This window comes from Lycorma delicatula, chromosome 10, assembly GCF_047948215.1.
Source record: "Lycorma delicatula isolate Av1 chromosome 10, ASM4794821v1, whole genome shotgun sequence".
In the NCBI taxonomy this organism is placed as follows: Eukaryota; Metazoa; Arthropoda; class Insecta; order Hemiptera; family Fulgoridae; genus Lycorma; species Lycorma delicatula.
In genome coordinates this window covers 78564168-78708346 of record NC_134464.1, presented here as the reverse complement: position 1 = coordinate 78708346, position 144179 = coordinate 78564168, and the positions used below count along the sequence as shown (strand labels likewise).

Below are 144179 nucleotides of genomic sequence, written 5' to 3'. Positions count from 1 at the left end.
GCATAAGCTAACTCATATATTCAGTTATTATTTCAGATTTATTCACAACCTTAAATTAAATTGGACCAAACAAATCATTGGTCATTTAACAAGGGAATTAAATCAAACCCTTACCTTTTTCATAGAACAGTCTCAAGATCTACGTTTTAGTGATAAAATATATAAACTTATAAATAAAGTAAAATAATTTCACTTGACCCATTTCTTGTTGACGTAGGAATATTACGAGTGGGAGGTAGATTACAACACTCCTTTTTATATTAAGCTAAACATCCTATTATCCTACTCAGAGGTAAATATAATAAAATTAATTATTATTGCTGAGCATTCACGTCTTTTATATTCTGATATACAATTAACACATCATTCATTATGCCAGAAATACTGGATCTTATTATCAATCATTTTATCATTGTTTTTGCTTTAACACAAAAACTAAAGTGACCACCTGAAGACCCAAAAGATCAGTTACCACCTTTCAGAGTAGTACCTTCCTGTCCATTCTGTCTGTGCAATTGACTATGGAGGACCACTTACAATTTGTCATGGCAGGCAACAGTCCAAAGCCCTAAGTAAATCTTATATAGCACTTTTTATATGCCTCAGTACTAAGGCAATTCATTTAGAATTAGTCTCTGATTTAACTATGCAGTCATTCATAGCAGTATTCATTCAAGAGGTATTCCTACCCTAATGTTTCCCGATGATGGTTCCAATTTCTGTTCTGTCAAGAATATTTTGTATGACCTATTTAAATTCTTAAATTTTGAAAATCTAAATTTAAACATATAAGTCTTTTCATCCAAACAAAACATATCATGGGCATTCTTCCACCTTCTTCACCCTATTTTGGTGGCTTATGGGAGAGCGCAATTAAAAGTATTGTAGGACCAACAATCTTGAACTTTGAAGAATTGTATTCAGTTTTAATACAGGTTGTTAAAATGTCCCATTTTTACTGTTTCTGCAGATCATAGGGACCCAGAACTACTATCGCTGAACATTTTCTTATTTGTTGTCCACTTATGTCTTTACCTGAACCCGATTACAAAGAAATTCAAATTAACCACCTAGGTTGTTGTCATTTACTCCAGAAATTTATCCAATCCATCTGGAAACGATGATCTAGGACTATCTTCATTATCGCCAGCAGAGAAATAAATGGCATTTTCCTTCGTGTAATCTGTCTATTGGAGGGAAATTCAGAATTATCACTAAGGTTTATCCAGGTTCTGACCAATTAGTTTGAGTCGTTGATTTAGACTGCTGATGATCTGAAGACCTCTGCAAAAGTTGTTTGCTGCCAGGGTCTGATAATTATTTATTTAAAATAAAAAAAAATAAATACTTCACATGTTAGAATATTGTTAAAATAATTTTGTTAATATTATACTTTATTGTAATTTATTTATTATATTTTAATGTGCTTTAAATTGTGATTTATATTACGGTCATAAATGTTACTTATTGTTAATGTAATATTCTGTATATTTATATCTTACTTGTATGGTCTTCTAACCCTCTACTCTACAGACTAATTATTATACTACATTTGCATGTACATATATACTACACACAACACAGATATTGTATGTATGTTAGATGCAATAAAATGTGTCACTTAATGTGTAAGTCATTATTTATACTTTCTATCCAATGGCACCATGGTTATTCGGACCATTGCACACATCTTCTCCTGCTTCACAAACAACACATTTAAAGAAATCCTAGTCTCTGTAGATTATAGGTAAATATTAATGTATGTTATTACAAAGTTATTAATATTCTGAGCATTGAGATATTCTTATTGTATTACTATTCTTATACATTCTTATGATCACCACTATTGTATATTATATTGATAAAAAAAAAAGTAACTTACATGTATAAAATTGTATTATAACAATGTACTTGGTTTGTCTTGTATTACTGAATAAAATTAATGATATTTATATTAGTGTAACATTTATGTACCTTATTATATTATGTATCTTATATTGTATTATGTACCTTATTGATATTTATTACTAATTTCATTTCTGTTCTAGCGAGACAGTATTAACATATATTTATTAATTCAATGTAAATTTAAAGGTAAATAAAGGAAGTGTAAGTTAGCCATAGTTTATCTGGCAATTACTTAGTGTATGCTATTACCACAACCAACATATTACACTGCGGCCGGAATGGCTGTACTATATTACATTCTTATATATATATATATATATATGATATACAAAAAATTGGATACCAACAAATGAAATTGACGTATTCAAGCAATTTCAATATTAAATTCCATCCTCAGGAACTCACTGTTAATTGTATGAAAGTTGTGATATTTGCATAATTATATCAAGTTGGTCATCATAAATTTAAAAATTATGTCATCAACATCCTATCAATTTGGTGGTCTCAACTGTGTTATGTTAAAACTGAAGGGGATCAGTTTGGTCAACCTAATCTATAGTTTCTATTTAATACCTGCCTGTATATAAAACGTCATCAAATTTTGTCTGTTCATTAATTGAATGGACACGCTTGGACGCGTCAAGTTCAACTGTTGGTAAGCATTTAAACAGTTAGTACTGATTATTTCTGTTAGTACTTTGTTGATGAGCATATCTTTAGCATCACACCTCTGAGAAGCACATCAGATACATCAATTATACTTCTGTATAATTTAGCAAACTTAAAATAATGAATTTAAGTAAAAATGCATACAGTAAAAAGAAATGATCAAAACTTGACACGTTTTGATGAGAAATTGAGATGTGAAGTGTTCTGTTATACTCATTACAACCATGCATGGGTGTATTTGTTTAACATTTATAAATATGTAATAGATTCCCTGCCCTGACAACATTGAACCATATGTTAATGGTTTAAAATTTAATCGTCTAGACAAGTAACAGTGAAAAATCTTTATCTAACAGAAGGAACTGTCCACTTTCTTACATCACTTGACTGAGGATATCTTTTTAATGTTGCCATATATGTTAAGATTATTAAAAAAATGAGTCAATTAACAAATAGAGAAAGGGTAGAGGCATTTGATTTATTAGTTATTATGTTCCAAAGTCATTTGATAGGTAGTACTCGTATGTGGGCATATCATCCAGCACAATCTCAAAATGTAAGGAAAGTGATTGGGAATTTCTCCTTTTTACTTCCTTGTACAAAGTAAAGGAAGTATTGTAATCATGAAAAATTTCGGTTTTCAGATTTCAACAGAAATAAACATTTTGACTATTCTTGAATCCATTTTGACTAGTTTTGGTATGACGTCTGTACATACATAACTCAAAAATGATTAGCTGTAGAATGTTGAAATTTTTGATGTAGGACTGTTGTAACATGGAGGTGCACTACTGTGCACCTCCCCTTTTGATTGCAATCGACTGAACCAAAAGTAAATAAATCCTCATCGAGAGCTTTATTTTCATTGGTTAATAAAATATTTGGATCTCACAAGGGCAAGGCACATTAGTTTTTATCCAACTTTTAATTTGATTATATTGATTTATTAATTAATCTCAGATTGTAAAAAAATCATTAATAATAAATACTTTAATAATAACAATACAAAAAATATAAGAAAAAAAATTAGTACTTTTACGTACTTTCATTTTAATTCAAAAAATGTTACATAGGTTTTAGTTATTAATCAATCAATATATTTAATTTAAAAAAAGTATATGTATTACGTCAGATTCAAACCGATGTGTCCGTGGTTACGGATCTGACACGTTCTCTATTACACCACGTAACTACTTGAGCGACGTGAAATAGAATTAATATATAAACTTTGATAAAATGTAACTCGCTTTCAAATGAAGTGCAAATTTGTATTATGTAATTTAATAGGCGTACAAGCAAGTCACGTGATGTCCATATCAGAATTTTCTGTACCGGTATTTTAAACAAAAATGGCTGTCAAGTCCTTAGGATACAGTGAAAGATTCTTATGACTTAAATCGGTGATTCTAATCTTGACAATTAACTGATTTATATAATTTGAATCATCTTAATGATTCGTTTCTCCCAACCCTACAAAGAACACCGGTAGCCACTACCTTTAATTCAAATCCGTATAAACGTAAGAGCCTTTACTAGTATTTGAAACTTACAACTCTAGATTTTGAAATCAGCTGATTAGCGATGACAAGCTACTAGTAGACATGTCTTTGTAATAAATATAAATATTTTATAAAATTTTATTGTTTTGCCAAATAAAAACTTTTTCTTATTAAAAAAAATCTATCGTAATAATATCTGATAGGGTTTTTGGGAATAATTTCATTTGTATATTATCTATTATTGATTACATACTGGTAGACGATTGGCAACTTAATGCATACCATATTTGAGTGTAGTTTGAAGTTGTGTGTACAGGTTATGTTTACGTAGTGTTTGTGTATGTTGTTAAAAATTGATTTAATCATATTTTTTTATTACTTTTTATACATTAGGTGTTTAAATTTTAATAAAAATATCCTATTTAATTTGTTAGATGCCATGGATGAAATTGCTGTCTACTGACGTTGAATGTACATCTGCATCATCACAAATTAGTAAAGTGACAATGGTACTCATTCTACTGCCATGTTAGACCAATTATTTTTGCAAAAGCAGAAAATTCAGGAACATTTCAATGTTTCTAGTTCTTGTAAAAATTAACTTAAACTTATTAAACATGTCAAACAACAAATTTGGTAGAAAAGTATTTTTTTTTAATTTTTGACACTGATGTATCAAGCACAGATTTGCCTGGTGAAATAAATTCTTTAAATACACCTTATGAATTTTTTAGTTATTTTTTTGACAATGAAATCATAGAATACAGTTCATTATACAGTACACAAAAAAAGCACCTGAAAAACCAGTCAAAATTACACCCAGTAAAATAAAAAATATGTTAGTTAAAAATATAGTTACAAGTTTGACCTGTATTAAAGGTGTTAGATACTATTGGCATCTATTAATTGGTATACCATTAGTTCAAGAGACAATGACAGTTAATAAATTTTAAACTAGACGTTATATTAATATAAATGATAATAAAAAATTAGGTTGCCTTTGGGGAAAGTGCTTGAACACCTTTTGAAAAAGTTTTCTACAGTCCCAGTAGAAGAATCTTTGTCAACTGATGAACAAATGTGGCTCACTAAAGCAGATCATCATACATACAATATTTACTGAAAAGCTTCACAAATATGGGTACAAGTTATTTGTACTGAGCAGAGTATCTGGTTTCACTTATAATTTTGAAATTTATTCCGGACAAGAAATTGATGTTGATAGACAGAGATGATGAACCAGATATGGGTTCAGTGTTTGATGATTATGTGAGGTCGTCCTATTTCCAGCAAAGAAGAACCACCAAAGAAAAGATTTAAACTTCAACTAATATTCCAGCTGATGTTTGTTTGGATAAATATGAACACTAGCCTGGACATATCAAAAAACAAAAATATATAATTCCAAATTGTAAAGGACAAGAGTCAAATGCATAAAGTGTTTATTTTAAAGTGTCTAGTTTACAGTAACAAAAATAAATTTTTCTGAAAACATAATACTGATGAACATATTTAGACTAGTTATTTGTTAAGATAATGTCAAATGATTACAGAATAATTATTGTTTTTAGGTTTTTTAGAATATTTAACATATTGAACTTAGAATATAGAACTCATTATTGGTTAAAGGATAGTATTTAAAATGTTGAAAAATACCATTGTAAATCATTTAAAAAATTAGTTTAGGCTTGTGGCTTATCAAAAATATATAGTATTAATTTTTAAAAAAGTGTTTTTCTTTTAAAGTCTTTGATTATTCAATGGTTTGATTATAGGCACAGAAAAGTGTTTAAAAAAGTATAATAAAAATAATTTAAGTGATTTATCCATTACAATTATCTAAAAATTTTATTTTTCTCTTTATTTTTTGTTTTCTATTTTTTCAAATTTATCAAAATTGCATATTTTTAATTATATTGTAGAGAATGATAGTGTTTTATATGATTTACCATTAAACAAATAAGTATAATAAAGTAGCTGTTTTTCAGTCGCATAAAAAACATTTCTAAATAATTTGAAAACCTATTTTTAATTTTTAGCTATTTTTCCTATAAATTACACATGTTTTTAGTAGAAAAAAATTATTTTTTTTTAAATTTGAAAATTCATGCATTGTAGGTTTAGTATATATGATCCAAAAAACTTACAATGAAATTGTAAATGGAGAGACACTTACTGTTTACAAATGAAATTATCATTTCTTCTGCCCCAAAAAACAAAAATTTCTGTTATATAAATAAAATTGTTTTTAACAAAATGATACAGATATCAAAAAAGGTAAGACACTACATTTCTATTATCAAAATCTGTTATTAATTTAGAATTTTCTTTAAAAAAAAAATCCATGATAATATATGTAATAGACAATAGATGTACAATTAAAGATAATAAGCAATGTTTAAGCATTCCATATAATAAGCAAAAAATAGAAAAAAATAATGTTACAAAACTCTTACTGGCCTGATTTCATTTATTAAACAATGAATAATCATAAGAATTATATTATTTCAGTAAATGTGATATGAATTCCATGTAGACGAGTTTTGTAACAAATTTTCCTATTTTTTGTTTATTATATGGAACGCTTAACACTGTTTATTATCTATTATTGCCTATTATTTATATTAAACATGTATTTTTTTAAACAAATTTTGATAATAGAAACGTAGTTTCTTAACCTTTTTTGATATCATTGTTAAAGACAGTTTTATTTATATTAGAGATTTCTTTTTTCGAGTGGATGATATCTCTGAGACTTACTGTATGGTTTACAATTTCATTGTAATTTTTTTGAATGTCACTGCATTTTGTTAGATTATTCTTTATTTTTCAAGTATCTTTTTTTAAACGTCTCTTATCCCAAAAAACTTAAAATATTTTCCCTTTAAAATTAAGCAGATCGTTTCTCTCTTTGGTAGATACATTGAAACCCTCCAGGATATGCTGAATCTCTTATATGCAGTAATCTAAAAGACTTGAAATTAACTTGGAACTTTCGATGTTATCCAAATTAATCGCTTCATTACTAATATTATATTGATCTTTAAGATAAATTATTTTTGATATAATGTAATTTAATTACGTTTATAAACTATGATATAGAGCTAAGCCTTTAAATATAATAAAATAAATAAAAATAATCCCAAGTTTTCGTAATCCTTTTAAATGTTTTCTCTGAACTTAAAAAACCTATGGATTTTTTTTTTCTTAGAGCCCTTCTAATCTTTTGTTACAACTGTCTTCCCCTCTCTAACAGCAGCTGGACACTTAAATGTATATTGATGTTACCACTTTTCTACATTATTTTTTTAATGGTTTTTACTTATTGTATTGCCAATTTATATATTATAATAATTAAATTTAAAACTCACCGATTTACAGTTTCCTCTCCAATCTAATTTAATGAAAATGAAGATTCTATTTCTTATTAAATTCTGGGATAAAAGTCCTCCATATCAGTACTCCTTCTGACATTGCTGAAAAAGAAAACTTACCAGTTTAGTTATTATTAAATTATTGCAAATAAATAACAAACAAGTCTACAAGTTGTATTAGTATAATTATTTGTTTAATGATATACAGTACACACATAATTCAAACCACGAATAAATTATAAAATGTATCTTTATGTTATGAAGAAATTCAGTGAATTAAATTATAAGAAATGTAAATTAATTCATCAAGATATCCAAGTCTATTATGTTGTGCTTTTAATATAATAATTTGCCTGGGAAATAAGTTTCATAAGCAGACAAATATCACTCTGTTAAGGGGACATTAAGAAAGTAGCTATTGCCTCAGTCTAAGAGATAAATCCAGAATTTTATCAAAGACAAAGCTCAAAGATGTAATTTATATTCATGAAATCTATTTGAGGAAAAGGGATTCCAATTGACTCAAGAAGTCTACTTCATAAAAATAATAATAATAATAATTAATATTATTTATATGTCTGAAGGTGTCACAACTCAACAGATAATCTGACATGACACATCTACTCCCAAAAAAAACGCTGAGCCAGTCTTAATAAAAACTCAACATCACAATTTGTTTTTCTGATGCCTTTGCCTCAAAATTATTGCATATCAGCATGAAGCTGACTAAACTATAGCTGATATTCAGCTCTGAAATTGGTCCTTTTACTATATTCACATTGAATGGTTGTATCGTGTCATAATAAATGTAAAGAAATGTACTTTATATGGTATCACTTGTATCTTGCATGACTTGTATAACACAGAAGTCACAGATCAGGAATTTATTATGTAATCACTTCATTTATTATGTTCAATCGCTTCTTCATTCTGTTTAGTGCTGGTAAAGGAGCAATTGATGAAAGACATGATGATGTGCTGTTTCCAACTTGTAATTCTGTGTTTTGTAATTCATTTTTATGAGCAAGCATTCAGTGAAACTAAAATCTGTAGATGATAATCTCATGTTTATACTAATATTACGAGCGACATAGTCATGATGCCAGAAAATCAGAGAGAAGTAAGCCATACAGATTCAGATGATATTATTGAACTGAAAAAATGATGTTACAACATTTTGGGAACAAAAGAATCTACTAGCAGAATTGATGGAACTTGGGACTGCAGCCATATCAGATTCTTATTATAAATTGTTAGACAAATCAAACGGTGTAGGCTGCTGTCTATGGCTGTTATTCTTCTGAATGAAAATGCATAACCTTACGCTATAAGCTACTCAAAGGCTTTAGTTGTCTGTTCAAGTTGGAGATTTTTATTGTTACTCCTATTGTTTGGATACTGCTTAAATACCTTCTCTTTATTAAGATAAAGATTTGTCTGTTAATTAGTATAATGAAACTAACAAGGGGCTCAGAAATGGATAGGTGCTGGATTTTTAAAATCATTTCTACAAAAGTTGGTGTTGTGGTGCAACAAGTGCCCGAGAGTGGAAATTGACTAGAGGAAATTCTAATGCAGATATGTTTATAAGGAATAGCGATCCAAATAACAAAATATTTAGACACCGTTTTTTCTTTCTTACCAGAATTCAAGTACATGCCATATTTATCTATACATTGCGGAGAATGGACTTTTCACGATAGCTTTAGATTTTTACTGAAGTAAAACTTGCCAGTTTTTATCCATTTGTTTTAACATTGCATAAGAAGATCTGAACGATTTTTTGTATTTGAGAATTACATTGAAGTTTAGATATTTATTTTAAAACATGATAGAGGCACCACAGCTGTTACACTAATTTTTTTTTTATTTCTCCTTACTTAGGAAGAAGTTGTAGTTTGAAAAAAAATCAATAAAATAATTATAGACATTTATATATAGCATTTGCCGTAAACAAAGTATTGAATATGACAAGATATGAGATACAAGTCCCACAAAACGGCATTGTCATTGTCAAGAAAAAAGCATTTCACGTTGGGCTTAATAAAGAAAGTGAGGGGCTGAAGCAATTACCCACTGTCTTCTACCCAGAGTAGGCCAAGCCCACTAAAACTCAAGAAATCTTTCACCTGTACAAGACTCTGTTCAACATGGGACTGGTCACGTATGTAAATCAATATTCTTAATGAAAGTGTAAGCAATTGTATCTCTTGCATCTGTTGTGCTTTATATGCATCACCGTATTGTGATTGTGATAGATTATGTAACAATTATTTAACAATAAGTTTTCAAATCGAGTGATGAATAAATATTTTTGAGGATAAACTTAGCTAATGTTAATTAGCTGCATGGAAGTTCTTCAAAGACATTGTTGGTGATTTCTTAGGCAACAGAAAACAATATGAAAATATTTTTTTTGTTAATAAGCTGTTAAAAAACTACAAACATATAGCATGTAGGATGTCATAAAAAATTAATTTCCTACACTTCCACTTAGACTTTTATCCTGAAAATTTGGGCTCTTTCACTGATGAGCAGGGAGAGTGTTTCTGTCAGGATATTCTGACCATGAAGCATCAGTACCAAGGAAGATGGGATGCTAGAATGATTGATGACTATTGTTGGTTTTTATTTAGAGAAAGTGATCAAACATCGCACATGTGAAAAAATTTGTCAACATATTTTAAAAATTCAGTTCCAATGATTTAAACGTTTAAAAACTGTATTGAATATTTCAATTCGTCTGTATTTGAATAAACAAATTATAAATGAAAACACATAAATAATAACTTTTTTGAAATATTGTTATCATACTGATTATGCATTTATTGGTAAATGTATCTAAAAATGCAATGTATTACACAAAACTTTATAAGTTTTGAATTCAGCACCCAAAATTTGTTAAAATCATCATGTACAATTCTAGATATACACTTTTTTTATATTTTGCTGCTTTTTAAAAATTCTATTAGACATTTATGGTACTTACTTTTTATTCAATCCAGATTTGAAACTACGGTTGATAGTCACTTTAATTAAAATTTTCCTTATCTTCCATAATCATTCTCCACTTTCAATATTACATTTGAGGATCAGTAACCATTTTTTTGTCATACCTTCCATGAATTTAAAAATATTCCAAGTACACCACCTACAACTCAAAATCACTTGGCAAAAAGGTTAGTAATGTACATAATATGAATTGTTAATTTTTTTTTTTTTTTTTTTGTTTTGCGTAGGAGGAGGAAAAAGCTCTACCAGCCACCGTCTGCGCCCGCAACAGACGGTAGTGTCGGGTTCTCACCGACTAAAAAACCTCCCCCTTTATGACATAGGAACCGGACCAAACCACAAGGCATGAATATGGTTCTCATGCGATACAAAAACATTGAAAAACTCATATCCTATCAATGGGGAAACCCATTGATTCTACAGGTTTTCCATCTATTCCAGGAGCCTTTCTGCCATTCAAATATTTTAATGCTCTCTTAAATTCAGATCTCAGTATTGTTTCTCCTCTTTCATACTCTTCGACTTCCTCTTCTTCCCCTATAACACCATTTTCTAATTCATTTCCTGCGTATAACTCTTCAATATATGCCACCCACCTATCGACTTTGCCTTTCGTATTATATCGGTGTACCATCTTTAACACATTATTACATTTTAATGTACCCTAAAATTTTTCTTTACTTTCCTGTATATTCTGTCTATTTTACCAATGTTCATTTCTCTTTCCACTTCTGAACACTTCTTTAATCCACTCTTCTTTTCCTAGTTTGCACTTCCTTGTTTATAATATTTCTTAATTGTCGATAGTTCTTTTTACTTTCTTCATCACTAGCATTCTTATATTTCCTATGTTCATCCATAAGCTGCAATATATCATCTATATCCATGGTTTTCTACCAGTTCTCTTTGTTCTGCCTAAGTTTGCTTCTGCTGATTTAAGAATTTCCTTTTTAACATTCTCCCATTCTTCTTCTATATTTTCTACCTTATTTTTTTTACTCAGACCTCTTGCGATGTCCTCAAAAATCTTCTTTACCTCCTCTTCCTCAAGCTTCTCTAAATTCCACCGATTCAGCTGACACCTTTTCTTCAGGATTTTAAACCCCAATCTACATTCCATTATCACCAAATTATGGTCGCTATCAATGTCTGCTCCAGGGTAAGTTTTGCAATCAACGAGTTGATTTCTAAATCTTTGCTTAACCATGATATAATCTATCTGATACCATGCAGTATCGTCAGGCTTTTTTCATGTGTATATTCTTCTATTATGATTTTTAAATTGGGTGTTGGCAGTTACTAAATTATACATCATGCAAAACTCTATAAGTCAGTCTTTCATTCCTTTTGCCCAGCCCATATTCACCCACAGTATTTCAATAAATGATACTCAGAAAATTGACAAGATATGTTTAAAATATTTATGTACTGATAACTTTGTTGAAAATATAACTAAGGTTTATGATAAAAGTAAATTTAAACCTGCATACAAAACAAATAATCATATAATAAAACATATAAAAAACAGTAATCATAGCGATTCATATAATTTAAACAATTTGTGTTTTATAAAATTAAAAAAACAAAAATTGCAACTGAAGATGTGAGGTTATGAAAGTGCTATTGTAAAAGTTATGAAAAAATAAGGTGTCATCTTATTTGCCTTTTAATTTCTGTACTTAGGTGGATCAAGTTGGATTATATATACAATATACGAGTATATTAGGACTGACGGATAGAGATCTTGAAAATACTGACTTTAAAACAAAATATTTATTTTAAAGTATAATGTTTTAGCCATGTTGAATAACATTATAATAAATCAGATTTACAATTTATTGATTTATTGAAATGAATTATTACTACAATATATAAAAAGTTTTGAACCCCAAAAACAAAGAAGCTACATGGGACCCACACTCATTATAAAATTTTTTTTAATTTTAATTTTCAACATTGAAAATTTAACTGTATATAGTAATAATATAGAGTAATTGGGAGCTTTTTTCAACAAAAAAATAGGTTCTCATGGGACCCGACTTAAGAATTTTTAAAAACTTAGAATTTTTTCCTTGAAATTTTTTTTTTGAAATTGTACAAAAATCGTTCTTTCAAAAGACCTTTTGTAATTATTTAGCCATCTTCTTCAATTACTTTTGTATCAAAGATAAGAGATAATCGCTTACAGTCATCTACTCTTCTATAATGATAGAGTAATTTGATATTTTATATGATGTACTTTATCTAGAAAAATGTATCCATCGACATTTAACATTTCTTTTATAAAAAAAATAATCATTTTTAAGTGATTATTTAAATACATTTTTGGGTACTGATCTAGTCCAAAGTTTTCAATATTTGGAAAAATTACATCATTAGCGTTTATAGAAAGCAAGTAATTAAAGAAGTGTACAAAGTTAAAAATTAAAGTAACATTAAAACTATTTACAACGATTTCTGTTTCATAGCAACCGTTCAAAAATTATGATTAAAAAATAAACATTCATATTCATTATACAATTTTGAAAGTAGAAGACATGAGGACATAATTTGGAGAAATGCTGAAAATAAACACAGTTAACAATGGATAGAGGTGTATAATTATTTTATATTTTGGATACTGGACGTAAAATAAGGTACATTTGAAAATATAGTTGTCTTTATAAATTTATAAAAAAATGCTATCTTTGACATGATTGTCTTTATATTTTTATTTAAATTTATTAAATATATATTAAAATTCCCTTAATTTTAGTTTTAAAATTTTTTTTAGATATTTTAAGTTGGTTTTTTTCAGATATTTTCATGTTAAATAGACTTTTTATTAATAATTTTATTTATAGTCGCATCAACAATTAGCAGTCAGCAACTTAACAGTGTAACTGGGCCAGTGAATGTCTTGAACAACCTCAGACCGACCATTCCTGAGGTATGTGGTTAATTGAAACCCTACAACCAAAGAATACTGGTATCTGGTGTTAAAATTAAAAATTTTAAATATTATTTATATATTATTATTTTACATATAGATATTCTTTATATAATAAAATGAGTACAAGAGTACTTGAATCCAGCCGACCAAGTTAAAAACTTTAATACAATGATAGATTTTCATTCTAACGAAGTGAGTCCAAGACTAAAAAAAAATACATAAAAAACAAAGGCTTCAACAAAATATTTCTTTGAATAAATGCTATTCCAGGAATACATACCAGTAATAATGCTTACATACACTAATTAATATATTCTAACTCCTCCTTCCCCAAATAAAATTTCCGGGAGCTGCAAATCAGCAGGCTCAGATTGTCTTTGTTTAAATATTTTACAATACATTACATAAACAATAATTACTAAAATGAAACACGATAATAAAATTCATAGAGATACTTGATTGTAACAATCGTTTGTTTTCTGACAGACATTTCAAATTACTTTTATCTAAATCTAATGTTTTTATGTTTACAGAAAATTCTGTGTTGAGCCTCATCAAAATTTAATTCATTATTATCCAAAAATGTTGGATGCCTGCAACTTTCACTTGTACAGGGTTATTTCTATTTATAATTTGGCTATTATTAAGATTAATAAGGTGTATTCCTTGATCGCCGCATTTACTATCTAAACCTATATTTTTTTATTATTCATTGAGTGCATTGATGACAATGGTGGAATCTTCGAACATTTATTGTTAAATAATGCAGTATAAAATACAATGTATATTTTTTTAAAAGAACAGTAGATTAAAAGTATTTTAATTTTTCGAAGATCTAAATGTATTATACAAAAAATGACTGTTAATTTTTAGATTCATTTTTCTGCTAACATTTTTTAAGCGTGTTAAGAATTTGTTAAACATTTGCTAACATTTTTCTACTGTTTTGTTTTTAATAATAAAAGTTGACTTTTTTGTTTTTCACAGGTTTTATTACATCAGTTTTCTCAGAATTGAATTCTCTACCAGTTTTGGTGACAAAATTTACTGACTTATTATTTAATTATTAAACAAAGCTGCATTTAAAAAAGTGTCTTTCGTCATCGAATGCTTGTTTTACGCTGTAGCGTATAGTATTCGTGTGAACCACCAGTATTCGTGTAGTTTTCAATTCGTTTGAAAACTACACGAAGACAGTTCTTTGGTCCTGGTGGTTTATTCGATTTTTTTCAGATAAGAAACATAAAAACTATATCAAGTTTACCCTTATACAACGCCGTAAAATTCATTCAGTTTGACTTCACTGGTCATGTTATATTTGTAAAACCATATTATTTATTATATATTCTTTCTCATTTGTTAATATATATTTTATATATATATATATATATATATATATATATATATATATATATATATATATATATATATAATATTAATAACCTTATCATATAACAATTGGTTGTTAGCATTTGAATTCTTAAAACTTGATATCTCGTGATATATTGAAAAGTTAAATAAACGAATTAATATTATTTACATATTTAATTTTTAAGTGTAATAAATTAATTGATATTCACAATATATTTTTAAAAACATTAATAAATTAAATCAATTTTTAATAATTTACAGGAATATTTATTTTTATTTTATATTATAAATTAATAATTTTCTTAAACCTAATTTTCGTAATTTTTTTTCAAACGATAATTATATACGTATGTGTAATAAAATCTAATTAAGATGCAGTATGAAACTTTAAAATGCCATCGAATCTTTTACATCCTAAAGATAAAATTGAAATAAAATATGATAAAATTTTTGTACCTATGATAACGGAATATTAAACTTTCATGTATTTTTATGGTTTATTTTCAGGGAGTTGTATCAACAGAGAGAAAACGCCGGAGAATTCAGCGAGTTCTATCATCCCAACCCCCGTAGGGGAAGACGCCCACCTTGTAACGATTGCGGTTGCCACCCCCTCCCCGTTCCTAGCCCTGATGGGCTTTAACACAGGAGTCGTCTTACAGACCATCAACTGATTACACCTCGCAGTAATAAGCCAGGCCTCGGTTGGGATGCCACCGATGTAAATGCCTCTGAATACATTTACATCGGTGATTTTTTAACTCGGCTTTTGCCTTCGCTGCAAGCCTCATACGGACATCTTGAATGCCCTACATCGTTGCCCTCTAAACTAGCTAACCGAGTTCGCGGAAACACGAACCCCGCGCCTAGTTCTACATTTTATAAAGCCAATTTGTAAATGTCGCTTAGATCGAGGCAATAGTATTAATAACATACCACCAGCAATGTTGCTCGCAACAACGGAATTTACTCATAGCTTTCTTAGTGAACTCATTTTTAGTTCATACTCCAGACTTAGGAATAGTTGGATTCCGGTCTGGTCTACAAGGGAGAGGTGGACAGACCGCCTACTCCCACTCAGCTCCATCGCAGAGTCCCGTGATATTTACTTCATTTAATACTATCGAGATGTCGCCACATTTACGGCCGCATGTAATCCATGCCCCGATAGCGCAGTCGCCATCCCGCCGACAACCCAACCCCGTAGGGGAAGACACCCGCCTTATGACGCTTCCGGTCTACACAGCCCCCCCCCCGCGTTCTTGGCCTTGATTGGCTTTAACGGGAGCCATCCCGCCGACAGTGGTTTCCTCGTTTAAAATGCCCTCGTCGAAATGACGCTACAGCTTACAATCAGATTTTAACGCGAATTCTATCAGCGGAGATGAAACGCCGCAGAAGGGAGTGGTGATCAGCGGGTTCTGTCAGCGGAGATGCAACGTACACATCCGACGAGTGCCAGAAGGGTAGCTAAGATGGAGATCTTGAGTGGAATATCGGTCGGGCGCGTTAGATGGGGTATCGGTCTGGACGCAGATTGGAGGCGAAACTATCCACTCAAGGTCACTATACTCAGCCTACGAGGATTTCAAATTTCAACGTACGTAACATTTATTTGCAATGTATATGTATATTTGTATTTATATTAGATCTAGACATTCTGATTATCTTTACTATTGATTATATCTTTCAATTTTATCTCCTCAAAAAATATTTCTTTGGTACAACTTAAAAAATCATGCCGATGTCCTAATTATACGTATGTATAACAAAATCTAATTAAGAGACAGTTGAAATTTTAAAATAAAATAGAATCTTTTATATCCTAAACGTAAGATAAAATTGAAATAAAATATATGATAAAATTTTTGTACCTATGATAACGGAATATTAAGCTTTCATGCATTTTTATGGTTTATTTTCAGGAGTTGTGTCATCAGAAAGGAAACGCCGGAGAAAAGAGTTCAGCGAGTTCTATCAGCGAAGATGAGACGCCGCAGAAGGGAGTGGAGATCAGCGTGTTCTGTAAGCAGAGATGAAACTTCGCGGAACGGGGTGGATAGTTGTCGGGATGGAGATACTACTCAAAGTGTGCTAGATGTGCGGTAGGTAGAGGGAAACGCTGCCAAACGGGATAGAGTTTCGTTGGGATGAGGAATGTACACATCCGACGGGCGCCAGGAGGACCGTGGGTGGAAGGGCGTTGGGTGTGGTATTAGTCGGGGCGTGTTAGGTGGGGTATCGGTTGGGACGCGTTGGGTGGGGGAAGCGGCTCATCCAAAGTGTGCTAGATGTGCGGTAGGTAGAGGGAAACGCTGCCGAACGGAATACTTTCGTTGGGATGAGGGATGTACACATCCGACGGGCGCCAGGAGAGCCGCTGGGTGGAAGGGCGTTGGGTGTGGTATTAGTCGGGGCGTGTTAGGTGGGGTATCGGTTGGGACGCGTTGGGTGGGGGAAGCGGCCCATCCAAAGTGTGCTAGATGTGCGGTACATAGAGGGAAACGCTGGCGAATGGGATAGAGTTTCGTTGGGATAAGGGATATACACATCCGACGGGCGCCTGGAGGGCCGCTGGGTGGAAGGGCGTTGGGTGTGGTATTAGTCGGGGCGTGTTAGGTGGGGTATCGGTTGGGACGCGTTGGGTGGGGGAAGCGGCTCATCCAAAGTGTGCTAGATGTGCGGTAGGTAGAGGGAAACGCTGCCGAACGGAATACTTTCGTTGGGATGAGGGATGTACACATCCGACGGGCGCCAGGAGAGCCGCTGGTTGGAAGGGCGTTGGGTGTGGTATTAGTCGGGGCGTGTTAGGTGGGGTATCGGTTGGGACGCGTTGGGTGGGGGAAGCGGCTCATCCAAAGTGTGCTAGATGTGCGGTAGGTAGAGGGAAACGCTGCCGAACGGAATACTTTCGTTGGGATGAGGGATGTACACATCCGACGGGCGCCAGGAGAGCCGCTGGGTGGAAGGGCGTTGGGTGTGGTATTAGTCGGGGCGTGTTAGGTGGGGTATCGGTTGGGACGCGTTGGGTGGGGGAAGCGGCCCATCCAAAGTGTGCTAGATGTGCGGTACATAGAGGGAAACGCTGGCGAATGGGATAGAGTTTCGTTGGGATAAGGGATATACACATCCGACGGGCGCCTGGAGGGCCGCTGGGTGGAAGGGCGTTGGGTGTGGTATTAGTCGGGGCGTGTTAGGTGGGGTATCGGTTGGGACGCGTTGGGTGGGGGAAGCGGCTCATCCAAAGTGTGCTAGATGTGTGGTAGGTAGAGGGAAACGCTGCCAAACGGGATAGAGTTTCGTTGGGATGAGGAATGTACACATCCGACGGGCGCCAGGAGGACCGTGGGTGGAAGGGCGTTGGGTGTGGTATTAGTCGGGGCGTGTTAGGTGGGGTATCGGTTGGGACGCGTTGGGTGGGGGAAGCGGCTCATCCAAAGTGTGCTAGATGTGCGGTAGGTAGAGGGAAACGCTGCCGAACGGAATACTTTCGTTGGGATGAGGGATGTACACATCCGACGGGCGCCAGGAGAGCCGCTGGGTGGAAGGGCGTTGGGTGTGGTATTAGTCGGGGCGTGTTAGGTGGGGTATCGGTTGGGACGCGTTGGGTGGGGGAAGCGGCTCATCCAAAGTGTGCTAGATGTGCGGTAGGTAGAGGGAAACGCTGCCGAACGGAATACTTTCGTTGGGATGAGGGATGTACACATCCGACGGGCGCCAGGAGAGCCGCTGGGTGGAAGGGCGTTGGGTGTGGTATTAGTCGGGGCGTGTTAGGTGGGGTATCGGTTGGGACGCGTTGGGTGGGGGAAGCGGCCCATCCAAAGTGTGCTAGATGTGCGGTACATAGAGGGAAACGCTGGCGAATGGGATAGAGTTTCGTTGGGATAAGGGATATACACATCCGACGGGCGCCTGGAGGGCCGCTGGGTGGAAGGGCGTTGGGTGTGGTATTAGTCGGGGCGTGTTAGGTGGGGTATCGGTTGGGACGCGTTGGGTGGGGGAAGCGGCTCATCCAAAGTGTGCTAGATGTGTGGTAGGTAGAGGGAAACGCTGGCGAACGGGATAGAATTTCGTTGGGATAAAGGATACACATCCGACGGGCGCCAGGAGAGCCGCTGGGTGGAAGGGCGTTGGGTGTGGTGTTAGGTGGGGTATCGGTTGGGACGCGTTGGGTGGGGGAAGCGGCTCATCCAAAGTGTGCTAGATGTGCGGTAGGTAGAGGGAAACGCTGGCGAACGGGATAGAATTTCGTTGGGATAAAGGATACACATCCGACGGGCGCCAGGAGAGCCGCTGGGTGGAAGGGCGTTGGGTGTGGTGTTAGGTGGGGTATCGGTTGGGACGCGTTGGGTGGGGGAAGCGGCTCATCCAAAGTGTGCTAGATGTGCGGTAGGTAGAGGGAAACGCTGGCGAACGGGATAGAATTTCGTTGGGATAAAGGATACACATCCGACGGGCGCCAGGAGAGCCGCTGGGTGGAAGGGCGTTGGGTGTGGTCTTAGTCGGGGCGTGTTAGGTGGGGTATCGGTTGGGACGCGTTGGGTGGGGGAAGCGGCTCATCCAATGTGTGCTAGATGTGCGGTAGGTAGAGGGAAACGAACGCTGCCGAACGGGATAGAGTTTCGTTGGGATAAGGGATATAAACATCCGACGGGGGCCTGGAGGGCCGCTGGGTGGAAGTGCGTTGGGTGTGGTATTAGTCGGGGCGTGTTAGGTGGGGTATCGGTTGGGACTAGTTGGTTGGGGGAAGCGGCTCATCCAAAGTGTTCTAGATGTGCGGTAGGTAGTGGGAAAGGCTGCCGAACGGGATAGTTTCGTTGGGATAAAGGCTATACACATCCGACGGGCGCCAGGAGGGCCACTGGGTGAAAGGGTGTTGGGTGTGGTATTAGTCGGGGCGTGTTAGGTGTGGTATCGGTAGAGTCGCGTTAGGTAGGGGTTATACACATCCGACGGGCGCCAGGTGGGCCGCTGGGTGAAAGGGCGTTGGGTGTGGTATCGGTAGAGTCGCGTTAGGTAGGGTATTGGTCTGAACCAGATTGGAGGCGAAACTGTCCAGTCAAGATCACCATACTCAGCCTACGAGGATCTCAAAATTCAACGTACGTAACACTTATTTGCAATTTGACTTTCTGATTATCTTTAATATTGAATATATTTTTCAATCATCTGTTCAAAAAATATTTTTATCTATTATGTTGGTACAACTTCAAAACCTGGAAACATCATGCTGATTTGTTTTTTAAATATCAACCATTAATTTACGCTTCACACTGAATATCATTAGTGCCTAAAAAACTAAAACAAGTGATTTTGGAAAAATTAATGATACTAATGTACTACGAGTACTTTTCATGGACATGTTACAAAAGGAGAAATTTAAATGAAAAGTTAATTGTTTCCATTTTAGATATCGTTATGTATCCCTATCTACATATGTAAATAATAATTTCACATCGGGTGTGATAAATTACTTTTATATATAGTATTCAGTATCATCATATCTAGTTCATAACTAAAAGAAATATATTTAAGAAAATGATTACTTATATCAAAATAATTTTCTTAGAAGATTCAATAAAAAATGTTATTTAGTTTATTGAACAAACTTAAATAAAAAAGAAACGTTGCAGTTAAGTTTCGATGGTATTTTAACATTATATATATATATATATTCGTTTATTATTTATTTATATATGTGTGAACCCTCGATACATTTAATTAAATAAAACAAAATGTGAACATTAAAAAATATTATTAAGAGTGCAGATAGAAAAATAAGAACCTAATTTAATCAAATCTCTTTCCATTTTAGTTTTGCTGAAAATTTCGTTACGTAAAATATATTTTACACTTATTTTTTAATTATAGCCTGAAAAAAGAAAAATATTGTAAAAAAATTATTAAAATTTGACTCCTCATTATACTTAACGAATCCAATTTTAACATGTAAAAAAATAATTACATTACAATATAATATTTATTGTTATTTAATAACAGTTAAAAAATATTCCTGTTATTAAAAATTGATTTAATTGTAATAGTTTACAATTTTATTTTTTATGAAACTTTGATATCAGGTTTTGAGTATTCAAATGCTAACAAACAATTGTTATATGTCAATAGTGTTTTGCTGTAATATTTTCCCTTCGCAACTTTTATAAATATATCTATATTCATATTTATATTGACATAGATGTAATGCATCCATATCAACCTTTATATATATATATATTTGGTGGGAAGAGGAACGACTTTTGGTCAGGTTATTTTAGAATAATTAACTCAGCGTCAAATAAAGGGCAGGCAGCAGTACGTTTTATAATGAACAAGAAGATAGGTAAGAGAGCAGAGTGTTTCAAAAAGCTTAACAATAGAATCATTGTAAAAGGAATAAAAGAGGGGACCGACTCATTCAGTTTTGCACGAAGTATAATTTACTAGTTGCCAACATCCAGTTTAAAAAACGTAATAGAAGAATAACCACTCTTGGAAAAAGCCAGGCGATACTAAAAGGTATCAGATAGATTATATCATGGTTAAGCAAAAACGTAGAGAAAAACTCGTTGACTACAAAGCATATCCAGGAGCAGACATTGATAGCGACCGTAATTTAGTGATAATGAAATGTAGATTGGGATTTAAAATCCTAACGAAAATGTGTCAGATGAATCGGTGAAATTTAGAGAAGCTTGAGGAAGAGGAGATAAAGAAGACTTTTGAGGAGGACATCACAAGAGGTCTGAGTAAAAAAGATGGGGTAGAAAATATAGAAGAATGGGAGAATGTTAAAAAGGAAATTCTTAAATCAGCAAAAGCGAACCTAGGCGGAACAAAGAGAACTGGTAGAAAATCAGATATCAGAGGATATATTGCAGCTGATGGATGAACGTAGAAAGTATAAGAATGCTAGTGATGATGGAAGGAACTATCGGCAGTTAAGAAATATTATAAATAGGAAGTGCAAATTAGCGAAAGAAAAGTGGAATGAAGAAAAGTGTTGAGATGTGGAAAGAGAAATGATCATTGGTAAAATAGACGACTCAAGGAAAATTAAGGAGAATTTTGTGGTACATAAGTTAAAATCTAATGTGTTAAATAAAGATCATAAACCGATTTATAATACGAAACAAAAGGTTGATATGTGGGTGCAATATAATGAAGAGTTATGCGGAGGAAATGAATTAGAAACTGGTGTTATAGAGCAAGAAGAAGGTGAAGAGGATGAAAAGGGAGTTACAATGTAGGTGAGGAAGCGATAAATATATTATACTCATACAAACTGGTGTGCAATATTTATGAAAAAAATGGAAGTTCCATCAGACTTAAAAAAGAGTGTTATTATCATGATACCAAAGAAAGCAGGAGCAGAAAAATGTAAGAGTACAGAATAATTATCTTAACTACTCATGCATCAAAAATCTAACCAGAATTCTGTAAAGAATTGAGAGGAAAGTGGAAGAACTGTTATCAGAAGACCAATTTGATTTCAGGAAAAGTATAGCGACAAGGAAGCAATTTTACGCTCAGATTAATAGTAGAAGGAAGATTAAAAAAAAACAAACCGACATACATGGCACGTATACAGATAATATAATATATATGTATATATATGTATATGTATATATATGTGTATGTGTATATATATATATATATGTGTATGTGTATGTGTATATGTATATATGTATATATATATATATATATATATATATATATATATATATATATATATATATATATATACATATATTTATTATTCATTGCATTCTTTGTGAATTTTCAAAATTTTCTAAAATAGATTTAACAAATTTTTTCTGAAAAAGTTCGATGTGTCTCTCACAAGCATACTTCTCACAATTTTCGCCATACAAAAAAATCCCCCATTTGGAAATTTTCTTCTGATAAAATCACTCATCTTTCTGCTTAATAAGCGGAACGATAACGTATATTAATAAATTTAAAGATAAACAAGTAACGATATAAAATTATTTTCTATATGATACAACCTATACTAGAGAAATAATATAAGTATTGTTTATGTTATGCACATTGTTTATGCCAGACTGTGATTCAACCAGAACAATCCGAAAGATGAATATTGAACACCCGATGTCGGCCGGGAGAATCTTTTACATTTCCGCATTTAAAAATCGTATTTTAACAACGTACTCGATATTAATTATTCGCCAGATTTTATAGTTACATGATGTATCGACGAAGGGCTGAACTTACTGCTGATACTTACTAACTACTTTCTATTAACGTCATTTTAAGTTTAGAAAATAGCCACGATCTTAATTTTGAAAGAGAATGTTAAGAAACATTTATACAAATCATTCTCATAACACTAAGGAAACTTATTGCACACATTTGAAACCCTATGGGCGTAACTACAACACTAAGAGTACAGATGAAACACCAACATGTTAAGGAGTTTTATTTTTGGTGCATCATAGAGTCGATAAAATAGATAGAAATATATATGTTATATTTTTAATCGAGTAACACTTTTACACTTTCATGTTTTCTGTTGTACACTAAATCTATACTGTTGTTTTAAGTTCTTAATTAAACGATTTACAACAACAAATAAGATTAAACCCGAAGGGGAATTTCTCAATTTATCTATAACTAGAGTAATTCTTTAAACAGACACAATCATTATTTTCTAATTTTAACAAATTTCCTTGTAGGAAAATAATTTGATGTAGAAATGGATGCGCGATATGAGAAATGTATGTTAAAAACACTATTATAAAAATGAAAAAGAATATTCATTAGTAAATTGAATAATAAAAAGGATATATACAATACTTGCAGGGGCACCAACTACCGGGTTTTTTGTTAATGATATTAAAAAATTACATTTACTCCTAATGGTGAAGTATAATGATGTTCCTAGTATAGGTAAAAAAACATGCGGATGAGTTGCTTTTTCCGTGAAAACAACTGCAAAAAATAGAATTTCATTCAAATTTTGATGTTTTGTGCCCGCTCCTTTATAGTGTGAAAATTAACCAAATAAATTAACCTTTTTGATGATTTTTGAGAATTTTAGGCCACAAACATTTTATACACAGGAGGCCATATATATATATATATTTTTTTTTATTGGCAGCCAAGGTGGCAACCTCTGTAAAGTTACTAGTAAACAGATGGTTATATGAACAGCTGATTTATATTAGGTAATATTTTTAATCTATAGTTGCCACGTGAGACGTAAACTTTTCGTGAAACGAGTTTTTGTTGTGTAAAACAAAAATGAGTGATACTAATTATGAGCAACGTTGTGCGATCAAGTTTTGTGTTAAACTCTGTCAGAATGCTACCTTTTCAAAATTGAAAACGACGTATGGAGATGACGCTCTGTTGAACAAAAAAAAATAAAATGGAAGTGTGACGCGCGATCTTCTAAGGCGAATCAAAACCGATCCTGAATTTTCTAAAAATGGTATTGCGGGTAATGAATCTTTTATATTTGAGTACGACCCAGAAACAAAACGCCAGAGCAAGGAGTGGCACAGTTGAAAATCACCACTTCCTAAAAAATAAAAAATGAGCAAATCAGAAATCAAATCACGCTAATTTGTTTCTTCGATAGTAATAGCATTGCCCATAAGGAGTGGCACAGTTGAAAATCACCACTTCCTAAAAAATAAAAAATGAGCAAATCAGAAATCAAATCACGCTAATTTGTTTCTTCGATAGTAATAGCATTGCCCATAAGGAGTTTTTGTGTACAGGACAGACTGTAAATCAATATGTTTACCGAGAAATTCTAAGACTGCGGAAAAGAGTCGCCCGCGTGAGACCAGCCATCAAAGACAACCAGATGCTGCATCATGACAATGCTCCTTATTACATTGCACTCTCAATTATTGAGTTTTTGACAAAGAAAAGCATTCCTGTAGTTCTCAACCATCTTATTCACCCGACTTGAGTCCCTACTGTAACTTTTTCCTGTTCCTGACTTTAAAAAATGCCTCAAAGCACACACCCAAAAAATATTTACAAAAATATATTTACCACTCATTAGTGAATAGCACTAGGAAACAAAATTATGTTTATCAGTGTATTTAATATTATGTATACTCATATTTAAATGATTACTATTTATTCTAATATGATATACACTGATAAACATAATTTTGTTTCCTAACATGCGATACATGATTTTCATCTGTTTTCTGATGCTGAAAACGATTATGAACTCAAGACTTTCTATCACCCAACATTTTTGAAAATTTCATAGATGTGAAACACGTAAAGAGACTTTGCGTGTTAATTTATTTAAAATTAATATTAATTAAAATTTATTATTTCAGATGTCAAAATATTTTATATTTTATACTTTTTAAGAGTAAAAAAGTTAATGTATAATCATGTTTTAGTTAGAATCCCTACAATTCAATTAAAAAATGTTGGGATATTCTGTCCTTGGGCACAGTGCATCGTAACCTGATAACTACCTGCATTCCTCTTTCAGATGAAGAGCTGAAAAAACAGCCAAGGGGAACTATTGTTGAATTTGTTGGTGCGTTGATGGAACTGAAGTCTCCAATTTAGATTGGAGAGATAACAAAGTTTTCTCAATGTTTTAATCAGTTGTTGGAACCCAACCTGTGAAGAATTTTGTGCGTTGTAATAGAAAAACAAAGTCACATTAATACCTATTCATGTGACTTTGTTTTTCTCTGTCCAAACGTGATCGTGACAAACACGTGGGTGAAGAGGACTTAATGAATGGTTTCAAATGGGCGAAGGTGAATTGTGAAGAGAACAAGAAAATGGTACTGTAGTTTGTTCTATCATACAATCGATATAACTGTTGTAAATATTTTGTTATACAGGAGAGTTATAGAAAATAAAGGTACCAGTAGTAAACAAAAAACCCTGTCATCATTTGCTTTCAGACTGGATATAGTTTAATTATTATGTAAAATTTGTATAAATACAACATCGACTAGAGATCATACTAGTTCCAGCAAAGAAAAGATTAAAATCTTCAACTGATACTCCAGCTGATGTTCATTTGGATAAATATGAACACTGCCCTATACGTATAAAAAGTAAAATTCCAAATTGTAAAGAATTTACAAGAGTATTTACTTTATTTGTGTTTCAATAGCAAAAATAATTGTTTTATGAAATGTCGTACTGAAGAATATAATTAGACTGTTTATTTGTGAAGATAATGTGAAGTGATTAGAGAATAATTATTGTCGGCTAAAGGATAGTTATAATGTTAAAAAATGTCAATATAAATCATTTAAAAAAAGTAGCTTGTGGCTTATCAAAAATAGAGTATTAATTTTTAAATGAGTGTTTTTTCTTAGTCTTTGACTATAGGCATCAAAAATCTGTTAAAAACTAAAAAATAATTCAAATAAAAATAATTTGAAATTCATCTTTTGAAAATATCTAACATTTTTATTTGTATATTTATATTTTTATTTTTTATTTTTTCAAATTTATTAAAATTGCATATTTTTAATTACATTGCTGAAAATGATAGTTTTTTATACAATTTAGCATTAGAAAATATTTTTGTAATAAACTTTAACAGTATAAACAACATATAAATAATTTAGAACCTAATATTTGGTTAAAAATGCATAAATTTTAAACTATTAAACAGTTAAATTTTTTAACTATTTTTCCGATTACACATTATTTTTTTTTTAAATTTGAAAATTCATGCACTGTAGGGTTAACATACTATCTAAATCAGTTATTAGCTGTAATAACCATTTTCATAATTTTTGCTGGAGAAGTTATCAAAATAAATAAGTGGGTTGTTAAAAAATTTTTTTCTAGCGATTAAGTATTAATGGTGTGAATATTTTAAAACATAATTTATACAGCATGCTTCTGGTGACATAATCATCTACATTATAAATTCACTTACATTAAATTTACCTTTGTAATATTTTCATTTTAATTAAAATAGCTTACAAACTGAAGATATTTCTTTCATTCAGGTTTGGTTTAAATGCATTTATTAACTGCAATCATTTTTTTAATTTTATGAAATAAAGCACATTTGGGCCTGTAAAGGTTGAACTATAGGAATAGTATATGAACCTGGTTTACTTACTATAAACAGAAATTACTAACAAAAGATTAGAAAATTGATAATTATCGATAACATTTTAAGTAAACAACACAGTCATTGTCTCATGTGGTGCTACTATACTATACATGCAATGGCAACGTTGAACAAAGTTGTTTGGTGTTCTCACAACAGTGAGATGAAAGCTCTGCCCCTCATTTACTTTTAGATGTAATAGGCAATGGAGATAAGTATAATTATTTGCGCTATATTATATTTTGAGTACCTACTCAAATAGAAAAACTGTAAATAAATAAATAAAGGTATACAAGGTGAAGTTGAATAAATAGACTTAATTACCTGCATGGTTTTATAACATGTTCATTATTATTATTAAATATTTTTGAACAAATTTGTGTTATAACAAAACAAATATTGTTTTATTATTCTGATTAAATTATAATATCCACTCACAAAAAAATTTAAGCACAAACTGTGGAAGCAAAATGAATTGTTCTGGCATTCGCCTTACAACCAAGGGAAACCATGGTAAAACCGTGGTCAGAACATCAAAACAAAATTTTAAAACATTCATTGTGCAAAAAAATAAATGTTACAAACAGAAATAATTTGTTCTTCCAATTATATTATGTTCTGAAATAAAATCAATTAAGAAAGAAAAATCTCATATTTTTTGAACATATTCTTGTAAGGAAGGAGCCCTACATTAATGACCATAAAACATTAAGAATTTAAAACATTACAATACATTTCATAATGAAACAAAACATGATTCAAAATCATATATTATTATGTTTTTCATTTTACTTGAAACATTGATTTTCTGTATTCATTTTATAATTATTTACTAATAATTTTATATTTAAATAATTTCCTAATGATTTTCCATACCATTATATTAGTTCATCAGGAATGAAGCTGTATAAAAATTCAAGCAGATAGAAGAGTTAAAATAACAGAAATAGAGATAAGAATTATATATTAATTAGGTATTTACAATATCTAATCACTAAAACTGTTATACATCCTGATGCTCTTGTTTCTTGTACAAAGAACAAGAAACCAGGAGTTTCTTTACTTTTATATAGAAAAAAATACTATTGAAATTCTTGATGGTACTTCACCAGACTCATCTTACACAGCCAACACAGGTCTCATGTCTTTTGCGTACACAACATAGTTACTGTGATTGTACATTTCAGTTCTTGCTCCTTGTTCAAGTCTCATCAAATATTGGTTTTTCAAAATCGGTTCATTTCCTCTACCAGCACTATAACTTTACACTCTCTGTATAGTCATTCGCTATGTTTCTTCCACCCTAAACATTTTGCTATTTCATTTCAGCTTTGTTTTCTCATAAGTTTTCCTTACTTTTGGTTACATTCGTTTCCTTTAATTATTGTCATACAAGAAATCTATCTCAGTATCTTTCAATCGACCTTCCTTAGCCGGTTAAAAAAATTAGTGAATAAAATGAAATAATTTATTATGGCACCTCTAAAATCAGCTGACCCTGGTTTGAAAAATTAAACTAACATGCAAGCATGCATCTTCTTTGAAGCAGATGGCTGAACGCTGATTGGGGAAAGCAAAGGATATTTTTTTATTAAAAAAATTAACTTTCTTGCAAAATTTACCAATTTTTTGTGGTAAATCCTAAGTAGAATGATTATTTGAAAAAAAATCCATCTAGCATAACACATTAATCCAAATTACTTCAAAATTTAATCATTTTTATATGTAATATATTTGCCTTGCATATTAAAAAGGCATGAACTGATTCTGGTTTTTAGTTTAATTATTTTATGTTTTACATATTTTGAAATTTTTGGGGAAATAAGTGATTGGTGTAAATAAAGTGTGAAATTGAAGTGCGATCAAGATCAAAGTGTGAAATTGAAGTGCGATCAAGATCAAAGTGTGAAATTAACATTATCTTCCTCACTACAAAAATTTACAAACTATAAATAAAAATGAGACTTGAAATAATGCAGATTACCAGGTTATATTCAACATCTCAACTTTTCACTTCCTATATCTGCATCCTATATCTTCAGAGTACCAGATCAATCGATTCTTTCAGCTGCTCGATGGATTTGATCCTTGGATTAGCTGTGGTGATGAATGTAAAGCTGTGTAGCCAAATGGTAAAATATTAAGGTACTACTAATTCTTTACTACATCATATATATTTCACAATAATACTAGTATTTATTAAAAGACTCCATTCATTTATGTAATGTTTAGCTTCAGCTAGAGCAACCAAGTAATGGAGCTACTCATTCTGTGGCTTCAACCAGCCACTATCACTTACCTTGTACCAGGGGCTTGTCTAGTGGTTAACTTACCTTGTCTAGTGGTTAACTCATCATTGCAAGTCAAATGATTTCAAAGTCAAGAGTTAATATTCAAATCCTAGTAAAGACTTTTAAATGGATTTGAATACTAGATTGTGGATATCAGTGTTCTTTCATGGTAGGGTTTCAATTAACCACACATTTCAGGAATGGTCAACCTGAGACTGAACAAAACTACACTTAATTTGCTGTCATACATATCATCATCCTCTGAAGTAATACCTTATGGTGGTGCCAGAGGCTAAACAGAAAAAGAGAGGGTCAGGGCAATGTTTTAGACCCCAGTTTACATCATCGATAGGTAACTTTCTCTTTTGATACTGCAATTATTTTTATTTCTAACTTTTTTAATAATTTTATGTAGATCTGGCATTAAATGTCATGCAAAACACAGACATTTTGTGTGGCAAATTACAATATAAATGCAATAAAGAAAACATCAGTATAATAAAAAGAAACTTAGTAGCGTTACATATCAAGAAATGTCAGTATCTGGTCAATGCTTAATTTGTTTCTGATATATACATTTTATTTGAAATATAAACTACAAAAACACACTAATTAGATAAGTTAAACTTGCCATATTAATTTCCACTGACTGTTTTTCACAGTACACCAACTTATTCTTTTTAATGATTTCTCTTTTTTAACATAAGTTATAATATTATCTATTGTGAAATTTTAAATGATATCATGAACATAAATGTAGTTGTGAAAATATTTATAAACAGAAAAAATACAAATCAATTAAAAACAATAAGTTATAAATTTAATACAAACTGAAGCTGCAAGATACTGCACAAACCAGATATTGAAAATAAATATATTTCATATAATGTTAAATTTTATATATATATATATATAAATTTTTATGAATTATGTTAAGTTACTGCAATGAAACTTCATAAGATTATCTTGTACATTTGTTGGCTTATATTTCATGAAGACTATTATTTATATTTTAAACCTTTCTAATAATATTTTATTCTAAAATATTATTAGATTGCTCTGATTATACCAGAGCAATCAAAGCAACTGGAAACCTATATAAAGTTGTAGAAATAATAAGAAAATAAATGATGCAGTTCATTCTATAAAAATATTAAGTATGATTTAAAAAAATAATTATAATAATTAGTAAAAGGATCAGGTGGTGTACCGAACCAACATCCTGTATCGATTTTTGTTACCATTCAACATTATTCTTAGTTGAAAATTTTAGCTAAACCTTAACAGATCTATATCCTGGAGCGATATAGATCTGTTACCATCTATATCAGTGAACCTTAATTCAGAATAATTTTTTTGCTTCTATTCTTGGTAAAAACACTCTGATCTTGTACGAGGAATCCCTGCTGCCTTAAAAGGGGCTTAGAATTTCTTTGAGCGAGTTGTCTTGTTTAGCAATCCTACTGTGGATTACTCCTTTCTAACCTCCACCTTTTTCCTTTATTTTCTTCCACCTTGATCTATTAAAATGGTGTTTTTCAATGATTTCTCACTGGATATCTAACAACGTGGAGGATGTAAAATATTCAGTGTTCTTGGTATCTATCTAGTCTGGAGGAGGGTATAGCTTTTCTTATGTACCTACCTAGCTAGCGATTCTACTTCTGTAAAAAATGTCTATATAAATAGTTCTACCTCATGCCAAATATTTAAGGAGTAAAAATGTACCACCTAATCATTCCTAATAAATATTTTTGTTAGAAAAAGGTCAATGCTATCATAAATGAAGTGAATTTAATAACTAAAATAAAACTAATTTCACAACCGCTAATTGAATTTGTCTTATTTTCTTTTGTTTCAGGTAACTCAACGTTCATTTAATATTCTAAGGGAGAGCTGGCATGTAAGTGGCCCTCCTTACATTGTGGTACTCTCTTTTATTGTAGGATAATTTTCTAAAGGTACTTACTTTTGTTATTATTGTTTAATATTATAAATTTGCATGTTAATAATAAGTTGTGTAGTTTTTAAGTTGATAGTATAATATTCAGATAAAATCGCGGTAGGTCCCAAATCCCAGTAGGGTCCACTGATAAGAACTTTTCTCTAGGGATTTTTTATGTGTACTTTTGTGTATGTTTCTGTTTCAGGTTCAACATGAATTTTACATTAAAATTACTTAGATAAGCATTGTAAATTAAGTTTTATTAAAATAGATTTACATTTTATATATGCTGTGTATGTTATTTCAGGTACAATGTACATATTATTTTATTATTAGTTAGTTAAGTCGCATCCCAATCCCTAATAGGGTCCCAGTAGGTTTCCCCATTGAACAGAGTCTTGTACAGGTGAAAGATTTCTTGAGTTTTAGTGGGCTTGGCCTACTCTGGGTAGAAGACAGTGGGTAATTGCTTCAGCCCCTCACTTTCTTTATTAAGCCCAACGTGAAATGCTTTTTTCTTGACAATGACAATGCCGTTTTGTGGGACTTGTATCTCATATCTTGTCATATTCAATACTTTGTTTACGGCAAATGCTATATATAAATGTCTATAATTATTTTATTGATGTTTTTTTCAAACTACAACTTCTTCCTAAGTAAGGAGAAATAAAAAAAAAAATTAGTGTAACAGCTGTGGTGCCTCTATCATGTTTTAAAATAAATATCTAAACTTCAATGTAATTCTCAAATACAAAAAATCGTTCAGATCTTCTTATGCAATGTTAAGACAAATGGATAAAAACTGGCAAGTTTTACTTCAGTAAAAATCTAAAGCTATCGTGAAAAGTCCATTCTCCGCAATGTATAGATAAATATGGCATGTACTTGAATTCTGGTAAGAAAGAAAAAACGGTGTCTAAATATTTTGTTATTTGGATCGCTATTCCTTATAAACATATCTGCATTAGAATTTCCTCTAGTCAATTTCCACTCTCGGGCACTTGTTGCACCACAACACCAACTTTTGTAGAAATGATTTTAAAAATCCACCACCTATCCATTTCTGAGCCCCTTGTTAGTTTCATTATACTAATTAACAGACAAATCTTTATCTTAATAAAGAGAAGGTATTTAAGCAGTATCCAAACAATAGGAGTAACAATAAAAATCTCCAACTTGAACAGACAACTAAAGCCTTTGAGTAGCTTATAGCGTAAGGTTATGCATTTTCATTCAGAAGAATAACAGCCATAGACAGCAGCCTACACCGTTTGATTTGTCTAACAATTTATAATAAGAATCTGATATGGCTGCAGTCCCAAGTTCCATCAATTCTGCTAGTAGATTCTTTTGTTCCCAAAATGTTGTAACATCATTTTTCAGTTCAATAATATCATCTGAATCTGTATGGCTCACTTCTCTCTGATTTTCTGGCATCATGACTATGTCGCTCATAATATTAGTATAAACATGAGATTATCATCTACAGATTTTAGTTTCACTGTATGCTTGCTCATAAAAATGAATTACAAAACACAGAATTACAAGTTGGAAACAACACATCATCATGTCTTTCATCAATTGCTCCTTTACCAGCACTAAACAGAATGAAGAAGCGATTGAACATAATAAATGAAGTGATTACATAATAAATTCCTGATCTGTGACTTCCGTGTTATACAAGTCATGCAAGATACAAGTGATACCATATAAAGTACATTTCTTTACATTTATTATGACACGATACAACCATTCAATGTGAATATAGTAAAAGGACCAATTTCAGAGCTGAATATCAGCTATAGTTTAGTCAGCTTCATGCTGATATGCAATAATTTTGAGGCAAAGGCATCAGAAAAACAAATTGTGATGTTGAGTTTTTATTAAGACTGGCTCAGAGTTTTTTTTGGAAGTAGATGTGTCATGTTAGATTATCTGTTGAGTTGTGACACCTTCAGACATATAAATAATATTAATTATTATTATTTTTATGAAGTAGACTTCTTGAGTCAATTGGAATCCCTTTTCCTCAAATAGATTTCATGAATATAAATTACATCTTTGAGCTTTGTCTTTGATAAAATTCTGGATTTATCTCTTAGACTGAGGCAATAGCTACTTTCTTAATGTCCCCTTAACAGAGTGATATTTGTCTACTTATGAAACTTATTTCCCAGGCAAATTATTATATTAAAAGCACAACATAATAGACTTGGATATCTTGATGAATTAATTTACATTTCTTATAATTTAATTCACTGAATTTCTTCATAACATAAAGCATAAAGATAAATTTTATAATTTATTCGTGGTTTGAATTATGTGTGTACTGTATATCATTAAATAAATAATTATACTAATACAACTTGTTTGTTATTTATTTGCAATAATTTAATAATAACAAACGGAGGACTGATATGGAGGACTTTTATCCCAGAATTTAATCAGAAATAGAATTTTCATTTTCATTAAATTAGATTGGAGAGGAAACAGTAAATCTGTGAGTTTTTAATTTAATTATTATAATATATAAAATGTGCAACACAATAAGTAAAAACCATTAAAAAATTTAAGTGTCCAGCAGCTGTTAGAGAGGGGAAGACAGTTGTAACAAAAGATTAGAAGGGCTCTAAGAAAAAAAAATTCCATAGGTTTTTTAAGTTCACAGAAAATATTTAAAAGGATTACTAAAACTTGGGATTAACTCATCGCTTCTTGATTCTACAAATTTTTATTTATTTTATTATATTTTAAGGCTTAGTTCTCTATCATAGTTTAATTACATTATATCAAAAATTATTTGTCTTGAAGATCAATACAATATTAGTAATGAAGCGATTCATTTGGATAACATTGAAAGTTCCAAGTCTTTTAGATTATTTCATATAAGAGATGCAGCATATCCTGGTGGATTTCAATGTATGTACCACAGAGAGAGACGATCTACTTAATTTTAAAGGGAAAATCTTTTAAGTTTTTTTGGGAAAGAGTGACATTTACACTTTCACTGTTGGGAAATTTTATTTATAATTACCAATATTCTTTAGCAGAATTTACAAAATCTGTTGGAATATTATAATTTTCAAACTATATAAAAATCACTTTTTTTTAATAAGTGTTAAGAGAATCAAGCTCATCAGATGAAAACACCTTTAAATCATTAATTCATTTTCAGGCATGATTTTTATAACTTACCTGTAAATTATGGTAGTAAATAATTTACTTTTTTATCCACTAAACATTTTTGTGCCTGCATCTGCATGTAGAATCTGATTTAACTTAGTTTAAAATTATATTTTAATAAATGATGTCATTATAAAATTTTTAACAGTTAAACCCAAAAATATAATTTTATAGAACATATGAGATGAAGAGGTAATAATGATTTAAAAATTAACATAATCATCACAGTTTACTTATTAACTAACTAGAAAGAAAAATTCCATTTTAAACCAAACTCAAACCAAACGGGTAATGTTGTTCAGGGCAGGTACAGTGGTGGAAAAATTTCTGTTATCACTCAGTAATTTCTAAAAAAAAAATGAACAAACCTTCCAGTTGCTGTTGATGTAACCTACCATCGAAATAATCAGTCAGTTCCAATCTATTCTCGGCAGTTATATAAAATACACTTTCATGATTTATTACACCTTCAAATCGAACATTTTTCTCTGAGATCGTTTTGTTATTATGTTGCATTACTTTGTTCTTAGCAGTATATTAAATTCTTAATTTTTATAAATATGTTATTTTTAATTTTACCTTCAAATAACTTTTGGGAACAAAAAGAAAACAAAAAGACAAAAAAATGGGTATGTGGTAGTTGTTAACTTTTAAAATATTATTACCATAAATTTATATGTAAATTACGATACAATGCTATTGCAAACAATAATTCCATTTTACAATTTAATTTAATCTTCACTGTAGTTATTCTCTCTTTTAAGAGTTTAATTTATTGTAAAATGAAGCTTTATTTGTCACACAATTACTAGTTAATCAGAAAATGTAATAACTATATAACATATTATCAACATACCTCAAAACTTACTGAGAAATAATTTTTAACAAAAATGGGACTGATAATATAGATACATAGAACTTTTGATGGTAATAAATGAACTTTTATTCTGTTTTTCATATACTGAATCTGATCTTAAAGTATGTTCTGCATTACCTATCCAAATGCTACTTGATCAGAGTAAGATGTGTATAGTACGTACTTAAAAATATCATACTCAAATGCGTGATAACTAAAAGAAAGTGTATACTTATATTGCTATGTTTATTCTTAATAAATATTATTGTGCAGTGTACTGACGGGGACAGCTTAACAGCAAGTCCACCATTATATTTATAAGGTAATCTAATTTTTATATTTCCATTAGCAAACATGTCTTAAAAGAAGTAGCTATTTCCCAGTTGTTGGAAAATATTTTCAATTCTTTAAGACAAAAAAAATTTCATTTTCAATTTTCTGAAATACTGGAAAATATTTATTTATACCAATAAAACAACTTAGTAGCTGTGGTATCAGTATCTGAAAAGAAACTTGCTTTTCAAATCATACCTCACAAATTGTATACAAGTAGTAGAAATTTTATTATTCGCCAAGAATACACATGTAAATTTAGGTCCTTGCTTCAAGATGTAGAGTGTAGAGCGACTCAGGGAAAATCTTTTGCTTTCTTTATTGTTTATTAATGATCTGCCGCAAATTCTTAAGCCATTCATTACAACTCTTTTCACAGATGACACAACTGTATCTATTTCTAAAGATAATTAATAAAAATGGATTGAAACTTTCACAATTGCAGCTTTAAAACTCTTCACTGGATGGATTGTAACAATGTAACTCAAAATGTGGATAAAACTGTCACACAGTGTTTCTTTGTTAAACATAACATTGCAGATTGTGTGGCCAGAATTCCCATTATATTAATAGTAATTTTGTTGCCCATAAAGGATTTTTTATTTGATAAATTCTTGTGGGATGATAAAACTGATTTTGTTTACAAAAGTGGAGTGAACAGTTTTACTCTGAAGCATCTTTATAAAACACTAAGCTTGTAATCATGCTTTCAGATCATTATTGAGGCATACTTTATGAAAAAGAAAACTGTATAATCAGTTGCCCATCAGCTTATTTTACAATTAAAAGATTTAGTTTTACAGAAACAATATCGTAATATTTACAATATTGTTAATATTTTGTAGTAATATTTCATAATTAATTTATTTACCTTAACGTCATTTCATGTGTTTGAATTAATAATTAATATGAACTTTAAACACATCTATTTCGTTTTTCAAATTTTATAATTTCTTCTGATCAGAAAAAAAGCATTTATTTATTAAGTAGAAAGTTAGGTTAAATAATTTGTTATAAAAATCAACCTTACCAACAGTTTATATTATATCCCTAGCGTTTTAGGTCATTTGACCATCATCAGGAGGTAGATTTTTTGTAATTAAAATTAAAAACGTAAACAAAAAAATAATTAATATTATTAACAAAACATGCCGCCATTGTAGTTAAATCAAAACATACAGGTAGCTGCATTATTAGGGATTGGTTTAGTATACCAGCAAACAGCACATAGACACATTGCTGAAGTCTTGTTATCAGAAATAGGTAAGTGTAAGAAATTATTATTATTATTTTTTACTTCTATTTATTATTTCCAACTCACCAAATTTAACAGAAACATGCTTTACTGAGTAGTTATCTGAATTTTTTACTATTTTGTCTGAATTGTTAGTTTATTATAACCTGGATTTTTTTTTATAAGTTTGTACTTACATTGATACTTCAGGGAAAACCCACTGTTCCTTCCATTTTTATCATACCATTGTTCACTTGTATTTATTTATTAAAATGTGTATTTTTTGTATATTTAATTTGAAGGTCATTTGATGATAATGATAATGAATTTATTTTAATTTTACCCTAGCATATATTTTTGTAGTTTAACTGTACTTAGCTTTTACACAGCTGTTATTTTGATTTAGTAAATATTTATTTTGTATAAATTATTAGAATTGGTTTATTTAATGAAAATTTTACCTTTTATATTCATAGTTTTTATATTTTCTTATCACTATAAAACACACATGTATGTATAAAATGCCATATCGGATAACTTAGTATATTAAAATATGTAATGAGTTAAATGTAATTCTAAATCCCATCATATCTCCTATTGTGTATGTAGGATTGTAAACAAAATGTAACTATGAGTGTTCACAAACACAACATGAAAATTATGGACTCAGTTCTAAGTAAACTATATCCAATGACCAGTAAACAATTTTTATTCACTCATTATTCAGCCTGAAAGTTAAAGTATATTTCATTATGTAATTTTCTTTATATAATAATAATTTATAAGGATTCTTTCAAAATTTTTAATAATGAATTTCATTAGCGTACACCCTAAAGAAATATTATTTCCTTGTGTCTTGTAGAACTGCCCGGTTATAATTCTAAAAAAATATTTTTAAGCATTTCTCTATTCTCTAAAATAGTGTAATTATTATCAAAATAAAATTTATGCTATTGGTGTTAAAAGTAAATTTAATATTCATAGTCAAAATTGTAGTTATTTTTAAATATATAGTAATGTCTATCACCAGAAAATGTTTATGAAACTTAATTTTTTGATTTTCAGTATATATATTTTATCAGTAAACTTAATTTTCAGTATATATATATAGGGTTGGGGAAAATTTTTCTTCATATTTTAATGCAAAAGTAAAACAATTATTTTATACCTTAAATGAAAATTCTAAATATGTGCCATATTTAAAGACCAACCTAAACAAACAGTCGTTTGAAATTGCAGTATTAGGACTATATAATAGATGCATCAAAATTTCTTAGCCAAGCTCAATTTTTGACAGTCACCAAAGATGTTTGGGTCTGACTATGTCATAATTGAAGATGACACCTTTCCTATCGATCAATTCTGGTCACTTTATTTATTTGTGGCAGGTCAGATGGACTGAATCATCCAATGGCAGATGCATGCATGGTATTTTTCCTAATTTGAGAAGCATGCTAGTGGATCCCCCAATCAGCATATTTTTCAGTTCTTTCTGGACATGATGCTTTTTGAGATAGGTTGGTCCAGTTTGGTTTGATTAATTTAGGCCTGTGTCCAGAGTGTAGGGCCATTGATGATGTGCGCCATGTCATATGTCTACCCCAGGAACAAAGCTGAGCATACCCAATTAACTAGAGAACTTGGGATGATCAATTCTGGTTTTGATCTGCAAGTTAATTGGAAAGCCGAAAGGGAATGGAATATAGTTGCTGGCTTCTTAAGATTCTTAGCCCTGTGGAGGATGACTGAAGGGTCTGATGCTGTTATAAATGTGTAGATAGAATAGCAACCCAGGTGTCTAGGGTCTCGCTTGGGTGCTTACTTCTCCAAGATAGGCATTTTGACATTGAGCCCAGTTACCTGAGATATTCGCTGTTAGGATGAGATGGCTGTGTGTTGAACTCTGTGGTGGAGTTGTGGTGTGGGAGGGTATATGCATTGACCTTTCTTCTAGAGCAGAGAAAAATAGGGTTCATTAGAGGCTTATTAAATCTGATTTACTTAAATTGATTACTTGATTATTTAATCAAGATTTGATTAAATCTTGATTTTTAAGTAAATCAAGAGGACTTTGAGTAAATTGAATTGTAGAACAAAATTGTTGTTATTGCCATCAACACTTGTTTTGTTGGTATGAAGATAATATTTTTAATGTGTAAAGGCCTGAGATATTCGCTGTTAGGATGAGATGGTTGTGTGGAGAACTCTGTGGTGGAGTTGTGGTGTGGGAGGGTATATGCATTGACCTTTCTCCTAGAGCAGAGAAAAATAGGGTTCATTAGAGGCTTATTAAATCTGATTTACTTAAATTGATTACTTGATTATTTAATCAAGATTTGATTAAATCTTGATTTTTAAGTAAATCAAGAGGATTTTGAGTAAATTGAATTGTAGAACAAAATTGTTGTTATTGCCATCAACACTTGTTTTGTTGGTATGAAGATAATATTTTTAATGTGTAAAGGCTCAATCAATTAATGATCTGAGTACATAGTTTTGAAGTTAAACATAGGAAGAGTTTTTGAGTTAAACCTTCAGTGTTAGAGGAAGGCGTAGGGATCATGCTTCTGCAAATCAGTTAATTTGATAGTTGAGAGTTGTAAGTTATGGTAGGTGATCGTGGTTGGAAGAGGCCAAACGAAGGCAGTAATAGTTTGTGTAAATAAACTGATGGAATATCTGCCAAGGCATTTTCGGCTGGTGGTATCCTAATGGAGGCCAAACTGATGACTGTGTTGAGTTATCAAGTTTAAAGAGTCTTAAAGATGACCTCCAGTAAGGCTTGGAATGGAGGGAGTGGTGTAGAAACCAGGATCATCACAAAGTGAGTATCTTCCCTTACAGAGGTCAGGATGATTACTTTATCTTGATCGCTTTGTGTAATCTTTGCGATTGTTGATAGTAGAGATTAGAATTGATCATTTGATTGGGTAGCAATAGCTGAAAGTGAACAGTTCCTTTCCCATCCCACTATACACTTAGTATCACTTTTATTGATTGTCAATCCTGGCTTTACCACTTTGCAAAACTTCACCTTGCTTTAACAACAATCTTTTCCATACATTATTGTCTCACATGATCCATTTTTCATTGCCTGTAATGAATCATTTAAAAAAATGATTCAATTTCATTCTGTTTTAGCAATGATTCACACATGAAAATTTGCTCCATTAAATTTTTCATTGTTAAATCATATGATACCCAAACATGTAGTTTTTTATATCCAGCCTTCTTTAAATAGTTTAAAACTGTTTTGTGTCGATGTTTATCTTGTTACAGATATCACCACTGCTAATGTGGAGGTCTTGCTAATTTTTTTTTCATGATTTCATCAACTTTTTCAGTCATTGGTGACAAGAGCAAGGTGCATCATTGACATCAAAATTTTCAGATTGAAAGCATTTGACCAACTTTGTGACATTTGCTGATACTGTATCATGTCCATAAATATCGTAAATGTTTTTAGCATCCTGAGTTTCATTCTTCCCTTTTTTTGTAATAAAATTTCAAAATGTATCAATTTCATATTCATTTTTACTCATTTTTCAAGATTCAATTACTTGTAAATAAACAAGCTATTATAATTAAAACTTTTTTTAAAAATACTCTGTGATATGTCATCTTTCAAAAGCAGATTTCAATTGGCAGATTTGATTAATAGTAGAGAGTTGTACAGTCCTAAAATCATTTACCAGAAGAATGGAAAGAAACTTTTTTCCCCAATCTCTGTGTGTATGGTAATGTAACAAGAGATAGAGTTGTTAATAGAATATATAAATAATTCAGCTGCTGTGGGAGGAGGAGCAATCATTATAAAATGAAAGGGATTAAATTCATTATTGTAATTTTTTAGTTACCCTAAAAAGTTTCTTACTTTAAATACATTTGAAGCTAATGTGTAAAAATAATGATTTCTTGGATTATTTAGGAAATTTTCGGATATTAATGTCAGTTACCTAAAGAGATTATTCTGTTTCTCTTATTATTTATTACATTAACGTTTATTAACTAAATGATTTTTTTTTTGTATAAGATAAGCAGTATAAAAATGATAAATTAATCAGTCAGTTTTTGTTTAATTAAAGTAGCTATTTCATTTTTACTGCATTTGAATGAAATATATTTTATATTCCACATTACTTTCCTGGTTAATTTAAAGATACTTGAGTTGATTTACTGGAAAAGGGAGACAAAATCTATCCCCAAACATTGTAAAAAAAATCCTTTTGTGATAAAAATAATTATTCTAATCTCTTTTTAGATTCTGTCTCTATTAATCTCTCAAGAATAGACCACATAACAAATGAAGAGATCTTTAAAGAGTAGGATCATGGAAAGAATTGTTAAAACCTTTATTAATCAACATTAAAAAGGCATAGTTGACTCTTTGACACATGTTATGTAGCAAAGGGTGTAGTATTTGTTATCCCACATAAGTTAGTTTTGCAAGGTCTTCTCAAGAGAGAAGTTGAACTAGTAGAAGATAAGGCCACCCACCGTTAAAAAAAACATATATTCCTGAGTTCAGAAGTTATAAATATTACAGCTCTGGAATTCATGACTTATGGTTATTTTGTCAAATTTTAGGTTTCAGAACATATCTGCCCCATTTCTTAAAGACAGAATGTCTTCTTATCTTTAGTCATCATAATTAACAGCCTTACTACTTTACTTTACTTTTCTACTACTTCTACTTTTTTTCTCTACTTTTCTACTTTACTTTACTTTGAGTTGATTTGTTGGCAGTAATTCATGCCTAACCTCAGATATCTTTAAAAAATGATTTTGTGCTGAAACACTAAATGGACAGACATGAAAAATCTAAAAATGATTTAAATACAGAAAAGAAGATTTACTGTTACTGAAATGGGTTTTCAAATTTTTTTCAATGTCAGTATTTCAATGATATGCTTCTGGACCAGAAAAATAAGGTTCCGATAAATAGTTGGATGCAATAAATAGTTTTTTTGTTAATAGACTATGTTTTTAATGTATTATACAATGTATATTATTTTTAATCTATTATTTTTAATGTATATTACAATGAAGAGAATTACAAAGGGAACAAAATTAGACAACTTATAGGGGTTAATGTAATATGCAGATTTAATATTTGTAGCTTTAAAACTGTATAGGAATTTTTACATCATTTCAGTAGTGCCTGAGATTATTACTCTGTTAAAAAACTTAACTTTTCAGTATAGATTTATTGACAGAAGAATTTCTCATTTACTGCTTAATCAAATAGTCTGTAACAAAAGAAGCCTCATTGTTGTTAAAATATACTTTTTTAAGTTTTCTAATGTTAAACAGAATCACTTAGCTTTTTTCTGTACTTTGAATATATCTAAACAATTTTCATTATGTACAGGCTCACAGAAAGAAAAGTATAAGTCACCTAGTTACCAGATACGTGAAGGTGATCAAGTTAATACTGCTGTTACAGCTCCAGGTGCAACTTTAGCTCTTGGGATGATGTTTTTCAGATCAGGGAATAAGTATGCAGTTTTTATTGACTTATTATTTATTTTTTTTAATATCTTGTTATACTGCCATGTTTGGCTTTTTTCAAATTTCTTAAACAATATGTTTAGTTGATATTATGTATAGATTCTCTCAGAATTATATTCTCTACAAATTGTATTGCAAAATTTTGTTGTTTATTGGCAGTGTATTGAAATTATTGTAAATAATATTGAATTATTGGCAGTGTATTATTATTAAAATTATTAGGGCATAGTTCTAAAACATGTTTTCAGGTCAAAAACTGTATGAAACATCAGATTTGCCCTTTAATTTAAATTTTAAGAATTTCAGTATGGCTTCATTTTTCACTTGGAACAGAAATCAGGGTAAAATTTTTCACAAGGGATAACTAAAAAATGAAGTGTTATTAAAATACCTGTGTAAATTATTGAATGTACACACTAAAATATTGTTTTAAAAATGTTGTATTTCTTTTAAAATCATTTTCATTAATTAGGCATTTTTATTTTTAAAAAGAATATTTGTTTGATATAGAAAGAATAATACGATTTTTCTTCTGTTTTGCTTCAATAAAAAAGTTTTTAACATTTTATTGCCTGTATTTTCATTAATTTTCTCAGAATTAAATTCTCTAAATTTTGTTACTAAATCTTCCGCATTTATTATTTATCTAACAAAGCTGTTGTATTACAAATCTAAAAAAGGTTTTTTTGTACATAAAATTTTGTGTTTTACATCAGATATCTTAGACTAGTGAATTTACAGTTCTAGGACCTGTTTTATCCTATTTCACAGCTCAAATTATAAAAGAAACCACCAACTTTTCTGCTTAATTTGAGTCTCAAAAATTACAGTAGGGCTTATTTTTATTAGAATAGCTGAAATCCAGTGAAATCTTTCCCTAGCTGTAACTCAAAAACAAAGCGTTTCCAGAACCTTTGTTTATATAAACTTTTTTCATTATTTTCAATTTTTTGTTTAAATTCATATTCATCAACATTGATCATGATGCTAATTAAATAATGTGGTGTTGGTGTACTAATGGTATTAGTTTTTTTTAGGTTATCTGTTATTGTGTTTGGTGGTTAAGTTGTTATTATATATATCTATATATAATGTAATATAAACCACTAAAACACAGAAAATAGATAAGTTAAACTTACCACATTAATGCCAAGAATCGATTTTCGCAGGATCCCTAATCTTCACTGGTTATTAAATTCTTTCTGTCTTTCTTTTCTTCTTTTCCCTGTTTAACCTCTGGGAATTACCATAAGTTATTAAATTCTATAATTACATTAAAATATACTTGTTTATAATTTTGTTAATTTGTCGAAATTGATAAGCCACCATATCACTTTCGAAGATGATGATTTAATTAAAAACAAAATATAACTATTATGGATCTGTTTTATCCTATTAATGGTAATAGAACAAAGGAAAATACAACATTTTAGATGTTACATCACTCCAGTACTGGACAGCAGAATTTGTATATTTGTCCATTATAAATTTCAAAATTTTCAAAAAAAAGAATTTCAACAGAATAAAATTATAAATAAATATGTTTTAATGTAATTATAGAATTTAAAAACAACTGAAGATGCAGGATCCTGCTAAAATCGATTCTTGATATTAATGTAGTAAATTTAACTTATCTATTTATTGTGGTTTGATGGTTTATTTTATTTAATATTAAATTGTATTAGCACAGTGGTCAATATGTTAATTAATTATTTTAATCTCAAAAAAAATGTATATGTATATTCCTTTACTGAAATTAATCTTTTTAAAATTGATAATCCTCTGTAATGTTAAATTATATATCTTGAGCACTATAGAAATTCCAAAAATAAACAAGAGATAAATATTAAAATTTAAAAAACACAACTATGAAAAAAACATAGCTCTTTAATATAGGATAATTATTAATACAGGATAATTATACAGCATGCAGATGACAGTCAGTTCAGTCAGTGAGCTATGGAACAAACATATATACATACACAATAAATACTTTTTGGGCAGTTGTGTAAAAACACTAATAAGACAACAATTTCACACGTATGAGATACGAGTTTTCGAATCGTTCAGAATGAAGCCTATTTAATTACATGTAAAGAACTTCCCATCAGTTTATTTAAAATAAAATATTTTCTTTTATAAAGCCCACATCACTATGTTGAAAATCTTTTTATTAAAAAAATAAATGTTTAAAAAAAATACTAATTAAAAAGCTTATTTAAAAATTTGAATTTTCATAATTTTTGTTTAATATGTACAAACTGTAACGAATGTCACCTCCCATTATCCACACTTTTTTTTATAGAGGGAAGGAATACCATTTACACACAATGTGTCGGACTAACTAACAGGTTCTGCAAGATGTTATTGAGTCCGTATGTATGGCTGCAACCTACCAACTAAATCTCCACCTCTGATAGTCTTCCCCTTTCTGGAACTGCTGTGTGGCATTACTTCAGAAAGGGGGAGCTTAACATCAGAGTGAAAAGTTCACTGCATCCAGGTGACCCTCACAGGTTAGGGAGCCTCCTGGACACTCACCCGCAGCCCTGTCCTCCGCACCACAGCTCTCAGGCATCTTGTTTCTTCCACTATCCTAAGCCTCTCCATGACTGCTCTAGAATACCTAACCACAGCAAGCCAGTGCTCATCTTTGGCCATCATGAAATTCATAAGTCCCTCAGGTGGGAAAAAACCGTCGTACCCAGGAGTTCAAGCATTTCGCCTCTCTCTATAGCAAAGCAGGGACACTCAAAGAAAACATGCTATGCCGTTTCTTCCCTTCCACAATCAGGGCAGGTTTCTGCGCAGTCTAGTTCAAAGTGATATAAATACACCCTGAAGCCCCCATGGCCCATCAGCATCTGAGTGAGGTAAAAATCCAATAAGCCTTGGGACCTCTCTTGCCATGTCTTCAATGTGCCCTGCTCAATTGCCATCTTCCTATCCGCAGGAGTCAAACCACCACACTTGCGCATTCTAGCCCATAATGCAACCACAAGATCCATTGGCCAAATACCCATGATGACCTCGAGCACCTCTCTGGATGTAGTTCTATAAGCAGATGCCACCCACAGACAGCTTAGTGACTCAAGTATAACTCTATACTTGTGATATTTTGTAGCAGATGCCCATATTTCCACCTCGTAAAGAACTGCAACCCCAGTCAAGAGTCTTCTCCTCTGCTGCCGGAGCCCCCCACAGTCCGGCAGGATGCTCACAATGAGACACACGACCCTATCTGCCCAACCGCATGCCTCGAAGACATGAATACCGAACCAAAGCTGCGTGTCTACCCATATGCCTAAATACGTAATTGCAGGTTTGGATCACACGCACCTGACCTCCAACTTTACTAAGATCTGCGGTCTCTGTTTAGCGTTAGAGATTGGAAATATTTCTGTTTTCTCCGGGGCCATACTTAATCCTACTTCACTCATCCAGTCAGCCACCACCTGATAAGACTCGTGTATTTTATCCTTGGCTTTCCTACAGATATCAGCCTCCAACAACCAAAGCAAAGTCATCCACATAGCCCACACTCTAAATTTTTATCTTCTAAGTAATGCTTTTCTTTTGTACTGATTTAATTTCTTTATTATCCTTACATCCTGCTAGAAGCAATCCATTGTCAATTAATTTACAGATTATTTAATTTAATTTCTAAGCGTATATTATTTTTATTTATTTTTTATTATTTATTAATTTTATTAGTAAAAGAAAGGGATTGTTAGGTAATATTTAGCAGTAAAAAGAACATGCATACATAATTGAACACTCTGCTTGTCAAAATATCATAAGATTTTTTCTTAAATGTTTATAAACAATAAATAACAGTAATAATAATTATAAAATAAATTAATAAATTTGACTACCATAATTCATTCATTCAGTATCGTAGCAGATATTAAAACACAACTATTCTCTATGCAAACAAATCAATACTGAAAATGCTATCTATTATCCATTTATAATCATATGTATGATTTGTTTATGTCCTTGTTACAATTAAGCATATTTGTACATATACAAATATGTACATATTTGTACAGCCTATGACACTCTCCATAATCTAAGGATTACAATGCAAGGTAATCCTTGACCTATGCATCTAAATCGGCTCGGCTATTGAACTGCTACAGTGGAACATACATACACCCTAAAAACATTACACTCCTTTTTGGGCAGTCATGTAAAAATCAGATTTATCTAATATTTTCAGTTAACCACACATCTCAGGAATGGTCGACCTTAGACTGTAGAAGACTACACTTCATTTACATTCATACATATCATCCTCATTCATGTTCTGAATTAAAATCGTATGGTGGTTCTGGAGGCTAAAGAAAAAAAAAGAAAAGGTTTATCTAATATGGCAGACTATGTAATAAACAATAAACATTCATTCTATTTCCAATATTAATAGAAATTTAGAAATTAATAAAAATGGAAAAACTAAATATATTAGAAAAATATTACTTGTATAAATACAAACAAAATTTCAGTTTGCTAAACCATCAAATACTATTTGAGGAAGATGTACTTACAAAAACTGCAACAGATAGTAGCTCATGTGTAAATTAGTATGAAATTGTCATTATTTTAGTATTTTTATATTTATTATGCAATAATGTAAAATAATTCCATCTGAGGATGCAGGATCCTGCGAAAGTCCTTTCATAAAAAATTAAGGTAGATATTAAGGTCTTATCTCAGTACTCTGTACTAGGTGATTTATTTAACAGAATTTAAATATATTTGTATACTACGTATTGCCAACTACATTCCTTACTGTATGATTGTTTCATAAAATCTGGAATATTTCATATGGTAGTATGCAGGAATGAAAAAGGTTTGAAAGAAGAATAAGTTGCCAACAATAAAGTTAAATTCCCACAATCACTCAAATTTAACAAATATGGTTCTGGTTTTCTAAAGGTATTTTCTTACAAATTATAATGTATACTCTGTGTGCCTTCTAATAAAAATAAATTTGAAATAGCTAACAATTAAAAACCATTTAACAAAAATTTATTTAGAATCTGAACTAGGTACCATTTGATTATTAAACCGTCATCATTAGTAGTTACAAAAAGATGATTAGTAATGGAAAAGGAAAAGTCAACACTAATTAAACAAAAAAAAATTATGAGTAATATGAGTTGGAAGTTTCAGTGCATGAAGTATTTAAGATAAAGTTATACTTAGGAATTTTCTGAAATGATGATATACATTTTGTAACAACTAAAATTACTATTTTTTGTTTGTCTTTCAAGGTGCTGTTTGTGTAATCGTTAAAGAATTGTTTTTATTATTTTTATTTTTCGGTTTCCACTGATGATGATTGTTTAACAATTGAAATAGCCATCCAGTTTTAAATTTATTTCAGTAATCATTTAATTGAACTTTTTTTGTATTTCCAGTATAAAAATAATTTAATTTTTCTAGTTACCAATTTGTATTTTATAAGGCTCAGCTGATAAATTCTGCACACTAGCGTGCTACACAGAGACAAAAGATACTGTCGAGTTGAGAGTGACAGCATATAATAGCCAAAATCCCCCTCTACAAACCTGCAGTAGTGCATTGAAATTTGTTTACCAGTTTTTTTTCAGTAGCAGTTAAAATGGAGTTGAGTACGGCCAATGTCAATATGGTTAAATCAACACACAGTGATAGAATTTTTAATAGCAGAAAATGTGAATCCTACGAATATTTTTTAACATTTACGGTAGTGAAACTGTTGACAAGAGTACTGTGAATAGTTGGGCGTTGAAATTTCGTGAGTGAAGTGACAATTGAGGACGCACCTTACAGTGGACGACCAGTTTCTGTGACGGACGAGAAACATTGAAAGGAAGTGGACAATTTGCTTCAAAGTGACCAGAAAATCACCCAGCAACGCATCATTACTCAATTACGCATGTCTAAAGAACGAGTAGGCCATATTATCAAGCAATTGGGTTACCGTAAAATCTGTGCACGATGAGTACTGTGCAAACACTCTATGCTCTTTGTAAGCTGAAGTTTGAGTCTGTTGTGTACCCACCATACTCGCTGGATTTGGCTCCATGCGACTTCCATTTCTTCCCTCATCTCAAAGGTAATCATTACATCACCGACAATGAGGTGAAGGAAGCTGTGACTACTTGGATCCATGAAAGACCACCAGAATTTTTCAGTCACAGAATACAAAAACTTGTCACATGTTAAGTAAACTGTATCAGTGTAAATGGAGATTATATTGAAAAATAAATACTTCGTTTTGTAGCTAAGGTATTGTATTTTTATTCATTTTTTATTTCATTCCAATATCTGTTTTCATTCCCATGCTATGCATATATGTGCAAAATTTATCAGTTGAGCCTCATAGTTCTATTTAACCTGGATAATTGAAGATTAACTATTATTACATTTTGATGATATAGTCTAGGTGGTATCTGTTTTGGGTTGGATTTTTTCTATATGATTGCTAATTTTTGCTTTAATGCCTCCAGAATATCATCAAAAATGATTATTTCATTATGTGCTAGTTGAAAAAGGGTGCTTAAATTTGTATTAAACAAAATGCAAAAATATCCATTTTTTCTCCTATTTTCTCCAAATTATAGCTGTTCATTTTAGAGAAAAGATCAGAAGAGAAAAAAGTTTTGTTATTAACATTTACACACAATATCATTGGTTGCAAATCGAAAGATACATTATTATTGATGCAAAAATAGCAATAACTGTCAACAAAAAAGAAAAGATTTTTGGAAATATTTTTCAATAGTAATGTATTTTTTGATTTGAAATCTATGATATTGTGTGTAAAATTTAATAAGAACTGTTATCGAGTTAACTCTAAAAATAAAAATAGGGGAAATTTTTTTTAATAAAAATTTAAGCACAGCTTTTTTAACTGGCGCATAATGAAATAATCATTTCTGATGATATTATGGAGGCATTAAATAAAAAATTAGCGATAATATAGAAAAAGTCCAAATATGCCCATTTTATAACAGATGCCGCCTAGACTAATAGTAATTCTTCAGAATAATGGCCGATATTTCCCTTAAGTAATTTTTGTTTTTCTTGATTATTTTTTTTTTTTTAGAACAGTGGCAAATTGGATGAAAGCCCGTGATACACAACATTTACTTGACTTTGTATGTCCAGATTTATTACTTTTAAGAATGATTGCTAGAGGTTTGATACTATGGGATGATATATTACATACTGAAGAATGGGTTCTTGATCATGTCCCAGCTGCCATCAGACCATATTGTCTTGTTAAACCTCATCCTGGAATTCTACCTGATAATATTGATTATGAAACCATGAAATATGTAAAACTATTTGTTTTGTTTTCTTTATCATTTAATTTACAATTTGATTTAATCGTAAATCATAAATCAGTGGAGAAAAGATTTGATTTAAAAACTATTTTATGTGTTATTTTGTTTCTGTTTGATTTTAATTAGAAGTAAATAAATTTATTCTTTGAAGAATTTTTTTTTATGAAACTAAACTCAAAGAGATACAGTTTATGTAATATATTCAGTAACTAACTTTTATTTGTTTATTCAAATTACATTACAAACTTTCTCATTATTACAAACTTTTTCTCTTATTCTGGTACTTCAACCAACTCTCTGAAAAGAAAAAGGTTCATATTCTTACTTTAGATTCTGAATATTGGGATTACTTATTATAAATCTTTGTAGACTCAAGAGAAAGAAACCTAATTGAAATTAGGTTTAGAAATATCAAACCTAATTGGCTTTCCTGTTGAGATAATTCACCAAAGGTATATTTAACTGTATTAAATTCTTCTGATAAAAGTTTATTGTTTTTTTAAAAAAAGATAACTCAAAAATCCTTTACAAAAAATTATAAAATTATTCTTTTTCAATTATTATTTAAATTTTGGCTTTTAGAAGTTGGCAATAATTTAAAAATCTATCAGCAGATTCCTAAACCTCAATTTTTTTATTATTTAAAGTCAGATTATAAAGAAAAACTATTACTCTTAATTTGTTTTAGCTCCTTTTTATTTTATTTTTTAAATACATATTTTTCCCTTAATTAGAATATGAATGGCCTACAAAAACTCTGTCTGTATGTAAAAAGTCATTTGCAAGAACTATAAATGGAAGAAACTTACATTTTGTTAAAAATAAAAAAGTAATGCAAAGAAACAATAAAAAAAAACTATTGCCAAGAGCATGTTAAGACTTCCTGAAATTCAGGACTGTGTATTCTTTTCTCTAAGTTTTTCAATTAATTTTCTTAAGTTTTATTGTGAAAATATTTTCAATATCAGATTAACACCCAAGTTAAATGTTATAACAAAATATACTAAACTATGGAATGACGAGAAAAATGAAAAATATTTTCAGGTCATCCATAAAGACAAATAATTTTTCATTTGTTAAAATCTTAAGTTTTGTTCAAAGGACTTACATCAAACCATCAGAACAGCTTCCTATACAAAATAAAAAATTCAGTCCATTTGGTGAATTGTAAGGCAGGATTGAAGTTGAAAAATAATGATAAATAAGATCATTCTGATTAAATTGAAAACCAAATTTTTTTAAAATCTGTTCAAAATTTTGGGTTAGTGACTCATCAGCAATAAATGGTGATAAACCAATCTTTTAAGGTTGTAAAACTTGGAATTTGATATTTGAGCTCCAATAGTGGTCATTCTGGTAATTAATATATCCTTTATAGAAATATGCCACGTCTGAGTAAAATGTTTTTATCTGTTACTTGAACATTCTCAAAAATTATTGTAACCAATTTCTTTCTGTGGGTTGTTTTTAAAAATAAAATTTGTGCAATTAATTAAATCTGATTTGTTTAATTTTAAGTTAAAATACAAGGTTTTTATTTATTATTATTACAATTATTTTTTCAGCCAGTCATATTGTAATATAATTGCTGGTGCTTGTATGGCAATGGGTCTGCGTTTAGCTGGTTCAGCTAATAATGAAGCATTTATAACTTTATTTAATTTTTGTAAGAAGTTCACATCAATGTCAGGAAAATCAATTGCTGAACTTGCTGGAAAATCTACTATAGAAACTTGCCTTAATGTGATTCTGTTAGCACTTGCAATGGTAATTATAATTCCATTTTGTAAGTTATTTTTATATTTTCCTTATACTATCATTTTTATTTTTTTGTTTTACCAACATTATGTTTTAAGTCAGGACATCATCACCTGAGGAGACAGAGGAATCATTGATTCACCAGCCCTACCCCGTATGAGCTTGGGCTTTTTTTTCGAATCGCTGGCTTCTGATAATGTTGCCAGAATACTCTACAAAATTTAACTAACAAAGACTATGTAAATCTTGCTTCATCTACTACTACAAACATGGGCAAGCCCACAAACGTAACAACTGCCTGCAGCAAGCTACAGACAGCCAGAGGCCTATAAATCCCCCTGTCACTCAGCACCTTTTAGCCGCTTCTAGATCAATCTCGTAAATACATGTTGCTGCATGTAGTCACAAGACCTCGGATTACGGCCTGCACCCAAATAGGCCAAATCCTTGCTTATAACGGATACTAACAACAGCTGTTGCTACACCTTCGCACGTACCCCTCAGAACCAGAACAATTAAGTTTTGGAAGGGCTCTCGATGAGGCCGGTGTGCATCAAATCTAATCTGAGTACCAAACTCTGTGAAGAAAAAAAGACAATGAGTATGTTCTATCATGCTGCAGATGTTGCAACAAAAACTTAAATCGACAAACAATCCAACACTAGTGGTGATACACACTCAAACACTAGCTTAAATTATAGCCAAAGACAAGCTCAATGCAACAATAACTTTGGACACATCAGGAAGATCAAAGTTAAAAAGGACAAAATTGTTCTAACCAGTAACATGAGCTAAAAAACAGGGAAGGATTAAAGTAACCAGGTGGTGAAATGTAATTTTTGCTTAGGAAACATATTTACTGCAGCTGTCTATTAAAGAGGGATTAGTTAGGAAATGTTGAAGAGCCCTGGCTGGAGCCCATCAACCTTCTTGAGGAAGATCTACCAAGAATAGAACTTCTCATAAAATAAAAAGGCCCAAGGGCTATTCTGCACTTTACTCCTGCCTCAGCTACATTTGAGAGGGCTTCTTCAAAAATTTGTAGTTTTGGCATGCTTAAAATACTCTTTCAACATGCTTAGTGAATAGACATCACTATTGGTTCAATATAAGATTAGCAACTGCAATCACCAAATTATAATAGTTGGAACACAATTGTTTGTGATGTCATAGGGCCCTTCTTGACAACAAAGAACGGAAATCACATTTATTATAATCATCACTCTTGAACAGAGTGAGGGCAGCAATATTGATTATAACACTGAATATAAGATCGCTTACCCTGGGGATATTGAGAGGCCATATTGACAGATAATGAATGATCGATTACCTGGCATAATATGTGTCATTGGCGATATACGAGTCATGTTTTTAAAAAAATGTTTGAAATTCCGCCGCTGCAGTTGGCATTCTACACATGCGCACTGTGTACCCGTATCTGTTGGCAAACCACAGACGCCATTACGGAAATATTCGACTGTGTTTACGTTTGTTTAGTGTTTTAAATGCCTCCGCTGATTGAGAATCCTGCCGACTGTGAAATACGTGGTGTGATTCGTTTTCTTAGTGCTTAAAGCGTAAAAGGGACTGAAATTCATCGTCAGATTAGTGAAGTGTATGGAGAAAACATTATGAGCGTTAGAATGGTACGAAAATGGGTTAGAGCTTTTAAAGATGGCTGCAACAATGTTCATGATGAGGAACGGAATGGACGACCTTTTGTTATTACTGAAGATATGGTGCAGAAAGTTAACGAAAAAGTGAGAGAGAACAGACGCTTTACGATTTCTTTGCTATCTGAAGAGTTTCCTCAAGTTTCAAGAAGTGTTGTCTATGAAATTGTGAAAGCTTAAATTATCGACGATGATGGTGTCAGAACGATCGTGTTGCAGTGGTTATCAGTCAAGCGGCAGACTTCTATGACGACGGTGTTCAAAAGCTGGTTGCACGATACAAGTGCCTTAATATTGGTGGCAATTATATAGAAAAGTAGATTAACGTACACACTTTCATGTAAAAATAAAATTGTTAAGAATATTGTACTTGTTTTTTTTTTAAATTTCACAACGGTACTTACTTCAAAAACATGCCTTGTATAAAATTACATTCCATATCAATCTACTAGTCTTGTTCTAACTTCAATGAACAGTAAAATGATGATGAAATCATTCAATTACTCAGAATCCAGCTCCCCAACACAAAGACCTCATTGATTGTAGTCTGTAGCTGAAGAAGCACTCTTCCCCTATAAAACTGATTCAATGTGACTGTAGGGTCTCTTCCCTTATCTTACACCTGATCACGGATTGAAAAGAAAGGGGATTAGTGTTGTCTTGTAATAGAAATCATACCAGTAATTTTAGAGAACATTGTGACGTTATACACTCAGAAGGACTATCTCAAACAGAACACATTCTAGTAATTTAAAACCTTAAAGGATAAGCCGACGATCCTGGTCAGACTCCAGCCGCTGATGATGATGGTCCCAAACAGTTCTCTTCTAAGCTATTTAAAGTTGTAAAACATCCTAGCATGGCCACCCTTACTACTATCAACTCCGGGTACTTATAGAACAAACTGCTATTTTCAGAGCATACCTGGTAAAGTTTATGCCAGCTTGACTCAGTTACCCCAGAAATCGACTTGCTAAACGACATTAATCCCAAACGCTAAATTTTTATGGGCAAAGGGAAAATAAATAATCTCAAAAGCAGTTAAACAAACTTAGAGATTTTAGATAGAAAAAATATTCAAACAATTTTGGAATTAGAAAATTCCAAAATTTTTTTCTGCAGAATATAAATCTGATGAGTAGTTTGCAGTGTATAAGTGCTGCTTAGACGGCTTGATATAGTTTGCTAAGTGACTTCTTTTAGATGTTGGAAAAAAGAGGACTAGGAAAATGCTCAAAAAAGTTTTTTTTTTGTAATTTGTTCATACAAAGGCGCTATCAAATAACATTAAAAGGTAAGTATAACTGTTAACAAGTAAACCAGTGGAAGCCCAGATATGGCATGACGCCAAATAAAGGAGGGACGTTGATTAAATGTTATATAAAGACTAACAGAAATTTAAAAGTACTAGTACAAATAAATTTTGACAGTGCAGTTATTACGAAACGCGTCATCACATAATAAAAAAAAATGATGCTAAGAAAGGTAAACGATACTCAACATAGAAAACGACTATCTGGTTTATATTAGTGTATACTGCTTACTTGTGGACGAAAGATAAAGTAGATAATGTGTGTGATGGTGAGAGAGTGAGAGTGATTGGATTACATAAGTAAAATATTTTAGATGTTGGGTGTATCAATTACGTCGGGATTAAAACGTTACCAAAATTGAATGGAATAAAATACTCATTCGACAGATATAACGTTGAAAAAGGTGTTTTTAACTTTTAACTGATAACAAAAAATATATACCTACAAGAAGAAACATGTTATAAGAAACTAAAATTAGCTTTGAGGGCAGATCTAGTGAACTTTGATGATATAGTACATTTTAAATGTATAGGTTATCAGACAGTAGTATTAGCGAATCCTCTGACCTCCGACAATCAAATTATGAATTTACAGATCTTGCATCATCGAGTATGTTTTGAATACCTCATCTCTTATGGTCTTCTTCAGCTGTTCAAATTATGGCTGCTTTGCGGATGAACGATTCGGCAGTTAGACATTTCAGAAAAATAAATACTACATGTGTGTCAAAGAAATATCCGCATTCTGCTCGTAGTGTATACAGTTTAAATTGCAGTTATGGTGTTATTATGAAAAATGTTAACGTAAATTATAAAAGTATTTGCAATATTGGTCTGAGACATTTTCAAAGGTCAACGTGCTACATAAAGGTATGTTTACTAAATTATTAGTTTTTTGCAAAATGTTGCTTATAACGATTCCCTTATCATTTATTTGACCAATATAGTGGTTTTTTTTATTTATTTTATGCTTGTTTTTTTTTAGAATTGAGGTTATATTATCAGTCCAGTTACATTATCAGACGTGAAATTCATTAACCATTTTTTTCTAACAGGAGTAGTTTGTTCAGTTTTATTGTATATGAAACTTTTGCGTTTATGCTAATTCCTTTATCCATTTATATTTATTTTACAATCGTAAAATAATTTTTTCCATTGCCGTTTTTTATTTTATATTAAGAACATTTGCAGCTCAGTTTTTCTTCTGAAAAATTAGTGCTCAGATTTTTAGATGCGTATCTGGAAAATAAAACAACTGCTGTTTATCATTTTTATAAAAATATTATGTATATTTATTGTATTTCAATATTTCATCCCTTATGGTTACTGTTAATAAATAAGGTTTGGTGGTCGGTGAAATCCTATTTCAGTAATACAGTCATTTAACACTTTTCTGTATAACATAGTTTAAAAAAAAAAATTATTTTTGGGACTTTGTGAAAAAATCAATTTATTATAAATATTGAAAATAAGAAGACTTACATTTATTGGATGTATTTATATTTAAATAAATTCAGAAACAAATAAAAATCTTAATCTGGTAACAAGACATTTAGGAATTATTGGGATGACTACAATGCTAGGGTACTGTAACAGAAATAAGGACACGGACTGCCCAAGTCATTCAATTAAATACAGGGTCCAAAGGTCCTAATAGAACAAAATTAATAAAAAGGGCGTTCTCCTTGTCCCTTCTGTATGAAAGGGAAAGGAGAGAAAGAAATTGCATATATTAACAATGTAATTCTCATAAGAAAATTTCCAAATGACATAAAAAGCATTTTATGCTGAAATTTTATATTTTCTGCTTTAATGAAATTATATATTCAAATATATAATAGCCTGCTGTATGCCAGAAGCTGCTGGTGATGAAACACTCCATATATTACTTTTTTTCATATATTTTGAGAAAGGTTTTCACATTTTTCTTTATTAAACGTGGCTACTTTGTTATGAATTATTCAGTATTAAGAGTACAAAACCTTATATACATTTTGTGTACATTGTTTCTCTCATTTCTTCATCGGGTAACCTAAGCTTCTTAGACCTTTTGGTTGTTAACCTTAATTAATTTTTAAGGTTAACCTTAATTAATTTTTAAGGTTAACAGGTAAGTATTTTAAAATTCAAATACTATCAATTTTCATGATAAATGGATTATTTAATTTTTGAATTACCATTAAAGAAACAATTATCAATTAAAGATTCATTATAAATAATTGTTTAACAACTCATATTATTTTAATACTTTAAATTGATATTTTTTAAAAATATATTTTATCTTCTTTCATTTCTCTAATTGATCTTTGAATAAAATATCATCAGTACTTACGTATTAGTCCGTTGACCAATAAATTGCAAACTTTTGGGTTATTGTTAATTCACCCATTATATTACCATTTTTATAACCATTTATATTTATTTATTTTATAAATATAATTTAACCAAACTTAACCTACACTTGGCTTCACTTGCTAACCATGACTAATTAACACACTAATGTTTAAGTATTTAAATAATAAATTGTTTAAATAATCAAAACATTACTGTTAATTAGTTGAGGTTAGCGAGCAATAGGTTAAGTTTGGTTAATTTATATCTCTATTTATAAACAATAATGATATTTTTAATATGTAAAATATGTTAATTATCGTGTAACTTTCAAGTATTTTAAAATTTGCAGACTCATTATGGTTATGGTCGACAGGCAAATACATAAGTACCAAAATATCTATTTGTATGAATATCTTATTTTCTCATCTTGATGTAGATGTAGTTTTTTTATGAAGATAGAATGAATTGTTTATTTTTACTGTGCTTTTAGTTTTTGTTAAAATAGCTATTATTAAGTACAAAGTTATTATTTAAGATTATTAATCTGATATTGTTTATCTCTTTAAAGTAAATAATTTTCATCATCAACCATTATGGCGAAAAACATACCAGATTATTTATTTATATTTTTAAGAAAAATATAAATAAAAATAAACCACAAAATTTACTTTTCTGTATTTAGTTACATAAACAGTAATAAATTCAACTAAAAAAGAAAATCAACAGTTTTTTAGGGATTTGGAGACAAACTATTTTATGCCCCTTTCTTCTCCAACATCCCTTCATTAAACTTCCATCTATAAGGCCCTCCATTATGTTAATAAGTGAATAAAACTAAAAAATAAATGCCCTTAATTATTTAATAGTTAACACTAATATTTTTTTGTTTTGTTTACTTTTACTGTTTAGAAACAAAAAAAGATAAGTTATTTAAGAACACAGTTTTGTGCTTAATATATTTTTTATTATAATAGTTAACATCTTATAGCTATGAAGAGGTGGGGTTTCTGTTGTTTCTGCCTAATGAAAACTAACTGTTCATTAAAAAAAAAAACTTTGTACAAATTGTTGGGGAGAAAACAGTTAATCTATTAATGTTCATGACTCATTTTTCCATTACATTGCTAAAGTTCTTTTGTATTTAAAAACAACAGTTTCATTTTAATATTTTTCTCAACGCATTGATTGCAGGCTGCAGGATGTTTCGATAGATGCTAGCAAATACAGTGTATCACTTTATCACAAGATTTATAACCCTTTTATTCTACACTTTAATATTATAGTATTTTCATGTATAAGATTTATACAGTTTTTGAAACAATTTGATCTTAGCAGTTATTTTAGTGTGTTTAATATTGATATGCCTGCTATTCCTTATAGCAGGTGGAGAAATCACCTGTTCTCAGCAAACAGCAAATGGCTGCTTATTCACTTCAATTGTTTTTGTTAACTTAATGTTTATTAGAGTGATCTTACAGCTCTGTTTGGTGATTCAACATGTTTAGCTATGCAGTATTACTGTTGGGCAGAAAAAAAATAGTTTGTATCACAGTGAAACAACAATTAATTTTTTTTTTCCTAAGAAATGGCAGTTTAGTAAAACCGTTTGGTATCTCTTAGTATATTAGTAAGTAGATCGCTTAGTTAATCTTTTATCAGCATTTTCCATTGACCATTTCATTCATTTAGTGCAGATAAATACATGGGGATTGTGAATTCAGTGTTAATTTTAAGTTTTACATTTGTTTATTCTTGAATACTTTTTAGACTTTGTTTATATGAATCCTTTAAATAGTTACTTGTCAGAAGAGTTCATATATTAGAAACTTAAAATTCCTTACACTATTACCTTTCTAAGAATCTTTGCTGGGATATTCCATTTTAATTCAACAAATGATCAGTGCATCACTATTTTGGATTTTGATGATATTTGGTATATGATAATTACCCACCTTGTAGTGGCCAAAAAATATTTTTTTATATTTAAAAAAATTTTTTTTCTTGAGTAATAGACTATTTTCTAACTAGTCAACAGTTAAAAACAGCCATTTTCGTCATTATTCCATGAGCTGTAACATTCTTATTTTGCACTGGATAGAGGTCAAAAAGGGTGTTTTGGAAACAGTAAAGATGGAACTTCATGTTAGTGTACTCAAAATTCATTTTGTTACATAACTATATCTTGTAATGTTTTCTGAAGTTACATTTACAAGTTGTTTTTTTAAATTTTGAACCCAAAATAAATAATGAAGGGCTTAGGGTAACAGGCCTGTTTTTTACCTTATAACTCTTAGGTACTAGTAGTACTTATAAAAAAAAAATTGGACTGTTACCGAGTGACCTTCATTAAAAAAAAGCCGCCAAATCGTAATATTTTGAAAATGTCTCATTTTTGGGGCCCAAAAACCATGTGTGGGACAGGTGGCAAAAATCTGAAATTTTTACAGCAGTAAGTATGTTTTATGTACTTTAAAACCATATAAAATGTATTTTGTTACTCAAAGGGGTTGATGAGTAATGAAGCCAACAAAACCACTAAAAACACTGTTTCTTCTAACCGTAAAAAACGTATTAAAAAATACTGATGTTATGTATTTCTTTCAGATTATAAAAATTACAACTAAATTCATTAGAATAAATATATTGTTAATTAATAAACAGTCAGTTACAGAATGATAAACAATTCAACTATATTAACAAGTTGTTCAATTCACTATTACTTAGTTTTACTCCTGCTAATTATAAAAATTACAACTAAATTCATTAGAATAAATATATTGATAATTAATAAACAGTCAGTTACAGAATGATAAACAATTCAACTATATTAACAAGTTGTTCAATTCACTATTACTTAGTTTTACTCCTGCTAATGGAAGTTATCAATCTTGCACTTTTTGATAACAAATTTAACTAACATAACTTAGTGCTTCTGCCATTTTTTTTTATTGAGTAGAACTGATAAGTCCTCATTCATCTTTGGTGTAATGTTATGTCTTCTTCCAGTTGTTGATAGAAAAAGCTCTGTAGGCGTGAGAATCTTTAAAATATTTTCCAGTTGAACTCATGTTTGATTATCCCTCAATGATTTCTTGAATGAAATACCCTGAAAATGAGAAAAGTGTATTTGATATTCCTCTTCATTCTAATGTATTTTGACTTCAGTGACTTCGCCTAACCACCGCTTGCCATCGAATACACGGCAGACATAATTTTTACGTATAAAGCAATCAGAAACACTAATGTCCTTGTGTACCGATACTAAAGTAAATAATTCTGATTCAGAGGTCGCTTGGACTTTCAGAATACATCTCTGACTTGTTGGAACATAACTGTGAAAGGTTCTTGTTTCTGGGACTGTTGTGATTACCTGATTACAAGAACTGAGGTATTTATTCTTCAGTCACTTGAACATCTTTATTCGAGCAGAAAATAAATGTCATATTTTTAATATTGTCTTTGCAATAATTGAATATTTCAGAAGGTGTAACAATTTGATTGTTGACTATCATTTGAAGGCTTGATTTAGTTACAGTCCTTTTTACAGGTCTACCAATACCAACACATGGTCCTTTTCCATGGTATGAGGCAAAAAATGCCATTCACCTGCGATTTCAAAATCATCTTGATGGTAGCACAAATTTATGAATTTTTTTTGTTTTTATATTGAATTGCAATCAGAAAAATTAAAAAATTGTTAACTAGTGGTACCAGTGTTTTTACTTTATTTATAAGTTGCTTTTGGAAGCAGAAGGACGTTGTAGTATTGTGCTATAAGTAATCACTAATCACACAGGAGCTTTGGCTTTGTAATTTTCCTTCTTTTTTAAAATATATGAGAAATGGATGTGCGTGGCATAAGTTATTGACCAATGATATGACGACTTCATCCTGTACCACAAAAGGAAAATTTTAGAGAAATCTCCCATTACAATACATTCACCCTCCAACAAGTTTTCCTTTTTAATGTTGAGGAAATTAGCTTCTTTCTTTACAACAAAATGATACCTTTTTAGAATACTTAAATTTTCAGTAAGTTTATCTAAGTACTCTTGAAATAGAAGAATTTGAATAGTTAGTTCACAATGGTCAACAGAAACCCACTGTTTGAAGGTAATTTCAAAATCAAAATCGTTGCAACTCTTGCAATAATCTGAGCACTTTATTAGTGCCTGGACATTTTCCACACTGTGACAGTATGCATGTTTCATTTTCTGTATCACATACCACGGTTGAAAGTAGATAATAATCAGACACAGAGACAGACAGACAGATACAGACACACAGAGACAGAGCGAGTATCTGATCCACCGGCCAGAACACAAAATTTAGATCTTAAATCAGCAAATTTTGAAAAACCAATTTTTAGATTATGTTTTTCTAAGGCTGTGTATAATTCTTTTAAGTTACATAAGACAAGCTTTTTTGAATATTAATTTTCTTCCCGCCAGCTTGTCTTACAGAGAAACAATCCTTCTTTTCTGATATCATTTGGCTGTGCTCATCATTCTGGTAAAAATCCGAACACATTTTCATCATTTACATGACTGTGTTTCTTTTTGCGGCAAAATTCCACTTGTTTTAACTAATTGTTTGAATTGACAGGCTAAATACTACCACTAAACTCATTTTAATTTTTTTGATTGCACTAGCTGTTTAGTAATAAACTTAAAATATTAATTTTTTCCTGGGTTGATGTAACTGATTTCATTTTATCCTTTATTTTAATAATTAATTCTTCATATTTCATACCTAAATTAGCATAAATTGCTGGTACTAAACTGTTTCTTCTGTGGAAATATTTAAATCAAAGGAATCCTTTATTTTACTGGTAACTGACTGCTATTTTTGTGACTTTATATTTTAAAATTGGTTCTTTTGTGCTGCTCGATAATTTTTTAATCATAACGGGGGAGATGCAAAGTGCTGAACAAGCTTTATTCACTGACTCGACTATAACACATTGAGGCTCAAATACATCGTGACATTCCGGTTCGCTTTTTGTATCATCTTGTAGTTTTTGTATTTTGTTTAAGCATTTTGTAAACAGTGCTCTGCCTGGAATTAATTTTAAATTTGGATTGCTTATTGAAAGTGCCAAAGATATTTCTCAGAGATTTCTTAACCGGTTTGGTGTGACAGCTAAATGACTCAGAGCAACTTTTCCCATTAATATGAAAATATTTATCTAAATATTCGGTTTATGAAAAGTACAGAAATTTATTGTATCAGTACATCCACTTCTTTAAGATATCAATGTTATTTGCTGTTCAGTAAACTCTAAAGTATTGTGTAATGCCTAAGATCTATTGTAAGTCAATTTGTGACATGCTGTTTCAGTGTGAATGCCAATTGAACACACCATAATCCGTTTTTTATAAAATGCAAGGGTTTTTACAATAACAATTCAGTTAGTATAAATTATAAAACTACCAATTGCACCTCACTTTGTCTTATCCCAGTTTCTTTACAGCTAAAATAAAAATTTATATAATTAAAATTAAAAATAAAAGGTATCTCATAAAAGAGAAGTTCACTGCTAATAAAATTACTTTATAAACAATTGTACATTACCTAACCACAGTATTAACACTAGCAACAATACAGCATACCACATTGAAATCAAAACACTAACTGAGCCTTCTGCAATACATTCAGGTTACGCAAACATACATGTTCATGCATGTCTATTCCCTTTCATATTTAAACATGAGTTTGTGTATACGAGTCATACTTTAAGTAGCACACTATCTGGAATATAAGCTATCTCATTATAGACATATCAGAACATTTTGTTTAGTAGGCTTACATTAATATCTGAAAGATACATGCTGTGAATTTTGTGGATACATTGTTCACGGTTAGAAGGAACGGTGTTTTTAGTGGTTTTGATGGCTTCATTACTCGGCAACCCCGTTGAGTAACCTAATAAATTTTAATCTCTTTAAACATCATGAAAAGTACTTACTGCTGTAAAATATTTAGATTTTTACCATCTTTCTTTCTTTTTCTTGTTTAGCCGCCGGCAATTACCTTTCAGATAATACTTCAGAGGATGAATGAGGATGATATGTATAAGTGTAAATGAAGTGTAGTCTTATACCAAATATCATCAAAATCAAAAACAGTGACGCAGTAAAATTTAAAAACATTTGTTTGATTGAAATGGATTACTTCTGTTTCCATTATTTTAATGTTCCAGATTTTCAAAAAGTTATTTTAACTCTTTTTGGTCACTGTGGTTAGTGATGATTATTATTAGTTTGAAGGGATAAACTATATCTGATTAATAAATACAACATTTTTAATGACTTAAAAATATTTTCAGTTCTCTTGTTCTAGTACTGCTGCTATCAGTCTGATGTTACCTGATTTATTGATATTAGTTTTAGTTGGGCAGACATATAGTTAGAATTTTGTAGAAAAAGTATGTTGTATTTGAATTGTGTGTGCTCATTTATTACATTTCATTATGTTACAGTACATAATGATGTAGATTTTTTTTGTGCTTGTATAAAATATCGGTGGTTGGCAGTGTTAGTGGATTTGTTTTATGAAATGCTTAACTTTTTGATCTTCTTTGAAAAATAATACCATCTTTGTTTTGTTTATAGTACGGTTAAAATAAACAAAAGATATTGGTGTAACTATTAAGTATTCAACGGCATTGACCTTTTAGTTTTATTCTCTTATTAACAAAATGAGTGCCTTATAGATTGAAGGGAAGTAAAATTGTTTGTCTGCAAATGCCTAAAGAACCGTTGATGTTCTCTTTTTTAGTTGAATTTGTTATTATGAATGTGACTAAATATTGAAAAGTAAATTTTACCGTCTAATTTTATTTATACTTTTCTTATTGATTTTTTTTTGTGAAAAGAATTTTTTTGGCATTGTGAGGTATAGACATTATAACCTCGCATTTCAGATTATTCCGTTCCATTCGACCGAATGAATTGAAACGCACTTGAAAGTAATGGGAAGGACATATAGGAGAAGACGTCGAAGGAAATTCTCAGTTTGTGATGAAAATCGTGGCTACCGTTTGGGAAAAGGTGACGGTGGATTTTTACCGCTAATACAGTGGATGTCTTGTAATCGTTGGAAACCTACCTGTAATATTGTACCTGCAATATTTCCACATACCGGACGAGGATTAATGGCTAAACAAGATATCGTTTGTGACGATATTATTGTTAAAATACCTGGTGAATTGTTAATTACTGTTGAAACTGTGTCAAATTCGAGTATCGGTTCGATATTTAATTGTCGTGAGAAAACTTTTACTACTCAACAAGTTATTACTGTATTTATAATGTGGCAGAAACATATAGGAACTAAGGCATTTTGGAATAGGTATATAGAATCATTACCGTTGTCGATCGATAGCCCAATATTTTGCCCTTTAGAGCAAGTAAAAATATTTCCTGAATATCTTAGCGAAACTATAATAACATTAAAGAAATCGGTTATTGAACTATATGAAGGTTTCATTAGTATTTTAAACGATACTGATATTTGTTCGCATTGTGGTGATAAATTTTGTGATATATTTCGTTTAGATGATTTTTTATGGGCGTGGTTTATTATAAATTCTCGCGCTGTCTACATGTCTCCAGAACAAAATTCAAACCATAGTATTAATTTATCTGATAAAAATTGTTTAGCCATGGCTCCTTATTTGGATATGTTTAATCATTCGAATATCGCTAAAGTTAAAGCGTACGTCGATTCGAGCGATAACTCGTATCAAATAAAGACTTTAGTACCATTTAATAAAAACGAACAAGTTTTTATTAATTACGGTTCGCATTCTAATTTAAAATTATTTCTCGAATACGGTTTTATTTTACCTTCTAACCATAACGATAGTATTTCGGTAACGTTTGAAAATATTTGTAATGCGGTTTTAAAAACTTATCCCGACTGTAATAATTCGACCGGTAAAAAATATAAATTTTTAAAAAATCATGACTTTTTAAGTAATTTATACTTACACGTCGAAGGACTTTCTTGGAGCGCTAAAGTTGTTATTTTTATTCTTTTGTTACCCGATACAGTTCAACCTAAAACAATACAGCTAAAAGTCTTTTCGAGCGATTTTAATGAAAATGAATTGAATGAAATTTCTAAAGTCGGTATTATTTTAGTTAATAATAAGAAAACCGATTTAAATAATGAAATCGAAAGAATGGAAAACGCTGTTGGAAATGTTGATTCTGATACTTTGTGTAATAGTGTAAAGATTGGAATTGATTTATTTAAAGAATATCAGAATATTTTGATTAGTTGTCATAATTCATTATCAAAATATCTTCTGTAAAAATATTTTTTAATATTTTCTATTTTGATTGTATTCTTATCTTTTATAATAAGATATGAATTATATATTAGTGTATTTTATATAAATAATAAGCTATGCTAGATTGTAAAAAGTAAATGCTCAAGAATCTTTTAAAATAAAATAAATCTAAAACTTCATGTAAAATGATTGTCATAATCATCAGTAGATATACAGATGAAGTAAATGTAAATATGGAAACAAAACTTAAAAAAGTAAATGAATATAAAAGAGAATATTAATAATAAAAATTCAATAATGAACTACGTGAAGAAATTTTTAAAGAAAGTCTTTTATATTGTAGATAGAAATAATTGTATATAAAAGGTTATCTAATGGTTGTTTGTTTGGTCGCATTAAAATTTTATTTTTATTAATGTATTGATTTATGTTTAATATTTTATTAATTCACTATATTTTTATTAAAATACTAGCTGGCCAGGGCTCACTTCGCTTGCCCCTCCTATCTAGCTGCTAGACCCCCACTTCATTCATTATCCTCATGCTTGTGAGATTAATACTATTAAAGCCTGTTGAATTTATAAAACTACCAGTGTTTTGTAATTTCTTTAGAACAGTAAGTTCAGCATAAGACTCGAAACATTGAGTGATCTGAAGTATGCGGGTTTCAGAATAGTCAGTCCCCACCTTAAAAATTGTAGTTACAGCTGGTTACCTGTCCTTCGTACGGTAAAATAAATATTTTGCTTAGTTCTTAATGTTACCCGACAAACACCTTGGTCAGGTGATCATACTTTTTCTCATTTTTTTTTTTTTTTAAATAAATAAAAATCTATTGTTAATTTGCCACCAAAAACAAATCAAACATTTCTTAGATTTCTATCTATGTTTATAGAAGAAAAGATACATAAATACAATATCTTTTATTTTTTTAAATTCCTGTGTGTCTATTGATGATAGTTTGACTGTTGATATCCTAGATTTTTATTTTTTTGTGAGCGATTTTTGAGAAGTTTTTCTTTTTGATTTTAGAAGATATATTAAATTAAATATTTCAGTTAGATATAATACTAATTATATATTACCTACTGAATTCTAAAATGTAACGTAAAATTTAAAGTGTGACTGCAATCATTTTTGTACATTTTGGCGAAAGTTTTCAACTAGCAATAATTGCTTCTCAAATGAACTTCATTGCTTGTGAAATTGCCATTTTATTGTAACGGTGTTTCAAAAAGGACACAACCCCTTTGTTTGACGACGTGAATTTATTACAAAAATATTGTTAATAAAATACTTTATCACAATATTCAAATTACATTTAATATCTTTACAATAGATGATCAAAATTATTTCCGGTGGTCCCGATGCAGGTCGTACACGTTTCATAACATTTACAGCCACTTTTCGTAATGTTTGAAATATTACTTTCAGTGTTAGCCTTCAGTTCGTTAAGCGTATGAGGATTGTTTTTAAAAACTACACTTTATAAATACTCCCAAAGGAAAAAGTCTGCTGGTGTAAGATCTGGGAATTTTGGAGGCCACAACCCTTCTGATATGAAACGATGGCCAAAAAATTCCTGTAACATATCCAGCGTTTAATTAGCAGTATGACACGTTGTGTTATCCTACTGGAACCGACATTCATGTGTAAATCTAACATGACAATGAACTGTTCGATTAAGTAACCACGCCGTCTACAGGTTCTCAAAAAATAAAGGCCCTATTACACGACGCCGAGAGATCTCACACCGAACACCATACGTTGTGCAACGGTCGTTCATGAAACGCCTGAGGATTTTCAACGCTCCATATTCGGCTGTTAATGTAGCCATCCAAGTGAAACCGTGCCTCGTCGTTAAAATAAATCCGATCCAAAATTTCAATACCGTTATCAAGAGAACAAAACCGATGTCAATACTGTAAACGCTTTCCGTGGTTTACTTTAAGTTCTTGAACGACACCGATGCGATAAGCATATGATCTGTAATTTTTTAGTAGCCCTGAAAGCTGTAGATAGTGAAAGCCCAATCTGTGAAGATAACTTTCTGAGCGATTTTCTGGGTGAGCGAGTCAAACGTACGTTCTTTCACATCCTCCAGAACTACTTCTGTTGTTAACAGTGACGATCGACCTGTGGCCTTCCGGTAATGTACACTCCTAGTCTTACAAAATACGCGATATTGTTGAGTTATTAGGAACTGAAGAATTGGGAAATTTTATCAGAAACTCGTCTTTCATTCATTCTTAAGATTTATACGCGTAATAAGTCCATAATAAACACGTTCGTCCTTGGAAAACGACATATTTAACACAGTAGAGACGAATTTATACTGGTACAGCACAAAAGAACGATCTCAACTGTTACAAGCCGCTAATCTTGAGTACAGTTTTGACAACTGACATGTACGGAGAAGTAAAATTGACCTATTCGTGATTTCTACCTTCTTAATCTTAGGGTTGCATCATTTTTGAAACACTCGTTTTATACGCGCGCGCGCGCGTATGTGTTAGATGAGTTGAGCGTATGATTTTTGTTAAAAATAAATTCTTAGTTGAAAATTAACACACCACTGAAATGATTTTTAATAGTTTGAAATCTGCACTTTAATGCAAATGCTGTTATTATTGTAACGTTTTTGAATTTATTCAACATTGACTAAATGAGTTGACGGCAAGGAGGTTATGGTTTTGAATATTACAGTGTATTAAACTGTAAATTATTGTATTTAAAGTGGTGCTTTAACTTTGAGTTTATTTTAAAAACTAATTTCTTAGTTTACTTTCATGTATTTGTATTTCAATAAAAATGTGTAATTTATTACATATATAGTATGTATATATCCAATTATTTCTTCTCTTATGCTGAAAATAGAGATATTTTTATGAGACAATCAGTAATCTCAGTCCCCATTTAAATTAGTTTAATTATTAAATGACAATTGCTTTTATAATTTTTGAATAATTTTAGATTATTAGAGGCAGTTTAAAACAGTTATTCAGAAAGCATTCCAGATTGTTTTTTGTCATAAAAGAAAGTTTATTAAGTCATTCCCAAGTTGATCTTTGAGCCAGTACTAATTTCTTTTTCATTTGTAGGTTTTTGTAGCATATCATCTATTTTTTTGTTGTTATTAAATGTAATGACAATCACCACTATTTTAAAATTAAGACTTGATTTTTTACTTTTATTTATTAAATAATATCCATAATGATATTTAATTAGATTAGTGAACTAATAAGCTCTTAATTAGCATAGTTTGTTGTAAAATAAATCTTTTATGATTGACAATCTTTCTACTATTCATTCCTTTTAAAGTGCCAAAAAAAATTTAATGTTAATGAACATTCTCCCTTTTTCATGATTGTGTGACACACACACAGAGAGAGAGAGAGATAAAAAAAAATACACACACATACATATATATATATATGAAGTGCGACAATAAAGTAATGAGACTGATGTGAAAAAAATGTTGCTTACCGTTTTAGTCATGTTTAGTGTTGTCTCCTTCAAAGTAGTTCCCCTCTGATTGTGCACACTTATTCCAGCGCTTCTGCCATTGATGGTAACATTTCTGGAACTCATCTTCTGTAATATTCTCCAAGACCCTCGTCACAGATTTTTGGACATCTTGTGTTGTGAAAATGGTGTCCCTTGACCGCCATTTTGACTCTTGGAAATAGAAAAAAGTCGCACGGAGCGATATCTGGTGAATAAGGTGGCTGTGGTAGTACTAAAACTTGTTTTGAGGTTAAAAATTGCTGTACTGACAGAGCAGTATGGGATGGCGCATTATAGTGATGCAATTATCAGCAATGTTGGCACGGACACGAAGAACTCGTTTACGAAGTCTTTCTAAAATTTCTTTGTAGAAATATTGGTTAACTGTTTGTCCAGGAGGCACCCACTCTTTATGAACAATTCCCTTGGAATCGAAGAAGCACACAAGCATGCATTTCACTTTTGACTTTGACATGCAATCTTTTTTTGGTCTGGGTAATCCCTTTGAGCACCATTGCGAACTTTGGCGTTTTGTCTCTGGATCGTATTGAAAAAACCAACCTTCATCACCATTGATAACACGGCTCAACAAATCTGGATTGATTTCCGTTTGCTCTAACAGATCGGCTGCCACATTTTTCCGTGTTTCTCGCTGTTGTGTGAGTTTTTCGGGGACCATTTTTGCACAAATCTTTCTCATACCAAGATCTTCAGTTAATATTAGACAAACCGTTTCTCGAATGATGTTGAGTTCTTCTGCAATCATTTTCACGGATAATCTTCGATCAGATTATACGATTTCACGCATCCTGGTCAAGTTGACATCTGTCTGTGAGGTTGATGATCGTCCACTGCGGTCTTCATCTTCAACATTGGTTCTGCCTTCACTAAAAATTTTATGCCACCGAAAAACTTGAGCTCTTGACATAACCTCCTCTCCAAAAGCCTTCTGAAGCTTACCATAAATTGACGTCGCGTTTTCACCCAATTTAACACAAAAAGACATGGCATACCGTTGCGCAAAATTTTGCGGTTTCATTTCTGTGACGAGAGACACAAACACGTGTTCACTTATTACAGCACAACTCACGACTGAGCAGTTGCATCAATGTGCCGCTTGGACTAGAAGTAGCTTATAGACCAAGGTCAAAGATTGTGTGCCTATGCAAGCTGCGGGGTTGCCACATCTTGCAAAGAAAAATCAGTCTCATTTCTTTATTGTCATACCTCGTAAGTATGATATTCTCTAAATCAATTGAAAGGGTAATTTAAAAAGTTAATCACTAGCCAGATTTTATTTTTAAATCTTCAATTCGGCATAAAATAAGACAGTTGATGCAAACCTGAATAATTTAATGTAATAGCTACACCATTTTAAGAAAGTGAGGTAATTATAGTGATGCAAGTTGAGAATTACTCTTAAGGAATAAGTGTTTTTCAAACTAAAAGCTATTTAATAACATAGTGGAGAATACTGCATTAAAGCTCCCAAATATAATACTGTCTCAAGTGAAGGAATGGTAGGAGTGAAAAATGTTTACATTATTTTACTTTCACTTATACTGTAATAGGGTAGAATCAATTTAACATAAAGCATGTGCTATTTCTAAATACTTAATAAGTAAGAATTGATTGTAAGTACAACTCGCAAATTTTTGCTGAAGTAAGATAAAAACCGTGAAATAACTCACCAAATAGTTAACAATTACTTTTCCTTAGCAGAGTAGTACCATCTTTTTTTCTCTCTTGCTTACAAACCCAACATGATCTTCAACAAAATTGTACACCAAAAAAAAACACAGATTTTTCTGCACTTTGTTCACCAGAAGAATATCTAATGGGAGTGACATATATACAGAGACAATATTTAAAGAATAATACAGAAAAAAATAATTATGTTAATATTTATTTTTTTAAGGCTTATTTAAAGATAATAAAGTAAAAAGTAAAGTCATGCTAATAAATAGATAATCACTTAAAATGAAAATAATAAACACACACACACACACGCATATATATATATATATATATATATATATATATATATTTCATGATTTATATATATATATATATAAATCATGAAAACCAAAGGACATAGCCAGTTTAGAGAGAAGTGTGTGTGTGTGTTTGAATTTTATAATTGAATGTGTATTACTTTTAGTTAAGAAAAAATGATGATAAAAGATGTAATCAGTAACAGATTTATTTGATATATGTACATACTGTACTGATATATGTACATACTGTAATCTGGTAAATTTATTTTTAATGTTGTAAAATTAATAATTATTTGATGTGATTAATTGTTATGTAACAAAAAGGAAATTCTCTGTAACAATATATTTTTTAAAAATCCAACCCTATCTATTGTTAATTAACTCTTTTCTGTTTTGGGGAGAATAGTTTATTCCTTCCTGTTTGATGTTCCATGAATTTATATATATATACTAAACTAGTATAGTTTTTTATACTAGCTATTTTTTAAAAAAATCATTTTTTTATTATATATTTAATTACTATCTCTGTTTAAGTTGTGATTACCACAACATCAAAAAAAATCTAAGTAAAATAAGTGTAAAAAAATGGTTTCTGTAAGAAATTTGTTATATTAAAATTATATTAAGTTGTTATTTTATATGACTTTAATGTAATTTTATATTTAATTTTTGAATTTATTTTTATATTTGTTTATTTACAATTTTATTTATCTGTGATTGTTGATTATGAGAACTAATTTCTTGGAAACATTTTAAATTGTGCAGGAAAAAGTCTTACAAATAATTAAAAAAATTGAAGGCGTGCATTCAACTTATTTCTAGTTTATATGTATTTTCATTTAACCACACCAAATCTCTGTTATTGACCATTGACTGTAGATAAATAAGGATTTACTATTATTTTTAATTCTGTATGTCTGCAGAAAGAATAATGTTAATAAAGTTATTTTTACATAATTGTTAGAATTATTAAAATATTTGTGTACTCTGTTTCTTTTGTGTTAAATCCTGTTTGGTGTTAATGAAATTTTTATTTTCTGTTCTAAATATTTTATACATAGTAGTGTAATGGTAGTTTAGATGTAAAATATCTGGAGTTATCCATTGAAAAGTCTATTTTTTTTTTTAGAATTCCTAAATTCTATTATTTTTGCTTATAATGAATGTTATGAATATATATGTAATATAATATATTAATAATAACTCATTAACACATACATATTAAATGTATTTATTATGATGTAATAATAATAATATTATTAATATAATATATTGTTTTGCTTTTAATGTTATGAGAGTATATTTGGTCAATCAGTACCAGACCAAGATGAGATTTTAGAATCGCTACATCAAGTAGTTACCATATTGACATACACAGCATTGACAGTGGTGAATATGTTGGTTTGTTTTAAGTTTGTTGAATTTGTGTAATGGTCCCTAGTTTTCACATGAATGTTTAAGGAGACAAATGTAGCTGAAGTTGAACCTAATGACAATTATGAAAAATGACATGTACAAACATCCCAAATTAGCATTTTCATTTGGACCTTTAGATGTTATATATTTAGTGAATTTTATTTAATTTTTTATTTAATTTTCATGTGACAGTCAAGTTGTTCATTGTTCAAGTTGTACAGTCAAGGACAGTTCATTACTAAAAAAAAATCAAATCATATTTTGTTATTTTGAAATATTTTAAATTTAAGGTTTCTCATTATTAACTATTCATTCTGTCTAAATATATTCTCTTCTGAGATATTAAAATACAAAATAAAAACAAAAAGTTATATTGTTATATTAAATATTATCTCTTTGGGCTCCTTAAAAAAGTAAAAATGAATTATAAAGTTATGTCAGATTGTCATATGGTGACCATCAATGTGAATCATCCTTTCTGTGGTAGAGAGCGAGCAATGATTTTGTATATTAAAGCTGGTTTGTATGTAAGGCTTCATCTAGAAACTTGTATAAAGGGACCGAACAGCTCCCAGGATAAGAAGCTTTGTCCCTTCAAGTGCCTATGACCTTTTCAGAGAGTGGATGCACAGTAGGTGTTTGGGGCATTCTATTACCCCCAGGGGTGAGAAATTGCCCCCAAAGGCAGAAGAAACTTCCTAATAGGAAGTCAATAGCATTAGGATACAAAAGGCAATGAAATACTACTGAATTATTTTTTCCTAGTCAGGTACCATGGTAATATCTTCTTTTTGTTAAATATTCTGGAAGTAAAATGGCTTCCCATTTGGATCTCTGGGGAAGCAGCTGAAGGAGTGTCATAGAAAAGACAAAGTAGTGAGAATAGGTACATGGAGTGTGGGAACATTATTGTCGTCAGGTAAGTAGGAAAACTTGGAGAGGTAAAAATAAATAAAATGGATATAGTAGGGAAAAGTGAGCTTAGATGGGAAGGAAGAGGAGGGTTGAGAAGTGCTGAAGTTACCTTATATTACTCAGGAATTGAAAGAGGAAAAAACAGAGTAGGAATGACTAAAAAAATGTTGTACAAAAAAGACTAAAAAAGAAGAGTACAAAAAGTAATTTATCTCTGGATGGTAGAGTAATGGCCTTAAGGACTGGGAATGCTACAAAAAGATCTATTAATAGTTCAGGTGTACATGCCAATGTCGGAATATAAGGATGAAGATACTGAAAAGATGTAACATGACATTGAGGAGTTATTAGAAAATGAACAGGATTGCTGTAAAGTAATTACAGAAAAATGGATCTTAGTGATGGAAGAAGGCAAAGATGGAAAGACAGTGGGAAAGTTCAGATTGGGAACCCGAAATGAAACAGGAGACATGCTGGTTGAATTTTGCAAAGAGAAGGATTTATTCATTGCGAATATGTTTTTTAAGAATCATAAATAAAGAAGATATACTTGAACAAGATCAACAGATTGATCTCAATTTCAGATAGATCATTCTTTGGTTAAAAAAAAAATATATAGGAATGTTGTAAAAGGCAGATGGGCTTCAGGAGCCGACATAGGAAGTGATCTTATTTTCTTAATTATGGAAATGATTAAAAAGAATTCACACTGTAATGAAGGTGAAGAAATGGAATATAGAGGGGTTAGAGGGTGTAGGGAGAGTAAAAGTGGGTGAAATGCTGACAAAGGCATTTACCATTTATCGATTATCTTGAGTAATTGATAAAAGGGAAAATGAACCAGCAGAGGAAATGTGGTCAAGGATAAAATTATCTATAGGGAAGCTGCAGAGAAATCAGCTTCTATGAAGGCACCTTGGGCAACACAAGAAATGATACAAAAAATAGAAGAAAAAAGAAAATGTAAAAATAAAGAGAGAGAATACAACAGAGCAATCTGTCAAAAGATTGAATAATGAGTTGAGAAGAACACAAAGCTAGGGAAAGGTGACTAAAAGAAGAATGTAAAGACGTAGAAGATTTAGCTGTGAAAATAAATGAAAATCTCACAAATTGGTTGGCATTAGGCTAAGGAGTGAGGCTAGGATGCTGTTAATCACCAACACTGTTTACCTTTTATGTTGAGGAAATGTTGAAAGAAATAATTGGATGGCCAAAAAGGAGCATTCAGAAATGAAAGAAATATAAATTGTGTTAGATTTGCTAACGATCTGCTGATTGTAGCTATTGACACTCGGACATTAAAAGGAATGATAAAAACATTGGAAGTAGGGATGAAGGAATAGTGGATGAAAATAAATGCGAGGAAAATGAAAGTTATGAAGGTGAATGAAAAGGAAGATATGGGTGTTGTAACAGCAGAAGGAAAAATTGAACAAATAAAAAATACAGATGTCTCGGGACAATACTAACTGAAGACTGGAGGAGTAAAGAAGAGATTAAGACGAGAATTGCAATGGCAAAGGAAGCCTTTTTTAGAAAGAAAACATACTCTGCAATAACATGAATCTGAACCTGAGGAAGAAATTTGTAAAATGCTATGTTTGGAGTCTACTTTTGTATGGTAGTGAAACATGGACACTAGGGAAAAAGGCGAGATCAAGGGTTATGAGATCTGGGTCTGGAGGAGGATGTAGAAAAAATGGGTGTACAGAGTAAGTAATGTAGAAGTATTAAGAAGAATAAATGGAAATAGAACAATATTGGTGACTATCAGAAGGAGAAAAGGAAACTAGATTAGGCATATAATTAGGGGAAAAAGAATAATAAATTCTAACAAAGGTTCTTGAAGGCTCCATTGAAGAAGAAAAAAGAAGTGGAAGGAAGAGGCTGTAGTTAATAAATGAGATAAAAGGTAGAGAAGGTTATGATGAGATGAAAAGAAAAAATGGAACAGAAAGAGATGGTCTCCATCTGTTTCTGTTCCATTCTTTCTTTTCTTTGACCAGGGACCTGTCAACAGGCAGAACACCATATGATGATATTGTTCAATTCATTGTAGTTATTTCAGTTAAAAAGTGTTTCAACCTATAAAACATTCTAATGGCTGGGTCAGTTTTTTATTCAGTTGGTTTCAGATTGGACTCACAGCAAGGGGTGAGATTTTATTGCATCATTTCATTTCATTTACTAATTGTTGTAACTTTTAACTGTTTTGTACTTGCTTAATCTATTATCTTTGTTTATTGTGGGAGTGCTGGTGCAATTTAACTCGCACATCTCTTAATCTGTTTATTACTTTAATGCTTTGTAATTTTATCGCAATTATTTTTTAATTCTGTCATAGAAAGTTTTATGAGATAACATTTTCTGGTATGGTCTTAAAACCCAGTGCTACATACTATTTGATGTTTTCAGCTGTGCCGAAAAATTTTAACAGTAACTTTAGTTTTGTAAACAGGAAATTATTGGAGAAAGAAAACTCTGGAGAATAAGGTGGATGATACATGCTTTGTTTTGGTTTAAAAATTATTGGACCCAACTACTTCTTAGCAGCCAGAGCCTCTTGAAGAAGAAACCAACTGCCTGGTATCAAGAATTCAGGCCACAGATAGTGTATCATCTCCACAAACATTTAAGAACACTCAAACAAAGGTTCCAGTGCCTTTTGTTCTCAATTGAATTTAGCAATAATAATTCCTTTACTGTTATTTTAACTACTTGCATGCCTTTATTTTTGATATTTTAAGAAAGAAATTTGATCTTGGTGGCTTCCCTCCAGTAATTGTGATTTTAGAATAATAATAAAAAGTTTCATTCTCTGCCACTGTCAGATTTTAAGAACTTAATATTTTTACAAGCAAAATGAAAGATGTCTCTTATGTTCTGTTCATGGTCATAATTGATTATTTGGTAAAGAATGTGGCACGAACTAAGAAACAACCTTCGTTTTTACTTAAATATTTCACTAAGTTTTGGCGAATTGTAACTTAATGTTAATGCTAAAATGATATGCAGTTATACAATAATCCTAAATTCATTTTCTTATTTTGGCAATCAATTCCTGAACAAAAGTAGCACATCCAGGCTTGTCTTCATTTTAAGACTTTTTAGTTAGAACCTACTTTTTTCAACCTTCCTCTCCAGTACCGGCACTCTCTCACGTCTCGTACCAATTTCTACCTCAAAGACTATGACCCTATGGTCACTTCTTCCTTCATCCTCGACTTTCCAGTAATTGACTACCACTTCAACTTTTGACAGTGTTATGTTGATGTTCATTTCCTTGAAGTATCTTTGCTCGTCGACATTGCAACAATAAGTGGGACTCGCCTTCCTGATTGCACACAACCAACTAGTATTGTGTAATCAGCTCTTCCAATTTCTCCCCTCTTCCTCTGATGTCTCTCTCCAACCTGTATCACAATAGTGACTTCACGTTTACATCTCTCCCAAAGATAACACTCTCAGTCCTTAAGACATTCAGTATATCATCTCATTTGTTGATGTAGCCTCTATCGGTTGCCCATACTGTAAGTACGAAGACACCATCAGTGCGCCCTGCCTTTCTCACAATTGAGAAAACTATGTGGATAGCAACTTACTTATTACACTAGGAAATCTGTCCTTTTCTGACAGATTTCAAATTAGGGACAGCATACAAACTGCACATGTTTGTGAAATGTTATTTATGTCTTCACCTACACAAAATCTGTTTCATAATTTCATTGTACTATACAAACATGTCATATTATTTTTTAACAAAGTGGCAGTATGTTCATGCAATTGAAACTTAAAAAGAGAATGCATTTCAGAGTTATTCTTCCATTTAATAACTGATACACTCTATTATTTTGGATGGAAGATGAAGAAATACATTTTTAAAAGTATTATCAATAAGTCATCCATTCCATTCCGACATAAAAGTATCATTCATTCTGTACAATTCAGCAGTAAAACTTTACTTGGCAAGAAAATAATAGAAACAAAGGATATTTATATATTTATTTAATTTATAATAATTTCAAACAGAAGCTTCCTACCATATAAATAGGGGTTGTATATTTTTTTTAATACATTGTATATTTTTATAAAATTATAATAAGGTAAAAATAATAAGAGGTACAGTTTTATAATAATCCAATCTGTTTCAGGGGGGAGGGGGGATTAATCCACATTTATTTAATAAACTCTACCCAATTGTAATAATTATAGGTATATGAAACTGAAGGAAATGAAAATAACTAAATAAAAATTAAGTAATTTAATATTATAATGTAGAATTAATGCTATTATTTTCTGTAATTAATTTATTTAAGTTAACTTGAAATAAAAATTACTTATTGTTCATTATTCAGCATCAGAGGTAGTATTTATATATAAAAAAAAAAAACATTAAAAATTATTTGGATGCTTATTAATTTATTAAGACTGATAAATGATAAGGTGTAGATAATTTTAGAATCATAATTAGGATTCCAAAATTGTTTACAGCAAGATCTTACATACACTGATATCTTTTGTTTACTAATTGGAATATATATTAAAAAAAAAATTAGTCAGTGAATACTCAAGTCTCAAAACATTGACAAGATAAAAAATTCTGGTACCTAACTTTTTTCGCTGATACCAGAACTGCTGTTCTGCTATTTTGTTCCATAACAATAGGAAAAGTAAAACAAACATCCAACTTTAGACAACTAAGTAGATATAAAATGCAAAATAAAATAAAATGTTTACTGTTTGCTTTTATTAATTGAATATTCCTGTTGGTGGAAGAGAGCTCTACATAAATTTTCTGTTCTTTTTTTAGTTTTCAGTATTTAAGCATTTTTTTATTTTATTGTTTTTATTTATTATTTAAAAAAATAAAAATCAATTTCAGTTATGATAATTGTATCATTCTTTTTAAAGCCTTTTTAGATGATTTCACTTTCAGAGCATCAGTCCATCATGGAGACATCAAGAACAATTCAGTCTAAATGCAACCAAGACTCTAGATTCAAAAAAATTCATTTTATGTGGAAGCTACGCGGGTGTTTTATTGGGTCAAGATCGCGGTTTAAAAACAAAAACGAAGATTACTACATTAGCTGAACAACCTAAACGAAGTTGTTTCCATCCAGGAGTATCTGGATTGGATAGGAATAGTTTAAAGTTAAACGGAAATGGACAAGTTACTGGACAAGATATGATTAAAGCTATGCTTACATACATTTGGCCGCAGGTCGGTAAGCTATTTTTTATTGTTATTATTTTTTTACTTTATTAATATTATCTAAATTTATTTTTAGTATGACCTTTTTCAATAATAAGAAACTAATAAAAATTAAAATTTCAAAAAATTGAGATAATAATTTTTCTTTTCTTAGTTACGAACATAAGATGTTTTAAATAAACTTTAACCTTTTATTTCTGAACAATCTCTTGAGTATATTTGTAAAACTATTTTACCTACTTGTGTTCCTTCAAATGTAATTCAGTGTCTATAGTGAAGTATTATTTATTTTGTCGAAGATTGCATTTTATTTCTGGACTTTAATTTCTTAGTCCCCTCCTATCCTCTACAAAGTACTTTTTACAATGTTTAAAAAACAGTGAAAGAACAAGATCTACTTTTCCCTAATTTGTTTAATGCACCTTGGAGCAGATATTTAATGGGTTGAACTGGTAGTAGTAAACTATAAGTACAAATGGAAGGAAGTTGTCATTTAAGACTTGCTGATGATGTAGCATTACACACTCATTCATCCCAATGATGGAAAAGATGATGCTGGAGGTCAATAGAGAGGTTGAATTGTTTTTTTTAACTAATAGTAGAAATAATAAAAAAGTTAAACTAATAAATAATAATTATTTATATGGAACTAGCTTATAGATTGTCCAAAGCATCCATAAAAAAATCCATTTTGATTAAGGCAAAAATAAGACATTATTGCACAGTATTGAATTCAGAACTACTGTACACAATAACACGCTATTTTCTTAATGGTATTGGATGTATTCAAAAAATTAAGAATGTGAAGAAGAGAATACTAAAAATAATTCTGGGATCCAAATTGAAGAGGGAAATGAAAGTTCAGTTAGATAGTAGAAAAGGCATTGGTTGGATAATGTACTGTAGTGTGCATAAGAGTTTTGTAGTGATCACTTACATGACAGACAATTGTAGCTCTTTGGAATGGCCTATGCAAAACTGCTAAGTAATAGTATCGTTGATTGTACAATCTTGTAGTAAGAATTCATAATGAATGATAGCATTGCAATCGAAAAAAAAACAGTAAGGACAACCTTAATATTTGATTGAACTCTGCTTGATATTTTGTCTTCGTTCTTCAGGAAGCTTGCATTTGGAGTAGAGCTTCGTATCAATATGATAACCTTTGTCTCATCACCTGATATGGTACATTTAAATAATTCTGAGTCACAAGTGATATCATCTAACAAAATTGTCCTGCAGTATTTATACATTGTTGCTTTATGGAAGATTCAATAAACTTTTGGAACATATTTTGATGCTATTCATTTCATACCAAAAATATCAGTCGAAATTGTTTCACATGAGTTATAAGATTCGCCACCTCTTTAGTAACTTCTCTAATAGTGATTTAAAGTTTATTAATCACAATGTTCTTTATTTTGTTGATATTTTCATCAGTTGTTGATATGTTAGAGATCCCAGACATTTTATCATCTTCAATGTCTTCACAGTCTTTTTAAAACTATTTGTACCACTTACATATCTTTGTGTCAACATAACATCTATACCTAAAAGCCTTTTTATCATTTCAATGCACTTTGTTCATTTTTAATGCAAAATTTAATGCAGCTCCTTCGTTTTGGCATTTTCAAACAAAATAAATTGGTCAGATGTAATAAAGTTGTCTTTATTACTGTCTGTCAAATTTGAACTAAATGTTTAATATGGCTAAAAGTATTGATATACGTTACAGACAGTGTTGGTGAAAAAATATTATTTTATACATATATATACATTGTGTGTGTGTGTGTGTGTGTGTGTGTGTGTGTGTGTGTGTGTGTGTGTGTGTGTGTGTGTGTGTGTGTGTGTGTGTGTGTGTGTGTGTGTGTGTGTGTGTGTGTGTGTGTGTGTGTGTGTGTGTGTGTGTGTGTGTGTGTGTGTGTGTGTGTGTGTGTGTGTGTGTGTGTGTGTGTGTGTGTGTGTGTGTGTGTGTGTGTGTGTGTGTGTGTGTGTGTGTGTGTGTGTGTGTGTGTGTGTGTGTGTGTGTGTGTGTGTGTGTGAGTGTGTGTGTGTGTGTGTGTGTGTGTGTGTGTGTGTGTGTGTGTGTGTGTTTAACTTTTAATTTTTTTATGTTGAACTGCAAAAATTATTAAAAATTGTTTTCAGAACTTAAACAATTTTATATGATCAAGGTGAATTTTATTTATTATGGCTTCAAAAGCCAATCAGTCTTTATTTTCTGTTATAATTTTTTTGGAAATTTAAATCTTTTGATATATTATAGTTTTAATAAAATGTAGCAAATATTTATTTGTAAAACATATTAGATCAAATGAAAATTTATTGCTGTTTTTAAATGAAGTATTTTTTCATGTTTAATAAGACAGTAAACTGCATCTATTGACAACCTGGTTATTCCACAACATCTGGAGTATCAGGTAGTAGCATCCTGGAAATTAAAGGTTGAGAGTTAGGAACTATAAACATTCAATAAACTGGTTCTTGTAAACTATGAAGTTAAGAATACTGAATGCAAAAACTGCATGCTATTATTTTATTCAGAAATTACCATAGCAGTAGATGCCAGTTAAAAATTATCTTTATGTATTCTAATGAAGATGACTAATCTTTTTTTGAGCTTAATTATTGGTCTAACATTCATTCCTATACAACAAATATAATTTTGATTTATTAATATTATTGCTTAGTAAATAAAACTATGGAATTAATCTTGGTATAAAGTAAGAAGTTTCGAAATACTTTGTAATATTTGTTTTTGTCTTGTCTGGTAGATAAGGGAAAAATAGAATATACTCAAATTAATCTTGCAAGACTAATTGTAGGTAGTAGATAACTAGGATGACTGAATTTTAAAGTTGAGAATGGTTTGGTTGTGCCCTTTTTATTTATTTTGGTCAGCAGTATCAAAATGAAAATATTTGCTATATAATAAAATAATCTGTAGTCATGTGGAACTCTACAAAGAATTACATCTCCTATCTATTACATAAATGTCTATTGGTTATATATATAAATATATATATATAATCTGTAGTTGACAAAATTTTTTAAAGATTTTGGTACCAGATATTTTTATCAAGAATTTACCAAAAAAATGAAAAAAAAAAAAATAGTTAAAAAGGGAACTATATATTAATTTAAAAATGATTAAAAAAAATCATTAACTTTTGAAGTTATTTTTGTTAGTACTAATGAGATTTTCCAAAAAATCTATTGGATCCTGTTTAATATTGTTTATTTTTTAAAACATGTAACTTCAAATATTACCATTACCCGTTGCTCTGAAAGTGATTTAATACAATATTTTACGTCAAATAAATGTAACTTTATTACACATTATAGTAGCCTCTTGTGTAGGGAGTTAATTATTATTATACTGATAACAAATCGTTGAACTATTATTTTTGTAATAAATTTTGTCTTTTTATTTTAGGATGATCCTTCGATAAGGAATCGAGTCAAAGTTGCTGTTGGCTTATTAGTTGGAGCAAAGCTACTTAATGTCACTGTTCCTTTTCTTTTTAAATTTGCCGTCGATGACCTTAACAGTAAAGTTGGAGTTTCACAAGGAGAACCTTTTCTTTCTATTGCAAGTGCTCCTGATGTTGTAATTAGTTTATCTGTTGCGATGCTTATTGGATGTTAGTATGTGATTTATAGATATTAATAATATTTTGATTGTGTTAAAACATTAGCAACCCAGTCAAACCTTGATTATTTGTGGTAATTGGGGAAGCAAGTTCCTCAAATGCGTAGAAGTTTGGTTTATAGAGATATAAGTTTTTCTTAATGTTAAATAAATAATTTGTTGACAAACATAATACTTCATCATGATGATTGTCTTATCTACTTGCCTTGAGACAGGTCCCACACACCATCTACCTTTATCTTTTCCACTTTTAACCGAACTTTTTGAGTTCCTGATAACAGTTATTTTCTATTAGATGATGTATAATGTATACTCTTTTCAGTGCTTCTTTGCAGCTTCTACTCATCATTTCTATTTTATATATTTTTTTGGACTGTTGACTTTCGCATTCCGTTGTGATTAGGCTTCTGTCAGAATAGTAGAATTAAAATCTAAATCTGAATATCTCCTCATCTGAATTCATTCTCCTCATCTCTTCTTAATTATATGTCATGTCTGGTAACTTAACTTTCTGCATATCCCTTCAGCCTTTGTGTCCTTTTTCCTTAACTTAGAAGTATGTAACATTTTGCTAAATACTTCTTAAAGTCTAACAACACTTTACTGCATAATAACCTATTGTGATTCCTTAACCATTGCCATTCTGGTTGTTTCCTGGTTTTTTGGAATTTCCTTTTAACATGTTTCTTAAATAAAAACAGTAAAATACTTTTTACTGTTTTTAAATACTTTTTTTTTAACTTCTTTCAATTCTTCCATTTTTAGAACTTAGATTTATGTTGGAGTAAAGCCAGTTATTTTTACATGGATTTGAATACTAGATCGTGGATACCGGTGTTCTTTGGTGATTGGGTTTCAATTAACCACACATCTCAGGAATGGTCGAACTGAGAATGTACAAGACTACACTTCATTTACACTCATACATATCATCCTCGTTCATCCTCTGAAGAATTATCTAAACGGTAGTTACTGGAGGCTAAACAGGAAAAGAGAGATTTATGTTGGAGAAATTTAAGTACTTAAATGACCACATACTTACTGTTGTACTATTTATTACTGTAGTAAACTTTCACACTACTTAATAACTTTATTTATTAGGAATCTTAAGGAAAAGATGATAAAGTACATAACGTTTTTTTAGCACACAATAAAATTTATATAATATTTTTATGAATCTTTAAAAATCTGTTATTTGTTTCTGCAAATATATATTTATAACAGGGTCTTGTAGTACGTGGATTACATAAATTTCTTGGCATCAGTAATTTGAGTGTAGAAACTCCATTATGGTGTTCTAATCATTCAAGAGCTTTTCTGTAGTAAAGCACCAACCCAGTGTATATGCACTTCAGGTTGCTCAACGTATCCCATTACCATCCAGTTTAATTTACCAGGTAGTAATGTTAATGGAAACTTCACTTATAGTAACAGTGAGTGATTATGTTGTACATTTATATTTGAGGGAAATGCCAAGATTGTTCATTAAACAGATAATTGTTTACTTATCAATAAATATTTTTAACATGCACGCATTTTATTTTATCTATGTAGGTTGTCATATTATATCTACTAAACTCATTGAATGAGAATGAGAATATATATAAAACTGACACCAACTTACATTAGTCAATTTTATGTGATTTTATTAGTTGGCCACATTGAACTCAAGGCAAATGTAATCTGAAATAACCTTGAAAAATTCTAGTATCATTTTAGCATCTATTTCTTTGTTACATATCAATTATATTTTTTTTTTTTCAAGACTTAATTAGTATATAAATCTTATAGATATGTGAACGAAATGGTTCTGTTGTGATTTCCCAATCAACATTTTCCAATAAGTCAACTGTATTACTTTTAGTCCATCAATTTTATTATACCAGAGATGTAAGTCAAAAAGACCCAGGCCTACTATTTTTGTTAACCAGAAAAGATCTTACAAATGTTTATTATTTAACTGGCTCAGAAATTTATTTAAAATGTTATGTCTATAAATTAGATTATCAACAGCCAGTGCTGTCAAAGCTGAAATAAAATTACTTGCCACATTTCTGTTCATGAATTGAAAGAATTACTTAGTTTAAGATGTTTTCAATATTATATTGGTTTCAATGTTTCTTGGTTGAAAATGGGAATAAGTACTTTAATTTTTGCTTTTAGTAACAACTTAAAATGGGAAAATGGGATTAAGGTGCTTTAATTGCTTTTGGTTTCTCTTGAATGGCTATGTAAATAGTAAAAATAATGAGATATTTAAAAGTAAAGATATATGTAGATATATCTTTACGTATACATTGAATAGTCAAGAATATAAAATAGCCAAATATCGAACAATGGAAACCCTCAGCACATTTTATGAAATAGTCATTATGCATAAAAAGTTAGAATTTTGATAACAATCCACCTTAATGTGGTCTTTTACATTTTTTTATGAAATGTATTCATGCCTAATATATTTAATATGAAACATAAGGAAATATAATGCAATACAAGATTCAACTGTTGTAACTAATTTGGTTTGACTGAATCCAAAACTTCAGCCTATTTCTACAATTTCCCTCATATATGATATGTATTATACCGTGATAAGTATGCTACTAAAAATAAATCCTAAACATTATCTCACTACTGAGTGTTCCTGTTGTCATTTGAATTTTACTTGATTGACATATCTGAGCTTTTTAGCCATTATATTATTAAACATATGTATTCTAATTTCATGCCTAATTATGACAAAATATGAATAGAAAATTAAAAGTCATTTTAAAATTGTCATTGTATTAAGTCATACAATCTTAATATAGTTTATTGTAATGTTAGAAAAAAACAATAAGAATGTTGGTTTCAGCAAGATTGGTACCATTTGCTAATGCTGTTAATGAATCAATAGCCATGTTGCAAGAATATTTTGATTATTGCTTGATCTCAAAACACTTGTGCTCCCAAGATCTTCTGATCTTATACCACAATATATTTTATATTGGGGTTATTAAAGTGTTGTTTTTCAGAAAAATCCTTATATATTGCATGAACTAAAAACTAACTGTAAAAGTTAGATTTCAAGCATTATGAAAAGTATCTGGGTAAGAATCTGCATACATGATAGAGAAAATTACTTTAAACTTGTATTGTTAAATTGTATTGAGACTGTATGACCAGAATACTTTTATAATTTGAGTCATACATTCTGAAAAATTATTTTGTGTATATATATATATATATATATATATAAAATTACAAAATTAGTAAAGTATTCAGTTCACATAGACTTAATTTAACAATAAATGTTGAAAGAATATATATATGTATTTTTTTTTTTTATTTTTATAAAACTTCAAGCATTTGTATTAACCAAATAAAAAGTTATGCTAAAAAAATAATTTTTCTATTTTATGAATTAATTCTTATGTAAGAGTCATATACTGTATTGTTGAGTTTTATCTTTTATTCTAGATGGTATTGCTCGAGCTGGAGCAGCTGGTTTTAATGAATTACGTAATGCCGTCTTTGCTAAAGTAGCTCAACATTCAATACGTAAAATAGCAAGAAATGTTTTCCTTCATTTACACAATTTAGATTTGAGTTTTCATTTATCAAGACAAACTGGAGCTCTATCTAAGGTATAATAAAATAAATCTATAATCATTTTTCAATGCATATTTTGATTATTCTATATTCTTGTCCCAGCATTTTTGTTGAAAAATTTGTTAGTTGAGTTAATCTACCAGTCTTCATATTAAATTCTATACTACTTCCTCATGTAATTTAGAGTATACCACCTATAATTTAAATAGATACAAGACAGAATGGTATAATCATTAGTTTAGGCTATCTTTTTTATTTCACATTATTTTTTTTATACTTCTATGCCTTTATTGTATCAGTTTGCTGTTTTATTAAATAGATATTTACAGTTCTTATTGAAATCTTTCTTGAACCTCACCAAGAGAAAACTCATATAAGTTTAAATTGTGTAAGATGTAGGCTTACTATATTTATTTTTCTAATACATTTTTTCTTTCTTTACACACTGTGAAACTAAGAAATGTTATTGATGCAAACTTCAATTTAATATGGATTAATAATTTTGTTAAGCATGCCTCGTTGATATAAGTATATAATTATAGTTAATATACAAAAAACTGCTTACCAACAATTGAATTCGATGTTTTCAAGCACTGGGCTGGTTGTGAGAATTCTCGTTATTTGTCTCGGTTTGTCAAAAGACTGTTCATGAGAATCACCGGGTTTTATATTGTTTGGCAACTCTCATGCCATCTCTTATATTTTCCGTGAACTTATTAGTTCTAACGGTTCTTAGCGTTGACTGAATATTCTCTGAACATTTACACATGTGTTTTCATTAATGATTGCCCATTCATACTTGACTTTGAGGACATCATCCATATCAGTTAAATAAGAGGGGGTTTACAGCCAGACTAAAAATAGCATCGTGCAAATTGATGTATTTAAATTGTAAACGCGATGAAAAAGATAATGAATTAAGCGAATTACTTTATGATTATCCTAGTGAAGATGATGACGTGGATTCTAGTGATAGTGCAGTTGTTATACAACAGCAGAGTACTTGTAAAAGTCAATTGCAGTTGAGTATTAGTTCAGATTTGGAATTAACCAATTCGACTGATGATTCAAATTCAGGTAACCCATGGACAGTTATAGACAATTTACTGAATTTAGAACCTTTTGAGGGTATTCCAGTTGTTAGGGTTCTACTTACTAATAATGAAAATATAAATGATATTATAGAACTAATTTTTGGGAAAGATCTTTTTGTTATGATGTGTAATGAAACAAACAGGTACCACCAACAAATGATAGGAGTACATAAACAGTAATTTAAAACTCTCAAATGGAAAGTTGTGACTGTATGAAATAAAAACATTCTTGGACCTTCTTTTGCTAATGGGACAAGTACAAAAAGACTGGATTAGAGACTACAGGGCCACTGCTCTTATATTGAAACAAATGTTTTCTAAAATTATGAGCAGAGGTAGATTTGAACAAATTTGGGAGTTTTGGCATTTTAGTGACAATGATCAAGCAGGAAATAACACAGACAGGTTGTACAAAGTTGCACCTCTTATTTCATATCTTCTGGATAAATTAAAAAACTGTTTTTAAACGCAAGAAAAATCTGACTTTAGATAAAGGAATGATTCCCTGGTGGTGTAGGCTGCGGTTTCGAATGTACAATCATACTAAAGTTATAAAATATGGGTTATTAGTCAGAATAGTATGTGAAAGTGACCCAGGTCATGTTTGTAACATGGAACTGTTCACTGGGGAAGGTAAAAGATTGGAAGAAACTATTCTTTCTGTTCTTCATTGTAATCTTGGTTATGGCATCACGTATACCAAGATAAATATTACAGTAGTGTTCAATTGCTGAAAGATCATTAGAAAATAAAACCAGAGTTTGTAGAACAATAAGGGCTAATAAAGGTTTACCATTCACTTTGAAAGCTAAATTGAAAAAAGGAAAATCTACATTTGTCCATAAGGGTGATGTGCTACTTGTTGGGTGGAAAGTTAAAAGGGAGTCAGAATGATTTCAACAATCCATGGTATTCAACAGCAAACAACTGATAAAAGGGACAGAAAAACAGGAGATGAAATATCCAAGACTGTTTGCATTTTGGAATACAAAACCATATGAAAGGTGTAGATTGTGCAGATCAGTACTTGTCATATTACTCAATTATGAGAAAGACAAGAAAATGGTACAAGAAGGTGGCTTTCTTCTTAATAAATTGTGGTCTTTTCAATTTATTCAGAATTTACAATTGTTTGAACCCCCTCAAAAAATTACATATAAGAACTTTCTTTTGGCTGTGGCAAAAAATTGGACACTAAAGCAAAGCTCACAAGATTCTGACTCTAATTCATATGTTGACAATGTTCGTCCAGGCCCTTCCCAACCAACCAAATGTGCCCAATTTAGTGATCCCCCCCCCCCCACATAGACTGAGTGGTGACATGAAGAAACATGCTCTTGATGTTACGGGTTAGTTCTGGAGAGAAAAAAATAACCTACAAGAGCATGTAGAGTGTGTACTGCAAAAAAACTTAGAAACGAAACAAGGTACATGTTTGCACCACTTCATAAAGGAAACTGCTTTCAGAGATACCACACCTTGAATCAATACTAGAATCTCCCTTCATGATTTTCAGCAAGTTTCGTGGAATTTGGACAGTGGTGAGTGAAGATAATTTTTTTTCTAAATGCATGCATAAATTTAAAGGTCCTGGTTTAAAATGCCTGTGAACTAGGGTAAAGGAAGGTCATTTAAACCCGGTCCATATTTTAACTATAATTAATATGGATTACATATAATTCTCATTTAATTTTGTAAATAAAATAAAACAAGTTTATACCTGTATTCAAACAGCCTAAACAATATGCAGAATGTGTGAGAATGTTAAATATTATGAAAAAATACTAACATTTTAGCATGGTAGTAAATATTAAAAATGAAAAGTATTGTACAGATTTTTCTTGATGGTTATCTGGGTTTAGAAATAGTTGTAATATCACCCAGATAATATTCAATGAATGACTATTTTAAGTAAAATAAGCTTAATTTTGATGACTTTCAAAACCTACTGTCACTTTTATCCTTTACTATCATTTAATGAACTTGAAAATACAATAAGTTAGTTATAGTTATAGATTGAAATTGTTAATAAAAATCATTTTGGACATTTTTTGTATTTCTTTTGTTTGTCAAGAACTAAGAATCTTCAACATTAAACAACTTTCAGCATTAAACAACAGTAGGCTCAATCAATTGAGCCTACTGTTCAAAACGGTCTTCTCACAAACAAACATTCCCATATTAATATATAAATTAGTATATTTCTTTTTATTATTTATTAATTGTATCTTTATCATTTTATTTACTTATTTTTCAGACAATTGACAGAGGTAGCAGAGGTATAAATTTTGTTTTATCAGCTATGGTTTTTAATGTTGTACCTACGGTATTTGAATTGGCTTTAGTTAGTACTATACTGGTAAGAACAATATATTTTTTTACAATACATATATATTTACAATATGCATTATATTTACCTGTTTAACCTTTTATTTTTTGTAACAATGTTTCTATTGATCATAAAAATATTAAGACCTATGTATATATATAAAAGGAACATAAGTTCTTGTCTAGCATATAAAACAGTGATCACAAGATATACAAAAAAATTTAGGGTTTCTAAAATTATTTAAGTGGGGCCAACATTGTTGAAAAATTTAATAATATTAATTTTCTGGAATACATATTTGTGGAGAATAAATTAAACCCATCTGTTAGTGTCATTAAATTATTTTTTGTTGTCTAGCTTCAGATCAGTAGGAAACATAAAGCCAAAAACAGTTTTTTTTGCTCTGAAAATAATCAGTAACTCATTAAGTATTCACTAATTAACTATTCAAAAAATAAATACAAACATAATGTAGAGAAAAGTCGTACGGAAATTTATTTTTAGAAAAATTTACTTTTATTAATTTCTGTGATTGATGATTTTAAGAGTAGGAAATAATTTAGTCATTAAATTAAATTATTTGCCCTGAAGCAGGTTCCTTACATCATGTCCACTTTTATTCTTTTCTATCCCCACTTTTGACTTCCCAATACTTCTCATTTCCTTTTAGATCATCTATAATTTATAATTTTTGTGGCCCTTTTTTTGCACTTCCTACTGATCCTTCTAGTTGTTTTAATCAGTCTTTTCCATGATGTGATATATCTATACGATATTACATCATGCTATGATATGAAAAATATATTTATTTTAATTATTAATTTTTAGTTAATTTTTATAAAATTTGATTTTGTTTTTTAGTAGTTATTTTTTTATTTAAGTTAATTACAAAATGTATTTATTTAGCTTGTTTAAATTGCCTAATTATAGTGAAATATAATTGATATGATGAAAAATTAAAAGTTAACAAATAATGAAAATTTCTGTACAGATTTGTTCTTGGAACAGTTATTATTGCCACCAATATTAATTGAAAATTAGTGAAATTGTAATAAAACAAATTTTAGTGTAAATTAGGTAGTAAAAAACTAAGTATCACTATGCTGGAAGTGCCTTTTCATATCATATGTTAAATAAACATATGATTTACATTTTTGCTTCACTATATGTATCAAATGTAAAAATGTTTTTTCTTTAATTATAACGATTTTTATTTACTCTTTCTCAAATATTTTCACATAATTTAATGAAAATAAACTATTATATAGGTTTTTTGTTTCAATTTTTTTTAAATTTATTTTTAAAGTTTAAGGTTTTATTTTTTTTTAGACAGAAATTTTTTATAAATTATACGCGTATGATACCAACAATTTCTAACAGTGTGTGAGATACTTACTTGAAATTGTTTTTAGGGTAATTCAAATCTTAGATTAACATGTTTTTTCTAGGGTTTGAAATGTGGTGGTGAATTTGCAGCATTGGCTCTTACCTGTGTTGGTATATATACTGCTTATACACTAGCTATTACACAGTGGAGAACAAAATTTCGTGTTTATATGAACAGAGCTGAAAATGAAGCTGGAAATAAAGCAATAGATTCTTTAATAAACTACGAAACTGTTAAGGTAAATTCTATAAAATTTATAAAAAAATTAATTTATACATTTTTTTATATGCCAATATTAATGAGTCAGATTCATGGTAAGGTGTTTTCTTTAATATCAAGTCAGCGTTTTCGTTATTTTAGTTATGAATCTCTTGCATTATAAATCTTTCATCTGGTTTATGTGTTAAGTGAGCTGCAGTTCATTTTTTATTTTCAAAAAATGTAACGTATGATGTTAATTATATGTACCTTTTCTTTCTTTTCCCTGTTTAGCCTCCGGTAACTACCATTTAGATAATTCTTCAGAGGATGAATGAGGATGATATGTATGAGTGTAAATGAAGTGTAGTCTTGTACATTCTCAGTTCGACCATTCCTGAGATGTGTGGTTAATTGAAACCCAACCACCAAAGAACACCGGTATCCACGATCTAGTATTCAAATCCGTGTAAAAAAAACTGGCTTTACTAGGATTTGAACGCTATAACTCTCGACTTCCAAATCAGCTGATTTGGGAAGACGCGTTAACCACTAGACCAACCCGATGGGTTTAATTATATGTACCTGGGTGGTGTGTATCCTTCTTCTGAAACATGTTATTTTGTATGAAATAAAATATTTATTTCATTCTAAATATTCTCTATATTTATTTGATTTAATGTAACTACAGAATTTTTCAATACTGTAACAGTTAAATAACTTTTTATTTAATATATGAGAGCTGTTTTTTTTTTCAAAAAAAAATCATGCATGTAACTAAACAAGAGGTAGATGGGAGCCAGGTCTGCATGTTGTGCGATTGCACTGCCCCCCACCCAAACCTCTGCCACCATTGGATCAGTGATTGATACTCCCGCCAAGTGTGAGTTCCAAAGTGTAATACGTTTTCTGCATGCAGAAGGATGTAGCGCTGCTGAAATCCATTGCAGAATGACCTAGCTATGATGAAAACTTTATGAGTTGGTAGTTTACGGGAATGATGTAGGAAATTTAGAGAAGGGCATATGGATGTCCATGGCGAGGGTGGGCAAGAATGCAAGTCTGTTGCGACTGTATGACTGGTTGAGTGCGTAGATGATTTTGTCTGTGACAGACGGAGGTTTACAATAAATTAGCTTTTTGCAGAAATCCCAGAAATGTCAAGGTCTTCTCTGTACACAATTGTGCATCGACTTAGAATACCAGAAATTGTGTGCACGTTGGGTCCCAAAAATGTTGAGTGCCGATCACAAAACACAGCAAATGGCGTCAGCCAGCCTTAATGTTTCTCATGCGTTATGATAATGAGAGGTAAGAGATTTTTAATTTTATCATTACTGGCGATGAGACTTGGATCTGGTATGACAAGTCTAAGCAGTGGATGCACACTTCTCCAAACAAGCCTAAAAAGTTCAAACAGACACTGAGCAACAGGAAAACAATTGCTAGTTTTTTGGGATCGTAAAGGTATCTTGTTGATGGACATTATGGAGCAGCAGAGGACAATAACAAAGGAAGTTTGTGAATCTTTACATCGCCTCCACAGAGCGATCCAGAACAAAAGAGGCATGCTCTCATCTGTTGTGGTTTTGATCCATGACACTGTGCAGCCGCACTGTACACAAGACCTTCTCAAACAATTCAAGTGGGAAGTTTTTGACCATCCAACATATAGTCCAGATCTAGCACCTAGTGATTTTCATCTCTTTTGAGAATTGAAGTCATGGTTAGGTGGACAACACTTCACCACCAACAAAGAACTTCAAAGAGGTTGTCAAGATGTACCTTACTTCACTAAGATGTTTATGGCAAACATCTTTGAAGAGGGCATCTGAAAGCTGGTGTCAATTAGGTAATTATGTAGAAAAGTGTTAGATATTACTCAACTTTTAGTAATAAAATCATTTTCTTATGTCAACGTGTCTTTTTTTACAGTCCATCGGAGGTTGAAAAAAAAAAGCCTTCATATTTAATATATGAAAACATTTTTGGTGTCTATTTTTCTTTTTTGTTGTCTTTTGCTTTACTATTCTAGGTAGAGCTATATTGGTGGGATATATATCTGCATCAGTTAATATAATATGATTGTTCCATAATACTTGAAGGAACAGCATTCTGAAAAATATTAACTGTGGAGTGAAGATAAAATACCAGTACTTGAAGGTTGGTGCACCATATTGGTACCAACCAGGTGATTTCTGTTGTTCATCAAAGTTATACAAAGCTGGGTTTAGTTTTCCGTTGATTGGATAATTGAAATTTCTTGCTTATTAAGCCAATATGACAACAATGATTGTATATTTATAACCATAGCAGTCAGTGTCATTGAAACAAAATAAAAATGTTGCTCAAGAGTAGGGATTAACCATTATACAACATATTATTTGAGTCGCTGAGAAGCTAATGCAGTTAAGCCCAGAAAACAAAAATTGAGAAAATTACTGTTTTTTAATACATTAACTTTTAAAATTTTTGGTTTATTAATTTGATCAGAAAAGTATATAAGTTTTTTTTCTAAGGGTAGGCTCTGCAACAAAACAAGATATGCACAGGATGTGTAAATAAAAACGTAAGTATCTATTGGGACAATGGTAGCATCTTTTCATCCGACAAAATGAAATCTGTAGTCTTTTCTCGGCTATGAAACTTTTCTATTCCGCAAGTTTTTCTGAACAGAGAGCGTATTGCTATTTCTCCTTACGTCAAGTTTCTAGGTTTGCTTTTTGATAGCCGTCTTGACTATCAAACATATAAAGGAATGTTTATATGCAAGGTTGGGTCAAACATATAAAGGAATTAAGGACAAAATGTTCCAAAATTTTAGATATGATGCGGGTCCTTAGTAACACCAGTTGGGAAGCCGAAGCCGATCGGTCATGTACGTTACGTTTTTACTATTTCCTTGTTCGTTCCCGTTAAGATTATGGTTGTGTCACCTACTCTTCAGCTTGTCAAACCGTCCTTCAAATGCTGGATGGTGTACATCATGCTTTTCTTCAGCTTGCCACAGGTGCGTTTAGATCAAGCCCTATCACAAGCTTACTTGTAGACTGTAGCGAGTCTTTGGGATAGGCAAGACCAGCTTTTGTGATCTTATTTTGCCCGTCTCAAAGGACAGCCAAATCACCTGGCTTTTGACCCAGTTCTTAGAAATCCTAATTTAAGAAAGCATGAGGACCGTCCACGCTGTACTGCACCCGTAGGTGTCCGTACCCAACGTCTGCTGCAGCATATAAATGTTGACACTCTGTTGTTCTTTCCATCATGTCCGTGCTCATATCCTCCGTGGCGAATAAACCTTGTAAATTTTACATTTGACCTTACAACATACGATAAACAATCAACACCACCTACTGTTTTCCAGCAAATGTTTCAGTGTATTCTCACCAAGATGAACTCAGACGCAGTGATATACACTGATCGATCGAAACAAGATGATACTGTTGGTTGTGCTTTTGTTGTCAATGAAAGAACTTATATGTTTGGCCTACCCAGTATTACGAGTGTGTTCACCGCTGAACTACTCGCTATAAATAAGGCTCTAATTATCATTAACCCTAAATATAGAAACATTCTTATTTGCAGTGACTCGTGTAGTGCTCTCCAGGCATTACAAAACTTTTATTCCAAACATCCTGTCGTCATTGAAATTTACAATGCTATCGCTGAGTTGAGTAATTGCAACACAGAAGTAAGTTTCTGCTGGATCCCTAGCCACATAAGGATTCCAGGTAATGAACAAGCAGATTATGCTGCCAAAGAAGCGTATATTCAATCTCCTTTCACCACCCGAGTTACTACCTCTGATTTTATTAATCGTCTAAAACAATCATTGAGAGCAAGGTGGCTAAGTGACTGGGCGACTACCGTCGATAATAAACTCCAATGGATTAAAGATTCAGTGTTGCCATGGGACTCCTCTTACAGAAAAACTCGTTGTGAGGAAGTAGTCTTCTGCTAATTACGGATAGGACATAAGAGGATCACACATGAGTACCTAATGTCAGAAGGACACGCACCCCTATGCACACGATGGAACTGCCGCATGACGGTGCACTACATTCTCATAGACTGCATATGTTATACGGTGTTGCATCATAAATTTAATCTACCCAGAAACACCCGCAGTATCTTGTACAATGATAATGAAATTTTGAACCGGATGTTTCTGTTTTTGCGTAGTACTAGATTACTGCAAAAAATGTAATATTATCATTTATATTTTATGCTAGAAGAGTTTTTGATAATTTTTGTCCTTTACTTTCAATTTTGATTTTTTTGGTTCTGTCTTTAATTTTATTATCAGAGTGGGAGCCTTTTGCACTCCTTATTGGAGTTTGTTAAGTTTTGTATAGTTTCCTTTTTCTATTATTTTAGCTTTTATATTTTAAAGACTCCGTCTGCGATATTAGTTTTGAGTTTTATTTCACTTTTTTAACTTTTGTTTTAATAAAGTTTTTATTATATAATTTATGTTAGTTTTAAACCTTATTTAGTTTTATTATTTCAGTGTTATTTTACCTTTTTATTAAGGAAAATTCCAGGCGATTATAACGCACAGGCGTTTTTCGTCCACCCAAAAAAAAAGCATCTTAAAACTTTAGGACTTGTATCTTTTGGCAGCTGAAAAAAAAAGAAATTTATGTAAAAATAATATAATAATAACTTTTGTTGTCATAAGTTTTATGTTTATTCATCTTACTAACATCTTCTTCTGAGTTATCTTAATCTAAATTTTGATCTCCATGTGTTGTTCTTAATGTCCTGTAAAAGTCCTGTTTTATTGGGTGTATGCTTTAATAAATTCATCATGACTCTTTGGTTTCTTTTGAAATTGTTCAACCATTACGATACAATAATGGTTGATTTATATTTTTTAAGATTACTGGCCTATCTATTTTTGTGTTTTTTTTTATGTCAGTTAAATGAAAGGTATCATTCTCATTAAAATTATATTTGAACTTAATGCTGCTAGGGTTTGACCATTCTAGTTTTATCCACCGCATATTAAGCCAGTTGACGACTGTTAGTTCACTTGTTGATTTTTTCTTTTGGTTATAGATCTTCCTATGGTTTTGTGGAAAGGAAATCTTGGTGATTCATTTCGACAACACTGAAAGGGTTTTACTATTTTGAATTATGTGATACCATTCGTTAAGATTATAAATATACTGATTTTTTTTTTGCATGAGCTTCTATAACTGTAAAATCAGCATCATTGGTCAAACAACTGTGCCCACGTAATTAAAATTTAAGCTCTATTGATTCAGCTGTTATGCCTTAACTTTGAATCAATTTCAGTAAACTTAATACAATTTTTATATTTTGATTCTGTCCTTTACATGAATCTAAATACATTATAATTTTTAGAAAATCCTTTGCATATAATTTAATGTGTTTAGTTAAAAAGATGACATTTTTTTGTGAACCCCAAGATCCTTGAGTTACAGGCCATACATACATGTAGCCCTCATTACTCTTTAAATCATGACATACAAGATTATATACATATAAGTTTCTCATGTAATAAGCCACTGATGTAGAGAGTTTTAGAAATGGTAATAAAATGCTGTTTCTAAATCAAAACTAAACACGTACATTATGTCTGAACCTCTCAATTGATCATTAGCCATACTATTACAGGCAATTTCTGCATTTCGCAAGTGTGTTCGTCATGTTCAACTTCAGCTACATGTTTTTCTTCATCTGTTGTAGATGAAGAAATATATATATGGTCAAAAATATATGGTAATCAAACTTTTCATTTACTAGTACAATTTGCTCTCATTACATTGTTCAACAGTGTATACATTTTTGTAATAAAAAGGTCTGAATCCAAGTATCGACTTCTGGGATTATGAGCTCTTGTATAATGACTCGAAATAGCAAGAAATGAACTTATTTGTTTTACTACATGGGAATCATCTATTCTGTTACCTGGAATATGCTGTCTTCGGTGGTCCTTCAGATCTTCCTTTGAATAACAATTATATAGTTGCCCGTTGCGTATTTGATGTGTTTCTTTAAAATATTTTTTGCAGACACCAACATCTTGGCTCTTAAGTCTTAATAAAGTATTTAAAAGACTGAGATCTTGGTCCTTTTGGTGTTATTTCTGGGTCGTTATCTTTTGATAGCACAAACTCTAATCAACCCCCTTAAAAATCTATTTTGCTTATGATTATCATTAAGCTTGTACAAACTTTTCATCGCTTTGTTTCTTTGAGAAAAGGTTATGTTGCGGTTGCAAAGCTGTTGACAATTACAAGGTTTATTATCAATTTTCTTTACAGTTATTATTCACTTATTTCTATTTTGATATTTTTTATCTTGTATCCTTGTAAGTTTTTCAGTATTTTGAGACCATTTACCAGGATTCCTGCTACATTTCCTACCAACTTCTTGGTCATTTGCATTATTTTCTACATTTTTGTTATCTTACAATACCACTGTTTCATTAATCAATACGATTAACTTTCTTTGAATTAGGATAAAATGGCATATCATTTTCACTTTCTATTTCCCTTGTCATTTTTATTTTTTATACCCTTACAATAAATCCATTTTTATTATTTTAAAAAGTCAGAGTTTTTGCAGTTATTAAAGAAAAATTATTAAATGTTTTTGATTACACAGTAATTTTCACAAACACTTCGGTATAACATTTTTATGTTTTAACCAGAGTTTAGATATTTCAAATTAAAAGAAAGCATGTACATAAAACTCACTAAAAATTGGTGTTCTTTTCAAGTCTGTATCTCGAACTATTCTAAATAGCAGAAGTAAAGTTACAGTTATTATGAATTTGTTGTTTTTAGTGTCATCTACAAATACCGAAAGAAGAATAATAATTTAGTTTTTATTTCAAAGTTTATGTAAAAAAATATTGATAAAAACTGGACTTAGAATGGCTTTTGAAATTATTATACAACATATTCAGAAGTTATAAAAAAAAAGGGTTTCTGTCCAGAAAAAAATGTAGCAATGAGTAAATCCATTAATAACTAAGAAGAATATTATTTATTCCATTAAAATTTACAAAAGATATTAGAAAATATCAAAAAATGGACTTAACACATTGGCTTCTGAGTGACTCATATATTATATGACATGTAAATCAGTATTCGACAATATGATAATTTATGAATTCTCATAATTTATATGTTAATCTTATCTTTTTACCTTGATTTGTTTATTACCAAGCATGTAATTTTTTATAATTATTTAAAAAATTATAATATTGACTAGGATGTTTAAATTTTTTTCTTATCTTACTACAGTTAGTTATTTTTAAAAGCATTTCAATTTTACTTGTGCTTGTTGGGTAAGTCATTGATTAATAAAGAAAAATTATCATACTACTTTTATGTATATTATTGTATGTACATCATTTTTAATGTATATTATAGTTGAGTTGTTTTTATTTAATAATTTATGAGCATTTATGAAATAAAATTGTTATCCTGAACAATATCTAATTATATCTATATTAATATAAGTTGGTAGGTTATTTTGTACTTAAGTCTTAATTATTATAATTTTATTTATAATACTTAATTTTCTTCGAATTACTTGTATTGCTTTTTATCTCTTGCCCAGAGAGTAACGCTCAATTAATATTCAGAAAGAAAACCATAAAAGTATCAAAATCAGATATGATCAGTTTGGCTTATATTTATTTAAAGATAAAATAAGGTCAGTTTTTTGTTTTTTGCTTAAAAATAAAAAACAATCTTAAAGCTTCTCTGTTGTATTTTATACAATTTGATGTTAAATATTTGATATAATTATTTTTTATATTATGCAAAAAAATTATTGATTTTGATAATGCTGATTATAATATTCCAGATAAATAGAAAAAAATATTCAGAAATCCCCAGTCCTACTATGTGAGACACCAGACACTTAATTTCATAGTATTAATGTAGATATTGTCTGTTAAAGTAAAGCATATAATTGCAGTGTTATAAAAAATTCAGCTAACGTAATTTGGTTATGCAAATCAGAAATTGTTATGAATTTAGATAATTTTTCTTCATTTTAAATTAAATTAAATCTAATTAAGAATGTTTTTTTTTTTTTTATTGTTACAGCTTACTTTCATAAAATAATTTTCCTTTAAATTTATTTTAATTTTCAGTATTTTAATAATGAATTTTATGAAGCTAAAAGGTATGATGAAGCTCTTAAAAAATATGAAGAAGCATCATTAAAAACAAGTACCAGTTTAGCATTATTAAATTTTGGACAAAATGCAATATTTAGTGGTGCCATTGCACTTGCTATGGTCATGACTGCAAAGGAGATTGCTAAAGGTAAATATGATTTATACATTTAATTCATATGTGCTTGTATTTGATTAATATAATATAATAAATGTTTGTTTTTATCTTTTTCTATTTTATTATTTCAAAAGTTTGACTCACACTTTTTTAATCAGATTTTTTTATTCACACTTTATATGAATTCAGTATGAATGTAATGTCAGTTGTTTTAAATTGCGAAAATTCATCAGCCAGAGCACTAATCGTCAATTGCCGATCACATCGCAGTTTTCGGTTCACTTGTTAATGATTTGTCTGTCTCAATACTGGACCTGCCACTCCACTCTTGTATCGTAATTTTTGTGCGGTTATTTATAAAGTCTCGACACCATTGTTTAGCCTTTCCTTCACTCATTACTGTAGGTCTATACACTAGGCATAATTCCCGATGAATTTCAGCAGCTGAAGTTCCTTTTGCACACAAAAATCGAATCACAGCACGCATTACACAACTGGTGAGAGAAACGATTGTCACAGACATTGCGATCTGCATTCACCAGCAGGCAAAATATAGATCAAAACAGCAACTGCAGTGGCTTCATAAATAGTCGACAGATGGCCCTGCATGCGTGAAACTGTGTTCAGACCTACTAATATTTAAATATAAGCCGACGGCCCTTACTTTATGAATATGCCTCATATATGCAGTAGTTTTTATTTTTACTAATTATCACCTAGAAGAGCATACAACAAATTTTAAATATTATTTATTCCAGTAATTTAAATTAAAACACAAACCCTATTATAAAAAAATTAAATATGCAGTAACTTTGCTGCTTCGAAAAGGGTGGGTAGGTGGGTGGTTGGGTGCATGTGTGCATGCGTGTATGCATGTGCATTTGTGTGTTGGGTCAACCATTCTAGTTTCATTTGTGTTGCCTTGCTGGTATCTAGTAGCTAGTCGGTAGAGGAGTCCTGCTGGAGTTCAGTAGCGTAGCTACCCTATATGGTTGTTCAACTGTTCTTAAGTAAATAAATAGGACCATTTACGGGACCATGGTGGTAATGGATACATTTATAAAGGGATATATCCATGGAAAAGGAATGAAAAATAATGGATGGGTGTTCCATTAACAATTCATAAAAATTGATAAAAAGAGAAGGGGGACTGATCAAAATAGTTCAAGGTAGTATATACCAAGCTGTGAACTACCTCCACTAAACCTCTCTTTACCATCACTCCTACTCACAATATCCTACCCACACATATTTGGTATATAGCAAACTTTGATTTTTTTTGTTTTTGGTGATATCATCGTTAATCAATCCAACTTTTATTTAATTAATATCTTACAGGCCATTTTAATTTGCTCATGAGGGAGTTATAAAATGCCGATTGATTGGAGCTTAGCCAACTGTTATTTAACTATTCTTACAATTAATTTTTTTTAGTTATTAATGTTCAATAACGTTTTCATTAAAATAACAGTATTCACCAAAACTGGTGTGATGAATTCCAGTTGCTTAAGAGGGATAGTAGTGTGGAGAAATCCGTACCAGACCACATAATTAATCTTGAAAAAAGGTTTGTATTTTAACTACTATTTTTAAAGAGTTTTAATTTCAAGTTGTATTATTATTCATATTTTATGCATATATTTTTAAAGACTGTTTTTCTTTCCTTTTAATTATAATTTACAATTACTGAAAAAAAAATTAATTTTGATTAAATATTTTTAATTTTATCCATTTATTATTTTAGGAAATATGACTGTTGGTGATTTAGTAATGGTGAATGGTCTTTTATTTCAATTATCAGTCCCATTAGGATTTTTGGGTTCTGTTTACCGTGAAGTTAGACAAGCTCTCATTGACATGCAAACTATGTTTACACTTATGACTCGTGAACCAAAAGTTAAGGTAAGTCTAATATTTTTTTTTTTAATCTATATAATAATTTATCACTATTTTGTTTTTTAATTAATAATTATATTTATTAAAATAATTTTTTTTTTTTTAGAATGTGAATAATGCCTATGATTTAATAGTTAGACCAGAAGATACAACAATTGAATTTCGTAATGTATGTTTTCAATATATTGAAGGTAAACCTGTATTTAAAAATTTGTCATTTGTAATACCAGCTGGAAAAAATTATGCTATTGTTGGAGGTTCTGGTTCTGGGTAAGTATTTTATTATTTTCCTTTCACATAGCTATAAGGTATGATTGGAAAGTTTTAAAACAGGTGCCACCATTGCGTAATAGGAGAGTAGGTTTGTCTTGCCTGTGAATGTTGAAGGAGATGCTTGTTTTGTCCTTGAAACATCCTGAAAAGATCACCACAATATCTTTGTTCAGTAGAGAGTGGCATCCTAGTAAGTGAAGATATGTTCTTGGTTCTCAGCAGATTATTGATTTTGCAAAATTGATAAAAAAAATGAAACATCAAGAGTTAGTGTCAAATTTTGTTTGAAGACTGGGAAATCAAATTCAGAGACTTATGAAATCTTAAAACAGCATTTGGGGTAAATTTCTAAGCCAGTCAAATGTTTTTTATATGGTCAAGATGATCCTGGTCACTTACTTCCCCTTCAGAAACCAACAAAACATTGTGAAAGTTTCTGATTTAGTGTACTCTGATCATAGACATACAATTAGGGAAGTGGATGATGAACTGAATTTAAGTCTGTATGCAGTTTATTCAATTTTAACTAAAGATTTGAACATTTGTCGAGTGTCTGCAAAATTCATTTTGAAATTGTTGTCAGACCAGCAGGAACAACACCAACTTGAAGTTTCCCGAGTACTGATTCACTGAACTGACCCAGATTTGTTAAATAGGGTATTACTGGTGGCAAATCATGGGTTTACGGGTATGACCCAGAAACAGAGGCACAGACATTGCAGTGGAATGGTCGAAGTTTACCATGATTGAAAAAATGTAACAAAGCAGGTCAAATGTGAAGTCAATGCTGATGATTTTCTTAAATTCTACAGATATTGTTCATCATCAATTTTTTATTTTTAATGTCAGAGGAGGGGAGGTATCTAATAGAAACCATTCTCCCACACAGATGGTTGTTTCAGGCTCTCGCTGACAAAAACCCCTTCCTCCTCCTCTACAACACACAAAGACTGCACCCACCATAAGCACAACAGTCTCTGGTGGAAATTGCTTGATTGCCTGTCAGAAAGGGGGCAAGTCCCGCAGGTATTGACGGAACATGTAAATCTGCGTCCGGGCATAACTCAGCCTGGTCTAACCTAGCCTAATCTGGCCTAATCTAATGCACCGCTTCATCATGCTTTCTTGATCATAAAATTTTTGGCCAAATTCCAAATTCCTGTGCTTTTGCAACCCCCTATTCCCCTGATTTAACCTCTGCCATCTTCTACTTGTTTTTTAAATTGAAATTTTTGCTGAAAGGGAACCAATTTGCCTCGATTAAAGACAACCAGGCAAACACAAAAAGGGTTCTTAATACCTTTAAGAAAGACAATTTCCATGAATGCTTCCAAAAGTAGAAACCCCTCCTTTAGAAGGGGAACACCACTTTTGTTCTTTGAAGGAGATATATCACAGTTGTCTGTAAATACTGCCACTTTCTAATTACAAGCTCAGTTTCAAAACTTTCCAATTACACTAATATTTCCAATCGCTGTAATCTTTTATTACTACTTTTAGTGTGTGTTTCTTTTGTTGTTAAAAAAATAACAATGTATAATTTTTTATGATTGTTAGTTATACTATAATAATTAATGTCTAGAGTTTATTTTGTCTTTGTTTAAAGGTACATTTTATTCAAATATTCTAAAAAAGTGGTTTAAATCAATCGTACTGTCTAGGCAGCACTTGTTAAGCCAAAAATTATGTTCTTTTCTCTCCTACTCTGGAAACATCATTGCTTGATAATGATTTATCAAATTAAAAAGTGATAATTTTAAATGTACTTTCCATCATGTACTAATTAACAATTTTTAGATTATTAGTACGATTATGATTAGATCAGATTAGATTTACTTATTTGTCAGAAGTAAAGAGGGATTTATTATTAATTTTTTAAACTTTTCAAAAATTATATCTACTTGCCTATAATAATATTAAAATAAAACAAATAGAACTATTAATCAGTTTGTTATCTTTATCAGTTTTTGTTAATTAATAAATTTTTATCAATGCACATCATCACACAGATGTTATGAAGGCACACCATCTAAATTTGATATATATATATATATATATATATATATTAAAAGAAACCATCAAGTTTACCCCTTAATATGGGTTCCTAGAATTTCAGTATGATTTTATTTCACTCTGCCCAGGAATCATAGCGAAATCTTTCACTAGCCGTAACTTGCTAACAGAGTGTTTCCGGATCTATGTTTATTATTAACTTTTTTCATTATTTTCACTAGTAGAATGAGCTCAGAAAGCACCAGTATGTGAATCATCGTGTATGTGTTAGTAGTAGTTATTCTCAGTTTTTGTAAAACTTACCACCTAGAAGAACTACACTTGTTGTTTCAAGTTAAAAGTTTATATTGTTCAGAAGTTTATTATAGAGTTAAGTCCAGTATAATTAGGACATTTCTTGTATCAATCAGTGGAATGAATATCCAGAAGAAAATAATTTTTACTTATATCTCAATAGAATTTAAATTTCTACATGCATATAGTCATAAGATGTTTGATATTGTTGGATTGTAATGAGTTTGATAAAAATGTGTAAATTGTTTAATATATTGTAATATGCGTTGTGTTATGTGATTGAAATTATTGTCTCATCTGCCTGGTCCATACTTTTTGATTGTGAAACCATTATGTGATTGCTTCTTAATGACAGTTTATGAAAACTTAATTATTTTTTGTGTAAAGGATACATCATCATCAACATATGATGTTCTGGCTGGCAGCAGGTCCGTTGTGCTACTGTTGTTCCCATACATTTCTTCCCTAAACATTTCCTTCATCCCCTTATAGTTTCCAATCTTCAGCTCGCCTATTAATTTCATTCTTCTCTTTTACTGACCCTCCCAATGCAATTATCAGAATTTCACTTCTTCTAACCGTATATTCTAACGAGTTTCCTTTTCTTTTATGCAATTCTGACATAAATTCTATTTCTTCTTTAATCCTATTCATTGTTTCCTTATTTCTTACTTTTATCAGCACATCTTACTTTCTTCATATACTCATTTCAAAAGCCTCAATCCAGTCTTTCTCCCTCTTTCTCATCAACCACACTTCACTTCCACACAAGAGGCTCCATACATACCGTTTGGCTAACCTCTTTTTAATTCTTAAGTCCAAACTTTTATTACATAGTAATTTCCTCCTCTTTCTGAAGGAACGTTTTACTATTGCCATTCTTCCTTTTATTTCTATTGTGCTTTTCCAGTCTTCTGTCATCATAGTCCCTAAATGATAGTTCGTAATATCATTAATATTATCTGTGTACCAAATATCTGTCATTTTTTATTTTTCTCTTCTTCCTTCACTTGTCCTTATCACTAAATTCTCTTTGTTGTTTACTTCCAGTATTTTAGTTTTTATAAGGGTGTGTATATATATAAATTCATCTTGCCGAAATTAAGAGTGAACTACACTAAATTACTGATTTGGATGTGATTATGTCAGTTGTGCATTCTAGATCTTACTTTAATAACTTTCTTCATAGTAAAAATAAATTTTTCAGTAAAAGATATTTTCCAATATTTTTATTTAATTACAGGAAATCGTCAATGATTCGTTTATTGTACAGATTCTTTGAACCCAATTCTGGTGAGATTTTTATTGGTGGACAAGATATAGCGAAACTTGATTTACAGAGCCTTAGGAGAGCAATTGCTGTTGTACCTCAGGTAAATCATCTCAAGTTATGTATTTTTGAAATATTATTTTTAAAATTCAGATTGTGTAATGATTTTTTTTTTTAATAATAAATAAAATCATTAATGTTTAAATAGGATGATACAATATTTAATGCGTTTCTTCGCTAAACAAAACTGACAAAAATTAATAATAATATTATGTAAAGCATTACTTGATTGATGCAGTATTGCAACTTTCTACTTGGATGATTTTCAGATTGTCAGTTACGCTTACTTTCAGGATATATACAATAAAAATTTAACCCATTTGTTACTGTGTGTTGTCAAATCAGGCTGCTTGTTCCTGGCAGTGATAAAAGGTTTTATAGCAAATCGTAAATTGAATAGTTTTTATTTAATTTTTGAATGCCATACAGATTTTTAGTTAAACTCTGCGTCACATTTAAAAAAAATACATATAAATTTTATAAGTAAAAATATAATTTTATCACTATAATGATTGTGTTACATTATTTTATGTATTTTTTAAAAGTTTTATATTAAAATTTACCCTTCTTCGTCTATAATTTTGAGATATTAATCTTGTTTCAGTGAATATTTTAATTATTGAAGCTATTATGTTTAGTAGCTTCTATTTTATTTTTTCCAGTGATTATGTAAGGTTTCTAAGTAAGATCATTGTTTCTTTTTATTAATAATTTCAGGATACAGTTTTATTTCATGATACATTATTTTACAACTTACATTATGGTGATTTCACTAGAGATGAAAAAGATGTATATATAGCATCCAAAATGGCAGACCTTCATGATACAGTGAGTACGTGGCCTAAAGGTTATAACACACAAGTAAGTTACTTATTTTCCTATTAGAATATTTATTTAAAATATAAAATACTGCTTACTATCACACTGTTTATTGAACCCCTAGTCTTACACAAAATAAATATTTACAGTGATTTCTACTCTTAGATCTTAGATAGGTGGTCTTAGGTAAAAAAAAGGTATAAAAACACAACTCTCCTACATTAAAAATTGGTTGAATCAGAGCATGCAAAAAATAACGAATTCAGTTTTATATTCTATGTCATGCAACCCATATTTAATGCAATGCAATCTATTTATTGATAAAAAATCAGTTCAGTTATATGGTTTAGTAAACTGAACATAAAAATTTCATAAATTATATGTTAATACATCTGTCTTAAGCACTGATGCAAGTGCCAACTCATTACTTCATGTATGATGCAACTTTTTATAAGGTTCTCACTGCTTTTGGAGATGCTTTCTTCAATATTTTGTTTAATAAGTAGTCAGAAAAACGTAGGTTATTCTTAAAATCACTGTCCTGGACTACCTTCAAGATTTGTGAGACTTTTAGGTCTAAAGAATGTAGAAGTCATATCCTGCAAAAAAAAATAAATCATGTTACATCATCAGCATTGTTGCTTATTAGTTGCTAGCATGATGGATAATAATTTTTTTATAATGTTAGCTGTTATGTCTGAAAAATGGATCTAATTACTATTATGCACATTACACTTGGTTTTTAGAGAATAGACATTTTTTTTGGTGAAAAATGTAGGGATTTTAAAAATGCCATATGCAATCTTTCAGTTGTTGATACTTCCAAAAAAACGAAAAAGAAACAATGCAACCATCTGAAAGAATTACCTTATCTTATTTTAAAATGTGAACATAATTTTGACGAAATATCTATACAATCTCCGACATCTGTTAAAGTCAGGATATCTAAGTTCGTGCGTTAGTGGTGTCTGTTATTGATGTAACTTATGTATTTTTTTGTATCCTGTGAACAACAGTAAGATAATCCCCAGTCTGTTAAGTTTCTCGATAGACTTTTTGGTCAATATAGTCACTAATGATTGTTTTTCAATTTAAAATAGTTGAAAACCTTTATATTTCTTTGGTGGTACCCTAAATCATTCTGTCATTCTATAATCAAATCATTGAATAATTTTCCTCTATAGTACTCCTCATACCTTGAACTCTATAATAAATATGTGATAAGGATACTTTTCTTTATCAATTTTGGGTTAGATAATTTTAAAGCTATCAATTTTTGTTTTCTAATTACATGCAGGATACAGTTACTCAAATACTTTTGGAGATAAACATACGATCTGTTCCAAAAATAACTGACCATTTAATTACGCTCCATCAGAGAAATTTAGTGACATTTGGTTTGCAGCATTGAGTTCCACATAACCTCCTCTGTAACCACATGTTCTTGGATTGTTGATATCTTGTTTAGTATTTGTGTTATTGTTATTTGAGTGCAACATGTTTAAGTGTTAATAGCTATTTTAGTAATGTACGATTTTCAGGAGCAGTGATAAAATCACGACAATCCGTCCACACACATAGCTTTGTCAGTTCGTCAGTTTTGTGCCAAAAATCAGATGACTCTCCTCCTTCCGTATTCACCAGACCTGGCTCTTTGTGATTTTTTCATATTTTTGAAATAAAAATCAATGATGAAAGGCTGCCGTTTTGAGACTATTGATGAGTTTAAAGCAAATTCATCCAGGACTGCTTTGTAAAGTGGAAACACTGCGGGGAAAAGTGTGTGAGTAGGGGATGGGAGTACTTTGAAGGGGACAAGGACCAATAATCTGTAAAATTAATAATAAAGATAAAAAAGTAAAGTTCGGTTATTTTCTGATCAGACCTTATAGGATAAAAAATCTAAAATTATTTGCTGTTTATTGTATTTTAACTTAGAAGAAATTGTTGATTATAAACATTTAACTGAGGTAACACCTTGTTTTATTTTTTAACATCAAAAATAAAATATGTTTTTTCAAACTTGAAAATACAAACCATGCCAAATTTTATAATTACATCTTTAATAAATTACTTCAAAACATTTTCATTCAATTGTTTCTTCAATCACTCAGTCTTCAGTTAATAAAGATAGTAACAAATCTTTAGTGGCTTAATATTCAGCCACTGAAGATAGTAAACAAGATTAAATTTAGTTTATCAGAACTAAATTAATTTCCAGTTTTAATTAATTTTTCATTGCTGATAATGAAATCACATCAAATTATATTTCATCATATATATATATATATATATATATTGAAATCATCTTGTACAAAAATTAGATGATTTGTTTATCATGTATGAATAATATTTTCTTAAATTTGCCTGTTTCTGGTTTAAAATCTAACAAAGAATAGTTAAGGTTATACTATCTAGGCATAAAGGGCCTTGCTGCTAACTAATCATCGTTACAGCCTGGTTCTACAATTTTGACAACAGTGAAGTTTGTTATTCACTGGATTTCTGTGGAATATAAATAATTCAGTACAAATTTTAGATTCCAGAAAAAGATTAAAGCAGACATTAGTTTCATGGAATGCCTTAAACGAGTATTACTTTTATGCTACTCGAATATTTTTATTGCAGATTAGCATGTGCTGTTAAAATGGGATGCAATTTTTAAAAATCTTAGTCTTAGATTTTAACAATAGATTATGTTTAATAGTGGATCTAAGACAAGAAATTGATGGTGACGACATGGTTGTTTCTCTACCTACTGCAGTGCTCATAAAACTTTTGTTGTATATTTTAATCAAAATATAAAATATATTTTTTTTTTAGGTTGGTGAAAGGGGATTAAAATTATCTGGTGGTGAAAAGCAGAGAGTTGCTATTGCTAGAGCTATTTTAAAAGATTCTCCAATACTTGTATTTGATGAGGCAACTTCATCTTTGGATTCGATCACTGAACAGGTTATTGTTATTTTTTTTTGTAACTGATGAAATTAATCACCACTATTAGATGGTTGGCAACATTAGAAAAACTCAATTTTTTGTTTATCTAAAATGTTAATATTGAAATCAACAAAAAGAATCATATTATAACATCCGTATATAGAAAACCTACAGCAAGTAAAAACTATTAATAGAAAATCCAATCATTCAGGGTCACACAAAATTAATCAATTATATTTACAGAATGTTAAACAGAGCAATACATTACACAAGAAACAACAGGGAAAAATTAGATGCAGAAATAAATATTATAAAGAGTATTGCAGTCTGATATAAAGCATCATTAATTGATAATACTTATAAAAACATAACATTGAAGCCTATAAATAAAATACATAGCGTTGATAATATCTATATAAAATAATCTTATATTAATAATATTATTGAAAATTTTGTTGTTTGTAATGATGAAAGATATAAACCAGCATAAAAACCCTAAAACCATATAATAAGACATTTAAAACATGAAAACTATAATAATGATTTTTAATAGTTTGTGTGGAATTTATAAAATAAAATGTAATGATTGTGATGAAATTTATATTGGAAAGACTAATAAATCTTTTAAAGTAAGATTTGCAGAACATTTTAGATATTATATAGACAAAAATTGGGTTTTTCTAATGTTGCCAACCATCTAATAATGAATAAACATTACATTACTAACATAGAAAACTAATTTGAAAATAATTGAAGTCACAAAAGAAAATGATAATAAAAAATTGGATAATTTATAAAAATATCATACATATAAATACATACAGAAATTCAACTTAATCAATCTGCAAACAGAATTTGATAGTCATACTCTTATCAAAGCTGCTATATTATAAGTGCTGCTATATACATAGCAGCACTTTTGTTAATATTAAGTAAAGGCTACATCATATTAGTATAGTTCTGTATTTAGTGGCTGACCACCACAAAAATGTAAAAAAAAAAAAATTAGTTTAATGTTTAAAAGTTTTGTGTGTTTATTATCTATTTAACTAAGTTATTCTACATCAAACTTAAAAAACAGGCTTTTTTACTCCAGTTTGTTGGTTTTTCACCCCAGATTTCTCAAAAACTACTTAAGATATGGTTCTGAGACCTATTTTATTTTATTTTTCAAGTCAAATACTACAAGAAATCATTAATTCTGTTACTTAATTAACATCCTAAACATTTTAGTACAATCTCATTTCACCAAGGTAGCTGAAAATTGAGAGAAATCTTTCACCAGCCGTAGTTCATAACCGAAGCATTTTAGGACACATGTTTATATGAATTTTTTCTATTATTTTCAGGAGAATCTTGATACACTCTGTGTATACTTTTATTACTTTCCTGTCTATGTAGCAGCTATAGCTATATAGAAGGGAATATGGTGATCGGTCAAAATTGGGTATATCAGGTTTTCACCATTTCTTGATGAATTGACCTTACCTGTAAGGACCTCAGAAAACTGAAAAATAGCATCAAAACTTTCGCAACAAAATGTGCATACGTTTTGTATGTGAGTATGTTGGCATGTAAGTCACCTTATATCTTCAGAACTACTTGACCAATTTTCACCAAACTTGGTTATAATATTTCTGTAATAGGGGCATTGATGCTATTAAATTTTTAGTTCAAAGTACTCTTTGCGAAAGTACTTTCAAATACCTTCAAGTTCTTCCTGGAAATTACTTTTGCACTAACACAGTGAATTAACTTTATGATACAAAGTTTAAATTATTTGGATATACTTATTGTATTTGTATAATTAATGGTCTAAAAAAATAATTATTACAGGAATTATAGTGTTTCTAATAAATATGATTTGATTTTTTTCAGAATATATTAGGGACATTAAGAAAAGCTACTGATGGCAGAACATCAATTTCAATTGCACATAGATTATCAACTGTAATGGATGCAGATGAAATATTAGTTATTGAAAATGGTTCATTATTAGAACGTGGTAGTCATGCAGAGTTATTGAGTAAACGTAATTCATTATATTCGAGAATGTGGGATATTCAACATTCTACTACTGGTGATTTTTCGGAGGATAATTTAATTAAAGAAAAGAAGACGAAGCAGGCTTAAAGTGTAAGTTGGATCATTATATTATTTTTCTTCTAAAGTTGGAGCAAATTATATTTCATGTTAGAGGCATGGTTCAGAATTATGAATAAGTGTACCTTTATCCAAGTTATCTTGCCAATAATTTGTTAACACACTGGATATTGCTCTTTTTGTAAACCTTGATAGAACTGTGTTCTTCCATACTGAAATTTTTTTATGGTCAAAGTCAGAAAGGAATTATTATCCTAATACACAAAAAGAATGCAATGTTAGTGTTCAACTGAATCAATGATGTAATTTTTTGAAAATGTCAATACAAAATTACACAAAAAATGTTTACAAAATATTTATTTTGAGTTACAGTTATTTTTTGGCTGGTTTCATAGTTTTCTTCATTCCCATTTGGTGTATACCAATCTTTTAATCTGTTTTATGCACACCAGTCTATTTTTCTCTGTGATTTTTACTCACCCTAATTATCAACAGTTCTCTGTAATGCCACATTTTAAAGGTCACTATTTTTTCCTTTCAACTTTCCTGTTCATTTTTGCTACCATAAATTATCACATAAATATTTTACTAATTTATGTTAATTCTTACATCTAAATTTGATATTGGCAGACTTTTTTCTGTATGAAAGTTTTTGCTTGTGCAAGTCAGCTTTTAATTTCTCTCTCTTTCTATTTTCATCCTTTGTAAAATAATTCACTATGTAAATAGATTACCTTCACACCTTGTTTCCTTTGCTTGATTTCCAACTGACATTCTTTCATAGGTACAAGTCCATGCCACCAGAATTTTTTCTAACTCATTTTTGGTTTCTACAGGAAGAACAAAGTCACTGATTAATTTTACATTTTTTTATTTCCTTTCCTCTCGAATAATTATTCAATTTCATTCCCTAGATAATTATTCTACTAGTATTGTCAAATTTTTTACTAATTCAGTATCATCTTGATTCATATTCATTATAATCAGCAATAAAAATTTTTTTTCTCACCCATTTTTATAAATTACCTACAACAATGAAGCAAAAATTTAGAACAATAATGATAAAATAACCTAGAAGAAAATAACATACATTGATCACTTCTAAAAAAAATGCAGAAATATCTGATTAATAGATTTTATTTAATTTTTAGACTGATTTTTTTAAATTTATTTTTAGAACAGAACTTTATATTAATTGTTGAAAGTACTTAACACCTGACTCTAGTCAATATTTCATATTTTAATCTTATTTATGGATATTTTTTGTTACATAGCTCTTAAAACTTTGTTCAATATCACTTTTTATGTTGGTCTTCATTCAGTTCTTCAACTTTAAAAAATAATTATTTAATATTTTTAAATTATAATATTTTTGTAAGATAAGGTGATGTGAGATGATAGTGATGAGGGGGTCATAATCATTTTAGAATTAGACAGTCATCAAAAGGACATGATTTTGATTTTGTAAATATTGTCCATTATCTTGTAGGTAACGTTTCTTATCTTCAGGTTTTCAAAAAGTAATAAACTTATTTTATTATAATATATCTGTAATCTGTGTATTTGCAACATTGTTTAAATAAATTGGCCAAAATTATTTTGCTAAAACATTATACTAGATACTGTATTTTCCATTCTGTAATGGTAATTTTAAAAATGCGTGTAGATTTTCACTGATCCAAATTTGGTTATTCTTTGCATTAATGTAGCTGCTTAGATAACTCATTACTGAAATAACAGTATTTAATATTGTATATATTCATTTAATAAAATATTTAAACTACATATTTAATTAATTTTAATGCAATAATTAATGTGTTTAGATTTTTATCTGCTTCTTTATGTTGCTGAACAATACTGATTTTGTAAGGTTTCGTTTTAATTGAACTTCTGTGAAAAAATATTTTTTTTTAAAAAGAATTTCTCTTAATCAGAGCAGATGACTTTTCCTTTAATTATAATTTAGTTTAAATTTTTAGTCTATAAGGAGGGATACTTAGTGAGTTATCTTTAATATTAAATTTATCTATTATTATTATTATTTGTATATTTCATGTTATGAAACGTATATATTTTCATAAATCTGATTTTTCTGTTTAAGATTGAATTTCAACTGTTTCGTAATGGTTTGTGGGAATATATCAGTATTATGCTGAAATACTTTTTCTTCGTTATTTAGTATAATGAACGTATAAGAGGCATGAAAACCTGAAACTCAGATTCAACATTTTAGTGTAGATTTTCTGATAAATATGATATGAAATGTGCAACGTATTAACTTGTATATTATCTTCTTTTTTTTTTGGTTATAGCTATTGACACTAGGCCCAAACAAATCTTTTCAAATAAAACTTTTAATATTGTATTCATTAAAGTTTATATATATATATATATATATATATATATATATACATATATATATATATTATATTATATTTTACATATAAATGTATATTTTAAATATATTAAAAAGCAAAAGGTCTTTAAAGATGTTTATTTATATCTTATATATTTAATTGATTTATAAAGAATTAAATGTATATAAAAGAATATTGTTTATTTATTATAATTTTTTTTTTATGAATTCAACACTTGAATGTGCCAGGAACACAATTTGCATCACGATATATTTTGTGAAAAACTGCTGCAGATCTGATTTTGTAAGGTTTCATTTTAATTGAACTTCTGTGAAAAAAATATTTTTTTTAAAAAAGAATTTCTCTTAATCAGAGCAGATGACTTTTCCTTTAATTATAATTTAGTTTAAATTTTTAGTCTATAAGGAGGGATACTTAGTGAGTTATCTTTAATATTAAATTTATCTATTATTATTATTATTATTATTTGTATATTTCATGTTATGAAACGTATATATTTTCATAAATCTGATTTTTCTGTTTAAGATTGAATTTCAACTGTTTCGTAATGGTTTGTGGGAATATATCAGTATTATGCTGAAATACTTTTTCTTCGTTATTTAGTATAATGAACGTATAAGAGGCATGAAAACCTGAAACTCAGATTCAACATTTTAGTGTAGATTTTCTGATAAATATGATATGAAATGTGCAACGTATTAACTTGTATATTATCTTCTTTTTTTTTTGGTTATAGCTATTGACACTAGGCCCAAACAAATCTTTTCAAATAAAACTTTTAATATTGTATTCATTAAAGTTATATATATATATTATATTATATTTTACATATAAATGTATATTTTAAATATATTAAAAAGCAAAAGGTCTTTAAAGATGTTAATTTATATCTTATATATTTAATTGATTTATAAAGAATTAAATGTATATAAAAGAATATTGTTTATTTATTATAATTTTTTTTTTTTATGAATTCAACACTTGAATGTGCCAGGAACACAATTTGCATCACGATATATTTTATGAAAAACTGCTGCAGATCAGGTGTTGACTGAAAATAAAATTATTAACTTTTATTCATGAATAAAAAAGTGTGATTATTTCTGGGAACTGTTTTATTAAGAAATGTATATTTACTTAATAAAATGTAGTTATGAAATGTTTTATGTAAAAAACTATTAATATACATTACATTTAATAGTTGATGTCGTATAGAATTTTGAATTTTTTTTGCTTGTAGGTTGTATAATTTTTTTGTAAAATAATAAATTCATGTTATTTCTAAAGCATAATTTGAAATTGAATGTAAATATCTGTCTGAATTGTTCATCTGCCAAATGTTTTAGACTTTACTGTGTATGTGTTCACTTTTTGAAGATATTGTAGTATAAACTTTGTTCAGCTGTTAATTAACGTCTGACTATTAAAGTGATGTAATTTATTGAGATGCTAATTTCATTTGAAAACTACCCCAGTCTATCTTAAAAAAAGAATATACCATGCCCCTTCATGCTCAAACCCTGACTTGGCCTCCATCGGGGTCTCCCCTGGATCATAGGAACAACCCAACTTCTGCTTCTGGATAGCTGAGTGCTCCTCTCCAGGGGAGCTGCCCTTTTCGGCCTAACCTTCTAGGTTCCAGGCGTGCATTTTGCATGCTTATTCCCTCAACACGCCCTCTTATATCATCAGGGTCCTCTGTGCAATCATTGAAAGCACCCCCAACTTCCCCATTCTTACGTGTGCGTGATCCAAGGTGTCCAAGGCAAGGAGGCTGCCTCTCTGGCCCTAGACGTCGCCATGTTTTGTCCTGACTTCCTTTATTTTTTTAAGTCTTTTCCCGTATATAAGCTGCTACCCAAAAGTTTGGGGAATTTTACCATAAAAATAAAATAGCTTACCATAACTTATAACTTCTACTGTCTCCTTCAAAGTAATTCCCTTTGGCATTGATACAGTGATCCCAGTGTTTTTCCCATGATTCCATGCATCCCTGGAAGTCTGCAGGTGTAAGTGTTTGAAGCACATTCTGCGTTTCTTTCTGAATCTCCTCAATTGTGTTAAAACGACGGTCTTTCAATTGAAATTTTATTTTCAGAAACAGAAAGAAGTCGCACGGGGCAAGGTCAGGGAAATAGAGTGGGTGGGGAATCACTACTGTCTTTTTGGAATCCAAGAAATTCCGAATGGCTAGTGATGTGTGTGCGGGCGCGTTGTCATGGTGCAGAACCCAGCTGTTGTTACCCCACAGATCTGAACGTTTGCGCCTATTGCTTTCACGTAACCGCTTCAAAACTTCACCGTAGAACATCCCATTGACAGTTTGACCAAGAGGAACAAATTCCTTATGGATAATGCCTTTGATTTTGAAAAAACAATCATCATGGACTTCACGTTGCTGTGAACTTGGCGTTCTTTTTTTGGCCACAGTGAACTTGGCGACTTCCACTGCGACAACTGCTGCTTAGTTTCAGGGTCATACCCGTACACCCATGTCTCATCACTGGTTATGATGTTAGAGATTAAGTTAGGGTTATCTCTTGCTGAATTTTTCAATTCACTGCAGACAGCTACGCGATTTTGTTTCTGGTCGCTGTTCAACAATCTCTGTATGAATTTTGCAGCAATGTGTCTCATGTTCAAATTGTCCGACAAGATGTGTTGCACAGACCCATATGACATTTGTACGATTGCACAAACATTATGGATTGTTTGTCTACGATCTGTAACAATAGCCCCTACACTTTTGCAATGTTTTCCGGTGTTGCGCTTGTTGATGGTCTTCCTGAACGCTCATCATCGACTGTCATTTGTCCATCTTTCAATCGTTTGTACCACAAAAAAGTTTTACTTTTATTCATAGCATTGTCACCAAATGCTTCCACAAGCATGCGATGGGTTTCTGCACCAGTTTTTTAAGCATGAAGCAAAATTTGATGCAGGTTCTTTGCTCTTCAAAATCTGCCATGTAGAACTTCGCCCAAGCAGTAAAACACAACGTTACACAACCGCACCAAAGTCAACAATGCAGCCTCTCACCATCACAGCTGTTGGAACACTGATTCACAAAGATTACTGTTAGCCACATCTAGCGGCAACAGGTCGTACCAGCAATGTTTTCATATATATATTTTTTTTATTCTAATGTCTCCCGCTTTCCTTGGGTACCTCCTTCCCAGTGCTGTGTTCAGCGCTTGATGATTATTAGCATAGCCCAGAACGGCTATGATCACAAGCTTAGCGCCACAATCACTGGTGCCCATGAGAACAACAAAATTAGCTTATATTATAACAATACACAGGTTATTACAAAATATATTATACAATGAATTTGATACATAAACATATCTCAATTTGGCCTTGACTTCCAGCTTAAATACCCCTTGATTGTCTTTTATCAACCTTCGATTAATCCTTGATCCATTATTCCCTGAATAGAATAATAGAAGTTGAGTTAATTATTCCACTAGCTTTTTACATATGACAAATTTTTTATTAAAATTACAAAATCTTAATACTTGCCTAATATGTTCAATTTTCCTCTTAGTGCTGTTATGTAAGTCAATATGCAATTTAGGAAATTGGTAGACATGTATATTTAATCATGTTGTATATAGGATGAGCAGCTTAAAAATTGGATTGCTACACCACAGATGCAACATGTAACATTTTATGAATGAAATGAAAATTAAATTAAATTCTATATTTACTCTAAAGAAGTTTACATATCTAAGTGAGTGCCTTGCACAGCGATACACTTTGTGCTCAAGTAATCATATTGAATGTAACCTGATACAAAATGTTGTCAGTGCATCAATTTCTTGTTGAATGTTCACCCTTCAGATCATTGATATTGAGAATTTGATTCATTAACTCTACTCTTTAAATAGCTCCAAAAGAAAAAATCACAACTAATCAAATCTAGGAAACATAGATGCTACACCTTCTGCTGATAGTTTATTCTTTTGTAAAAGCAGATAAACAAGTCATAGTGAATTGTTTGTTGTGTAACACATTGCTTTATATAATTTTTATATTACAAAATTTATTCTCCTGTAGCACTACATTTCAAAAGCTTCTAATCTTTTCTTCTCAGGTACTCCGATCGTCCAAGTTTCACTTCCATATAAAGTTACGCCCCAAACATATACCTTGAAAAATCTTTTCCTGACGTTTAAATTAATTTTAGATGTAAACAAATTACATTTCTGACTGAAGGTTCGTTTCGCCTGTGCTATTCGGCATTTTATATCGCTCCTGCTTCGTCCATCTTTAGTAAAATTCTACTTCCCAAATAAACTTCTTCTACCCCCATAATCTTTTATGGGGGTAGAAGTGCCTCTTTTATTAAGGATACCGCGATTTTCAAGAAATGAATTCTTGGAATTATATGATAAACTGCTGCACGTAGACCAACCGGATACCTGTTTCAAGTCTGATTGTTTCACAGTAAGCCTATCGGATAAAATCGGGCGTTCTAATCTCTTCCAATATCCTACCCTACTAAACGGTATATGTACCGCTGTCTGTGTGTGCGTCCCTCTTAGCTTAGCACCGGAATGTACCGATCACTAGCGGAAAATCCTGATTCGTTAGTACATGTCTCGTGGTAGTCAGGTGTATGTTACATTATTATAAATCGATATACATGAGAAATATATATTAATAATAATTTTTTTTTGTTTATGTGATTGTTTTTCTTCATAAAATCGATTATTTATGTTAAGACTCGGTTTCATTTCCTCTTCATTTCATTTCCTTTTTTTATTTGTAAAAATAACAATTTTTCATTGTTTTTCTTACTCTTTATAAATTCCCACTTTTTTTGTTAATTTTTTTAAAATGAATTTGTCTAATGCTGTATTGTTAGTCAGTCTTGTTCCATCCTTTAGAGACTGAACATGTGTTTATCACGAATGTATTATTAATTAATACAATAATGTTATATATATATATATATATATATATATATATGAATTACAAGTTCAAAGATCATAATAGAAATAATTTATACTATAAAAGAAATAAAGACTTTTATTTGTTTGAATCAACCAGCGAATAATAAAATATTTAGAATAATTACATTTAACCGAGGTACTAAACCAAGGCGGCATATTATTCTACATTTTTGGTCATCAGAATCCATTGATATTTTGTCGGAAGGTTAAATTTTGTATTACGATAATTTGTTTCGCAAATTGAATATAATAATATATTATATAATATAATAGATATATATATATATATATATATAATATTATATAATATATTATTTATATTAAGAGTCAGGTATCATTTCCTTCTTTTTTCACTTTTAAATAAACATTTTTTACTTTTTTCTTACTCTTTATAAATTCTCACTTTCTTGTTACTCATATTAGATTAATTTGTATAATATTCTATTTTTAGCACGTCTTGTAATAATTATAAAATAAATTAATAAATTTTACTGCCGTAATTCATTCATTCAATATCGTAGCAGATCTTAAAACACAACTATTTTCGATATAAATAAATCTATACTGAAAAAATATTGATTATTCGTTTAGAATCGTATGTATGAATTTTTTGGGCCTTGTAAGAATTAAATATACATATAAAGCAAAATACGTGGGTCAAATCAAATGGTAAACAAATAAGGTCAAGATTAGAAAAAACAATAATTGTAAAACTTAGAAGAATCTTTAATCCTATATATCTTCCTTAGCGATTTATTGATTTTGAAGCCAACTTCTCTTTTGTTATTATAAATTAATTGATTTAATTTATATTTTAGCTTCCAGTATTCGTATTGAGTGAATTTGCATATGAATATTATGGATCTTGATGAAAATGTTGAGTGTGCAATCTTTAAAAAATGCCTAAAGCGATCTAAATCAAATTTAATTGGGAAGATTTAATGATATTTTTTCGCTTTTTCGTGATTAATTTTCATCATTAAAAAAAAAAAAAAAAACATTTTTACACAAAAGGTTTGGACACCTAATAATAACATTACGAGACACCGCCTTCCAGGGCACCCCCCTACCCTCTTCCAACATGAGAGCCTAGCTATGGAGACACGCGCTGGAGCTAGTATAAATATTAAAAGATATAAAAATTTTTACTCGGATTTCTTGTTGAAGCTTTTGTCATTGTTGTACTATTCTAAATACATTCCGTTGTATTAAGTAAAAGTTGTAATTTTAATACAAGTAAGTGATATATTTTCCTAATAGTTTTATTTTCCCTAATTAATATTACTTTACATTATTATAGGTCAAAAGCTAAATAAAAAGCCTTCAACTAATTAAGGTCTTTCTTACTCAAAAGCGTAATGAATAAAAATTGGTACTTACGTATTAACGCCACCGCAGCTACAGCTTTATTTAAAAACAAAGTAGTCAATCGGTTTTGGGTGAAAAATGAACTCTCTCTTTATTAATTTTAATAAATAGTTATTTATATTTATTTATTTTATAAATATAATTTAACCAAACTTAACTTACGCTCGCTTCGGTCGCTAACCTTGACTAATTAACACCGTAATTTTTTGAGTATTTATTTAATAAATTCAGTAATTATTTATTATTTAAATAATCAAAACACTCCTGTTAATTAGTCAAGGTTAGCCAGCGTAGGTTAAATTTGGTTAAATTATATTTATAAAATATATAAATATAAATAACCATTTATTAAAATTAATAAAGAGACTATTTTGAATCTATGTTAAACTCTATATCGGCCCATTTTCCACCGAAATCCGATTGACTACTTTGTTTTTAAATAAAGTTGTAGCTGCGGTGGCGTTAGAAACGTAAGTACCCAAAAATTTATAAATTAACCAAACAATCCGTTACGGCACGTAAGAAGGCGGGGGTAGATTTCATCGGTGCTAAGTAGGAGATAAAAAATATATCCACCTTAAAGTTAAGAAAAACTTCAAATTTACTCAATACGACAATGGTTGATATGAAATAAAGTTTCACATGTTTAGCATACGACAAGCCTCATCTTCTTACAATTCCAGCAACATTTTGGCCATCCCTTGCCATAAGGGTTGATCATATCAAAAATTGTTTCAAACAAAAGTTTTAGTTAATGTTTAGAGGACTAAGGAACATTTTAAACCGATTCGACAATGTGCCTATTAAGGGAGATATGATTTTTTTTGTCTTCGGAACCCCATTTTTCCCATCCTCTGGGCCAATGGTTGGTGATATCAAAAATCTTTACTTAAATAAGTTTTAGGCCCTTATCCAAAGAATAGTAGGAACTTTAAAATAATTTGATGTTTTAGTTAATAGGAAAGTTAGTGATAGTTTGGTTTTTCTCAAATCTCCATGGTCCATCCCCATGGTCCGATTTTGCCCATTAACGAACACGACTGAGATTTTGGGTCGTTATATTTCATGTTTCAATTTGAAAGTGATTGGCGCAAAATTACGACAGTTATCGTATCCACAAGAAAGGGAAATATAAACATATATATATATATATAAACTTTTGAACTGACGGTGGTTGTGGTGTCCTAGAGATGTGAAACGTGAAATTTTCCGGAAGTCGAATCATGGTACCCCTTATAGTAGGTAACTTTCTTATGAAATCTACCTAAAAAAACCTAGTTTACCGTATAAATTATATTTTTTATTATGATTTTTAGATACTAATTAAATATCTTTAATTAATATATATGTTTATAATTATTAAATTATTCAAGTACTTACCACAGTCATTGTTGAGTTCCTGGAAATTATTGTTATATTTTATTACTGTAGTAAATTAAAGTAATAAGTATTGTTTATATAGTAAATGTGTGAATCAGATATTTATTTAAACGATGTATATTTAAATATTAAATTCACTTTATCGATTTAAAAGTAATAATGTGGAATATAATAGTCATTATTATTTACCGTTGATTCCGTTAGACGTTTATTAAAATTAATAGCCCATTACCACTATAACTGAATATATGCTATTATAAGACGTTTACTATTTCATAAATTGCTATTTATGACAAAATTATTGTACATACATACATAATAATAACAATAATTATAATTAATTATTAGGTTATTTAATTATATAATAACTTAATAATCTAATTATTATCGATAACAGTCTAAATTTTATCATGCATTGATGTAATCGATTCTGGGCTATAATTTAAAATCCATTCACCTTTTATTATAGTATAATAATAATAATTACTATACCAGTAAAATATCCCGTTTCGATTAATGAATCTACTGACAACTTAAATTTGCTGTAATTGAACGAAGTTTATGTATTATTTACATAATTTTTGTCAATAATTTTATTGTTATTTTTATTATAATTATTCTTTTACAATTTATCGGCTCTATTAAAATTTGATTTTAAGGGAACTGCTTTTAAATTTTGTTTTGGTTGAAATGGAAAATTGAAATTGCAGTATTATTTTAAGTAAGTATCGTTGAAAAAATAAATAAAAGAGCTTCGAAATTTTGATTTTCAGGGACTTACTTTAGTTAAAGGGATATGATATGGAATAAAGAAATTCTTAGAAGATTAAATAAGCTATTTAAACTTAAATGGTAATGGAAAATATACTTTTACAGTGGTTCTATTCAATTAATCTACCACTGATATTTCTTTCGATAATTATTTTCTAATCTAAAACTGTTGATAAATTTTAAAAGATTTATAAATTTTTATTAAACCGTAGATATATATGTTCTGTCCTTGTTGCATGATAAATGTGTAATTAGTTACGTGTTCCAAAAAATGAAAATAAAATATCCTCTAAAAGTAGCTGAATTTCTATTTCCATTTCTCTTCACTGATCAGTAAAGAAATCATACGATCTTACGTAATATATACCCACGGAAGAAAGTAACCAATTTGGCTACCCAAAAGAAAGAAACGTATGTTAAAAGCCATCTTTTTTTAAGAAAACTATCTATTGTATTGGGTACCGTGATTCGACTTCGGGGAAATTTCGACATATCTTCACGTTTAACATCTCCCCTCACACCAAAACCACCGTCAGTTATGAATATCATCTTCATTTCCGCAGAGCTTCATTTGATATTGTGCAACAGTAAACTTAGCCCAGAGAGCAACCACTTCACTCCTCATTTCCTTACTAATCCTGACTTTATATGATAATTATTCTTGTGAATCTCATTTTTGGGTAAATAAATTTGCCATCATGAAATACTAAATAGCTCTTACGACGTACATAATAGTACGTCGTAATACGTCGTCGTCGTACATAAATACGACGTACATAAACAGTAGTGTTACAAAGTTTTTATATATATATTATATATATTTATTCATTTATTAATACCTACCAGTTTTTCTTATCTATCCGGTAAAGTCCAGTCTATCACCAGGTGCTGCGATCATCAAGGCAGCATCCGGGACCACGCCTGTTGTATATTCTGTGAGATGAACTCCGGGTGTACAATTTTTGAGTTTGGGGATGGCGTTTCGGCGCTATCCCTGCACATAAAGCTAACTTTAGAATTACTAACATACAACTTGTAAACAATGAATTTAAGAAATACGACGTACATAAAATGTAATGTTACAAAGTTTTTATATATATATACATATTATATATATAATGATGATAGTTCTCTAAGCTTATTATTTTAAATTATAGTGTCTCTCATTCAAATAATCCAGCATTCCTATCCTTCTTCCCCTCACTCCAGAAATTTTCCTTCAATTAGTACTTTTTGAATACAATCATTACTTAAGCTGTGGCCCATCTCCAGCATTCTTTGTATTACCTTCATCATACTCACATTTATAGTTGTCAAGACCTGACTATTAATCAGGTCTTTCTCTTGCAGTTCTCTTGCATTACTTCCACAGCTACATTTGAGAACTTTTCACATATCGAATTACTTTTCTTTATTGTCCATGTTTCTGCACCATATAATATCACACATCTTACAAATCTCTCAGTCCAATATGTATACATTTTGTTATAAGCAGATTTCTAATTTCCACAGTTTTTTCCCTCAAACTATTGTGCTTACAAGGTATTTAAAACAACCTATACCGATTGTTTCACCTGAATAGAAATATTTGTTGCCATGTATTCCCTCAATATTCTCACTACTTTGGATTTATCAGTGTTTATTCTCATGCCATATTTTCTCCTATCTTATTTATTCTACCCCTCATTTGTGGCAGCTTCTCTTCAGTTGTAGCCATTCTTACTTGGTTGTCAGCATATATAATTGTCTATTTCTTCTCCTACCTCATAATCACTTTTCCAAGTCTTCCAACGCTTCCACAATTAGTTAGTCTTCATAAATACTAAAAAGGACTGGTGACATGCAACATCACTATCCCATTTTTACTTTTTTGCTTTTCCCATTTTTACTGCTTCTGTTTCTTCTATTAGAACCTGTTCCTATTCTATGTATAATTCCATAATAAAGTTATTCCTACTGTCCAATTCTCAATATTCAAATTTTTCAATATTTTATCCCTTTTAACCCTATTGAAGGCTTTCTCTCAGTCAATGAAACAAATGCACAAAACTTTGTTTATAGCTATCATTCTCTCCCTCAAAACTCTCATATAATGTATTACATAATATTTGCTTTTACTGTTTTCAAAATTAACATATTTAATCATTACATCCTTCTCTATGAATCATGAGACCTGGCCGTTGGTGAGGGGGCTTGAGTGCTCAGGGATGCAGAGTAGCTGGACCGAAGGTGGAAGCATATCGGAGAGGTATCTGTTGAGAGCCAGACTAAGGAATGATTCCTGAAAGAGGGCAGCAGCTCTTTCAGTAGTTGTTAGGGGCCTGAGTCGCAATGTCATAAACGGCCATATCAACATCACTCAGTCCTCTGAGTACTGCGCAGCTGAACTCAGAAATTTATTTAATTTTATTAGTTTAAATGTCAAATATCATTAATTAATATATTTTTTAATAGCAGTTTAATATTTTAGCTGAATATCTATTGATATTCTAATAATTTTAAAATCTTAGATTGTAACTTCTCAAATGTAAGTTACGTATTTTTTCCAGGGTTGAAAGAATATTTCTGTTCTTTAGTGTTGGGATGGGTCGACCTATCCGGTCTCGTCCAGTGTATAATCGGGTGCTGCGACCATCAAAGGAGCATCCAGGACCACGCCCGTTGTATATTCCGTGAGATGAAACTCTGGGTGTAGAATTTTTGAGTTTGGGGACGGCGTGTCGGCGCTGTCCCTGCGCATAATGCTAACTTTAGAATTACTAACATACAACTTGTAAACAATGAATTTAAGAAATACGACGTACATAAAATGTAATGTTACAACGTTTTTATATATATATATACATATTATATATATAATGATGATAGTTCTCTAAGCTTATTATTTTAAATTATAGTGTCTCTCATTCAAATCATCCAGCATTCCTATCCTTCTTCCCCTCACTCCAGAAATTTTCCTTCAATTAGTACTTTTTGAATACAATCATTACTTAAGCTGTGGCCCATCTCCATTAGCATTCTTTGTATTACCTTCATCATACTCACATTTATAGTTGTCAAGACCTGACTATTAATCAGGTCTTTCTCTTGCAGTTCTCTTGCATTACTTCCACAGCTACATTTAAGAACTTTTCACATATCGAATTACTTTTCATTATTGTCCATGTTTCTGCACCATATAATATCACACATCTTACAAATCTCTCAGTCCAATATGTATACATTTTGTTATAAGCAGATTTCTAATTTCCACAGTTTTTTCCCTCAAACTATTGTGCTTACAAGGTATTTAAAACAACCTATACCGATTGTTTCACCTGAATAGAAATATTTGTTGCCATGTATTCCCTCAATATTCTCACTACTTTGGATTTTTCAGTGTTTATTCTCATGACATATTTTCAACTATCTTATTTATTCTACCCCTCATTTGTGGCAGCTTCTCTTCAGTTGTAGCCATTCTTACTTGGTTGTCAGCATATATAATTGTTTTTTTTTTCTCCTACCTCATAATCACTTTTCCGTAAGTCTTCCAAAGCTTCCACAATTAGTTAGTCTTCATAAATACTAAAAAGGACTGGTGGCATGAAACATCACTGTCTAATTGCTCTTCCCATCTTTACTGCTTCTGTTTCTTCTATTAGAACCTGTTCCTATTCTATGTATAATTCCATAATAAAGTTATTCCTGCCGTCCAATTCTCTTTATTCAAATTTTTCATTATTTTATCCCTTTTAACCCTATTGAAGGCTTTCTCTCAGTCAATGAAACAAATACACAAAACTTTGTTTATAGCTATCATTCCCTCCCTCAAAACTCTCATATAGTGTATTACATAATAATTGCTTTTACTGTTCTCAAAATTAACATATTTAATCATTACATCCTTCTCTATGAATCATGAGACCTTGCCGTTGGTGAGGGGGCTTGAGTCCTCGGGGATACAGAGTAGCTGGACCGAAGGTGCAAGCATATCGGAGAGGTATCTGTTGAGAGCCAGACTAAGGAATGATTCCTGAAAGAGGGCAGCAGCTCTTTCAGTAGTTGTTAGGGGCCTGAGTCACAATGTCATAAACGGCCATATCAACATCACTCAGTCCTCTGAGTACTGCGCAGCTGAACTCAGAAATTTATTTAATTTTATTAGTTTAAATGTCAAATATCATTAATTAATATATTTTTTAATAGCAGTTTAATATTTTAGCTGAATATCTATTGATATTCTAATAATTTTACAATCTTAGATTGTAACTTCTCAAATGTAAGTTACGTATTTTTTCCAGGGTTGAAAGAATATTTCTGTTCTTTAGTGTTGGGATGGGTCGACCTATCCGGTCTCGTCCAGTGTATAACCGGGTGCTGCGACCATCAAAGGAGCATCCAGGACCACGCCCGTTGTATATTCCGTGAGATGAAACTCTGGGTGTAGAATTTTTGAGTTTGGGGACGGCGTGTCGGCGCTGTCCCTGCGCATAAAGCTAACTTTAGAATTACTAACATCCAACTTGTAAACAATGAATTTAAGAAATACGACATACATAAACAGTAGTGTTACAAAGTTTTAATATATATATTATATATATTTATTCATTTATTAATACCTACCAGTTTTTCTTATCTATCCGGTAAAGTCCAGTCTATCACCAGGTGATGCGATCATCAAGGCAGCATCCGGGACCACGCCTGTTGTATATTCCGTGAGATGAACTCCGGGTGTACAATTTTTGAGTTTGGGGATGGCGTTTCGGCGCTGTCCCTGCACATAAAGCTAACTTTAGAATTTCTAACATACAACTTGTAAACAATGAATTTAAGAAATACGACGTACATAAAATGTAATGTTACAACGTTTTTATATATATATACATATTATATATATAATGATGATAGTTCTCTAAGCTTATTATTTTAAATTATAGTGTCTCTCATTCAAATCATCCAGCATTCCTATCCTTCTTCCCCTCACTCCAGAAATTTTCCTTCAATTAGTACTTTTTGAATACAATCATTACTTAAGCTGTGGCCCATCTCCATTAGCATTCTTTGTATTACCTTCATCATACTCACATTTATAGTTGTCAAGACCTGACTATTAATCAGGTCTTTCTCTTGCAGTTCTCTTGCATTACTTCCACAGCTACATTTAAGAACTTTTCACATATCGAATTACTTTTCTTTATTGTCCATGTTTCTGCACCATATAATATCACACATCTTACAAATCTCTCAGTCCAATATGTATACATTTTGTTATAAGCAGATTTCTAATTTCCACAGTTTTTTCCCTCAAACTATTGTGCTTACAAGGTATTTAAAACAACCTATACCGATTGTTTCACCTGAATAGAAATATTTGTTGCCATGTATTCCCTCAATATTCTCACTACTTTGGATTTTTCAGTGTTTATTCTCATGACATATTTTCTCCTATCTTATTTATTCTACCCCTCATTTGTGGCAGCTTCTCTTCAGTTGTAGCCATTCTTACTTGGTTGTCAGCATATATAATTGTTTTTTTTTTCTCCTACCTCATAATCACTTTTCCGTAAGTCTTCCAAAGCTTCCACAATTAGTTAGTCTTCATAAATACTAAAAAGGACTGGTGGCATGAAACATCACTGTCTAATTGCTCTTCCCATCTTTACTGCTTCTGTTTCTTCTATTAGAACCTGTTCCTATTCTATGTATAATTCCATAATAAAGTTATTCCTGCCGTCCAATTCTCTTTATTCAAATTTTTCATTATTTTATCCCTTTTAACCCTATTGAAGGCTTTCTCTCAGTCAATGAAACAAATACACAAAACTTTGTTTATAGCTATCATTCCCTCCCTCAAAACTCTCATATAGTGTATTACATTATAATTGCTTTTACTGTTCTCAAAATTAACATATTTAATCATTACATCCTTCTCTATGAATCATGAGACCTTGCCGTTGGTGAGGGGGCTTGAGTCCTCGGGGATACAGAGTAGCTGGACCGAAGGTGCAAGCATATCGGAGAGGTATCTGTTGAGAGCCAGACTAAGGAATGATTCCTGAAAGAGGGCAGCAGCTCTTTCAGTAGTTGTTAGGGGCCTGAGTCACAATGTCATAAACGGCCATATCAACATCACTCAGTCCTCTGAGTACTGCGCAGCTGAACTCAGAAATTTATTTAATTTTATTAGTTTAAATGTCAAATATCATTAATATATTTTTTAATAGCAGTTTAATATTTTAGCTGAATATCTATTGATATTCTAATAATTTTACAATCTTAGATTGTAACTTCTCAAATGTAAGTTACGTATTTTTTCCAGGGTTGAAAGAATATTTCTGTTCTTTAGTGTTGGGATGGGTCGACCTATCCGGTCTCGTCCAGTGTATAACCGGGTGCTGCGACCATCAAAGGAGCATCCAGGACCACGCCCGTTGTGTATTCCGTGAGATGAAACTCTGGGTGTAGAATTTTTGAGTTTGGGGACGGCGTGTCGGCGCTGTCCCTGCGCATAAAGCTAACTTTAGAATTACTAACATCCAACTTGTAAAGAATGAATTTAAGAAATACGACATACATAAACAGTAGTGTTACAAAGTTTTTATATATATATTATATATATTTATTCATTTATTAATACCTACCAGTTTTTCTTATCTATCCGGTAAAGTCCAGTCTATCACCAGGTGCTGCGATCATCAAGGCAGCATCCGGGACCACGCCTGTTGTATATTCCGTGAGATGAACTCCGGGTGTACAATTTTTGAGTTTGGGGATGGCGTTTCGGCGCTGTCCCTGCACATAAAGCTAACTTTAGAATTACTAACATACAACTTGTAAGCAATGAATTTAAGAAATACGACGTACATAAAATGTAATGTTACAAAGTTTTTATATATATATACATATTATATATATAATGATGATAGTTCTCAAAGCTTATTATTTTAAATTATAGTGTCTCTCATTCTAATCATCCAGCATTCCTATCCTTCTTCCCCTCACTCCAGAAATTTTCCTTCAATTAGTACTTTTTGAATACAATCATTACTTAAGCTGTGGCTTATCTCCATTAGCATTCTTTGTATTGCCTTCATCATACTCACATTTATAGTTGTCAAGACCTGACTATTAATCAGGTCTTTCTCTTGCAGTTCTCTTGCATTACTTCCACAGCTACATTTAAGAACTTTTCACATATCGAATTACTTTTCTTTATTGTCCATGTTTCTGCACCATATAATATCACACATCTTACAAATCTCTCAGCTTACAAGGTATTTAAAACAACCTATTCCGATTGTTTTACCTGAATAGAAATATTTGTTGCCATGTATTCCCTCAATATTCTCATTACTTTGGATTTATCAGTGTTTATGCTCATGACATATTTTCTCCTATCTTATTTATTCTACCCCTCATTTGTGGCAGCTTCTCTTCAGTTGTAGCCATTCTTACTTGGTTGTCAGCATATATAATTGTCTATTTCTTCTCCTACCTCATAATCACTTTTCCGTAAGTCTTCCAAAGCTTCCACAATTAGTTAGTCTTCATAAATACTAAAAAGGACTGGTGGCATGAAACATCACTGTCTAATTGCTCTTCCCATCTTTACTGCTACTGTTTCTTCTATTAGAACCTGTTCCTATTCTATGTATAATTCCATAATAAAGTTATTCCTTCCGTCCAATTCTCTTTATTCAAATATTTCATTATTTTATCCCTTTTAACCCTATTGAAGGCTTTCTCTCAGTCAATGAAACAAATGCACAAAACTTTGTTTATAGCTATCATTCCCTCCCTCAAATCTCTCATATAGTGTATTACATAATAATTGCTTTTACTGTTCTCAAAATTAACATATTTAATCATTACATCTTTCTCTATGAATCATGAGACCTTGCCGTTGGTGAGGGGGGTTGAGTGCTCAGGGATACAGAGTGCAAGCATATCGGAGAGGTATCTGTTGAGAGCCAGACTAAGGAATGATTCCTGAAAGAGGGCAGCAGCTCTTTCAGTAGTTGTTAGGGGCCTGAGTCACAATGTCATAAACGGCCATATCAAAATCACTCAGTCCTCTGAGTACTGCGCAGCTGAACTCAGAAATTTATTTAATATTATTAGTTTAAATGTCAAATATCATTAATTAATATATTTTTTAATAGCAGTTTAATATTTTAGCTGAATATCTATTGATATTCTAATAATTTTAAAATCTTAGATTGTAACTTCTCAAATGTAAGTTACGTATTTTTTCCAGGGTTGAAAGAATATTTCTGTTCTTTAGTGTTCGGATGGGTCGACCTATCCAGTCTCGTCCAGTGTATAACCGGGTGCTGCGACCATCAAGGGAGCATCCAGGACCACGCCCGTTGTATATTCCGTGAGATGAAACTCCGGGTGTAGAATTTTTGAGTTTGGGGATGGCGTGTCGGCACTGTCCCTGCACATAAAGCTAACTTTAGAATTACTAACATACAACTTGTAAACAATGAATTTAAGAAATACGACGTACATAAACAGTAGTGTTACAAAGTTTTTATACATATATTATATATATTTATTCATTTATTAATACCTACCAGTTTTTCTTATCTATCCGGTAAAGTCCAGTCTATCACCAGGTGCTGCGATCATCAAGGCAGCATCCGGGACCACGCCTGTTGTATATTCCGTGAGATGAACTCCGGGTGTACAATTTTTGAGTTTGGGGATGGCGTTTCGGCGCTGTCCCTGCACATAAAGCTAACTTTAGAATTACTAACATACAACCTGTAAACAATGAATTTAAGAAATACGACGTACATAAAATGTAATGTTACAAAGTTTTTATATATATATATACATATATATATGATGATAGTTCTCAAAGCTTATTATTTTAAATTATAGTGTCTCTCATTCAAATCATCCAGCATTCCTATCCTTCTTCCCCTCACGCCAGAAATTTTCCTTCAAGTAGTACTTTTTGAATACAATCATTACTTAAGCTGTGGCCTATCTCCATTAGCATTCTTTGTATTGCCTTCATCATACTCACATTTATAGTTGTCAAGACCTGACTATTAATCAGGTCTTTCTCTTGCAGTTCTCTTGCATTACTTCCACAGCTACATTTAAGAACTTTTCACATATCGAATTACTTTTCTTTATTGTCCATGTTTCTGCACGATATAATATCACACATCTTACAAATCTCTCAAACCAATATGTATACATTTTTTTATAAGCAGATTTCTAATTTCCACAGTTTTTTACTTACAAGGTATTTAAAACAACATATACCGATTGTTTCACCTGAATAGAAATATTTGTTGCCATGTATTCCCTCAATATTCTCATTACTTTGGATTTATCAGTGTTTATTCTCATGACATATTTTCTCCTATCTTATTTATTCTACCCCTCATTTGTGGCGGCTTCTCTTCAGTTGTAGCCATTCTTACTTGGTTGTCAGCATATATAATTTTCTATTTCTTCTCCTACCTCATAATCACTTTTCCGTAAGTCTTCTAAAGCTTCCACAATTAGTTAGTCTTCATAAATACTAAAAAGGACTGGTGGCATGAAACATCACTGTCTAATTGCTCTTCCCATCTTTACTGCTTCTGTTTCTTCTATTAGAACCTGTTCAGTTATTCCTACCGTCCAATTCTCTTTATTCAAATTTTTTATTATTTTATCCCTTTTAACCCTATTGAAGGCTTTCTCTCAGTCAATGAAACAAATGCACAAAACTTTGTTTATAGCTATCATTCCCTCCCTCAAAACTCTCATATAATGTATTACATAATAATTGCTTTTACTGTTCTCAAGATTAACATATTTAATCATTACATCCTCCTCTATGAATCATGAGACCTTGCCGTTGGTGAGGGGGCTTGAACCGAAAGCAATGGAAAACTACAGCTGCTTTTTTTCCAAGAAAATGTGCCTCTCTGCATTTTCATATAGCAGTGATGGAGGCGCCTTCCTTGGTAAAATATTCCGGTGGTAAACTAGTCCTCCGTTTGGATCTCCGGGTGGGGACTACTAAGGAAGGGGTCACCAGAAAATTAAAAAATAACATTCTACGAGTCGGAGCGTGGAATGTTAGAAGCTTAAACACGGTTGGTAGGCTAGAAAATTTAAAAAGGGAAACGGATAGGATAAATGTGGATGTAGTAGGAATTATTGAGGTTCGGTGGGAAGAGGAAGGCGACTTTTGATCAGGTGATTTTAGAGTAATTAACTCAGCTTCAAATAATGGGCAGGCAGGAGTAGGTTTCATAATGAACAAGAAGAGAGGGAAGAGAGTAGTGTTTCAAAACCCATAGCGATAGAATTATTGTAATAAGGATAAAATCAAAACCTAAACCGACAACGATTGTTAACGTCTATATGCCTACAAGCGCCTATGACGATGAGGAGGTAGAGTGTGTATGAATAGATTGATGAAGCAATTAAACACGTAAAAGGAGATGAATATTTAATAATAGTTGGAGATTGGAATGCAAGCATTGGAAAAGGCAAGGAAGGAAATATAGTGGGTGACTACGGGCTGCACAAAAGGAATGAAAGAGGGGACTGAGTTTTGCACGAAGTATAATTTAGTAATTGCCAACACCCAATTTATAAATCATAATAGAAGAATATACACTTGGAATAAGCCAGGCGATACTGCAAGGTATCAGATAGATTATATCATGGTTAAGCAAAGATTTAGAAATCAACTCGTTGACTGCAAAACTTACCCTGGAGCAGACATTGATAGCGACCATAATTTGGTGATAATGAAACGTAGATTGGGGTTTAAAAACCTGAAGAAAAGGTGTCAGATGAATCGGTGGAATTTAGAGAAGCTTGAGGAAGAGGAGGTAAAGAAGATTTTTGAGGAGGACATCGCAAGAGGTCTGAGTAAAAAAAACAAGGTAGAAAATATAGAAGAAGAATGGGAGAATGTTAAAAAGGAAATTCTTAAATCAGCAGAAGCAAACCTAGGCGGAATAAAGAGAACTGGTAGAAAACCTTGGGTTTCAGACGATATATTGCAGCTGATGGATGAACGTAGAAAATATAAGAATGCTAGTGATGAAGAAAGTAAAAGGAACTATCGGCAATTAAGAAATGCTATAAACAGGAACTGCAAACTGGCGAAAGAAGAGTGGATTAAAGAAAAGTGTTCAGAAGTGGAAAGAGAAATGCACATTGGTAAAATAGACGGAGCATACAGGAAAGTTAAGGAAAATTTTGGGGTACATAAATTAAAATCTAATAATGTGTTAAACAAAGATGGTACACCAATATATAATACGAAAGGTAAAGTTGATAGATGGGTGGAATATATTGAAGAGTTATACGGAGGAAATGAATTAGAAAATGGTGTTATAGAGGAAGAAGAGGAAGTTGAGGAGGATGAAATGGGAGAAACAATACTGAGATCTGAATTTAAGAGAGCATTAAAAGATTTAAATGGCAGAAAGGCTGCCGGAATAGACGGAATACCTGTAGAATTACTGCGCAGTGCAGGTGAGGAAGCGATTGATTGATTATACAAACTGGTGTGTAATATTTATGAAAAAGGGGAATTTCCGTCAGACTTCAAAAAAAGTGTTATAGTAATGATAGGAAAGAAAGCAGGGCCAGATAAATGTGAAGAATACAGAAAAATTATTTTAACTAGTCATGCATCAAAAATCTTAACTAGAATTCTATACCGAAGAATTGAGAGGAGAGTGGAGGAAGTGTTAGGAGAAGACCAATTTGGTTTCAGGAAAAGTATAGGGACAAGGGAAGCAATTTTAGGCCTCAGATTAATAGTAGAAGGAAGATTAAAGAAAAACAAACCGACATACTTGGCATTTATAGACCTAGAAAAGGCATTCGATAACGTAGACTGGAATAAAATGTTCAGCATTTTAAAAGAATTAGGGTTCAAATACAGAGATAGAAGAACAATTGCTAACATGTACAGTAACCAAACAGCAACAGTAACAATTGAAGAACATAAAAAAGAAGCCGTAATAAGAAAGGGAGTCTGACAAGGATGTTCCTTAACTCCGTTACTTTTTAATCTTTACATGGAACTAGCAGTTAATGATGTTAATGAACAATTTAGATTCGGAGTAACAGTACAAGGTGAAAAGATAAAGATGCTACGATTTGCTGATGATATAGTAATTCTAGCCGAAAGTAAAAAGGATTTAGCAGAAACAATGAACGGCATAGATGAAGTCCTATGCAAGAACTATCGCATGAAAATAAACAAGAACAAAACAAAAGTAATGAAATGTAGTAGAAATAACAAAGATGGACCACTGAATGTGAAAATAGGAGGAGAAAAGATTATGGAGGTAGAAGAATTTTGTTATTTGGGAAGTAGAATTACTAAAGATGGACGAAGCAGGAGCGATATAAAATGCCGAATAGCACAAGCTAAACGTGCCTTCAGTAAGAAATATAATTTGTTTAGATCAAAAATTAATTTAAATGTCAGGAAAAGATTTTTGAAAGTATATCTTTTGAGTGTCGCTTTATATGGAAGTGAAACTTGGACGATCGGAGTATCTGAGATGAAAAGATTAGATGCTTTTGAAATGTGGTGCTATAGGAGAATGTTAAAAATCAGACTGGTGGATAAAGTGACAAATGAAGAAGTATTGCGGCAGATAGATGAAGAAAGAAGCATTTGGAAAAATATAGTTAAAAGAAGAGACAGACTTATAGGCCACATACTAAGGCATCCTGGATTAGTCGCTTTGATATTGGTAGGACAGGTAGAAGGGAAATATTGTGTAGGCAGGCCACGTTTGGAATATGTAAAACAAATTGTTAGGGATGTAGGATGTAGAGGGTACACTGAAATGAAACGACAAGCACTAGATAGGGAATCTTGGAGAGCTGCATCAAACCAGTCAAATGACTGAAGACAAAATAAAAATCATTACATTTAATTTTGAATAACAAATTTTTTTTATCTTATATTAATTTCAGATTTATCTGAAAAAAACTTAGTAACCTATTCACTTTCTTTTTCATTTCATTCCTAATTAATGTATTTAATCATTCACAATCACTTTTGAATTATAATCTTAACTTGATTTATATTGCAGTCATTCCACATGTACCTGAAAGAAAATTGTTAATATCCTGAAAAAAAGAAATTTTATTAAACAAAAACTTATTATATATGTTGACACTCACCCTTTCATTCTTTCACAATTACTTTTAAACAGTAATTTCATTGAATAATTTGTTTTTATATTACATTCATTTCACGTGTGCCTGAAAAAAATTGTTAATTTACTGAAAAAAAGAAATTATGTTAAACAATAAACATAAGTTGACGCTCACCCTTTGTGATATATACAAGTGGACTTTTATCCTTTTTTTATAGCTTTACGATTTTATATTTTTTATTACTTTCATAATCAACACCATTTAAGAAGCTTTTCATAATTATTTTTAACAATAATTTCATATTGACTAACTCTTTTTTTGTAATTAGTACTGGAAAGATACATTTTAACATAACATCTGAAAAAAAAATTAAAATAATTCTAATTACTTTATAATATAAATGAACCTTGAATAGAATATTAATGTGCATTAGTAAATTCTAAAAAGAATGCAATAAATTATACTTCTATAAATATATATATATATATATATATATATATAGGCATAGTGCACGCAATGCAGTAGATAAAGAATATTTTTATACGCCATTCAGGATATTCAAAAGAATAAACATTTTTTTTTCATTTACAATTCCTAATAATTTACTTATTTAATTTGCTAAATTTTATTGTATATTTCTTATCTAATGCGGCAGAAGAGGAATTAAACAATCGTATTTTAAGTGCTGCAGAAAATAAAATTGTCTCAGTAGCTAAAGATGTATATATTGGATGTCAAAACTCAGAACAACAAAATTTTGTTAGACAAAAATTACATAAAATGACTACTATCGACACTGGAGGATTACCAAATGAAATAATATTTGTTATTGATAAATACTACATATTAACTGCAAATGTACATGTTTCAGATGGCTTGACTAATGGAACGATTGGTAAATTATGTCAAGTGGACAGAAATGAAGACGGTGATATTACAATAATTTGGAAGCTATTAAAAAAAAATGAAGAAAAATCAGAAATAAATTCCGCCTCAGCCATAGAAAAAAATACTTAAGTTCAATTTAATGAACTGAAACGACAATATCACAAACATGGATAATTCCATGACTAAGAAAATATGCACATAAACGAGGTTGCATAAGTTCAACTTTTTTTCACTTAGCAATTTATGTGCATCTTAGTAACTTTTGAAAATGTTGCTAAAATGTGTTATCAGGAGCAAACCTGTATGCAAAATTTCAGAGCGAATGGATAAGCAGAAGCGCTTCAAAATTCAACTGAAAGGTTCTGTACCATGAATCTTACTTACATAGTCCAAAAGCGAGTTAATATAAGAGTGGTAAAAATAAATCTGCTTTCTCACCTAAATAAAAATATTATAATAGTAGACTTATTCCAGATTGCAGTATTCAACATTTCCTATCAGCTTTAATTAAGTATGTCAAGTCACTATTCATTTATAGAATAGTGACTTATAAATTTTTTTTGATAATAAATTTAAATAAATGTTTAATTTGTAATTTTTATATGGTTGCTATGAAAATGAACTTTATCTTTTTTATTGACATTATTGACACATTAATAATAAATATTAATTTTATTTTATTTTTTTATTATTAATTGGGTAAATGTGAAACATTACTTTTTGTTTATTTATAATTTACATATATAACATCTGAACAGTCTCAACATCATTATGAAAAATTTCTGTTCTAAAATCGTTCATAAAGCTTCTGAATTTTTTTTTGTAGTTTTATTTAAAAACGAATTTTATTATAGTAATTTTACAATTAAAGCAAAATTAAACCTCCCTGCAGTTTTGTTTCAAGCCACTTCCAATATTATCATATTCATCTTCTAATAAGGATTGGTTTTTAGTGGAGAGGCACTTAAGTTATCATACTAATTGTCAGTCATCACAGGACATATAAGTTCCTGAAATGATTTATAGGAAGCTACTGTTTGTCAGATAATACCATGTTTATGCTGGCTTTACAAGTCTGGTGTAAACTCCATTGTGATATTCTAAATTATGAAGGATTCTGAGGGATCGTTTCTGATTTCTTAGAATGGAGCACATCGTGACACTATCCTGAGATTGGGAGAAAGGGATCAAGAATCTGGAAAAAAATTACCACAAATCTTTACATATTTAAATGTATTCTGACTTACTTCTGTAGGATATCCCGAGTTCAACTTTACTTGTCGTTCTTTTTCGTTAAAGCAAAATAATAGAAGTTCCTTACTTGGATATGATGTGTATGTGGTTCTTTCCTCAAATAATATATTTTGAGAATATATCATTTATTTAATCAATTTTTTTAATAAAAATTAAAAAGTTTGTAACATTTAAATATGCAAATATGAATAAAGGTAAATTATCTAGTTATTGGAAAAAAAAATTCAAAACTGGCACCAAAAGTTCAAATACGTCCAGTGTAAAGTAGACTATCAGAAAGACAAAATTCATTTTTAATTTTTGGGAGTTCCTTTCCCGTTTTAAGATTTCATGAGGATTTTCTGACCCTTAACTTTTTCCCAAGATGAAATGTTGACTCATCACTAAAACAATACTATCAAGAAAGACAACTTCATGCTGCAATATTTCGATCACGAAGTCGGCAAGCAGTGCGAAGTCGGTAGGCTTCAAAGCCCGTTACTGGTGTAGATGATATGGACATATATGTAAGCACTTCCATAAACATTCACACTATATCACCGGGATTGATAGTTCGTGGCGTATCTTCTAACAGATTTTTTAGGACTACACAGGAAAACCCCGCTTATATGTTGAACATTTTCTTTGTTCACTCTCAGTAGTCCCATACTCTTCCCCTTACAGACAGCCGGTCGTTTCAGACTGATACATCCCCATCAAAAGATATTACCTTTTTTTTCTTTTTGGTTTCCGTAGGGGGGAGGAAAAAGCTGTGCCAACCGCCGTCAGACTCGCACTGACGGCAGTACGGGGCTCTCACCCGCTAAAAAATCTCCCCTCTTATCATGCAGGGGCCGGATATAAATCATATGGTATGTACATGCCCTGCATGATCACCCAGACATTCATACACCACGAGACATGTACTAACGAATCGGGATTTTCCGCTAGTGATCGGTACATTCCGGTGCTAAGCTAAGAGGGACGCACACACAGACAGCGGTACATATACCGTTTAGTAGGGTAGGATATTGGAAGAGATTAGAATGCCCGATTTTATCCGATAGGCTTACTGTGAAACAATCAGACTTGAAGCAGGTATCCGGTTGGTCTACGTGCAGCAGTTTATCATATAATTCCAAGAATTCATTTCTTGAAAATCGCGGTATCCTTAATAAAAGAGGCACTTCTACCCCCATAAAAGATTATGGGGGTAGAAGAAGTTTATTTGGGAAGTAGAATTTTACTAAAGATGGACGAAGCAGGAGCGATATAAAATGCCGAATAGCACAGGTGAAACGAACCTTCAGTCAGAAATGTAATTTGTTTACATCTAAAATTAATTTAAACGTCAGGAAAAGATTTTTCAAGGTGTATGTTTGGGGCGTAACTTTATATGGAAGTGAAACTTGGACGATCGGAATACCTGAGAAGAAAAGATTAGAAGCTTTTGAAATGTAGTGCTACAGGAGAATGTTAAAAATCAGATGGGTGGATAAAGTGACAAATGAGGAGGTGTTGCGGCAAATCGATGAAGAAAGAATCATTTGGAAAAATATAGTTAAAAGAAGAGACAGACTTATAGGCTACATATTAAGGTATCCTAGAATAATCGCTTTAATACTGGAGGGATGGGTAGAAGGGAAAACTGTGCAGGCAGGCAACGTTTGGAATATGTAAAACAAATTATTAGGGATGTAGGATGTAGGAGGTATACCGAAATGAAACGACTAGCACTAAATAGGGAATCGTGGAGAGCTGCATTAAACCAGTCAAATGACTGAAGACCAAGAAATAGACCTAGGCCTATTTCTTGGACGATGTTTTTATTAGTTTCGCAATTCTCTAACCTCCTGATAATGTGTGTCTTTCCTCTATTGTGAATGTTTTTTGCCAAGTCATAATTAAATCACTATTGAATGAATTACACAGGATACGTAAAAATGTTTCATTTCAGTAGAAAATGTAAGTCATAATAACCGATATGTCACTACAACCGATGTAATTACGAGGGTTATATTTTTTTCAAGCTCCAATCGGTGGGGAATTAAAAATCCATGCAAAAATCGGATGAACCTTTGCGCATATGTGTTGCGCAGCGTCTCTAATATGGCCTTCTCTCACGCCACGTCATTTCGTTTAGTTCTGAACACGCAGCTAGCACGTAAACATGTCTACAACAATATCATCTCCCGCCAATTGTGAAGTGCGAGCGGTAATTCGATTTCTTCAGGCTGAGGGGTGTAATGCACCTGAAATTCATCGACGAATAAGTAATGTGTACGGTGAAACTTCAATAAGTGACAGCAAAGTGCGACAGTGGCACAGGAACTTTAAAGCAGGACGTACAGATGTTCGTGATACAGGCAGTTAGGGAAGGAAGCGAGTGTCAACCGATGATCTCGTCGAGCGAGTTGATGAAGCGATTCGAGAAAATCGTCGGTTCAAAATTTCTGTATTGTGCGATTCGTTTTCTGAAATTTCAAGGTCAGCTCTCTACACCAATGCGAGTGAGAGACTTCATTACCGCAAACTGTGTGCGTAGAAACACGGCTGAAAACACAAGCGGCTCCGTTCTATGACGAGGGTATGGGTAAGTTGGTACTACGCTACGACAAATGTCTAAATCGGAGTGGCGACTATGTAGAGAAATAGCATAACTATGGTAGTACTTGTTACAAATAAAAAATTTTTTAATTTCACTGTTATTTTAATTTCGTGACCGATCGGACCTTGAAAAAAAGTAACCCTCGTATTTATGTATTAACACCATACCAAACCAATCAAGAGACAAGTTTTTGGTCACTGTATCCAATATGTTATTATATCCGATGTCACTATAAACGATACTTACTTTAATATATATATATATATATATATATATATATATATTTAACTGTAATTTGAATTACTTAAGGACAGATGATTGATCCACTAAATCGCACTTTTACTTTTATTAGTAATGATACTAATTAGTAATGTTATATATAGAGTATTTCAAAATTATTGCCGGATTTAAATTGTATGCCAATTTTTTCCGTTGTGTTGGCAACGTTATTTGAAGCATATGTTGTAATCACATTGCAGTTAGTAGCAGTTATCGAGAAATACACGATGTAGGAGCGCATAAGTGTCGTATAAACATATGACAAATACGGAGAATGTTGTACTGAAACTGTCAGTGGTGTACGTTATTGCGAGATAACATTTTTGTGGATTCAGTTAGAAACCGTGGATTTTGACTTTAGTTTTGATGAGATGGTCTTTCGCAGAATGACACCACGTGTCATGCGAAGCGCGAAACCATTGGTTGTTACATTAGAAATTTCATTGGCGGCTGATTTCGTGCAACAATGATTACAATTTGCTACCAATGACATCTCAAACCGTGTGATTTTTATCTCTAGGGATTTAAACACTTCAGAGTGTAAACTCTGAACTGTTCAGAGTTTACAGTAATAGTATACCAACCATTCGTGAACTTAAAGACGAAATCCGACATGTAATCGTAACAATTGAGCGTTAACTCTGCAAAAATATGATTGAACATTTTTTATCAGAAAATTTCGCGAGTGTCATATAAGAAGTGAGAGCATTTATTACCGGTTATTATTTTCTTTATTTAATCGGAATGTTTATTCTTTCAAAGTATGCTACAAATTTGTCTGTTCCTTTTGTAAATTTAAATCCTGCGGTACTTTTAGGTCTATATATTTAAGTGTTATTTTAAATTGATGAATTCACAATATGGAACACATTATTGTATAACATATTTCCTTTTTGAATATTCGTCTTTCTAAATATTCCAACCTCAAGAGTTCTGTGGAATAAATTTATACAAAAAGAAAATCTAGATAATTAAATATTGTTCTTAGTGTTTTTTGTAAAGTAATATAACGCATTGAATATTATGATACGCCGAAAAGATTATTTCCTGGTTTTCTTAGCTTTATTACTAGTATTTTATTATTTTTTTTAATTTTCTTATTTTTATTACACAGCAAGTAAAGTTTAGTAATAACTTACCTATTATTCTTTTTAACATAGAGTTCAATTTTTATAATGACATACAGTGATCATGTATTGGGAAACATTACCTTTTAATTAAAATACATAAAATTATACATAAACAAATATAAATTTATATTGAGATTAATAAATCGTACGACATAAGATGTTGCAGTGGATATGTTAACAGAATATACAATATATATGTTTATTTTTTGTAATGTAACTACTATGCAATAAAATGAAAAGAAATTTTATTGAAAGAAATTGATAAAATCACTGAAGAACAATAAAATTATAAGGAAATGTTATCGATCGTGATGTTGTAGGATGAAAATACTTACGTCAATCTGCAAAATTGAAATCAAAAGACATTGGATTAAACCTAAATATTTATTCGAATTAACATAAACATTACAAGGAATTATTACATGAACAACTGGTTGCTAAAATAAATCCTGATTTATGTATTTTTATATATTTTCAGATAATTTAAATGTAATTTGAAATGAATCCATTATATATATAGAAGGAAGATCGACCCACTACATCGCACTTTTTATTGTTACTGATACCAATGAGTAAGATACTCAAATGTAATAAAATTAATTTAAAAATCAGAAGTCAATTAATATCAGATAGTATGATTTTAATGAACACATTTACGTAAATGGGATAATAAATTTATCTGAATAGACAGTCTAGGGAAAAACATCATAGTTTCAATTATAAATTTCTCACCTTTACGTTAACGATATTAATATTATACATAATTTACGGATTACACAACAAGAATGCAGAAAAAAAACATCTTTGATAATATAAACTTGCGGTACAAGTTTAGAAATTTGAAATTAACAGATCTATTTCATCTGGTCACATCAACACCTCGATTTATTTTAAAAATGTAATTCTACTCAATCAATATCTTTTTGGAAAATGAAGGTAAGTAACTATTTATTAATAAATGCGGTTGAGAAATAAGATTTTAAAGAAATATTACTGACCGTGATGAAGTAGTATGAGACAATAAATTTTAGCCAATCCACGATCGAGAACAAAAGATTTAGCTCTTCAATCTAGTACGGGTAATATGGATTCGTTTCAGTTGTTAATTGGTTCTTTTGATAATACTGTAATCTATATACTTGCTGCTTATTTTATATCTATAGAGGCTATAAATATGATAACCCTGTTTATACAACTCATCATAAATTCCTACTTCTACCTGGTTTTTACATAATTTTTTTCAGATAATTTAAATGTAATTTGAAAAAGATTCATTATATATAGACGGGCGATCGACCCAGTACATCGCACCTTTACTTTTATTACTACTGATGTAATAAAATTTATTACATTTGGTGCTTACATAAAAAACAAAATTAATGAGTTATATATTTGAAATCTCCAAATTCCTTTTGACCCAATATAATAGTCAAATAAAAGTATTATTTATTTTATTTTAAATATTTTAATATAAAATAAAACGGAACGGAATATGCCAAAAAAAATCATAAAATTTGGTAGAAATCTAGTTCTGCATCAAGAAACAATCTGAAACCATTTCAATCTGATATTAAACTAATATATTAAAAAAGAGCGAAAATATAATTTTAAAAAGAAGTGACTGAAAGCATATCTGGTACATAATAACATATATTATAGGGGGCTGTACAAAATGTATGATGAATGCATTTCTTATATAACAGCAAGTAAAGTTTTGTAATAACATACCTGTTATTCTTTTAACATGGACTACAGGTATTATAACAGCCATGGGAAATAGAATATAGTAAGTACAGAGTTGCGGTTAAGTAACTGACCGAACCAGATGAGAGCAGACGGTGTAGAAAAGGATTTTCTCTTGACCTTTAACACGATTGGCTGTTGAGGAGCAGGTCAAGGCCATTTAATATTAAAAAAAAAAACACTGCATTAATTAAAATATGTAAGACGACCTCGTTATTTGGTACATAATAATATTGTTTAATATAAATATTTTGTTTATATATAATACAATCTAAAACAAATTTCCGGTTTGTTTTCACTTTCTTTACGAAATATTTCGAAAAAGAAAAGCTTTTTATTTGTTTACTTACATTGTCATAATCAATTTATAATTTATTATTTATAAATTAATTTAAGCAACTATCAATTTATAAATCTACAATAATTTAACTTGTGGCATTTCTTATAAACATAACAAATGTTTTACACAGAAGAAATTAAGATATTCAAAAATGAATTCATAACAGATGGCAACTGAAATCTCTCAATAAAACATTTTTTATGAATAATCTTCTAAAAAAATTGTAATTCAAATTTACTCAATAAGACAACGGTTGCATGTGAAAAAAGTTTCACATGATTAGCATACGACAAGCCCTATCTTCTTACATTTCCAACAATATTCATGGTTATCCCTTGTCAAAAGGGTTGATCATATCAAAAATTGTTTCAAACAAAAGTTTTATAGGACTATCGACCACTATAAACCATTTCGATACTGTGCCTATTAAGGGAGGTATTATTTTTTATCTTTGAAACCCCATTTTTTCCACCCTCTGAGCCAATGGTTGGTGATATCAAAAAACTTTACTTAAATAAGTATTAGGCCCTTATCCAAAAGATAGTAAGAACTTTAAATGAAGTCAATGTTTTACTTAATAAGAAAGTTATAGCGATATTTTGTTTTTCTGTTTTGTTTTTTTTTGCTTTTGGCCTTCCCTTGCCGTAAAGATTGGCCATATCAAAAAATGTTACAAAAAAGATTTTAGGTAATGTTTAGAGGACCAACGACCATGCTAAACTGATTCAATACTGTACCTATTAAGGAAGGCATGATTCGTTTTTGTCTTCGAAACCCCATTATTTCAATACCCTGAGCCAATGGTTGGTGATATAGAAAAATTTACTTAGGTGAATTTTAGGCCCTTATCCAAAGAATAGTAAGAACTTTAAACAAATTCGATATTTTACTTAATAAGAATATATAGCAATTTTTTTTTCGAAAAAGCCCCCCATTTCCAACCCTATGGTCCGATTTTGACTGTTATCGAACTCGACCGAGATTTTGGGACAAGTTATTTTTAAGGAACAATTTGAAAGTGATTGGCCCAAAATTACGGCAGTTATCGTTTCCACAAAAAATTGAAATATATATATAAACTTTTGAGCTGACGGTGGTTTTGGGCTCTGCAGGATGTGATACGTCAAATTATCCGGAAGTCAAATCATGGTAGCCATTACAATCGGCAGTTTTCTTATGAAATCTACCTAAAATTAATTAGATGAATGTTAAAAAAAAAATATTAAAATTTTCAATTACTTTTTTTGGTCAACAATAGAAAATGAAAACATTATTATTATAGTATATAAACAAAAAATTCATTTAATCAACCAGATTAAAAAATAAATTTGTAAATTACGACAAAATAATTTTACGATTTCGTTTACGAGAATCAAAAATTCCCAACATTTGAATATAATTCATCTCGTAGAAGGTCAGAATTATTGGATAAATTATCTCATAATCGAAATAATGCAGTAATTTTTAAGATATTATATTGCAGATGTTATATTTTTCTAAAAAGCAAATCAGAAAATTACTTAAATGAAAAATATATTTACTGCAAAAGAAGAACTTTTTCTCTTCCATAATATGTAGTTTTATATTTACTACTAACTCCCCGACGTAGCTTTGCCCGCGCTATATGGTTACTTGCGTTTCCCGTAGAAGTCAATCTTTTTATTTTATATATTTTGGTCAAGATTTAACCGGAAGCAAGTGCAGCCAGTCACACATACAGTAACGGTGGCAGTTGCTGTGTTGGTGTAGCCACAGCGCCGTATACCTTCCCACTTCTTAAAAAAATCGGAATTCAAAAC

At 30.7% G+C, this 144179-nt stretch overlaps 2 protein-coding genes across 3 annotated transcripts; both read left to right on the top strand.

Moving 5' to 3' along the window:
• The first annotated feature begins 35196 nt into the window (after window positions 1-35196).
• LOC142330891 (anaphase-promoting complex subunit 1-like) lies at window positions 35197-54141 on the top strand. The gene is made up of 5 exons (XM_075376358.1): window positions 35197-35290; window positions 42067-42193; window positions 49303-49588; window positions 51113-51310; window positions 54097-54141. Exons 1-5 carry the CDS (start codon window positions 35197-35199, stop codon window positions 54139-54141), a joined length of 750 nt encoding a protein of 249 aa, XP_075232473.1.
• A 722-nt stretch (window positions 54142-54863) lies between these two features.
• ABCB7 (ATP binding cassette subfamily B member 7) lies at window positions 54864-113990 on the top strand. Of its 2 annotated transcripts, none has more exons than XM_075377966.1 (14): window positions 54864-55156; window positions 77694-77981; window positions 81409-81616; window positions 85081-85247; window positions 88564-88665; window positions 90084-90260; window positions 98361-98535; window positions 100247-100404; window positions 100505-100668; window positions 104222-104351; window positions 105026-105169; window positions 107951-108082; window positions 109943-110200; window positions 112269-113990. In XM_075377966.1, exons 1-13 carry the CDS (start codon window positions 54947-54949, stop codon window positions 110195-110197), a joined length of 2310 nt encoding a protein of 769 aa, XP_075234081.1. In that variant the 5' UTR covers window positions 54864-54946; the 3' UTR covers window positions 110198-110200; window positions 112269-113990. The 2 variants fall into 2 exon arrangements, with proteins under 2 accessions (XP_075234081.1, XP_075234082.1); XM_075377967.1 differs by having other exon boundaries at window positions 55040-55156; window positions 77678-77981.
• The last annotated feature ends 30189 nt before the right edge of the window (window positions 113991-144179 follow it).

Bases quoted from the DNA above. Each gene is read 5' to 3' on its own strand.
- LOC142330891 (XM_075376358.1), top strand. From the start codon at position 35,197: ATGGTAATAAATGAACTTTTATTCTGTTTTTCATATACTGAATCTGAT. The intron at 42,194-49,302 runs GTATGCAGTTTT...TTTTTTTTTTAG, and splicing joins TTTTTCAGATCAGGGAATAA to AACAGTGGCAAATTGGATGA. The intron at 49,589-51,112 runs GTAAATCATAAA...TTTTTCAGCCAG, and splicing joins ATTTACAATTTGATTTAATC to TCATATTGTAATATAATTGC.
- ABCB7 (XM_075377966.1), top strand. From the start codon at position 54,947: ATGGCTGCTTTGCGGATGAACGATTCGGCAGTTAGACATTTCAGAAAA. The intron at 81,617-85,080 runs GTTAGTATGTGA...CTTTTATTCTAG, and splicing joins TGTTGCGATGCTTATTGGAT to ATGGTATTGCTCGAGCTGGA. The intron at 98,536-100,246 runs GTAAATATGATT...TTATTATTTTAG, and splicing joins TGCAAAGGAGATTGCTAAAG to GAAATATGACTGTTGGTGAT.